General features: G+C 46.2%; 1 protein-coding gene and 1 long non-coding RNA gene across 3 annotated transcripts; both read left to right on the plus strand.

The window, feature by feature from the left end:
- The first annotated feature begins 5,155 nt into the window (after positions 1-5,155).
- Positions 5,156-101,113, plus strand: LOC144110320 (uncharacterized). 2 transcript variants are annotated; one of them, XR_013309805.1, is made up of 3 exons: positions 5,156-5,256; positions 96,836-96,888; positions 99,427-101,113. It is a non-coding gene; the product is annotated as an uncharacterized LOC144110320 (long non-coding RNA). The 2 variants fall into 2 exon arrangements; XR_013309804.1 differs by lacking the exon at positions 5,156-5,256 and adding an exon at positions 92,652-92,751.
- Positions 101,114-117,631: 16,518 nt separating this feature from the next.
- LOC144110540 (uncharacterized) lies at positions 117,632-135,451 on the plus strand. The gene is made up of 3 exons (XM_077643538.1): positions 117,632-117,732; positions 131,203-131,255; positions 134,138-135,451. Exons 1-3 carry the CDS (start codon positions 117,677-117,679, stop codon positions 134,452-134,454), a joined length of 426 nt encoding a protein of 141 aa, XP_077499664.1. The 5' UTR covers positions 117,632-117,676; the 3' UTR covers positions 134,455-135,451.
- The last annotated feature ends 8,728 nt before the right edge of the window (positions 135,452-144,179 follow it).

Genomic DNA, 144,179 nt, shown 5'->3' on the forward strand with positions numbered 1-144,179 from the left:
TCGCTGGCCGGAGGCAGTCCCCATTCCTGACATCACCGAGAAGACTGTTTCCCGCGCCTTCATTTCTGCGTGGGTATCTCGCGGTTCAGGTGTCCAACGATGAATGAGACAGATACTGCGACATTTTCTTGCCCAAAAAAACCAATTAATATTATTATTATCTCGATTTGGTTGTTCTGGCACCATGGCAACCGACCGTGGACGCGTTTGAGCCCTCCCTGTTTGCTTTCCTTAATAATATATCCGCTGCTTTTCTAGTTTCTGTTACTTATTTAAATTTTGTACCATTGCCAAGTGCCACTTTGTTTTGTTTTTGTTTTTTACATGGGGAGGGCAGGCCTCTGTCAGGCGCAGCCGAAGAGATTTAGCTGAGCGTACGCAAGTGCTTGCGTACGCAAAGCGCTACGGCGCTGCGTGCATTACGCTGTCCGCTCCGAAGAATAGTTTTAGTTGGCCGTTTCGTAGCGTCCTTCACGCGCACGCGTAAACAGTAGTGCCATCTAGTGACAACACGTCAAAGCACATCAACGCTAGGTCGAAGAAAATTTCATCCGTGATTGCTGATGACTAGGATGAGTGCATTGCGAGCTTTTTTGTTCCAAAAAGAAAAACTATGAGAACCGTAAAAAAGTAAGAACTGACTAAAAGCAAGAAAACTGCTTCGCCAGGTGTCGTTGCTACGAGGAAAAGAGACTGCATTTAGTTAGGCCTAGGAGCTTGAAAATCGCCAAATTATCTGAAAAACAGGGACTAGTTATCGCTTATACCGCTACGTGTGGGCAAGAGTAGGCGAAATAAAAGCGAACCGGTACAATTTGAACGAGGTATTTCGTCTGAGCATCCAGCGGCGACATGTATTTATTCCGAAGCGGGCGAACAGGGTGCCGCCATCTTAACAACGTTAACCACGCAAGCCACGCAGGCGCCGCAACGCAAAGTCCGCTGGCTAGCGTAAGTACGCAAGACGCAGGGCTTGCGCTTGTGTTCTGCGCATGCGCCCTGCCGTCCGCGCAAACTCCTTGCGTACGCTAAGCCGTTGCGTACGCACAGCTAAAACGGTCTAGTGATGCTGTAAGGTACGTCCAGCGCGTACGCAGTCTCTCCCGCTGCAACGCTAGCACGCTCTCTTGTTAGTTAAGATAACTAACCAGTGAAAGTCACGTGGTGTGCTCCTCCTGAGGCGAAGCCGTGGGAGGGTGCACCGCGGGAAGCAAACCATAGGGGAGGCTGCGGGGCAATCCCCACAAGCCGGAGCCGTTGAAAAGTTACAGGCTAAATTGTTACTTGCACCATGCTAAATAGAGCAGAAACAGAAAAGCAAAGAAAAAAGGTAAACTGCTACATGTGCAAAAACAATGCAATTGCTCAACGAAAAACTTCCTGCAGGTATGGCGTATTTTAGCATTCGAGGAGTTTGGTTGCTTGTGTATATAGAAACTGGTGCATATAGAACTCGCAACCTTCAATATTATCTCAACATGCAATTTTGTTTTTTTTTTCGCTCTTACGCCACCATAGATAATGTTACACTCGGTGAAAATTTTATGTTGAATCCTGGCAATCTCATTTATTACATGCAAAGGAATGCAATAAACTGTGGTTAAGGAGATCCACTAACAATTTTTCCCGGTGTGGCCTGTTATCTGCATATGCGTGGTTTCGGAAAGTTATTTAAAGTTTATGTTTTCTTTTTGTTGTTTTAATTGCCGGTGAACTCATTGCAGAATCACGTTCATTGTGCAGCTAATAGATAGAGCTGCATAAACTCGAAAGGATGATGGTGTCTATTAGACTGTTTGCGAGTTATCACTTTTGCATGAGAGGAACATTTAGCATTTTTCAAAGGAAGGCGTTATGTATAAACATACCTAAATATTTTTCCGAAGCGTTATGCCCCGTGATGATATTAGCATGGTATGCCTAAGAATTTTAAACAGTAAAACAAAGTTTATAGCATGAAATAAACAGTTTACCTTCAAGAATGACCCGTGATGATATTAGAATGGTATGCCTAAGAATTTTAAACAGTAAAACAAAGTTTATAGCATGAAATAAACAGTTTACCTTCAAGAGTGGTTTCACACCTAACGCGCCACATTAACCGGACAAAACAGGGTACATAGGGCATGCTTTTCCTGAGTAAACGATTTTTTCTCGACTAATTCCTAGCGTAGAGCATTACTTCCTTCAAAAATGTAGAACCAACGAGCCCCCATTCCGTCCTTGCGGAAAAACAACTCGTTCGGTTCAAAGTTAATGCCAATGCAAAGCAAAACTTCGTCCTGATATCGAATTCAAAGAGAGTAATTACTTCGAGATTAAGAATGTTCGCATGAGATCACCGGCCAGGTTTCTGTTTTGAGAAAATCCAGTAACATTGGAATCGGGGAACACGCGTCATCGTGTATGTATGTGTAAATGTGACCTTTAAGTATAAATGAATAAGTTATCTGCTTGCGGGATACACATGTATTTTGCCCCCTAATGACTGCAGTCGCCGTAAAGTTTTCATTTCAGCACGTTCGCTAGATTGTGAGCGTTAAATTGCTCAGGCTGACATGCAACATATAAAATTGATTGAAGGGTAAACGTTGAAAACATAACAGTTATCACAGTTTTTATTCAATGTATGTTGAGTTACCTATTTGTTTCATATATCACAGCCTGCAATGCGGCTAAGGCACACAGGTGCGAAACATACAAGACACAATAACCTCAACCACTTAATATTAAATTAAAATCATGCATACATTACAGATATGGTTGGCTTTAAGACATGCGAAGAATAAACGCCCATACATAGTACAAGTACAAAACTCTCAAAGCGACTGGGTTGAGTGAAAAAATTGTGACAGCGTTGTGGGTGTGTTTGTGTTATGCCTTTTTCCCCTTCTCTCTTCCTCCTTTTAGTCCCCTAATTCTTCTTCCCCAGTGCAAGGTAGCCAACCGGAACCCCTTTCTGGTTAACATCCCTGACTTTCCATCTATCTATCTATCTATCTATCTATCTATCTATCTATCTATCTATCTATCTATCTATCTATCTATCTATCTATCTATCTATCTATCTATCTATCTATCTATCTATCTATCTATCTATCTATCTATCTATCTATCTATCTATCTATCTATCTATCTATCTATCTATCTATCTATCTATCTATCTATCTATCTATCTATCTATCTATCTATCTATCTATCTATCTATCTATCTATCTATCTATCTATCTATCTATCTATCTATCTATCTATCTATCTATCTATCTATCTATCTATCTATCTATCTATCTATCTGTCTGTCTGTCTGTCTGTCTGTCTGTCTGTCTGTCTGTCTATCTATCTATCTATCTATCTATCTATCTATCTATCTATCTATCTATCTATCTATCTATCTATCTATCTATCTATCTATCTCAAATCGTGGCATGAAGTGGTTTTTTATTCATACGTTAAGGCTTTCTGCACTGGCGGCCGAGAAGCTCGTGGAACTTTTCTCAAGCCAGATTAATAGAAAAATTATGGTAAACATTTTTTCGACAACTTCAGAGCTTCGAGAAGAGGTCGAAGCTTGAGGATCTGAGGACAGCATGTCCGGCCGCTTTAGGAATGAAGGTGCATTTTAGATTGAGCACTATTGATGATCTCAGCTGCGCCGTTGGGGTCACCTACTGCAAGATCCTTTTAAAGTGAACGCTTTACTATTGGCTCGTCGAGCAAAGATCATCGGTGTGGTACTTTTGACCTTCAAGTGGAGGAGTGAAGGTGTGGTAGCCATGTGACGTACCACATGACTCGCGCAGTTGCTGCTACGCGTGAACCGCGGCCTCGCCAGTTGTGTTCACGTGACTACCACGTGATTCGCCGTTCGCTTGAAAGGCAGATTGCGCCGCCATCGCGTGGATACACACTTGCGCCTCGCAGTTTCTCGCTGTGGATGAAGCGATTCGGCCGCGACCTTCTACGCAGTCGGGCTGAGTCTGATAATCCGGCTGACGTTGCCAGTCATAGATTTAGCTAGAGTTATAGGGTAGTAAACGTGCCATGCTACCGACAGAGACCGACGAAGAACGGGAGCGTGGACTGGATCAACGGCGGCTGAATCATGCCGAAAGGGGGCAGTGAAGAGCTTTTAGGCAGCCGCCGCTGCTTTTGCCTCCGCCACGACTTCGGCTTCGGCGACGGACGAAGAAGTTGAGTTTAACCTGGCTTAGCAACACACGGTAACCAAGCATAACAAAGATTTCGCTTTCATAACCGGGCTGAGCCGAGCTAAGCCGCAGCCATGTTTGCCAACTGTAGTGAGAAAGAAGGAATTAAAGACAAAGACGGGATGTTGTTCGTACCAAAGACTTCAAAAGCCAAATTGGTCTCCCATTGATGTCATGAGAGCTGCGCCATGCCATGTGAGCAAGTGCGCTTTCCACGGTAGCCATAATTCTGACCACTTGCTTTAACAAAAATTTCAAAATTCTCCTAATATGCAATGCGCAGCCGCTTTATGCATGAGCTGCATTTCTATCAACAGCAAAGTATCAAGTGCGAAGCAAAATGAAGGCCAGCATTTTTATCAAAAGATAGCTGATAATTTCTCACTTGAACCAAGAAGATAGTTTTTTCATGGGGAGATAGAAACGCCTCTTAACGCATATTTTTTGCAAGTGGCGTTTTTAGAATGCAGTTATTTTCATTTCTCAAAAATCGATTTCTAAGTTCCACTTACTATTTCCTCACTTTTGAGCGCAGTTAGAAGCAGGGTATTGTGTTGAAGTTTGATCTCATGGTCCGATAGCTAAAGCGAAACTACATTATTTATGAATATACAGCAAAGCAAAAATAATATCTACGTCTTCGCGCTTAGTCGCGTCCGTAAAATCCTGTTTTGTGTTGCATAATGTATGAAGAGCTGAAATTGCAAATTCCACACTAACATTTTATATATACCTTACCAGATGCACGGGCATATTGACGAAAGAAGTGTGGTTCTCACATCACAAAATGAAAAATGTACGCACGACATGATTTCGTGATTACTCGGTGGCCCAAACAAAAATTATTTCAAACTAAATTCGTTTCTTTGACATTGCTCTATCTGATTTGCTTTCCAAATAAGCACCTCCCATTTATTAAATCGTAGACATCAGCCTGACCAATCTATGTTTTTATACTGTGTGGCGCACTTCAGGTCTCCTGTTCAGGCACCATGATTTCAGCTCAGTTTTACAAGACTCAACTGCATCTGTCCATCCTTTCTCTTCTGTAAGTATGCAGATTACAGGCGCGTGGAGAGCGTTGTGTTTAATAGCAGAAATTCTATCAGTAATCGTTCTGTGTGTGACTGCGACTTAATCTAGATATTCGATGGATTATTCTAGGCAACAGGAGATTCGGAATTTTGCCGGTAGTGATTCTAGGCCACGAGAAAGAAATTAGATTGCGCTAATAGACTCTCGTAAACCAGTTAGGATTAACTAATGTGTGGACTTTCTTATTGTATAACAGCTATAAAGCCACCAATGAGGAAAACCGCGACGTTACATCGGTTTCAGGTGCATGTAATAAAAACTGAACCTTGTTCATTTTTTAGGCTACAAGCGCATGACGTAAACTAATAACGATAGCAGTTGACATAAAGTGGAGATCGCTTAATGAACGAATGCTAGGTTTCATATTTGATTTTTCTCACAGTAACACGGGCATCGACGCTCTGACTGGCTTGTCAATTTGACTTTGTGCACCCAAAGCTGCCTTCTCTTCCGGCTGCTAGCAGTGATCAAGCAGTGGAATGACACCTCCAGGCTTTTCCACGTCGTTGAGGTAGAATGCTTTGCGCAGCAGTGCTACCGAGCTTTTTTTTTTGCCACGACGTTAAGAAGACGACATCCGAGGGTGCTTGCTACGCAGCACCAGCAGCACTTATCGGTATCACTAGTTATCCGTAGACGAAATCGCTGTGCTGCCGCAGTGTGTGGAGTGTGCCGTGAAACGCGAATATTTATACAGGCAGACTATGACAAGAGCGTCGCACGCCGATGAAGCACTTCAAAAAAGTTCTGCAGCGCACTTCAGATTGTTCTTGGATTAGTTTGCGACGTCGCCGCATCGTGGCATAGATTTCGTGAAAATCGCCAATGAAAGCATAAGGCGCCTTTTGCTCCCTATGAAGCACGGATCAAGTAGTTTTTTTGTAGCCTGAGCTACACTGTCTGAGGTTGAGCAGTTTCGCGTGTATCGTGGAGAACCGTGCTGCGGATGCGCGAGGAGCACTGACGTCACACGGCGCACAGCTGGCGCGCCGGAGCAGCCGCCGCCGCGCGCTCTTGGCCACATAGGCAAGTTTTTCCAATTAAAAAACATGTTGCAGACTTGAGCCCGAGCAAACACTGATAGTTCCCTATCCATCCAAGCCTGGGTTTGTCGCTTCATGGAGACTATCTCAGAATCCCAGTAGGCGCCACTGTTGCGAATTTGGTGAAGAGGAACCCCTCGGTATAGTGAAGGGGTCCGCAGTCTCAGCTTATGCCACCATAATGACTTAATTGGCGTTGTAGCCCAATGGCCCAATCAAAACCCCTTGGATTTATGCAGATTAAGAGCCGCACCTGATACCTCACAAAACTGTTCACTCAAATGCAATGCTTCAAGCACACTCTTTTTGTCTGAACAATAGAGGGCGACATCATCTGCATAGGCTAAAATCTTAATTTCACACTGCACCAGGGAGAAACCACGGATAGATGTGCAGGTAATAACACTGAGGCAAAGGGGTTCAAGATATAGGACAAACAACAAAGGCGATAATGGAAGCCTTGGCGAACAGATAATTTCAATGGAATAGTCTTGGTTAGCTCTTGGTTAACAATTAGCCTTGTATAGGACACCTTATAGCACAATATTATGCCCATAATCAAAACGTCTCCAATATTTGCGTGCCCTAAGACCGCAAAAAGGAAATCGTGACGCACTTTATGAAAGGCCTTGACAAGGTCAATCTGAATTTGAGCTACGTGTCCGATCTCATCTGATACTGTCTCCACTTAACGTGCAATATGATTATGGGTTTGGATGATGCGGCCTCTGATACCGCAGACCTGATGCGTGCCTGTTAAGTGGGTGACAACTAGCTGCAGACGATTACAAAGAACCTTTGGAAAAAGTTTGTAATCCACATCGCAGAGGGAAATTGGACGATATCACTCGACTGTTTTCAACCGATTTGAATCTGTGCTTTTTCGAATTAATATAGAATGCCCAGAACAGACAGTGGGTGCGGAAAACCAACACCGTAAGAAGCCTGGAAAACCTCCATGAAGACAGGCGCTAGTCAAGTAGAAAATGGCTTATAGAACTCTCTACTACTGCCGTCCGGCCCAGGACGCTTCTGAGCCGTCAGGCCAGAAATGGAAGATTTAATTTCGTCCAAATTGATAGCCCCCTCTCCTACTACAGCACGCTGCTCATCGTCAAGTCGGGGCAAGGCTTCGAATAAGTGACTGCAATCTGATGTCAAAATTGTGCCCGCACAACCACCAAACAGCTTCCCATAATACTGAAAAAAATCCTCAACAATACAAGGACCATCCCTGTATGTGCGTCCATCATACTGAATTTCCAATATTTCTTTAGCTAGAGCAGTCTGCCTTTCATCACTCAGGGTCCGACGAGATGGTTGGTCATCCAGAAATCTACGGGTCCTAAATCTTATCAAGGCCCCTTTGTTTCTTTCGGTTTCAAACTAATGAAGCTCTGCTTTTACAGCAGTAATATCTTCTACGCAGGCGCCTGGGCTAATCCTCTCTAACTCATGTAGCTCTAGCAAAGTACGGCCGAGCTCTCAAAGGTGATCTCTTCAAAAAGCGATTCTTGATGACGCTTCAGTGTCAATGTTTTCTGTTTCTCGTTTAAATAAGTCCCAGTTTTGCAAAACTGAGAGATCACAGCGTGACCACGTGTCCTTCAAGCAAGTAGATACAGCACGTTTGAAGATATCATCCGAGAGCAGGCAGCTATTCTGCTTCCACAGCTCGCATCGAGGATGTAGTATGCGCCGACTGTACCACCCAATCTCAATAGAAACCATGCAGAGATTACTGAAGAATATGGACCACACCCAGTAACCGAAAACGCTGGATAACATGTCGGCAGTAGGGTCATATCGCTTACATAACACTGCTCGGTCTTCATTCCTACAAACACAATTGAAATCCCCCAAAAGCATAATTTTACGATCCGTGGACAAATGGTCGACTACTGACATGAAAAAAAACAGCCTTCTGTCACGCTGCTTTACAGGGACATAAACACAAACATTTCGCCACTGTACACCCGAAATTGCGAGGTCACAGCAGATAAGTCGCCCTGCATCATCTGTGGTATACGACACGGCAGTAATCCTGAGTGTGTTGTTCATGAATAGCATGCGCCCACCTGATAAGCCTCTCGAGTGACTAACGATAACATTGAATTCTGACAAAAAAGGCTCGACAGCAGCTTCAGTCTCCTCATCAGAGGAAAGCTTGGTTTCCTGGATGGCTGCCACACTCACACCCCATTTGTTTAAAAGATGCCGTTACGCCGTGACGGTTTAAGGTTAAACCATGAATAAAGGCGCATGTAGTGAATGCGCGCCTTTCATATATTACCTCTTCTGAACCAGGTGTCGCTGCGCTTTCGCAACCTATATCCTGGCCTAGCAGAGCTAGGCCATCATCAATTTTGTGCGCATGCGCAGAGGTATCAGTGGGGGTATACATATATATATATATATCGGGGCGTTTGCCAGTGCGGTATAGCAATAGAGAAAGAGCGAAATTGTTGCCCACGCTACGTATATCCTGGCATGGCTGAGCTAAGCCACTGGTAATTTTTTTTTACATGAGCGGGCAGTGCTGTACACTTGTGCTTGTACACTTGAGCTCCATTGCCCAGGGAATATCGGCGCAAACAAGTTTTTTGTGTGAATTTTTGCAGATTCCTTCAGTGATACGCTGCCAGGTTGTTTCATTCAATGCGCCGTAAGCAATGTGGATCAAGTTTTCGCGAGCGGAAAGAAATAAAAATTAATATGGCGCATTGCGTCTCTGTCTCGGACATCTTAATGAGGCACTTTACCCTTTGCGTCTATATGCCACGTGAGTTAGAAGCTCAGTGGAACCACCCGTATGTTTTCTTGGTTTCAAGATGCGATTCGAGGATTCGAAGCAGAGCCAAGGAAAGAAAAACTGTTACCAACATCAATAGTGGCACTCCTGTGGGAAACACAAATACAGCGCAGAAATGGCGACAACATTCGTTTTCTCCGCCGATTTCTTCCTTTCCTCAGTGAAGCGCGGAAGCTCATCTTGGACTGGTAACAAACCCTTGCACTGCTGGTGTTTGTGCTTCTCATGATGATGACTCTAACCGAGTTTAGGGGTAAGAAAATCAACGGAAGAATGGGCCATACAAATCTCTGGCCCTCTTCGGGCCACAGATTCGGGGATGAACGAGGTTGTGAATTTGCTTCGGGGATAGACGAGGGTGAGGATTTTCTAAGGAAAGAAAAAGAGAGAGAAAAACAAAGGAAATTCACAACACTCTCATTCGCACTTGGTGCATCTTCTTAGCGCGGTATCGTGGGCTACTATAAGCAACGCAATAATGCGTATCCGCCCATATGGCACGGTGCAGAATTTCCAGACACCTCGAGTGTTCGGCCGAGTCAACGCAGCTAAACGATTTGCACACTAAGCCGCTGTCCTAACAGTTATAATGATATAAATGTGCAGCAATACTTTGTTTTCAATAAAAGGAGGATATCAGCCTCTTATATACAGCCCTATATATACTCCTTCAGAGATTACGAGAAAGCATTAGACTCTGCCCGAGGTTCGGCAGTCATGCAGGCGTTGCGGAATCATGATGTCTAAGAGCCCTATGTAAAAGTACTTGAAGATATTGTGACGAAGAAGACGAACTGTGCAGTGGCGCGGGCAGGAGCGCTCGCGCTAGGCTACCGGCCATTAAATCATCTCATTGCCATCGATCATAGCGTCTCTTTTTTCGGCTGGCCACCACGTAACATTTGGTGGAGCTTGTGGGGTACCATCGACATCCTGGTCCGGCGAGCTTCGGCGTCCTGCGTCAGCCGTGGCCGTCAGCCGTGAGTTCTTGGCGTGCGTCGCTCGGCCGTGCCCCAGCCTTTCAGACCCGAACCGACCTCGCCGTTGTTCCCCCCGCCCCGTCTCCCGCCCCGACCACTGAACACGACGAACTGAACCCGACGCAAGGACCTGACCTATCGACCCCACCGACCCGAGATGGCGCTTACACCTGAAGACACCGATCCCCTGCCCAGGCCGTTCGGCGCGTCCTGGGAACTCGACCGTCAGCTCTTGGCGACCTGCGGCCCGGAAGCTTCAAGGCCAGGAATCATTCAGCCATCTTATTCATCGTGGCGGCCAGCACCTCACCCCTTTCTCGTTCCTGTCCAACCATCCTCTTAAGCCAGTAACCACTTCGCGCGTCTCTTTGTCACCGATCGAGACGATCACTCGGTGGCCCCGGGTAGTGTGACGAAAAAGACGAACTGTGCAGTGGCGCGGGCAGGAGCGCTCGCGCTAGGCTACCGGCCATTAAATCATCTCATTGCCATCGATCATAGCGTCTCTTTTTTCGGCTGGCCACCACGTAACAATATCTATAGCAGGTGCATAGCTACCATCGTCTTCCACAAAGTCAAAAATAAAATTCTAATAAGAAAGGGCTCCAGGCAAGGAGACACGTTCTCGCCAACGATATTCAAATGCTGTTTGCAGGAGGTATTCAGAGTGGTTGACTGGGAGCACCTAGGGATAAGAGTTAATGGAGAATATCTCAGTAATTGGGGTTTTGCTGTTGACAATTTGCTGAGCCACTGGGGAGATCAGCTCAAAAACATGGTCAATGAATGAGACACCAGCCCAGTACAATGCATATAAAACTTAATGTTCAGAAAACCAAGAAAAGGGTGTCGGAAGGGAACTACAGCTCCTAATTAGTAGTGAAGTGCTGGAAGTAGTGAGCGAGTACATCCACTTAGGACAGGTAGTGACCAGAGATTCGGACTCGGAGAGTGAAATAACTAGAAGAATAAAATTGAGGTATAGCGCATTTGACAGGTTCTCTCAGATCATAAATGACACTTTACCACTAACCCTTAACTGAAAAGTGTACAACAGCTGTATCTTACCGGTACGCACCTACGGGGCAGAAACGTGTAGACTACGCTAAAAGGCTGCAACTTAAGTTAACGACAACGCAGCGGGATATAGAAAGAAAAATAGTGTAACGTTAAGAGTCAGGAGGAGGGCAGATTGGGCCAGGATCAAACACGTGTTACTGACATCCTAGTCGAAATCAAGAGGACGAAATGGGCTTGGGCAGGAAATGTGATGAGAAGGCAAAATAACTGATCGTCCTTGAGGGGAAAAGGCTGAATTCCAAGGGAAGGAAAGTGTAGTAGGGGCGGCAAAAACTTAGGTGAGCGGATGCTATTAAGAAGCTTGATGAGATATGATGGCCGCAGCTGGAACGAACACAACCAAGTTAATTGGACATGGGAGAGACCTTTGTCCAGCAGTTGGCCTAGCAAGGCTGATGAAGATGATGCTGATTATTTTCTTGTTTCACAAAACGGATTGATGAATGAAAATTCCAGACCATGCTGTTGAAAAAAAATAAGGCGCAGTACTAGAAAATTTTTCTACGCGAATGAGTTTAGACCACGCAAATAGGAACTCAATGCATATCTTTGCCTGTCAATATTCTAGTTGAAGTGAAAGGAATAATAAGCATTTGGTAGCAGCTGTTATAATATGTTAACATTCTAAATTTGGTAGTGGCTGCATACCTGGCCTGTTTCATATGGCAGAACTCTATTAAAGAGCCCATATTCCGAGATATCTTCATTTAAGTGAATATGCATTCCGCGTTGACTGCCCATCATGATTATTCAGCACTTTCTTTTGGCACTTTGACTGGCGCTGTAGAGGTGCTGATGGCCATAATAAGAATTTTCCCTCTTGACTGATGATCTATAAAGTATGCATGTCATACACAACAGCCGCTTGAAACCAGGGCGAATTTTCATGCTCATCAACATCGTCTTTAATCCGTTTTAATGCCCACTGAGTCCAAAATTCGCATGCGGTTATCTGATAAGACGGACCTCCAATCAAAATTTTAGCCAAACAATTTCTCGTAAAATACGTCCTCTGAAAGCTTCCAATATAGATATCGGCGCGAATTTTCATGAATTTGTCGATGTGGGTGTTGGCAAGGATTAATGCGTAGAGGTTGTTGCTGTAATTTGCGTCGCGTGAAATAAATGAGTTAACACCAAGGTTGGTTTGGCAGTGAGGAACCCCTGCTTTGCACTTTTAAGCAATGCGTGAAGATATCACTGATGGTAAAGGGAAGAACTGATCTTTGTGTATAGGGTTAGTATGTTTAAATACTGCAGTAAAGTCATAGGCGAAAATATTTACGGCGCTGAGAATGAAGTGGAGACCAAGGGTTGATTTTATTGTAGAAGCACTTGCTGTTCGAGAGTAATTGGAAACAATAAAACGGACGGCACGATTTCATGGACATGAAAGTTTTCAAAAAGTTACATGATTAGGATACTAAATTGTGCATTCAAATTCGGGTTTTGGTCTCACTAATTATTTATAAAAAAAAGAAGCTTAACGGAGCTATTCATGGCTATGAAATGGCGGCGCAAGAGCCTGAGTGTGCGGTTAGCCTGATTAGATACGTAGATCACGTGTTTTTTCTAAGATAGATTATGTCTTGGCTTATGGCTTATGGGGTTTACCTGGAGTTTTTTAACGCGCACTGACATCGCACAGTGCACGGGCCTCTAGAATTTCGCCTCCATCGAAATTCGACCACCGTGGCCGTGATCGAGTTTGTGTGTTTGTATGTGTTATGTTATGTCTTCGAGGAAACTGACGACAACATAGTGTAATTCAGAAGACACGGAAAGGTGTTATTGTTAGGGCGGCTGGAAATGAGCATGTGTTTGCACTTAATATTGTTAATAAGCATCACAAACGGATCACTGTGGCATGTAGAAACTGCTTCTAAGTCGGACTGTAAGCATGCTTCATCACAGGGATCAGTGATTTAAAAATATAAAACACAGTGGTCTCCAAAATATTATACGCTGTTTAACATTGTTAGGAAGGCCAACAATATAAATTATAAACCTGAGGGGACCTCACATAAAACCTTCAGTAGCACCAGAAGTGCCGAAAAAATGAGTTAAGTCACGATCATTACCAAAGAAGTATTCGTTAGAATTGGAAAGAAAACATTTCTTCCAGCCTAAAACCTGGTTCTCATAATTAGGAGCACTTAGGTTGAAGAACATTAAACCATACCAAACAGTGTCCAATGCCTTAGCAATATTAAAAAAAAATGCAGTCGACAAGAACTTAGCATATAAAGCGCGAAATAAGTTGTTACTGAAGGAATGGACTTTTGTCTAGAAGAGAAAAACAATTTCTAAAATCGTACTGTAAACAACGGAAGTAGTTGCTAGATTCGACAAAAGCAAGACTGTGAGAATAAATTGTGCTCAGAAAGTTTGGAGAATACAGTGGTTAATGGAATGGGAGGATAGTTGGATATTGACACATTACTACTTGACTTATGTCTACTTTCCCCCCCTTCCACTATTGGCGTGTTTAACAGCACTGTAATGACTCTGCATATATTTCATGAAGAATCAGTGACGAGCAAATAGGTGTACACTCCTCGTCAAAACTAAAGGACGAAAAGGTTTTCCTCTGAGGCCTCCTGTTTGCCTCGTTATGCATCCTCAGCAACTGTAATCTCTCGACAACGCAATGGCATCGCGTCCTCAATATCCCAAGGTGTGGTGTACTAGCTGTGCTAGGGATGCCCACTAAAGAGGTTAGAAGCAAACCACTTTGGCTGTAAGCTGTTGACAGGGGCTGTAGTTTTCAAGAACCTCGTTTTTATGCCGGTGATACCAGAGAAAGCTGAAGCTTTGCGACTTCCATTAAGCATGACACGTCACAGGAGTCATTAATTATCGAATCCATAGGAAAGAAGCAATAAATACAAGAATCAAGGTAAAAGGGCGTCAATGTGGTCGAAATTCACGAAGGAAATTCACTGATCACTTTGCAAAAGTTACTCCTGTGTATTAAAGTGTTCCTCTCATTCGAGAGGAATATTGTGTGCTGCTTGTTACGTCAAATACACTTCTGTTGGGCCTAGTGGGTGCATGATAACAATAGAGATGATCGGTGTGCGCAAAACATTATATGAACCACGTACACGAGAGAAACACAAGTACAGCGCAACACTAACAACAACTTTATTCTTCTCAAACCTTTCCTTGTGTTTCTCTCGTGTACGTGGTACGGCTAATGTTTTGCGCACATTGATAATCTCTATTATCACCTTGTTATGGCTGACCAGATTAAAAATTTTTTCGGTTTATCTCTAAGAAGAGACGGCAGCGTGTGCTGATATAATTTATTCTTTGCATCGGTAGCAATTTTTTTCCATCTGCCCGTTCCCAGTGGGTTAAGCGCGCCAGCCTTTCTGTATAGCAGGCTTCGCAGGCGTACATTAAGCCATGTCCAGCAATCATGGGCAAAATTTTTGATCCTCGAATAGTGTGAGGTATTGTTATAGAAATATTGAAGGCAATGTTCCATTCTTTCGATGCCGAAAAAAATATTTCGTTTAAAATATTTTCGTCGCTTGCAATGAGCAGTTACGAAGACCATAGAAAGCCAATAGGGAAAGTTGTTTGCGATAGCAATAGGGTACTTAGCAAACAATTGATAGCCTGCCGACCGGCGATCTGCGGAAATATTGATTGTTAAAGTGAAATGTTACAATACCTGAAAAAATTGCGTTCATAAACACTTCCTCGTTCAAAAATAAATTTGCCTAGAGTTGTTGGGTATGCATAGATCATGGGAGCCTAGATATATTGTGTTTCCGAGTGCTCAGGTTATTTGTTGAAAATTGGCTTTTTCTGTTAACAAGGCCCGTCCCGTTTTTCTTTAACACAGAGCGTTTAGAAACTTGCAATGATGTCAAATCAGCTGAATTAGAAGAATAATGACGTTTGTTCGCACGTTTTTGATAATGTGTCTATTCTCAGCGAAAGCATATCTTATATATCTATTCCCGATCACAAAGCTAAGTACACGAACCGCTGCAATGCGCTTGTAAAAACCTTCAATGCTATAGTTTTCGATACTCAAAAAGTAGAGAAATAAAACTCAAGCAGTGCGCATGTTTCAGTGTTCTTGATGTGCGTCGGAAAATTACACTCATTGCGCATAAAAACGCAGCCTATAAAAAGCTGAAGCAGCTGATGTGACGCTAGCCAAGTGCAGCCTAATTTCGTTAGCTACATTCATTGTCTATGGTAAGCCACAAGAACCTCCGAACTACAATAACCGCCATAATGCAATAAAATATATTTTTTACATATTTGTGCGACGGCATTGCTCCGGGTCCTTTCTGTTTCTTGGTTAGGAGCTATTGAAAGCCGATTTACAGCACGTTCACAAGAGACCAATCTTAAATGTTTGGTGACTATGGACGTGACACATACAGCACTGTTGGTGCTGATTGAAACAGGCCAGAAAGTGGGCGCTTAGGATTTTTTTTGCGAAATTCAAGAGGCGAACACTAGTCGGAAGAAAGTACTCAAGAAGATATGGCAAGTGACTCCCGGTGAAAAATGGCAGCACGAACCAAGCCCTGCCCAGATGGAAACGTTCCTAAGGATGGCCCAGCATTTGCTTTACGCGCAAAACTTCTTCAGGCGAGCCTCACGACTTCTTGCGTAGCACAATTTCCCGAATTTGCGATATGCCAATGACTCATCCACGCTACATCTCGTACTCATACATTCGCGCATTTAATTTACGACTATAATTATTGACATCGCTCGATGTTATTTCAGATGTAAATGACGCAAGATGACGCAAGTGCGCTAAAAGATTACATCAGAGTAAATGTTTTGTTACTTCTTTGGTTTTACCTTGTTACTGCTTGGTTTTATAACATGTACGGTGACCATTTTGCGTTAAAATTAGTGTTGAAAGCGAAAATACATGCTTTTGCAATTTTTATTAAACAATGGGGATTACTTTTTATCAGGTTCCTGACAACAGCTCTTCATACAGGCTAAGAGTATTAGAGACAACACGTCACGGTCACTCTCTGTAAAATACATGTAATTTCAGGAGGTCTGTACTGGAGGTTCCAACGCAGCTTCAAAACATTTTATATAAATCTTTTTTTGAAATATAAACATGAATTTTGCGACATAAAAACACCAGTGCTGGAGATATTTTAGAAGTAGTGAATCAAGATACTTAGTAGGTTGCTTACCAAAATTTGAATAACGTCTTTCTTGCCTATGCAGTTAGGCCATTGGCTGCTATTCGAGTTACTTGGCGAAATTCGTAACACTAGGAACCTCCGCAAGGTAGCGCCACAAAGTTCGGCCTTCTCCTGCGCCTCTGGGGAAACCAGGGTGAAGTTGTGCGTGCACAGGAACGTCCACACCCCCAGTAGACGTCTCACCTGTCAAATTACAATACCTTTTCTACTTAAACTAAGCCCGCACAACAGTAAAAGCAGATTGGAAGCACAACAGTAAAAGTAACATTGACGTTTTAGAGACCTGTGCTGGTGGGTAATGTTGTGCGTTCTCGATAGAAGCACTATAAAGATGAAATTTCTGTAGCTACAGCAGCTTTTGTAATTTCATTTACAGAATTAAAACCACTCCTACGGCTGAAGAAGCAGCAATTTTAAAATATGACATTAAAGCTCAATGCCTCTGTTAATAAGCGATAAAGTCAAACAATATTGGTTGACCCACAATTTATGTAACATTATTCACCAGTCTTCTGATGTCGTCCAAGGATGGGGCAATATTGCTGCAATAGGGAACAATAAATTCAGAACTGGTGCTTTTATAATCTCTGCGTCGCTCAGTTCAAAAACCCAGTACGCAGAGCGCCAGGACAAAAAAACACGATAATAACTCAAAGCTATTGGAAAAGCATCATTTTACTTGAGACGCAGCATTAAGGAAATGGCACTTACGTTGAGCTACAAGAATTGACAATTTTGAATGTTAGATTATGGCAATCGTTATTTCCTTGAAGAGGACACTGTTTTTAAAAATAGTGCTTGACTTTGTGCCGCCAACGTATTCCTTTTTCAATTAGAGTCTTGCATATATAAAGTACTCTCGTTAAATTGGCAACTACAAGCTCTCACTTTCTACCGAATGAAATGGGGCCTCCTATGTGCGCTATGAGAACCCCTTAGTACAACTTTATTCAACTGCCACTCTGTTTTCTTGTTTCCGTGTAAGTATTATAGTGGTACAGCTGTAGGGAGTGTGAAAAGATGCAACGTAATTTAGCCAGTACATTTCGCTCAAAATGAGTAGCTAAACATTTTGCTTGCTCGCCGTTGTTCGCATTCAAATACGCTGAGTTAGTTCATTAGGCGCCTGGGGTGATCATATGGTATAAAACCGGATTCTTAAGGTTAGTCGTACTGCTCCTTTTGCATGTAGAAAAGTTTATTTTGTTAATGCCATTTTTGTGTTTTGGATATAGAGGTCGTTATCATTGGACTTCGCTTACACATAACGACTGCAGAATCTCCGTCAGGGTAAATACGCTTGAGGGTATTGTATTGTTCAGTATATGTGGTTTCGGCGGACGTTGTTTATCGTTCTAAACCTTGCTATTTGCATTCATTGTACTTCCCCTGCTCCCGATGTATTTCATCAGTGTAGCGAAACAGGATCTGAGAATGTAGCTTGGTTGCACAATACCTCCCGCCCCCAGCTTCTTCCCAACTCCAACTCTTTTGCCTCTCGTACAAAACACAGTTCAAGCTCCACCGGCTTCGCATTTAACAAATGTCGCTCTCTTAACTGTGCACGGGCAACTGTAGTCGTAAGCGCGGCCATAATGTGCAGACTTCCCACTTTAATAGTTGACATTGAGTCAACAGAGAAGGCTGAAAATACAAAGTCTAAAACCATATTCAGGCGAGTGAAACGAATTCAGGAACTGGCAGAGGAGCGGTAAGCATCTTGGTACAAACGCCTTGATTGGTTAATGTGACCTATTAATATTCCAACAAGAGGAAGGCCCAGTAAAAAAGGTAGGCAGTGAGTTTTATTTTTTACTTTTTGCGAAAAAAGCCTGCGTAAAGGAGCGTGGTTGGACTCGGCAGTGAATTACCCTGCAAGCGGGACAAGACTAAAATTTGCATGAACCAGACTAATAGGTAGCAGCCTGGCATCAAGCCGCCATCTCTCGGAAACACTTATTTTCAACAGCGAACGGATTCCGGCTTCACTTAGCAGTGGCGTGATCATTGCCATGGCAGCTAATGATAGACTAAGATAGTAATATAGCACTGCGTACAATATCGGCAGCAAAATCCGCTTCGATGATCAACACAGAGAATTCCGCTCCGGGTACTGTCGAGCTGTTCACTGTTCTTATGCAACTGTTTTTATGTAACACGATCGCAATCCCGAACCCTGTTTCGCGGTTACGTGCCTGCCACCTTTACCGTCTAGACTGTTGCCTATCCCTGTCAAGGCAATGAAACGTTGGCTGACGTAAGAAAGTTGGCGAACGAAACGTGGTGAGTAAAGCGGTTGAGTAAAGCGGTTGAGTAAAGCGGTTGAGTAAATTCTAATATGTAACATTCTAACCATTATCGATGTGCGCCTGAATGTAACTTGGTATTTTGTAGCCGGTCTTAAGTATTAGCCACATCAGTTTTTTCAAATTTAGAAAAACGCGGAGCTCAACAAATTTCGGCCATTATTTGTGCCATTTCAAAACCACGCGCTTGTCGAGAGCGCACAGGGATGTCAATCAAATTCCGTCACCCCGTGGGACACGCGCCATATGGCATTGCCCCGCCCGCAGTCGAGCAGCATAGGGGGAGGGGCTGGCTATACCGCTGCGTGGGCGGCGCAAAGACTACAACGTGGTGAGCGTACCATGGAGTGGCGAGACTGGGTGGGCCTCGCTACAGCGCAATTTTAATACGAGGTTGCATTGAGATACCAGACAGAACGATTTTTTTTAATCATTGAAAAAGTGTCATCGTAACTTCATTTTTAAAATGAATTAGTTGTGTCACTGTCAATAGAACTTGTCGAAACGCACGCTAGCTTCACAGAAAAAGATGCTGCCTTCTTAGGAACGGAATTATTTGCTTGAAAAAGAAATGCCCAGTGAACTTACTGGTAGCACACAGAAGTGAAATTTGCCTGTAGTTTTGTAGCGAAAGCTACATTGGCCCCGAACTCGTAGTTTCGCCATGATCACATTCCCACCGTGCTCGCATCCCACCACGTGACCAACCACGTCACTGGTCACGTGAACAACAGCGTGACAAACCACGTGACAACAACTAGCCAGAAAACCAGACTAACCTGGACTTGCAATCAAGATTAACCAAGGCTAATCAAGCTATGCCCCAGCTTTCGCTACGTATATCCTGTCATAGCCGAGCTAAGCCACTGCAAACTTCTTTTTCACATAATGCTTATCACCCGATTGGTAAACACGTGTCACCTTAGCCTTTTTTACTTATTTGCAACTTCTTTCTTCACAGTTTCAGTAAGGATAAGAAACAGATTACAGCGAACCACTCGGCGTATCAGAACAGGAAGGCGCTTGCGATATCCACCTGCCGAGAGGACTTTTTTTCTGCTCATCTGTATTGGGGCCGGAAATACCCTCCTTATTATAGCACAGAGTTAGAAATTCGAGAACGGGAAAAGGTACTATTACGTAAGAATACAGGACCGAATCGGCCGCTGAAGGCAGTCGCTATGCCGAATTAATCACTAAGAATCATGAAGGTTTGCTGTATATTATTCAACGGGTGTTTTGTTTTTGTGACGCATGGATCCGAAGATTTTAGGGTCTGTTGTTAAAATGTTCTGCATCGTGGCATTTAAAAATGACAGCGAGGATTTATTTTTTAACGCAACTAAGCCTGAAGGGCCGCCAGAATATCATAAGCTTGAGTGTTTGGCCTGGGCAAGCGCTTCATGCGGGGTATTAACAGGGTGATCTCGCGTAATATCGAGGGACTCCGTTACCCTGTTTATTTCTTTTCTTATATTTGAGTGGAACAAGCCAGCTAAATTAATCATGTCCCGTACACTTGAATTTCAATCACAATTCTTGCAAGGTTCCATAGCCATCTCTGCAATCTTGGAAATAGAGTCGTACTTGAGCTCAAGCAGGTCCAACACGCTTTCATGATCGGGTTTTCGTGAATTCTCAATGTCTAGTTGCTGAATTGGGTTTAAAACAGTACGCTTCTACAACAGATCTGCCGTATAAAATATAAACCTTAAACCTGAATTGTATATATGGTAGAAAATAAAAATTTGTGAAGTCTGAACCAGCACGTGCTGAAGCACGCTTAGATCTCCAAACAGCGCGGTTGACCTTATAGCAAAAAGCAACTTAAGCAATGTATTCGAGTTGCTCCATGGTGGTTGAGCACAGAGCAACCACCCATTCAGATTTGGTAGATATAATATCGCCGCACATTATGTGGCTATAACCGTCGCTATATTGGATCAAATAGCCCGATAGGGTTTCCAGTACTCAGGTGAGAGCACAGCATTCGGCGCGAATAACAACTGAGCTAGAAAAGACAGATAACTCCCGATACTATTTCAGTCTTAATATGGTGACCTACCAGTGCGCCTTCTTTGCCTGCCTTTACCTCAACTTCGTCACCACCTACTCTGGAAGTGCGGTTGTCACCAGATATTTCCTACTGATGAGTTGAAACAACTGATTTGTGATGGCATCGTGAGCCGCGTTTCAGGAAGAACAGCGACTCCAGGTCGTGTGAAATCAGAAGGCTTTCAAGATCGTCGCGCATTTCTTCATTACTCTTCTGGCGTTAAAATTAAGCATCAAAAATGGGTTTAAGGGCGGGTCTGCTATTGGGTACCTGAGCTTTGCGTGCCGCATTTCGCCCACCCTATGTTGAAATCTGTTCCTCAAATGGAAGCAAAGGGTAAGTTTAAGGGGGCTCTACAAGGGGCTCTTATAAATTTTAGGGGTGCCTAACATGTCAAATGACGCCGCTTCAGAAAACGCCTCCAGCAAGAAAATTTTAATGAGATTTTGTTGGAACTGAACGATATGTTTTTAAAAATTTAGTTTCCAGGTCTTCGCGCCTACCTCTCTCCTCTCGTGAACTTTAGTTTAGCACGCGGAAATGTTGGCGCACCTCTGCAGGCTTCAACTGTGACTTCCTGAAGGCGGTCTTGCATTTCCCCTTCATTGTCAGTGAGGCCATGCTGAAATTAACAAATATATCAATGGTTACAATAGCGCGTCGAAGTGTTTAATCATGTATTCTTTTTCGACAAGTCTTCCATGCTTCGCAGAGCATGCATTGGTTGGCGCTGGCATTTTTCGTGCCGTTCGTTTGGATGGATTACGCTGGCGCTTAGATTAATTGATTTACACTCGAATTATAATTCATAGCGTGGAGATTTCATCATTCCACTCTCAGAATATTTCCCCTACCATTAGGAATAAAATGAGTCGGAAATCCCGTAGGGTTCATGTTGCTTTTCGTAAACTGCAGATAGCTCCGTTAACTCCGTTGATAAAATATCCAAACACATAAAACGCCCTGACAAACCTCGAGGCCTCTTTCTGCTAATATCCCAGATTCATTGTTATACCACCAGCTGTGGAACGGGGTTATAGCACGGCTGGATAATAGCACTAAGCGCGGCAGTATAGAGAGCGAATCTCAAAAACTGGAATGAATTACAGCTTGCACTTATTCCTCTAAGCAATTTAACAACCAAACTAGTTATCGATAAATACGCTGACCACACCCACAACGAGCGCTTATTCAGCTGTAAAGGTGAGTTCTTGCGCAAAGTGCACAAAAGCTAAGACGCTAACATCTGAAAACTGTACGCATACCCGTAATACATTTAAGAGCGGCAGCTCTTACTACTTACGTTTGTCAAGGACGTGTATGTCTGCAATGAAGGTCGAATTTACCTAAACAGCTCCCACGTGATAACACTATACTACAAAGCAATAGTAGGCGCGTAGCGCTTCAATTTTATATCTCTACTTTCTATTCATTATATATGTCCCAGTAAGCGCCCATCGAACTGGGACCCCGCCTGGAGCGCCATATATATAAAATTACCAAATTACCAATACAGATGAAGCCCAAAATATGCGTGGAATTTGCACCGAAGTCCTTTCCTTCAGCAAACAGTGCAATCCGAGACCTTGAGAGAGCAATTACGGCCGAGCCGTTTGTCACGGAAGGTTCCGGATGGTGCCCAAAGATTCGCTGCGTTCTGATGCACACGTTTATTAAATTTATCAACAGATATAACAAGGAAATATACCGGAAATAGCGAAGGTGGCTGTAAATCACAATAGCAGTGCAAACTCTGTGAGTTAGATGGCCATTTCTGTGCCTAAGAAGAGATGTGACGTTTCCGGAAAGGAAACAAACGCGGATGTTTGGAGTTTGTCTTCTCCATATTTGCTGAGCACATCAAAGTAGCCACTTGAAGATTACGCAGTTAATCTCCTCAATTTGAAAACTGAGGTACTGTTGGTGGAGAATTTTTTTTTTCTCGCTTAATTAGTGCTCCTGCGTACTCTAATCTCGTCGTGTTACCTCTGCGAGCGCGCGGAGCGACGCCTCCGTCTTAACGACGCCTCCGGGCTGTGTGAAGCCGTAATCTGAGTGGAACTTATGTACTGATGAAAATTGTTCGGGCGTACGGCTAATGCCGAAGGCGATCCTACACTCAGAGTAGCGCGCGTTTCCTCGATTTTGTCTAGTAGCTTACGCTACATGGACGAACAACGCCGACCGTCTCTGCCGTAACCACAGGTTACTGTGGTCCGCGGAAAGCTTCATGTGTTCCTTAAGGCAAGGGACGACTGAAGCCTCACTTAGTAGTAACGTTCACATTGGGGATTTTGCCTTAACGTGAGACCCGAATTCTGCCGTTTTGAAGAATATACCCATAAGCGGTTAAAAGAATTGTTATTGAAACCTTTGTTGGAAAATTCAAACTTGGTTTTTTGGAAAGGAGATGCCGCAATATCTGTCTCACATATTGGTGGACAACTGAACCGCGCCGTAAGGGAAGGGTTAAAGGAGAGAGTGAAAGAAGATAGGAAAGAACAGACGCCATAGTGGAGGGCTCCAGAATAATTTTCACCACCTGGCGACCTTTAACGTGCACGACCTTTAGCGTTTCGCCTCAATTTCTTGTGCACCGAGCCCTAGCCACTCAGCCACCGCTGCTGTTGGTTGGTTGGTTGTGAAACTTTATTTCCAGCGGATATAGAGGAGCGACACGAAGTCACCCCCCGCTTAAACGGCGGCCGCTATCCCTTGGGCAGCGGCGGCGTCTTCAGCTTGATCTGTATCCCCGGGTCGGGGCTGAGCAATAGAGCCTCCCAATGAGCCGAGTCGGTAATGAAGTGACTCGCGGGTAGGGACTGCGGGCAGTTCCAGATCATATAATTTAGATCGGCTTTCGCATCACAATTTTTGCATTTGTTTGAGTAGAGTCCTTCCGAATAGAAGCTACACAATTGGGGATTTGGATAGGTGTTAGCTTGAAGTTTACGCCAGGCTTTGGCCTGTTGCTTGGAGAGCGTTTTATCTGATGGGGGGAATCTGAGTCTTGCAAGCCTGTAGTGCTGCAGGATTTCTCTGTAAGAAAACAACCTGTCCTTGCCAGAGTATAGGGCGGGTGGGCTGCACGACCCAGCTCGGCGGGACAGTTCTCGAGCTAGGTTATGAGCCGCCTCATTACCAGCAAGGGAAGCATGAGCAGGCGTCCAGATTAGGCGAATGCGCCGCGTGGGCTGATACTTTAGCAGAATCCGTGCTGCTTGTGGGGAGATTCCTAAAAAAAAAAAATTTTGAGTCGCTGACAATGGTTTCTGCCTAGGATCCCACAATGGCTAGAGCGATGGCTGTTTCTTCTCCAACATGTGTGTGCTGAGTGCGTATAGTGACCCCAGTTATGAGTGTACCACGTTCCGTGGTGACCACAGCTACCATCTTGTCAGTCGAAGAATCTGCCGCATCTACATATACCACAGAGGTATCATTAAGAAAGCGTTTGCCTAATGATTTGGCTCTTTCTGTACGACGTTCAGCGTGGAAATCTGGGTGCATGTTTCGAGGTAGTGGAGGAATGACCAGAAGCTGGCGTATATGTTTGGGAAGGTCAGTTGTGGGTCCGCCTTGTCGTTCGTATGTTATGCCTAGTGTGGACAGAATGTGTCTGCCAGTTGGTGTGGCCGATAGTCGTGCGTACTGCGAGACGGTTACCGCTTCAATAATCTCGCTTAGGGTGTTATGAAGACCGAGACCTAACACTTTCTCAGTCGCTGTGTGCATGGGTAGCCCAACTGCCTGTTTGACGCATTTTCTGATTATGGCCTCCACTTTTTCTTTTTCAGCTGATTTGAGATGTAGGTAAGGGCATACGTAAGCTATGCGGCTTATCACAAAGGCTTGTACTAAACGGAGAGTATTGCTTTCCTTCAAGCCCGAGTGGCGGTTACTAATGCGGCGAATGAGTCGCATAATTTGCTGCGAGGTTCCCTGAAGCTTCCGAATTACGTCACCATTGAAGCCGTGTTCTTGTAGAATTAGGCCCAAGATTTTAATTTTGGGCACTTGAGGAATGGGGACTCCGCGAATACTGAGTTCGATGGCCGGTGGGGTTTGCGCAAGGGATCTGATGTTGCGGAATATGAGAAATTCAGATTTGTCTGGAGAGCACCGCAGCCCCCAAGGGTCTACATAGTTCCCCACGATATCTATTGCATGCTGTAGTCTCTCCTCGATGTCGGCATCATTGCCCTCGGCGGTCCACAAGGTGATATCGTCAGCATAGAGGCTGTGGTGGAGTTGCGGAACCTGCGCTAATTGGTGTGGAAGTTTCAACATTGCAACGTTGAAGAGAAATGGTGATAGGACCGATCCCTGCGGGGTGCCCTTGTTGCCGAGGGGGAAGTCATACGAGTGGAGACCTCCTACTTGAAAATGCGCCTTTCTACCTGAGAGAAAGTCGCGGATATAGTTGAAGGTGCGGGCTCCCACACCGAGTTCATGCAGGTTCTCCAAGATCGCATCATGTCTGACATTGTCAAAGGCCTTTTCCAGGTCAAGTCCAAGAATTATTCTGGTGTCCCGCGTTTTTGCCTCAATAATCTGATGTTTGAGCTGAAGCATTACATCCTGCGTAGAAAGTTTTGGTCGAAATCCAATCATGGTTGGAGGGTACAGCTCGTTCTCCCCCATAAACCGGTTGAGGCGGGTATGAACTACGTGCTCCATGAGCTTACCTACACAAAATGTGAGCGAAATCGGCCTAAGGTTCTCAAGGCTGAGTGCCTTCCCTGGCTTTGGGATGAGAACGATCTCTGCCGTTTTCCATATTTGTGGGATGGAGCCCTCCGACCAGCAGTTCTGCATATACTCAGTTAGTAATTGTAGCCATTTTAAACCAGCCAGAAGACGCGACACAAAGAAAGAAGCAAACAAGACGAGGCCGAAGCTTGCTTTCCGTAACTTTGGGCTGCTATAGACATTCAGCACAAACAGACTGTGGTCGGGTTTCCTAGGCGGAATTAATTCGACTAGCACGTGTGTGACATTTCTGACTGGGGTATCGTGCTGTACTACCGTAATATTTCGTTTGACAAGAGTCGTGACTCCAAGCGTTCCACCCCCGATGAAAAGGATTGATACCCAGCTAGCTTGCTATTAGTTTGTGTCTCTTGTAGGGCGATTAAGTCCGGTCCGTCCCTATTGTTGAGGAATTGTTGGAGTACAGCTCGTTTGCGGCTAAATCCTCGGCAGTTCCACTGCCAGATGGTGTAATTGGGTTGTGGCGCCATGTTGTTGCTAGTCGGATACCGCTTCAGAAGAAGCGGGTTTGCGAATTTTGTGAGGAAGGAGCCTGCTCTCTGCTTCCTGCTGCCAGCTGCGTAAGTTAATTAATTCCTGCCGGTGTCTGCATAATTCTTCCATGATGGAAGTCATTGTAATCTGCACTTGAATGAGGGTGCTGTTAGTCTGCGTTTGCGCTTCTTCAATTTTGTGAATGGTGTCGGCTAGTGTTTGGCCTTCGGACAGGGAATCGCCTGCTTTTCACTTAGGCGGGGGTGCCCGCGTTGAGTCAGCATGCATGTCCGCTCCGGCGGAGGTTGAGGGGGTAGGGTTATTGGCGCCATCGGTCGTAGGCGGTGACCCAGCCTGCATTTGTTGCTGTTTTAGAGCGGCATTTTCTTTCTTTAGGTCCTCGACCTCACGAAGTAATTTCCCTACCAGCACTTTCAGGTCTGCTAGCTCAGATGGGTTGGAGTTAGATTTCTGGGAGGCTTTATCTGTCCAGCCTACCTTTTGCGTGCCGACGGCGTCCTGGTTCAAACCGGGGTTCCGTGGCTGGTGTGAAGGAGTCGTGGATTTGGAGGCCGACCGGCCTCTCGGTTCCAGTCGTGGAAAGGAGCTGGATCGATTTGTTCGTCCCCTGCTTTGGGAGCGGCTGCGTCGCTCTTTAGACTGCGGCGACTCTTGGCTATGCTGGGTCAGATGTTGGCGTTCCTGTTCCCAGCGGCGTTTGCTGACAATGTATGGAATGCGGTAGATTTCGCGGCATTTGTTGCTGCCCAGTTCATGGCCCTTACCGCACAAGGCACACTCAGGCTCGCAGCTATGTGTCTCAGAGGGATTGGCCACGCCGCATCCGCGGCAGCAAGCGTTTTTCGGGTCTGGGCAAACGTCTCTGCGATGTCCGAGTTGTCCGCACAAAGAACACACTTCGTATTTTTTTTTGTAGAGGCAGCAGCGAATCATGCCACCACCGAAGCTGATCCAACGGGGAACTCGCTCACCGTTGAAGAGAATGAGGACCGTCTGCGACTGCGCACCCATGCGCCGGACTCCACATATTGGAGGATTCCTTGGATGCTGAAGGTTCGCAAGGATGTCAGCGTCCGATAGATGTTTCCGCACGCCTTGGATCACTCCTTTACCACTGCCATCCGGCGTGGCGACATACGAGGTGATGGCGATCTTGCTCTCGCCGTAGATGAGCTCCTTGATGTTTAAGTAGCGTTCCACTCGTACCGCGGAATGGGTGGCCACCAGTATGGTGTGTTGCTTGAAGTTGAGTAGCATGCAGTCTTCAGATGATTCTGCCAAGGTGAGGCCCGCGGCGTCCCGGATGAGTTGAAAGATGCCGAGTTGGCCACAGCTCTCGAGTATACGGAGGCCGCCCGATGGCCGGAATATCACCTTGGTTAGGCCCTTGGGTAGGCTCGACGCCACCGATTGTCGAGCATGTCGTCGGCCAAGCTTTTTCGCAGAGGAGTCGGCAGAGTGCCGCATGCTGCCCTGTCCCTGGGCGCGATCGGTTCCATTGTGTGCCGCGGGGTTATTCCTTTGGCGTTCGTGACCGGAGCGTTTCGATTCACCGACGGTGAACCAACCATATTGGTGCGAAACTTCTTCGGGGCTAAGGTCAGTCCCCTCCACGGTGACTTCCATGTCCGATGTTGGAGGAAGATCCTACTCAGATAATGCGGCACAGCCCCGTCAGAGCGGGGTCGCTAGGCCTGGCGTGGGCCTAGCGGGCCGTGCGTACCGGCGAGAGCCAAAACGCAGAAAAGTCCGCAGAAACAGGCAAAAAGGGACTTGCCGATGCATCCGACGGCGTTATTCGAGCTTCGAAGACGAAATCCAGGCAAGAGCCACCGCTGCGGCTTATAATTTTATCAGAAAGCTGGTTTTTGAGGAAATGAAATGGTGTAGTAATCGTGCTACTGTCTCACCACGCATTTGAAAGGGTTTAAAGCGTCTGGGATGCCAAAGAATTGGACACATGTCTCGTCAGTTCCAATCCCTTTGGCAAGCTAGCATGAAACTACACTAGCACGTCTAATTTCTATGCAAGGAGAAATCGTATGACACCATAGGAAACGGTGTACGCCAAATGGCTGCGTCGTTGTTCTTGCAACTGAAGTAGCACAAAAAAGGAGAGCGTGCGGGCCTGCCCACTGGCTCGTGCTGAGCCGTATTCTCTGCCACGCGCATACATAGGAGAGTTCATAGTGGTTCAAGATTGAAAGAGGAGACGCGCGTCGCAACTACCGCGTCCTCCAAAGCGGTCGCCGATTATACCAGCTACCCAAGCCTCCATGGCTGCTTCTAAATTTTGGTACGAATGTCGTGGGAAAAAAAATTAGCAGTGGTTTAGCTCTGCTATGCCAGGATATACGGAGCATGTGCTACGCTGAACCACTGAGCATCTGAGCCGCTGAGCAGCTATTTCGCATTCCTCCGTGGCTGCACGACACCGGCAAACGCCCCGCTATATGTATACCCCCACTTATACCGCTGCGCATGAGTACAAAAGGAGAGGCGATATCAAGCGGCTCCGGCGCAGCGTCAGGCTTGGCTACTGCATAACGGAGGCGCGCAGCTGGGCACGCGCCGGCCTCAGTGCGTCTGCCGCGGCTATGACGACTCCTCTAGAATGCGCAGACTGGCGAGGCGAGCGCGACGGCGGCGGCTCCGGCGCGCCAGCTGTGCGCTGTGTGACATCACTGCTTCTCGCGCATGCGCAGCACGGCGCTCCAGGAGCCACGCGAAACTGCTCAACCTCGGCCAGTGCAGCTCACGCTAAAAAACTGAATGTGGATTAACGCAGCTAAACCAGGATATTCCATGATTGACGTTGGCGTTGGCAATGTCCTGGACGCTGGTGATATTGAGGAATGGAAGGGCGCATAAATGGCTCAATTGGTCAGTGGACGCCTCAATCGCGCTTTGAAGTACGTGGAGGTAGTGCGAGCGAGATGTGGGCTGCATGAATTAGCGCTGACAACTTTGTGGTAGACAAGCGGCACTGCAGCAATAAGCCGCAAAATCCACTGGGTAACCAACCTCTAACGATCAACAATCGACTGCAATCTGCCAGGGCTGCGGGGAAGGGCGCGCAGTAGCAGTAGTGGTTTAATAAAATAATAATAAATAGAAAGGATAAGATTTTTGCTAGCTCCGGCATCTGCCATTGATATTGAAGCACCTCAGCTGATGCAGCGGAAACAAAGGATAGCAGGCATAAAGAAGAAATGTAAAGAAAGAGGAGAGGGAAGGCGCGCTCCCTACCAAGTGCGTGGAATGCAAAGCAAGCTTATGCAGTTGGTCACCAACGCTAAGCATATCAATGCGAGTTCGAAGTGTCCCCTTACCCACGAAGACAGTTGTGCGCCTTTCCTTTCGTTAAAATGAACGGCGAAAATGAGTATCCGGAGCAGCTATGCAGCCCAATCACCTTTACTGTTCATGTAAATAAGAAAACGGCCCAACAACGTTGTCAACGCAAATGAATCCGGTGAACGCCGGGGGCTCACTAGTTTTCTTTGCATCCTGAGGAAAGGAAATGGCGCTGTAACCCTCTAACATATTTTGGTGGACACCCGAACCGCGCCGTAAGAGAAAAGATAATGTAGGGAGGGAATGAAGACAGGGAATAAGAGGAAATTTAAGCTTGAAAATTGGACTTTAAGGAAATGTGCAGGCCCCGCCGCGGTGGCTCAGTGGTTAGGGCGCTCGACTACTGATCCGGAGTTCCCGGGTTCGAACCCGACCGCGGCGGCTGCATCTTTATGGAGGAAAAACGCTAAGGCGCCCGTGTGCCGTGCGATGTCAGTGCACGTTAAAGATCCCCAGGTGGTCGAAATTATTCCGGAGCCCTCCACTACGGCACCTATTCTTCCTTTCTTCTTTCACTCCCTCCTTTATCCCTTCCCTTACGGCGCGGTCCAGGTGTCCAAAGATATATGAGACAGATACTGCGCCATTTCCATTCCCCAAAAAACCAATTATTATTATTATTATTATTATTATTATTATTATGTGCAGCGCAGTGGCGGACACCGGCCGCTCGGTGCAACTAGTGGCACGTGTGCAGTAGTGACTACAGAAGCGCATCCGAAATGCGCCGCTGACTAACCTAGTGCAGATTTTGCTGCAATATTTGCGCCACACTGTGCTCTGTTTCGTTGTTGGTGCGAATAAAGGAAGGGTGAAAAGGGAAATGCGCGGGCCTGCCCACTGTCTCGAGCTAAGCCACCATCACTGCCACGTGCAGATAGAAGAGATTTAAAAGATGCGAGGAAAGGTTGAAAAAAGACGCGCGTTGCAACAGCCACGTCCGCGAAAGCGAAGCCACCGGCTTTGGAAACCGTTACCCCAATCCCCCCTCCCCCCCCCCCCCCCCCGCTCTGATCAAAATGAAATGCAAACTGGTTTTTGAGGAAACAATACGGTGCAGAATCTGTCTCACATCTCTGCCAACACCTGAACCACGCCATAAGTGAAGGGATAAAGGTGGGACTGAGGGCAGAAAGAAAGAAAGAGGTGCGGTTGTGAAAGTACACATTCACAAAATCCACCTCGTATGGGTCCCGGCTCACGCGGGAACTCCGGAAAAAGGGGGTCAACCGTCTAGACGTAGATTTAACCAACCGGGGGACGGAAGACCTCTCAGGAACGGACGCGCCCGCAGAGGCGCGTCGCCCGTACGCGGAAATTACAAACTTTTATTGCCAGTTAAGATGCACGTTACCTGCCCCTCACTCCGACCTGGACAGGGCGCAAGCCACGACGCTCAGACGCCTAAAAAGCCATTCTTAGCTCCTACCGATTATGTCAAATCAGAAACGGAGAATACAACACTGCATGCCTGAATTGCGGTGACGGAAGGCACGTCACCCAACGCCATATAATATGTTAATGTGCTAGAAAACCCCTTCCGACGACCCTGGCCCTCATCACGCGAGCTCAAGAGGTCCCTCCGACTGGAGGCCACCCAGGACTCGCGCCAGACTTAGCTAGTGCCTACAAATTTGTGATCATGAAGATGTAACCACCATCGCTTCCGGAATAATTTTAGACCGCCAGGGCATCTTTAAGCTGCACTAACATCGCAGAGCGCACAAGGGCATATGCGTTTCATTTCCATTCAAATGCAGCCGCCACGGTCTGCTGCGCATTGCAGTGAATTATTAGCCCAAAGCATTTAACCACTCAGCCACCGCGGCGTGTTCGGCCCTGATTCCCCGTCTACACTGCGGGTTGTGTTTTTGTGACTGTAAGGAACAAACAATGAAAGTGCACGGCCCTGCCGACTGATTCAACCAGAGTCGCAATAGCTGCCACGTGCAGACAGTAGGTGATGGCGGTGGAGAACACTTTCATTAATCATAGAGAGAGGTGTTGGGAGTCGTGACCTGAAGGGTCACGCCCTTACGACCACTAAGTAGGATGCCCAGTAAGGCACCCCATTGGCGGCTGCCGCTGCCCGGGTGAGCTGCGTTAAGGGCCTTTGGGCCTCGAGGGGCAGCAGCCGGACAGGGCCGCCTCCTAGTCCTCTCAGGTGCGATAGGGGTTAGGTATTGGTTCTGCTGGCAGGCCCACAGCATGTGGTAGGTCTGAGACACCTCCCACAGTGTGAGCGCCGCCCGTCGAATTGAGGATCGAAATGCTTTAGAGTTGCCGGGCACAGCATCGTGTTAGTGAGCAAGCGCAGGAATACCCGCTAGTTCGCCTTCCCCAGCCGTTTGCGCGCAGTGGGAAGAGTGGTGCGTGGATTTGTAATAATCGCGTATTTCTTTAAAAGTGTAAACTGGATTGAAATCGGAGTCCTGGTCAGCGTCGGGTCTGGTGGGAAATGCCTAGAGAGAGAGAGCGCGCGGGCGACGGCGGCGTCGGCTGCTTCGTTTCCGCGGCGGCCTTGGTGACCTAGAGCAGAGACTCCTGCAGCAGTACGTAAACGCACAAAACGCACCCTTAGACAACATCATGTTGCAAGAGACAAATGTCACGCCAACACTCAGGGGGTATACATGCCAGGAGAAGTGCCGCACGGCGACACTAATTAGCAACAAAGTAGTAACCGTAGCCCATTGTGAAATACCAGATACCGGGATAGAACACTTGAAAACTGAGGTGATACCCAAGAAAAAGCATAATGCAAAAAGTACGTTCATAGCAAACTTATACAGAACGCCCACACAAAAAGATGGCAACTTTAGCAACCTTTTCGCGGGGGCAGGCAGGTTAGCAAAATCCAACACCCTTTTGATAGCAGGGGACTTTAACGCGAAGACGAGGAATTACTAGAGGAAGTCCGGATCAAATGTTATATCCGGGACAAGCCGCAAGAATACGAAGGTGACTAACAGAGAACGGAAAACCCCGAACTCGACCAGCCAATTACACGAGAGGAGGTGTATGCCGCCATCAGAGCACTCACCAAAAACACGACAGCAGGAGGCGATAAAATTAAGAACTCCTTGATCCGAAACCTAAGCGATGAAGCGGTGGCCCAACTCAGGGACTACCTCAATACACAATGGGAAGCGGGCAGGGTACCAAAAGAATGGAAGCGCGCGGAAGTGGTAATGATATCCAAACGCGACTAGAAGCTACAGATAGAAAACTTGCGGCCCATCTCGCTAACTTCTTGTCTCGGCAAGCTTTACGAGACGGTGGTCACCAAAATAATACAGCGACACCTAGAAGACAACGAGCTGTACCCCCACAGCATGTTTGGCTTCCGGACGAATCTGTCATCACAAGTTGTCTTGCTACAAATAAAGGAAGAGATCCTTAACAAGATCCCTAAAGCAGTCGAAGATATCATCATGGCCCTCGACATCAAAGGGGCTTTTGACAACGTCAGCCACGGAGCCATCATGAAAGGGCAAAACAAGACCAACTGCGGCAAAAGAGTCCGCGATTACGTGCGGCATTCTTGTCAAAGCGCACGGCGAAAGTCGGACGCGGAGACCTTCGGAGTGATGCCTAACAAGAGTACAACGCAGGGCTCGGTCATTTCGCCAATTCTCTTTAACATCGCGATGATCGGGCTAGCCTGGAAACTGAACGAGATCGAGGGCATCCAGCACGCCATGTATGCGAATGACATCAAGGTCTGGGTAAATCAGAGATCATTGGGCCAAAAAGAAGAAAAGCTTCAGAAGGCGGCAACATGCGTCGAACAATACGTCAAGGACAGAGGCCTCGCGTGCTCAGCCGGGAAATCGGAAATTCTAAGGATTGAAAAGAACACAACCAAGGAAAAGATAGAAGTATATCTGGAAAGTCAACTCATTCCATAGAAGGACATAATACGCATACTCGGCACGTGGATCCAGAGAAGCGAACGGTGCGGACATGCGCTAGGCCTGCTTAAGCAATCGACGGAGCAAGTCAGCAGGATGATCACGAGAGTCGCGAAAAAAGAGCTGCATGAAGGAAGGGGACACGATACAGCTGGTCAGGAGCCTTGTGGTCAGCAGGGTCACGTATTCACTCCCGTACCACAACATGACGCAAAAAGAGAGAGAACAAGCCGAGACTCTCATCAGGAAAGCATACAAGACGGCGTTGCATCTGCCCAGAAACACGTCGAACGACAAGCTGCTCAAACTAGGTATTCAAAACACATTTGAAGCGCTCAAGGAGGCACAACTGGGTGCGCAACTTTGCAGGCCCCAGCAGTCAACCACCGGCAGGGTGCTCCTTAAAAGATTAGGCTATAAAACATAAAAGAAATGGAGGATAGGATGGCTAACATACCAGACTCTTTTCGCCAGACACTGAAAGCTAGCCTCGTACCGAGGAATATGGACCCGAATCTGCGCGCGGCCAGAAGACAAGCGCGAGCAGAATACGTAGAAAAACACCTGGCCACTAAAAAAGTGTTGTATACACGGATGCAGCCCTATACTGGCGACGTGGGACCACAACACCAAAGAACATAGAGTTGCGGCAGTGACCGTGGATAACATAGGAGAGCTGATAAGCAGCGCAACCCTAAGGAGCTGCACAACAGAGGGAGAAGAAGCAGCTGTAGCTGTAGCGGCGGCGGAGGGTTACCGTAGAAACAGATCCTTGGTAATACTCACAGACCCCAAAGAGGCATGCAGACACTACACAGCAGGTAGAATCAACAAAGGGACGCTGCGAATCCTCGTCGAGGCAGGGCTTCCGAACGAAAAGATACACCATACGATTTTCTGGGTGCCGGGTCACACCGGTATAGAGGGTAACCAGAGGGCCGACAGTCTAGCTCACGAGCTCACATACCGAGCGGGACAGTCAATGGACCTGGATACCACTATGACGGTGGAACCAACGTACGCGGAAATACTAAATCATCACAGAGGCAAAAGGGTAATATATCTACCACCCCACCCATCTTTCACACAACAAGAAACAGTCGGCTGGTGAAGGCTGCAGACAGGAACATTCTCAAATCTACACATCCTACATAAAATGTTTCCCAGTCAATACAGGGACACATGCGCATGGTGTGGGGTCATCCCAACGCTAATCACATCACATGGGAGTGCAGAAATAACTTCTGGTTCCAAAAAGAAGAAAAACTCAGTGCGGAACAGTGGAAGGGCCTGCTCACCAGTGGTGTGCTCACAGTCCAGAAAAGATTCGTGAAGCAAGCTCTCAAAGTGGCCATGCTCAGCGGTGCTCATGAATAGGGGCGCCGACCACTCAAGACGACGGAGACTTCAGTAAAACATGAAGACCTCTGTTAGCAGCTGATAGGTGTAAATAGAGCCATAAAGTTATTCTATTTCGTTGGTGCGGGGATTTATAATAATCGCATATTTTCTTAAAAGTATAAACCGGACCGCAATCGGAGTCCTGATCAGTGTCGGGTCCCGTGGGAAATGCCAAGAGAGAGAGAGAGAGAGCGGGCGGGCAACGGCGTCGGCTGCTTCGTTTCCGCGGCGGCCTAGGTGATCTAGAGCCCAAACGAGAGATCGGTGCGCAGGATCCGAGTCTCGGCTACAATTTTGGTAGATGCGATAAGCAAGGGGAGTAGCCCAGCCTTGCTCGACGTTTTGACAAGCCCCTCGCGTGTCGGTGGTTAGGTATTTGGAGGAGGAGTCGGAAGCTGCCAGGGCGATGACAACCTCTTCTGCGTGAATTGCTGACTGGGCCTTGAAAGTTAGGCCTTCTACTATTTTGCCCTCGTGGACGACTTCGGCCGTGTACCATCCCCTGGGGTCCGGGCCGGAGGCGTCTACGTACAAGACTCCTGGTTTGCTCCCAAAATGGCAAAGCTTCCGCCCGCGCCAGGCGTCTGGCATTATGGTCCTCTTTGGACATGTTCGTCAGGAGAGGCCGCACGTGGAGAGCGCTTCTCTATTGTACAGGAAGGCGGCATCTCTCTTGTGAATTGGCAGTGTCGGATGGGAAGAGGAGCTAGATAGTGGCGACCCAACCCTGTTTTTGTGAGACGAGTGCATTGGTTGTTGAGGTCGGCTTCTAGAAGCTCCCTGAAAGTGTGCACCATACCCAGTGCCATGAGGTGGCTGGTAGAGGTAGAGGCCGGGAGGTCCAGCGCTCGTTTCAAGATTTTGCGGAAAATGTTCTTCAGGGGGATCTTCCTGTTTCCGCAGGTGGAGGTAGGGAGTCTGATACAAGATTCGACAGAGCATAAAAGCGTTCGCCAGCCACAAGGCGTCTATGCATCGTAACCCACCGCGCTTGTTCGAAACCCGGTGGACAATGCAGCCCACCTGGTCCCCACCTGCCGGAGCTTAGCGAGTGTAGTTTCGCAATGTCGCTGGTTGTGTAGTAAGAGTCCGAGGACTCTGATTTCCTTAAATTCGTGAATGGGACGGATTTGCAAGTAGAGATGGATTTGTGTCGAGCATGCGCGTGAGGGGCGCAGATGCACGAATTTCGATTTCTGCGGGAAGCATTGTAGACAACTGTCTCGGGCATAGTGGTTCACTATGCTGGCGGCCGTTTGCAGGCTGGTCTCTATGTCCCCTAGACGTCCTTGCGTAGCCCATAGGGTGATGTCGTGGGCGTACAGCGCGCGCTAGACCCCTTCGACCGTACCCAGTAGGGCAGGTAAGCACATCATGCCTATGTTGAATAGCAGAGGGGCCAGCACCGCGCCTTGTGGAGTCTCCCTCGTGCCGAGCAGGAAACGTCCATGCTCTTGGTCCTGTATTCAGATTTAGGACAGTCTTTCTGTGAGAAATTTTTGCACGTAATTGAAGGTATTGATGCAGCAGTGAGTTTGACTCAAGTATGAGAGTTTGACGTCGTAGGTTACGTTGTCTAACGCTCCTTTCAGGACGAGCGCAAGGACAGTTTTGTCGCTTGGGGTGTGTGTGATGGAAATCAAGATTTCATGGTAGAGTTCCAGCACGACATCCTGTGCGGTATGCGTGGGCGAAATCCGAAGATCGTGCCCGCCACGGTCTGGTGCTGTTCAATGTATTCGGACAGCCGATCCCGCACCATCGTCTTCATCAGTTTGCCCACACACAAGGTGGGAGAGATGGGGTGGAGGTTGTCCGTGTCGATCGGTTTCCAGGCCTTCGGGATGAAGGTGACAAAGGCCGTCTTCAAGTCAATGGGGAGGAGGGCTTCCCGCATCCAGGTGACATTGATGTGTTCTAGAAGGCACTGGTACGCTGAATCAGGAAAGTTCGCCAAAAGTGTGACGGTCACCTTGTCCTGGCCCGGCGCGGTGCCCCTCTTCCTTTTGGCCAGACTGGCCCGCAAATCGTGAAGCTGGAAAGGCTTGTCCAACTCCGAGGAGTAGGCCGATCTGCGGGCGTCCTGAGTTGTGCACAGGTCGCGATCCCGGAGTGCCTGTGTGTATTTCCTTGGAATGAGTGCGTGGCTTTGTGTAGTTGCTTCTGCGCTTCCGTGCTGGTCTGCGTTGGGTTTATGAGGGCTCGGAAGAGCCGCCACGTGTTGCGGCTCGACATTTGCCTCACCGCCATGTTGCAGCGGTCCACTCATTTTGAGTAAGCGAGTTGCGCCGCGTACTCTGCTGTCTATCGGGTGAGGTCCGCAATGCGCGCTTTGAGCTTCTTGTTGTGTTTCTGGCTCTTCCAGCGGTACGTAAGGCCACGGCGTGCTTCCCAGCGGTAAAGGAGATGGTTGTTCACGTCCGTGACCACCTCTGTGAGCTGTATCTGCTTATCGTAGGAGCGAAGGTGCGATATGACTTACCGGGACCAGTTCGTGTAGCTATGCTCTGTGATGCTTGTGTTGGCGTCGGATAGAAAAAAACTGGCGAAAGGTGGTCCAATTGGGGATGCATGCTTGTGTGGTGGGGTGCTTTAGGGGGCGTGTATAAACAGTGGTGCTGAGGATGCAGTGGTCACTGCCGAGGGTATCCTCGTTATTGATCCATTGTGCGTGTCTTATGTTGCGAGTGATGGTGAGGTCTGTGCATGTGTCTCGGATAATCGAGTTGCCTGCGCGGGTAGGAAATGCCGGGTAGGCGTGGAGGGTGAGCGTCAGTGCGGATGCCAGCTCCGCCAGCATGCGACCGCGCAATGCCTCCTTACAATACCCCATTGCTGGCTAGGGGCATTGAAGTTGCCCACAAAGAGCAGGGTGTCGCGACCCGCCTCTTTAAGTGCGCGGCTAAAGAAGTCCGCGAAGGTCACTCCCTTCAGTTTTGGGGAGCAGTATACATTAAGTACGTGCAGGGGAGGATCCGGTCGGCGAAGGGGAAGGATCCTACCATGACGTACGAGTACAATATATTGAGATCGAGGTCAATTGCGGTGGTTGTGTACGACTTGTGTACGAGGAGATACGACGAGGGGTCTCGCTGGAACGTCGCATAGTCAACTTGGCCACCGCTCCTGGCTCCTGGAGGGTGACCAAGGCGGGCGAAGCCTCGAAAGTTTCTAGGTAGAGGTGCAGGATCGCGCTTTTCTGCCGAGCTTTGAAGCCTGTGCAATTTCATTGCGTTACGGTTACCAATTTGTGTGTTTTCGGAAGAGGGGAACGCTTGTTAGGCCGTCCTGCCATTGTTAGGGCAGTTTAAAGTGATACGTGAGGAAAGATTGAAAAGAGGGATCTGCGTCGCAACAACCGCGTCATCTGAAGCGACGACGAAGGTTTAGCAAAATATACCCCCGGTAACACAGAGCCCTTGTCGCACATGCGAGAGCCCCCAGATTCCAGCACCATAAAGCCAGGAAGACCTCTGGGTCAGTGTGCAGAATATATAGAAAGATTCTGAGAGCATTCAAGACAGCTTACGTGTAATAATAATAATATTAATTGGTTTTTTGGGGAAAGGAAATGACGCAGTATCTGTCTCATATGTCGTTGGACACCTGAACCGCGCCGTAAGGGAAGGGATAAAGGAGGGAGTGAAAGAAGAAAGGAAGAAGAGGTGCCGTAGTGGAGGGCTCCGGAATAATTTCGACCACCTGGGGATCTTTAACGGGCACTGACATCGCACAGCACACGGGCGCCTTAGCGTTTTTCCTCCATAAAAACGCAGCCGCCGTGGTCGAGTTCGAACCTGGGAACTTCGGATCAGTAGTCGAGCGCCCTAACCACTGAACCACCGTGTAGAGAATTGGTTTTTGAGGGAAGTAAATGCTGCAGTAACCGTCTGACATACCTCGATGGACACCCGAACCATGCCGTAAGGGAAGGTATAAAGGAGGGAGTGAAAGAAAAAAGGGGAGTGCTTACGTGTAGGGATGCGAAAGCATGGGTTTTGCGGAAAGGAAAGGTATTTCAGGAATGGACGCATTACCATTTAGATGTGGATATCTCGGTGGACTCTTGAGTCACCCCTTTACGCATGCAACTGAAGGTGCATATATCCTCTGTCCGAACACCTGCCGCAAATTAGCCACAAACGTTATTATCAATCTCGACATCTCAGCAGACACCTCAACCGCACCTTAAGAAATATTATAGTCTCAAATGAAATGAAAATTGCTTTTTAAGGCAGTGGCGCAGCAAGTGTTTCATATATCTCTTTGGGAGACTCGCATTGGAGATTGTGAAAGCATTGACGCCTGCTCAACACTCCTCGCATCTCATTACATCTCTTGGGACTCTTTGCCTGTGCTTGCTTCAATTAGTACTATTACAGCTAACGCTTTATTGGCCGCGAATTTGCGATTTCAACGTGGCGCTGCTCAGAGGAGGCACATGACGTAACAATGCGCACCTCGCCGTGGAGCCAAACCGGTCTGGCCGGGCCGGCGGCGGCTGGCGCACTCGGCGCAAAATAGACACGTGCTGCAAGTCTCTGCCAGAGCGGTCAGAGTGCGCCGAAGCCGCCGAACGCGTCGGCGGTGAAGCGCAGTTGGAGCATAGAGGGTATCGCTTCGGCCGACGTGACGTCGCCGTGCAGCGCGCGCGCGCGCTTTACGCCGGAGTATAAATGCTTCTTAACAGAGCCTGCGCTTAGCTGCTAACTATTGGAGCCACTGAAATTCCCCGCACAGTTAATGGATAAAAAACTATGCCGAGGCTCGGAATCGAACCAGGGCCTTTGGCGTCTGACGCGGAGACGCTACCACTCCGCCACGACGGCTCAAACTTTAACAGTGAATAAAGGTGCATCTAGTGAATGCACTCTCCCGAGCCAGAGGTCTCCGCGCAATCGCTACCTATATCCTGGCCTAACAGAGCTAGACCATCAGCAAATGTTTGCCACTCTTGCTTCATTTGGGACTATTTGCCTCTCTTTGCTTCACTTGGGACTCCTTGTCTACACGCCGCGGTGGCTCAGTGGGTAGGGCGCTCTGCCACTGACTCGGATACCTGGTTTCGAACCCGACCGCGGCCACTGCGTTTCGATGGAGGCGAACCGCAAAGCACCCGTGTGCTGTGTGATGTAAGTGCACGTTACAGCTTCCTAGTTGGGCGAAATTATTCCGAACCCCTCCAACATGGCCCCTTTCTTTTTTTTTCAATTCCACCTTCCAACCTTCCCTTATGACGTGGTTCCCGTGTCCACGTTTTATGTGTGACAATTACTGCGCCTTTTCCTCCCTCCTCCCCAAAAGCAAACAATACCTATATTTTCGATATATTTTACATGCGCAAGTAATTGGGTATCGAAGTGGCACCCTGTCGGGACTACCATTTGCATTAATTTTGGTGGCCACCCGCGAGACACAGAATATTCGAACTGGTATCAAATGACTTGGAATGTTCCAGAGCCCAATATCTGTGTGGGATACGTACTGCCGAGCTTTACGCCCTGAAACCGTGCTTTCCGAGGACCTTCAGACGTAGTTGTGATGCATAAGTTTACAAACTTTATTAACTGATATAACGAGGAAATAAATAAATGCGGATTAGCTCAGCTAGTCTAGGATATACTAAGCGATAGGATAGTATAGGAAGACTTGTATTGTTCAACAGACGGAGGGTAGCCAGTCGATTTGTTTGTTTGTTTGTGTTGGGTTTAATGGCGCATATGCATCATGGCTATCATGCCCCAAGCTCAACGTATCTGAAAATTGTTTGGTGCGGAATTCTACAAACATGAAAAAACTCAGTGGTGTACAGGCCTTAAAACTTTTGTTCGTACTTAATGTTAATGAGAAAAAACTTCAGAAATGGCTATTAGTGAAAGCTCTAAGAAGATTCGGGTAACCTCAGCAACCATCCTCGCCGCGGCAAGGATCTCGAGGCTGCCGACCCATCAAAAATAAAAAACCTCAGCCCTGTTCTCAAAAAGAGAATGTGGCTGAAGTCTATCATGATACGTATCTAGGCGCAAGGATAGAATTAAGAGTTTTTCAACGTGGCCTGCTTCCCTTAAAAAGCTAAAAACACTTGAGATATCAGTAAGTGAATCTTGACCTAAAATCGGTGTTGAGTGGAGAGGAACGCGTTTATTGTAGCATGCAGTAACATACTTTTTACTTAGTGATGCAATTTCTGTGCATGAGAGTAAATGTGGTATACTGTACTTTTATCTCCCCATTTTTCACAAATAGGTTTGGCTTTTGTTTGTAGAAAATTGTGTGTAAGGTGTGTATGTCCAATACGGAGACGGCGTAATATTACCTCTTTAAAACATTCCTGTTAACTACAGGTTTTCTATATTACCAGACGGCATAATATTACCTCTTTAAAACGTTCCTGTTAACTACAGGTTTTTTATTCTTCCAGTACGAGCTTTACCAAATGCAGTTTATTATTTACTTCATGGACCCAGGTTTAATGCTATTTAGCCTTGAGATTTCTGTGTATTAGTTGCATGCAATCTCTGAGTTATGCTGACTTCCTTGATTTCTTTACTGCGAGCTTGTGCAGCACATTGGTCGGCTCTTTCGTTGCTGTAATTTTCAACATGGCTCGGCACCCAGCAGAATTTTATTATATGTCTCTGTGCTCTGACTTTTTCTATGTTGTATAATATGCTTCCAAGTAAGAGTTCGCCTGCATTTCTGCAGTGCAATGCCGTGAGCACGCTATGTGAATGATTGTATATTAAGCTGTTTTGAATGCTATTATTTATTATTCTGCCTGCAGCTATAGAGACTGCATAACATTCGGCAGTAAAAACGGATGCGCAGTTAGGGAGACTTAATATTTTTTGCCAGTATCCTTGTACAACCGCGCTTACGACATATTCTGCTGTTTTTGAGCCATCAGTGTAAACTTCAGTCCAGTTCGCATATTTTCTTGTAGTGCCCGCTATTCCTGCAATACGTGCTCGTGTTCTGTTTGCTTTTTTCGGAAGTGTGATAACGTGGTCACACGGATTGGGAAGGCTGTACCAGGGGTGCAGTGGGTCGTGTCTTGACGCGACATCTGGAAGGCTGTTCAGTATTTCCAAGTTTTGGCAGATATCCTCGAAATGAAGAAGCAGAGGTCGTGTGGAGTGCGGTTTATTGTTGAACAGGGTTCTGGAGGTGCACTTTCTAACTATTGGATAACAAATATATTTCGGTAGAGCTCTTATCTTCAGCACATATAAGCCTGTGAGCATTGTTCTTCTGTGTGCTGGGGATGGTTCATTTGTTTGAAGTTGTGAATTGGGCCCAGTCGTTTCAAGTATGACGGCCTGGCTCAACCATAATCTACAGATCCATAGTATAAACGGGAGCGCACTAGAGAGCGATATATCTGCAAAAGACAAGTTCCATCAGAGCCCCAGCGTTTTTGTGAAAGTACCTTGAGCATGTTCAGGGTTCGGGATGCGTTCTTCTTTAAGTTGTTTATGTGAGGTATGAATGTGAGCTTTTTATCAAAAGTTAAGCCCAAGAACTTGTTTTCCTGTTTAACGGGTAACACAACGTCATTCTGGTATAAGGTAGGCTCGCTCTGTAATCCTCGTTTGAGCGAGAAAAGCACAGTCACTGATTTTTGTGAGGAAACCTTTAACCCATTTCTATCTGCCCAATTACCCAATTTATTTATAGTCATTTGTAACTGTCTCTCACATGTTGGTACGCTGGAGAATGTACATGTAATATGCAGGTCGTCTACTATACTGAATACATAATCGACTTGAGGATTATTTTTGCTATTAAGTTCATTTTTACTGCGAAAAGCGTAGTATTCAGAACACGCCCCTGAGGTACACCGTTCTCCTGAATGAAATTCGCTGATAGGGTAGTACCTAGATGTATTTGGAATGAACGGTCTCCTAGAAAATCCCTCAAACCGTTCAGCATCCTGCCCCAAATGCCTAAATCTGCTAGGTCACGGAGTATACCGAACGTCCAAGTTGTGTTGTACGCTTTTTTCATGTCAAGGAAGACCGCAAGACAATGCTGTTTGTGCATGAATGCCTCCTCCACTGTGTTTTTCAGACGGTCAGTATGATCTAGAGGGGAGCAAGCTTTTTGAAACCGCACTGATGTATGTCAAGAAGGTGATTAACACCACACTTTCAAATGATTTTGCTAGGCAGCCGGTGAGTGCAATTGGCCTGTAACTACCAGGACTTGATGAAGGTTTGCCAGGCTTCAAGAAAGGTACTACGATGCCTTTCTTCCATGCCTCAGGTATTTTCCCTGAAATCGAGATTTTGTTGAAGAATTTGAAAATCGCCTCAACGGTGGCCTCATAGAGATGTGCAAGAATGGTATAGTGTATATTATCTGGGCCTGCTGCTGTCTGTTTGCCTGCAAACAGAACTCTATTTAGTTTCTCTATTGTAACTTTCATGTTATAATATTCATTCATGTCTGCTCCTATGACAAGTTTTGGTTTTCTTCTATGATTTTGGATTTTTGAAAAGTTTCTGTGTAGTTGAAAGAATTGGAAACATCAGCGAAATGCTCGGCTAATATGCTTGCCTGATCTTGTAATGTTGTTTGTGTACCAGGGGTGGACAGAAGTGGAAAAGTGTACGGAGTACATTCATCACTTAATTTGCGGAACGCATCCCACAACTTCTTGGTCAGTAGTGAACTATTTATTTTAGATACATAAATCCTCCAGGGCGTGTTTTCGGCAATTCTGCGAATACGACATGCACTGGCCGGGGCTTTTATAAAAAATAGCAGGTTCTCTGCTGTGGGATACCTTTAAAAAAATTCCCCATGCTTTGTTTTGTTCTTTTTCTGCCAGTCTGCAATCCTGTGTCTACTAAACCTTGTGATTTTTTTGTGATTTGTTCTGATGTTAGCGGGATAGCTATTTTTGTGGCAGAAATTATACAGATGGTAATTTGTTTATTTATTTTATTTGCGCTGAGCCTTTCATCGAATTCTTTATGCAATGTGGCATTTGCGGTGAACACCGACTAGTCAGCTAGCTGGAGATTCCAGCGCTGGAGTCGTGCTGGAATGATTTGGATTGAGGTTGATAATTTTAAAACTGTGGCTAAATGGTCACTTCTGTGGTTATTCAAAACGTCTCAAATAAAATAATTGAAAACTGATGGTGGTACGAAAGTTCAATCATGGCAGCTCAATTTTCCCGAGCTGGGACAGCACTATGTGGCTTTTCCTGTTTTCATTAGAGTATGTTGTTTGTGAGTATCAGGTCTTCAAATATTTGGCCTCTGGTGTCTGTGCACTCAATACCCTAAAAGGAGGAGTGCGCATTAAAATCCGCAACTACCTCATATGGCGCATGTAGTTGATGGAAAGGACTTTCCAAATCTCGGATAGTAACTCTGAGGCGTTGTGGTATATATACAGAGCGTATTGTTATTGTTTTCTGTGTAACTACACGGACTGCTGCAACCTCAAATCTTGTTATCAATGGTAGTCCTCGTGCAGGGACGCCGCTTTGCATTATAATTGCGACGCCACATGAGATCCTGAGAGCCTGTTCTCTATCTCGTCGAAAACTGGAATTTTTTTAAGATGTTTTTGTGTTTTGGCCCTAGGTTTGTCTCTTGAAGACATAAAGCTATATGTGACGTTGATTTAGTGTATCTGTAATGTCTGTGTAGTTCTTCATCGTTTCTCTACAGTTCCAATGAACCAAAAATGCCGTATTTTAGTGTGTTGGGTGTTGGAGGAGATTAGCTTTCAGGGGGCATTATTCTGGGCTTTCCTTTTCTCCCGAGAAAGTTACGCCGTCCCTGAAACTCTAGGGGTGGTATCCATCGCCTTTCTGGAGGCGCTGGACTCCCGTGAAGCAATGGGTGTACGAATGGTAGGCTTCTTACGGTTGGAAGAAGCCTTGTTTGCTCCCGACTCGGAGGTCGGCAGGACGTCTCTCGGAGTAGGCGGGGCAGCTTTCGCTGCCTATGCCAGAAGGTTTGATTGCTCTGCCGCGGTCACACTTGGTGAGGCCTGAACAGGCGTTGAAAACCGGTGTGGTGCCCCACCCCGTCGCGCCGCATCGGCGAAGTTTGTATTGCGAGCTAGGAAAAATTTGCTGGCTGTGACGCATCGCCTTGCTTTCTTGAAGGTCAAGATTTCATTTGTTTTGAGAGTTATTTCGTTTTCTAGTTTCCATATTGAGCACGATCGTGAGTAGGCTAGGTCACCTTCGCCACAGTTTGCACAGTGTGGAGGACCAGTGCATTTATCAGAGATGTGATCGTTTGAGGAGCATTTTGCACATTTTTCTTGACCACGGCAGCTCTGTGAGCCATGGCCAAATCGTTGGCACCTGAAGCAGCGGCGGGGGTTAGGCATGTATGTTCGGACTGGTGCCTTTTTGCAGCCTACGTCTATTGAGTCGGGCAGTGTGCAGGAGGCAAAGGTGAAAACTAGGTGCTTAGTATGGATTTCCTTGTTTTTTAATTTTTATTCTTTGAACATTTGTTACATGCCGTTTCTTTAGCCCAAATATTTCTTCCTCTGTCAGATAGATGAGGTCATTGTCTGATATTACGCCACGCACAGTATTAAGCGACCTGTGGGGTGTTACAGTGACTGGGGTTTCTCCAAAGGCGGTAATGTTTTAGAGTTTGGAAGGTTGGACTCTATAGCGTATCTCACATAATAGGTCACCACTAGCTAACTTCGTCGCCTTGTAGCCAGGGCCCAAAGTTTCTGTGAGTGCCTTTTCAACGAGAAAAAGAGAAATCATTCGAGTTGTTTTTATTGACTTGCTGTACACTATGAGGAATTTGCCCGGTAATGTTTTAGAGTTTGGAAGGTTGGACTCTATAGCGTATCTCACATAATAGGTCACCACTAGCTAACTTCGTCGCCTTGTAGCCAGGGCCCAAAGTTTCTGTGAGTGCCTTTTCAACGAGAAAAAGAGAAATCATTCGAGTTGTTTTTATTGACTTGCTGTACACTATGAGGAATTTGCCAAGAGGTTTTTTCTTTGTGTTCAGAAATTGTGATGCAACATATTCGGTCCGCCTTTTTTTGAGGATGGGGATCATCTTTGATGAGGAAGGAGCCATAAAATGTTGTTGTTGTTCGGCCGCGTGGCCAGCCGCCCACCATGAAGCCCAACAAGGGGACGGGACAGAAACTTGGAAGCAAGTCCTGCCCACGCCAGCTGTACACCGCCGCTATAACGCAATCTGAAGTAACTCAGAGTGTTTACTCACAAAGGATTAACCCTCGCCGCCAGGAAGAAGGAAAAAGCAATTAAGAGAGGACAGGAGAGTTGTGAAAAAAAAGATAGGACAGTGAAAAATAGAGGGGAGCAAAAGGAAAAGGCGATTGCCGATTTTCCCCGTTCGGGTAAGGCCGGAGTTGCCGCCTACAGGAAGCTAGGGCCAACGTGGTGTGTTGCTTCCGCCGAGGGGCCTTAAAGTTCCAAACGATCGGCATCGGCTGAACCACCATGACCCCCTTTTTCCCGGGCACGGTGATGCCACGCACGGCGAAGCGCAGGTGCTTGGGTCCGTGGTGATGCACTCTTCACCATTATACTCGTGCGGGGATGTCCCTGCGGATTTTCGGGAATCAGTGGTGTCGCCCCTCACCAACACCTGCAAGCTGCAGACGCCCCCCTGCGGGAATAGCCAGACGGCTACCCGCCTAGGGACGGTCGAAAGGTCTTTACTCTCGGTGGCGGTTTCGGAAAGTCGGACGGGTCTTAGCTGAGTCGACGGGTCGGAGCTCAGTAGTAAGGCATCCCATTGGTCTTTCGTCTTTAAGCCTTGTCCCTCCCAGAGAGCATGAGGTATTTGCACAATATGTGGCCTAAGGTGACGCTATGGTCGGAGGTTTCTGAAAATTGTCCTGGGTACAAAAAACTCCAGAGGGCTCGGCATTGAAAAGATTGCAACCGGCGCCATTTGATGGCTTGGTATCTGGTCAAGGAAGTATCCGCTGGAGGAAGTCTAGCTCGCTGCAAACTATATTGCTGTGTAATTTCTCAGTATCCAAACATGCTATACTTGTCTGTTAAGACCACCTCGCTCGGGTCCGCCCGGAAGGAAATCCTCGGAAGAACTCGTGGGCCATTTTATTAGCAGACAGGGATGTATGTTCTGTTTTCCAGACTAGTGTAATTTTCCGGTATATTACATGACGGCTTATAAAGGTATTCGTAAGAGGGAGGAGGAGGTAAATCTTTTACTGAGATCTAAGATTGGTGAGATTCTCGAAATCAGATGGTGTCTTCCATCCTCTTAGCAGTGGCCGTCTGCCCCTAATCCAGGGCTCCGCTGGATGCTGCTGCCAGCTGAGCCCGTCGGATTAGCCCAAGTTGGACGTCCCGGTCGTTGGAGAGGATTCCTTCTCCGGCCCCTGCTGATATTTGGTATGGCAATTTTGGAGTCACTGATATACATATTTTTGTGTCTGCACAAGCCCGTGCTATGGCAACTTCCACTGCAGTCTCTGGGTTACACGAGAGTGTGGAGGCACTTATTTTGGGGAGTTGTTTATTATTGACGAATGCGAGGACCATCGCATTCTTACCATACTAAGCGGCATCCACATAGACCATGCTCTCGTCTTTGTAGGAGGGGATGCGTTTCTCGAGTGCTTCTGCCCGTTTTGCCAGGCGCATTGAGTGATGAAAAGTATGCATATTCCTGGGCAGCGGTGGTACCATTATATTGTGCTGAATTTTGCCTAGGATATCAACTTTAGCGTTTGTTCTGCTGTCTCGACAAAGATGCAGTTTGTCGAAAATGGCGTTTCCGGTTGCGGTCCCAGCTAAGCGTAACATTTTGGACGTTCCAAACAAAGATACGCCTTCTTTGTCATTGTTCTGCTTAAATGTAGACTCAGTGATTTCATGGTGTCCACCTTCTCGACCACAGTGGCGTTGAGGTGTAGACAAGGACGGCTAAATACACGTTTTCTTTAAAGAGGAAAGAGTTCGTTTTGCATTTTTCCTGTGTATTTAAAGTTATATGGTGATGATGTGGCAAGTGTAGCTAGTAAGCGGTTTTCCCTGTGAGCTAATTGTTGTATACCTTTAGGAGAGAACAATAAGCTGGCATCACCTGCATATATTATGTAGTTTGCTTGGATATGTATGTTAGGCACATCAAATATAAATGTAATAAACAGGATTGGCTGCAAAATGCTACCCTGATGAACGCTGTTTGAAATTGTTAGAATCTCCTAGGAGCAAAGAATAATAACAATGCACTGGTACCGCGAAGCAAATTGTGATTTTAAGGCAATGACCATATCGGTGTATGCCATATTCATCAAGATTAGCAAACATATTGCGTGTACTCAGGCAGTCATGGGCATTGCTGTAAAAAAAAAATCCAAGGGTTAGAAGTTGCGCCACCAAGCTATTTAGTATGTATTCTCTTTCTATGTGTAATGCACGCTCCGTAGAGCACCCATTAGTTGGCGATGGTGTCATTTCATTTGGTGATTGGATTAAATATGCTTGGGCTTACATTAAATGTTTTGTACTCGAAAAAATTACATGGCACTGCCATTATGAATGACAGGATTCTGCCGAGGTCTTAGTGCCCAAGATAGTGTCTTAGACTTGATCAGTCATATTGAACACCAGAGAGCTTTCGGCCTTTCCACCTTAGCCATTTTTCTTGATGTTGCGAAAGCTTACGACAGCGTGCTTCAGAGCTCAATTCTAAACAGTTTGCAAGACATGGGCATACAGGGCCATATGTTACGATTCATTTACAAGTTTATAAGTGATCGCGCGGTTCGTGTACGGTTAGGGAGTACGTTAAGCACTGAAAGGGTTCTATCACGAGGTGTGCCTCAAGGAAGTGTTCTTTCCCCCACGCTCTTTAACGCCGTAATGGCTGGCCTACCCGATTCGTTGAAAAAAAGTTGCAGGCAAGTGCGTATGTCACTTTATGCTGACGACATCTGTATTTGGATTACTGGCTACCAACACAAGCGATTAGCCCTGATAGCTCGGCAGGCTATACTTTTGGCACAAGCTTACCTTCAAGGTGTGGGGTTGTCTCTGTCAGTGGACGAATCCGGCTTTATTCTGTTTCCAGGTGTAGGAAGACGTCAAGCGCGGTTGAAGATAGATCTCGGTCACTCTTGCATCCCTCAATTCAACCACGCGCGTTTCCTGGGCGTCATTATTGACTCCCGTCTACTGTGGCAAAAAGTTGTAGACGCGATTGTTTCATCTGTATCTTCTCGTCCCAATGTGATCCGTAGAATTGCAGGTGAGCAATGGGGAAACCATCCTTCTTCAATGGTCAAACTTCATGAAGCGCTGGTGGTCACCCGGATAATGTATCAATTACCTTTAATTTCCCCCTCGGCATCACAACTTGAGCGTCTCGAAGTTATTCACAGAAAGGGCCTAAGAAGAGCCATTCAAGTTCGCCAGGCGGATGCGAATAAGGCAGTACTTCATGAGTCCCTATCGAAACCTCTTAGCCTTATCGCTTCTCAGAGACTATTAATGCATTTTGACCGCTTAGGAGAGACGGTAGCTGGGCGATCCGTTCTCCAGCGGCTCCGCAAGAGATATGAGTCGAAGGCTTACCTGGCCCTTAATACTCTTAGTTCTTTAGGCATTAATGGCCGAAGGCAAAGGAAACGGTTGAAACTCCCCTGGTCTTTTCCGACCCTCCACTGTAAGGTCACAATTCCCCATGTGAGCGCAAAGCGCAGCTCTCCTTTGGCAGCAACGCTTTCGCTTGTACTGAAATACTTGGAAACAGAGTATGCCTGCCATCTTCAAATTTTCACGCATGGTTCTATGCACAAGGTCAAACAAGATAGCGCAGCGGCTTTTTACATTCCTTCTTTGGACTGTAAGTTGTCAGTACGCTGTACTGCTGTCGTATCCTCCACAACGGCTGAAGGTGTTGCTATTGAGGCGGCTTTACGGAAGTTAGGGTCTTGTCCGACTCAACCTGTTGTCATCTCAACCGATTCAAAATCTGCCCTTCAAAGGTTAGAGCGCGGATTCCCTACTGACGCCTTGTCTCTAAGCTCTCTGCAGTTGGTGCAGAATCTGCACAGCACAGGCTTTACTCTACATTTCCACTGGGTGCCCTCTCACATAGGAGTCAACGGTAATGAGGTGGCAGACAGTCTCGCCCATGAAGTTCTCTCAAGGATTCCATCAAAAAAGTACCTCAAGATGGGAAAAGTCTCCGCAGGAAAACGGTTCTCGATCACTTCAGTACCCTGTGGAGTGCGTTCCACAAGCCATGTGTGACCAAGGGACTGAGAAGATCTCAGGCGACCCATCTACATCGAATTCGCACGGCCTCTGCTCGCACTCCTGCATGGATGCATAAGACCGGCATAGCATCGTCTTCGCTGTGCACTTTATGTGGTGTGTGCGGGGATATCGAACATTACAGTATGTACTGCCCAGAGTACAACTCGGAAAGGCATGCGATGTTCGCTTCCTTCAAGCACAGTGCAGGACATTGTCTACCCGACTGGAAACCAGACATGCAGAAGGGAGGCTGCATGCCTTCTTTTAACATTTTGCAGAACGCGGATCTTGTTTTAAATGGTGACAGCAGGAACGGACTATGGCCTACTGTGATTGAATGTGTACGTAGATGGTGTCTTCCGGAGTGGACTACTTTATACTGTGAGTGAATGAGTGTATGGAGTGCGGCACTACAAAGGCCTATGTTCTACTGTGACTGAATATGTGCATAGATGATGACTTCTGGAGTGGACTGTGATGTGAACTATGTGGATTGGTTCTGTGCATAGATGGTGACTGCGGGAGAGAATGTGTGGTATTATAAGAGACTGTGCGCTTAGCGGGGTAGATGCGGCATTGTTAATATTGAATGGACGCTGCGGTAGAGCAATTGCCGGCAGATAACGAGAGGCTAACCCCACCTGCAGCATTCAACACCTCAACCTCAACCTACATGGCATGGAGATTATACCAGTCGGCGCTGAGACTATTTCCGGCAGCAGCAGGGTGAATTTCAATGAAGAAAAGTTAATATTAACTTTATTCATTGTATAATTCCACGTGGCGCCCAGCCGATAATTGGCACGTGATGGACGATGGCGAAGAGATGATTTAATGGCTGCTGGTCCAGCGCGAGCGCTCCCGTCCGCGCCACAGCCAGCTTAGTCTTCTTCGCCGCATTATCTCAACCCACCGAGTGATCTTGATGGGCGCGGGAAATGGTGATGGGCTTTAGCAATGGCAAAACATAAATGGCAAGGTGATGAATTGCTGGCTGCCACGATAAGGGTAGTAACCGAATGAGGCCCGGTCCAGGAAACTTCCTGGCCGCAGGGTGCCAGAAGCCGGCGGCCGAGGCCCCAGAACGTGCCTAACCGCCTTGGCAGGGGAACGGTGTCTTCAGGTGTGGGCAGCGTCACGGGTCGGTCGGGTCATAGGTTCGGGTCATGGCGAAGTTGTTATTTCGTCGTGTCTTCTAGTCCGGGTGCGGAAGAATGCAGGGGTATTTGGCGAGGTCGGTTGAGGTCTGGCGGGCTGCGGTAGAGGAGGGTGGTGCGGGCCAGGTACACACAGCCGATGACAACGGCAGGCGCAGGACGCCGAAGCTTCACGACCAGGATGGCGTCGAACACACAGCACCTCCGAAAAATGTTACGTGCCGACCAGACGAAGAATAGCACGCAATGAACGATGGAAAAGAGATGCTTTAATTCCGGAAAAGATAACTGCCTTGTTAAACTATTCAACATCAATAAAGCAGTGCGCCAAAAGCACGAAGCCTATTTCGGCAAAGTTTTCAGCGTTCGTGATTTAGTCCGAGCTTTTGCAAAAGGTTGCAGTGCAGCTGGAGGCTACAATTTGACTAGGCGGGCCACAGAACAGAGCGTATCTGAAAAACAGGGCTGAATTACTGTTTGCACTTTGCTCTCTAAGCAAGACAACAACAACAGTAGTTAACGATAAACAAGCGAGCCCACCCGAAACGACCGCTTAACAGGTGCAAAAATGGTGGCTCTTGCTTTGAAGGACGTCAGCATGTTCTCACGCTAGGAGCACAAAACCTACAACACTAGAGCATGAAAACAGCATGCATACGAAAAATGCTTCTTCTCGCTTAGTCCTGTCGTTGCGTACTCTAAAGCGCTATTTTGTCCGCTGCTAGCACGCAAAAACTAGGCCTCCAGCCTTATGATAGTCGACTTCTGGCCATCAGACTCAGAGCTTTTGTTCCTCAATGTCAAGCAATTTCAAGATATTTTGGAATGGTCTAAGAAAGAGCAAGAGCGTTATACAGGTGTATAGCGTTGGTTGCGACCGCACTTCGCCTCAATGCACTCTGTAAACTTATGTATACAGTACATTTCTGTGCGCAAGAGCAGATGTACACGACCTTTACACGCTTTCGAAAACACGTTTATAAAAAAGTTTATTTACGCATATACAACATTCCACTTAACATTCACGGGTACAAAAATTTTAGATAAGCGGAGCGGGAGAAAAAAAATGCATAAGGGCAGCAGAATAATTAAAACGGTTCCGGTAGGGGGGGGGGGGGGGGGAGAGGCAGGCATTTCACGCAGGTAACTTCAGAGACAATTATATGGTGGTGGGGATAAAACCTCCAACGCCAGTTCGGCATAAAAACAAAAACGTGACGGTTGTTTTGGACAGACATAAACGGACACGACCATTATCGGAGGAACTCCTCTTCCCTTCGCCAACAAAAAGCTCCTCCGACGAATAGCTCACAAGTTCTGTTCGTAGATGACCGTGCACTGACCACATAGCAGGGCGCCGAATACCCTTAGCAACCGCTGCGCAACAAATTCTCCATAAAGTAAGCAGGCCATCCACAATTAAGAGGAGTGCGAAGCGGCCACCGCAAAAGCGGCAGCTTGAACTGAAAGAAGAAATGCCCTGTCCACGGAATGCCGCATGAATCGCGCGCCGGAAGACACGCGCAACCACGCAAGTGAAGGTTGCGTGGCGGTTAGACTTCATGAGCGGATAAATCGATCATATATCGGTGCTGACAACTCCCCACCTCTGTAAGCGCTCGCGAGTGGACAGCACAGCCCAGCCGAGCTGCCAAGGAAATCCTTGCAGGTGGTCTGGTGTTGGGAACGACGGCATGCGCGCCCACTGGACGTGACGTATCGCTGAAAGCCGATTTAACCTTACTTATAACAAGCAGCAACAGAGAGCCCATGATAACAACCACACATGGTATTCAACAATACTGATGTCTGTGTAGATATACTTAGCATGTCTGTAAAAGGAATATGATGATTAATAAAAACGGAAGGCCGTTCGCATTTACACCACTGTTAGATAGAGCCGCAGCATCGATGGCACGTGATGAGGGTCCGAAATGGTACTATGCCAGGCTTCATGATGGCATACGCTCCCTGGAGGTTGCGCATTCGGCTCTTAAACGCTAGCAGATATTAGGCGATGGAGAGGTTTGGAAACGAAAATCCACCTCGCTAACGCGGCTGTCCCGGTACAGCTCGAGCCACAAATTGAGTTCCTCCAGACCAATAAAACGCGAACACAGAGCACTTCACACTTCGAAGAACGTGGATGGGGGCTTTTGCAATGCGGCAAAGGCACCAGGAGGCACCCAGCAGCAATAAATGAACAAGGTAACGGCGCTCGCGCAATTTGAGATGTTAAGTTAACGCCGAGCGGGAATTATTAGCCTTGACTTCTTCCCCGACCAAAGCCCACACTCGCTCCCAGACACCGAAGGACTGAAAGGTTACGCCTAAAATGCGCATCCTCTCGGAACGCTGGGAGATAATTGCTTAGGCAGTAGGCTACTACGGATACCCCCCAAGAAAGTAACTGACTTTGGAGTAAATAAGAGCAGTCCCAGGAACGAGGCTTACACACTGACTAGAGAAAAGAAGTCAAGAAGGCTCCGCCCATCCGCAACGAATAGTGTGTTCTCATCAGCATATTCTGTGACACGCAGTGTCAGGCTACCTTGTAAAGGCAAACCTTTAGTTCGAGGGAGAGGCAGAGCTCTGGTATCTTTCGCCTCCAGTAATGAACTTTGGCTACTGAATGATGGAAGTCCTACGTTCTTACGTGGCTCCACGTACAGCAGCTGTCTTGACTTGGGTTTTGTCTCAAGAAGCCTAGTCAGACGTGCAGGGTGGTTTGCGGACATAGAGACGCACGGAAGCGACCATATCCCCACGTACATCAAGATCAGAGGATTGACCGCTTCCAAAACACAGGACACGATCCAAAGAGTGGACTGGCCTAAATTTCAGTCTATTATGGAAGAACACTGCGACGCCATTTCATCTTTTTACTTGGAAGAGGCAATCAAGAGCGTGGTGCAAGACACTATGTGTACTCTAACATGCTCCTCGAAACTTAATGATTTTGATGTGGCACTAGAACGACTACGAGCAATCCGACGACGTGCTGAACGAAGGTACCGACGTACGAAAACAATGGACGATTTACGGACCGCCAGGCGCACGCAAAACAAGATACAGCGCCGGTAAGACAAGCTCGAATCGCAACGTTGGGCTGCCTTCTGTGAGTCGCTAGATCCACGCAAGCCTTTATCGCAACTATGGCGAACGGTGCGCGGGCTGCGGACACTTCCCGTACAGCGATTCCCATTCAAGGCGCTTGCCCTCTCTCAAAAGAGATCGGAGATGGACGTGGCAGAGGATTTCTGCGCCAGATTATCCGGCCAACTCACAGCTACCAACATTCCATCGCCTTCGAGCAGCTACCCGCCACCACGTGATTTCCGGTTGGATCTACCATTCTCGATCCACGAACTTAAGGCAGCATTAGCTTTGTGTACCCGCACATCAGCGCCAGGACCTGACGGAATTTCCTACCGAGCTCTGTGTCACCTGGGGGAGCGAGCGAGAGGAGTCCTTCTTGAGGTGTACAATGAATCTTGGAGAAATGGCACGCTACCAACAACCTGGAAGACAAGTCGCCTTGTTCCACTGCTGAAACCTGGCAAGTCGCCGTTGGAGCTCTCATCATATCGCCCGATCGCTTTGGCGAGCTGTGTGGGCAAAGTAATGGAGAGGATGGTCCTAGGACGCCTGGAGTGGTACTTGGAGTACCACAACACCTACCCAGATGCAATGGCGGGCTTCCGACGCGGTCGATCGTAGATCGATAACGTCGTCGACCTGGTGACCTACATTCAACATGAGAAATGCCGTAAGCGTCTCTGCGCATCCTTATTCCTCGACGTTAAAGGGGTGTATGACAACGTTACGCATGAATCCTTCCTCTCTGCTCTCGCAGAGGTAGGAGTGGGTGGTCGGATGTTTCAATGGATACGGAGCTATCTATTCATGCGATCCTTCTTTGTAAGCACCGAGGAAGGCAATACTTCTCTTCACAATAGCTACCGCGGCGTCCCCCAGGGCGGTGTACTTAGCCCCATGTTATTTAATCTAACTCTAATTGCTCTCCTTGAGCACGTGCCAACCACAGTCAGGCTATCAATGTACGCGGATGACATCTGCATATGGACATCTGCAGTAACACGCCTACAGTCGCGAGCGAGAATTCAGAGAGCCGCCAAGCAAACTGTTATCTACCTCCGTAATCGAGGCCTGGAAATTTCCTCTGAGAAATGCGCACTAGTGCCATTTACGCGCAAACCCATGGCAAAGTACAGTGTAATGATAAATGGCCAAATAATACGACAGGTCCGATCGTACAAGTTTCTAGGTGTCATAATTGACAGGGACTTGTCATGGAGCCCACACATATCATACGTGAAAAAACGGTTAACAGGAATCTGCCACCTGTTCAAGTTTTTCGCTGGCAAGACCTGGGGAATGTCGCCTAGTGCCATGTTACATCTGTACAGGGTGCTTTTCCTAGGATTTCTGCGATACAGCTTGCCAGCAATAAACAACACAGGCAAAACGAATCTACGTACAATACAAAATCTTCAGGGTCAAGTGCTCAGGATCTGTCTAGGCCTGCCTGAGAGTGCTTCAACAGTGGCTACGATAGCAATCGCTAGAGACCACCTAGTCAAGACCCACATTGAAATTGAAGTACTCAGGACCCATATAAAGGCCGTTTCACATGATGCGATTGTTGCCGCAGCGCAGTGCGATTTCTGCCGCTGTGCGACAGAAATGCGCGTCGTTCTCGTCGCAGGGCCACTGCGACAGACTTTCAACAAGTTGGTCGCATTGTCGCAGCGTCGGTGCGGTCGCAGCAAAGGCCACAGTAGTCAGCCAATAGGACCTCAGCGACATGACAAGAAAATCTCGAAAACGTTTTATTGAGCTTAAGAATACATCACAGCTCAATATTATTACCCATGATTACAAAATCAACGCCTGCCACGATGTTTGACATTTATTGCAGCCGAAGAATTTTCGGCCACTGAAAGGCCGCACCGACGCTAGGGCGCTGGTGCCGACGGCACCGACTGAATTCATCGTTGTCATGTGAAACGGCGGCTGCGATTACCGTCGCAACGACAGTGCGACCGGGCCGTAATTTTTCGTTCCCGTCGCACCATGTGAAACAGGCTTAAGGCATCTAGCCAGGAATCCTCGTCACCATTTAGCCTCTCTACCAGCCGACAGGCCACACACATCTTTCAGCCAAAAGATAACTGCATATGATGAATCATTGCCAGCTTGTTTCACTCCGGCTGCGAGACCTTCAATCCCTCCATGGTGCCTCGCTCAGCCAAAATCAACCTCGCATTACCTAGTATCTCGAAAAAAGCTATTCTGTAATCATCAGCCCTTAGACAGCTCATGCTACTACATTTGTACGAGAACTACCGTGACTCAACGCATATTTACACTGATGGATCTGTCCTTCCAAGCAGCTCCGCGGCGGCTATGGTCATTCCAGCGAAAGCTACAACAATCAAATTTATAACGACCTACGCGACAACATCGACGGCAGCAGAGCTCGCAGCGCTCTTAACTGCTCTTCATCACATTGGTGATAAACCGCCACACAAATGGACAATATTCTGCGATTCGAAGGCGGCACTGCAGTCTCTGCTGTCACCTCTACGACGCGGACCGCACGAACAACTAATCTTCCATATTACAGAGACGTTACACCATATAAGTGATGCCGGCCATGAAATAACGTTCCAGTGGCTTCCAAGTCACTGCGGGATTATCGGCAATGAACGGGCGGATCACGCTGCCCGCTCAGCCCATACTGAGGAGCGCCACGTCCCAGTTCCTCTTTCTAGAACTGACGCGGCACGGAAGCTCCGCCTACTGGCTCGGCAGTGCACAGAGTCTCAATGGAATGAGCCACATTTAAGAAATACGCGACTGTACTCACTTGATCCAACATTAAGTCTTCGAGCGTCATCACAGCTTCGCCGTAGAGACGCCCCGCTTTTATATCGACTTTGGTTGGGTGTGGCCTTTACTAAAGCCTATGCCTTCCGCATAGGGATGTCCGACACCCCAACCTGTGACCACTGCAGCCATGAAGAATCAATTGGCCATATATTGTGCTCCTTCCCGCAGTACAGTCCACAGAGGGCATGCCTTAGCCACGAACTTGACCAACTGGACGACCAACCGCTATCTGAAAAAAGAATTCTACAACATCGAAAGGACCTACCAAAGCAGAACAAGGCCGTGCAAGCGCTTTTGCGCTTTTTACAATCTACCGGCCTGTGTGAAAGACTGGAACGCCTTGTGTGTGTGTGTGTCTCCATGTGTGCACGTTCCTTTTTTTTGCGTTTTCCTCTCTGTCATCTTTATAACCCCTATACCCCATCCCCAGTGTAGGGTAGCAAACCGGAGACTCACATTTGGTTAACCTCCCTGTGTTTGCTTTCATTCTCTTTCTATTTATAGTTCGAGGGTGGCGTTGTTCAGACAAGGGGAAGGGCTCCAATTACAGGAGAAAGAAAAGTGTACAGAGCGGAAAACATTGACGAACAGCAACGGTGACCAAAAATGGAGCACTTTCTTTACCGGAGACAATGTGCTGAAGATGTCCTTATACGTCTCCGTAATAAGAATAAAAAGAGAAGGAAAGCCAAAAGCGTTAGGAATAGCGTAAATTTATTGATGTTCCAGAAAAGCGAATGCCTACTCGTGCTCGAGTGAAACCGCTGATCCAAGAGCGTGGAAGCAAATTGTGTGCTTCTGTATATCACGCGTCACTGAGGGTAGACTATGGATATCACGACTGGGTATCCAGCATATCTAGTGACAGCAGATGAAAGAAGGGAGCAGAGGTCCGGATCGTCCAACAATTATTTTGGCCAGAATTTAACAAAGTGATGGGGCGCAAATCTCCAGGGTGACAGGAGAAAGCAATGCTTTTAGGTATCAGATCAATTCCACCAGTTCTCAAGGAATCTACAAAAACATGCTGATTGAAGCAATGGCTAATTACCTCTGGTGAAAGGGGACCTACAGTGTACCAGAACTCAAGTGAGAACTAGTAGAAAAGGCGGAGAAGCCCACGTGAATACGGACCTAGCCTACCCCTCCGCGGCATTGCAGATCTGTGACCGTGTTGAGCACGCAGTCAAAATCGCCCAGCACCAGATGTCGTCCACTGAGACCATGAACTTCCACTAACTTCATAAACTTTTTATTAAGTCCAGGCAGGAGAATAGATATAGAGAGTTAAACGTGCAATCGAATGCCAGCACATGCCAAAACGCGTCGTACAGCACATGAATGCACTGAAGTCGTAGCAAACCTCATGGGGGAGCTTTAGACTGCGCATTAGTATGCGATTTAGAAAAAGAATGCACACACCGATAGAACGCGTGATGAAGTACGAAAAGAAGGCACCTACGTTAAAGCGGCTCTTGAAGTTCCACGCATTACAAAGATAGAAAAAAAATTGTTTCCTGCAGGCAGATCGAGGATATCGCAACCCGAACTTTGGGCGAACGCGTCCACCTCTGCCTGCTTCAAAAAGACACAGCTCCCGCCCACGTTTAAAGTAATTGTGCGGATGGTATCCATACTAAAATAGAAATTAAAGATGCAGTGCTGGGGCAAATTAGGGCGATGGAATCGTCCTGTGGTCCTCTTACCGTTGGTGGTGCAAACTTTATTTGAAGTAAGAGAGTTTAGGCAGCGCAATTCATTGAGACCCCTCTGTGGATCAGCTCTATGTGGCGCGGCAGGTGTGTGTGTTATGCGAAATGGAGGGGCGTGAAGTCTGCCATAAGCAAAGTTTAGCATGGCAGTTTCAAAGTCGGATAGTATATACCGGGCCTCCGTGAGGGTGATGGCTAAGGCAATAGTGACCTCTTCAGCCTCCTCTGCCGAGGCAGTGGGGGATACGTGAAGGGTGGCAATAGGTTTGTGGGAGGCGCTCATGATGGCTACAACACCGTCCTCTCCTGTGCATACGGCATGCACCGACACTCATACGGTTCCGTGCCATGTTGAGCGCCCATGCGCGAGCTCTGTGTAGGGGTTTGGTGCAAGTTTGAAGCATCTTTTTGAAGATACGTTCAATAGCTAGTTCGAGGCGAATATGGTAGAGAATGTGGAGCTGTGTGGAATCCATGGCTGGCTTGCGGATACCTAGGGTGGGTAGGATGTGTCTGCCGGTGGTGGTTCTTGCTAACGTATATATTGTGTCTGTTGGTGGGCCTCGATAAGCTCCCCTATCATGTTGTGCAGGTATAGTTGGAGGAGTATTTGGGTTGAGGTGTTTAAGGGTAGGTGTAGTGCTGTCGTAAATGCTGTGCGGATCATGGCATACAGGATGGAGATTTCTCTGGACTAGAGTTTCAGGTAGGAGAGCGTGAAGGGAAAGGTGTTGAGGACGAAGGCATAAATGAGAAGACATAGGTCATGCTCTTTCACGCCGCGTTGGTGTCCAGAAATTGGACGAAATAGGGGAGCGTGGGCGGAGGGGAATATCGACACCGCCGTCTGCTTCAGTTACCGGATGGTGAGAGTGTTTTTCCTGTTGTTCTGTATGTGGAGGCCCAGCACCCAGAGAGTGTGTACCTGCGGGATGTACCGGTTTTGCAGTGTCATGGTGATGGTGGCTTTGCGGCAATTTCGGGTTGCGGGGCACAGTATGAGGAGCTCCGACATCGCCGTAGAGCAGGAGGGCCCAACACTCCGCGCATTTGTGTGGGTGAGGGTAAGTGCGACTGTAGATTACGCTCTACGTTTCCATCACATCCATGGGTGGTCAATAGAGTTATAGCATCGGGATAAACTGTATGCCGAAGCTCAGTTATGGTTTGTAGTTTGCGGGCAGGGGAATGAGTTTGACATTGAAGAGAAAAGGGGAGACGACAGAACACTGGTGAGTGCCAAAGGTACTAAGGATGCATGGGCGGGATGTGGGAGACCGAAGTCAATTTCGGCCGTGTGGTTAGTAAGCAATGCTTGAAAACATGTGTACGTACAGTACTCACGGATTGAAATAGGACATTCGGAGCGCGTGGCCGTCGCTTCATGGAGCGCCGCCCGTAGACGCTCATGGAACCAAGGTGGTGCATTGTGGTATGGCGTGAGAGGGAGAACATCTACAAAGCAGAATTGTTCCTTCCAGTAGCCAATCAGCCGGCCTGTGGTTTACCACATGCCTGCGTGGCACTGCAAGGCTAGCGCTCCGAATGTCCTATTTCAATCCGTGAGTACTGTACATTCACCAAAGCTCAAGGAGGAGAAGGATGTCATGATCACTGGAATGGCTAGCCGATCAAAGGCCTTGAAGACATGCAAAGCGAGGAGAGCTTTTTGTGACCCGTTTTGAGGGGTTCGGAAATGCCCTGTGTGAGTTATAGCATGGCGTCCTGTGCCGACAGATGGGGATGGAAACCCACCACGCTGTGTGGCTAGGGGTCTTGCTCCACCATGTGTTGGGTGAGTCGGGCGAGTGCGACATATTCTAAAAAGCTTCCCCAGGCATGATATTTGTGATATGGGGCGGAGTTTCACAGGTGTAAGGTGTTTGCGGGGCTTGGGTATGAATAAGATTTTGACGTCACGCCAGGATTGAGGGTGCCCTCCGGCCAGCATGTGTTGAAGTACACCGTGGCCTGAGCGATCGAGGGATCGTCGAAATTCTGGAGTATGCTACTGGAAATCCGGTCAACTCCTAGGGTGGATGTAGAGCTTAGAGTCAGGAAGGCGGCTCTGACTTCTGCTTCCGTGATATCAGCGTCGAGATGAGCATTCGAGATGCCTGCATAGGGGGCAGAAGGTTTGAGGTACCGGAAGTTGTATGTGCGTCCCTTAGTATATCCATGAGTGCGTCGGAAGAAAGGTCGGTGTTGTGTATTAGACTTGCGACGTGGTTTTGTGTGGCAGTTTTGGGTAACGTGGGGTCAATTAAGTGACGGAAGAGTTGCTTGCTACGCTTTGAGCACAGAATGCGAGCCAAATTATCGAAAATACGTCCCCAGCTTGATCGGCAGAGCTCCTCAGGGCGCTCAGAAATTTGTGTTTGCAGCGTGGGTAGCAGCTTGCTAAGGGTCCGATTAAGCTTTTGCCCTTTTAAGCGCTCTAAGATGCTATTGCGGACTTCCAACAGGTCGGCCAGGCAGTGTCGAAGGTGAGTATATTTGGTGTTGTGGCAAGAGTTCGAGTGTTTCTGGAGGCATTCTTCATGAGTGATACCACCCACTGATCGACGTATGTAATCGGAAGGTCAGAAAAGACCGCCCGTGCGCAGCGTACCGCATTCCAGTTTGTGAGTTTCTGTGTAAGGTGACCGGCGTTCTTTATTTCTACTGTACAGTAACAGGGAGAATGTAATGATCGCTCCCTAATGTATGATGTGATATGTCCCACGTGATACCCTCAAGCTTGCGGCTAAGTGTCGAGTCCTTGATTGTGTCCGCGCTAACACTGTTGCCAATTCACTTGGCTGGGTTAAAGTTGTGTTTTTTGCGAGGCGGAGTTCATGTAGCAACGCCTAGTCACCGGTCTCGTCCCGCAGTTTTGCGGTATAGCCTCAGTCAGTATGCTTTCTGTTGTCCCCTCCGATAATCAATGGATACTTGCCTGCAAGACGATGGAGGTCCTGCAGCAGCATTTCCAATGAAGCCATCTGGTAAGACGGAGTATGGTATACATTGGCAATAAAAATGGATGCTATGGAGTGAGTATCGTGTATGATTTTTATGAGCATGCAGGGCGCCTCGGAGGGGACCTGATGCTTTCGGTTTGTTATCGAGTGATCTCTGAGTGTGCAAGCCCTGGATGTGTTCGTTGTGTCGGAGTGAGTGGATGTGCAGCGGGGAAGTGGGGCAGGGGTATTGGTGGCCTGAAGAAGAAGGATGTAGGGCTTGGAAAGTGTGGGAGGTGGAGTTGGAGGCATGCACGCTAGCCCCGAAAGCGGCGGCCTTTTCATTGCAAAATTGGTGAGGAATTAGGAGGTCGGCCCGCCATACTTTGGCTTGTGTGAGGTCAAAGTAGGTGGGATGGGTGGGAAGTTCTGTTGCTTGGGTGGGCAGAATTTATGAGGTCTATTGGGGAGCTGTAGCGAGGGTAGAGCCCGCTCTATTATTTAGCGGCGGGTGTCGTACCGTGCAAGGCTCGTATTGCATTGGGCAAGTTGGTTTCGAATGCAAAAGGGAATAATGACGCAGCTTAAAGTGACGAGGACTGCAGCAGAGCTCATATACGCACAAGCTCCAGCACAATGTACTAGAACTGTGAGTAAGAAGCGTATAGGATTGGGCAAGTTGGTCAGACCTGCTAAACTCTCCTGCTCTTCTTGTCACTCGATGTAGCGTCATTATTCCCTTTAGCGTGGAAGGTTCATCTCAAGGGTGTGCATTCTGCGTATAAATTCTTGTATTTGTAGCTCGAAGCATTGGTACAGGTAGTCAACGACGTAATTAAATTTCATGTCTAGGCGCACGTCCCTTTCGGCGTGTTTAGTGCCTATGGGCGCCTACAGAGATTTACGGTCGCTTTCGGTGACCTTGGTTTCTCTGTTGTCTGTTTTTCCTGTGGTGGAGGTGAGGTGTGGGCTTGGGAGTCGGACTGTTCCATGTTTGGAGTAAGTGTTGGATGTAGTGAAGTGGATTAACTGGGAGGGACGGTTTGCGGAAGGGGTGTAGGGGTGGAGGTGGAGATACTATGAGAGGTAAGACGACTCATCTCTCGGTCACGGGGGTCCTCCTGTGTGGGCGGAAAATTCGGGGCTTGCCTGTAGCATTGATTCAGTTGCCTGCTGCTCCAATAGAGTTGACTTGCCTTTTAGAAGCGTTGGCGTGTTCCGTGGCAGCCGGTGCCTTCATTCAAGAGTTAGAAGTATTGGTTATTATTAACGTTTGGCAGGCAAACGTCAGTCTGTAATGAAAGTTAAACTGGCCAAAACAGTTAGGTGCTTAGCGCCTCAATTGATACATGTCCTTCCCATTCGTTATATATATGCCAATATAGCGGCCGTCGAAGTGGGATACGACCGGAACCAACATATACATTTAATTATGCGGGAAGTAATAATGAGGATGGCATTCATTCTAAAATAGAAATGAAAGATGCAGTGTTAGGGCAAATTAGGGCCACAGATTCGTCCTGTTTTCATCTTACTGGTGGTGGCAAAAATTTATTTGAAACAGTGAAGTTTAGGCCACGCAAGACCTTAAAACCCCACGAGGCTCCAATACAGAGGCTCATGACGCTGGCAGCCCGGCCTGCTGCGATGGCTTGCTTGGACGGGTCCATGGAGCGCAGTATGGTCCCCCAAGGTTTTCCAAAGTGGTAAAGTGCTCCAGGCCCCAGGGGGAAGATCCGCCGGGCGGAGAAAAAGGATATGGTCAAGAATGGCTTTAGTGAGGTGGCAGAAGCTACTGGAGGGGTTTGTGTGGACTTGGGGATAGCGAGAGCCTATATAAGGGGAGGGTAAGGAACGTGTTTGGAGCTGCCTGCAATGCCTCTGACGATAATTGTCGAAGGAGGGATAGGGTTGGGGTAGTTACCAAGCTTGGCTTTGCAAGCCTAAGTCAGCTCCCTGAATGAATGCATGCTCTCCCGCGAGAACCCTCAATCGAAGGTCGCCTGTGCCTGTTGAATGGTTGAAATAACCTCGGGCTCTAAAGCGTTGGTGGCCTCGTTTTTCAGATTCCCGGAGTAGGCAGGCTCCCATATCAACTCTACTTGGCACGGCAGGTGCGGGGCGAGAGTGTTCATTATGCAAAATGGAGGGGCTTGAAGTTTCCCGCGAGAAAAATTAAGCATCGCGGTTTTAAACTCGGATAGTGTATACCGGGCCTCTGTGCGCGTGATGGCTAGGGCAATGCGCCCTCTTCGGCCTCCGCCGAACAGGGAGTGGGGAATATGTGATGGGCGGCAATCGGTCGGCGGGAGAAGCTCGTGATGCTTCAACCGCATCCTCTCCTGAGCATGCGGCATCAATCCAAACAGCATACGGTTCCGCGCCATGTGGAGCGCCCGTGCGCGAGCTCTGCGTCGGGGTTCGGTGTAAGTCGGAAGCATGTTTTGGGGGATATGTTTAATAAGTAGTTCGATGTGAATATGGCGGGAAACCTAGAACTGTGTGGAATATGTGGCTGGCTTGCGGATACCGAGGGTGTGTAAGAAGTGTCTGCCTTTGGTGGTTCTTGCGAGACGTATGTATTGTCTTTTAGCGGGCCACTGTAAGCTCAACTATCGTGTTGTGTAGGTCTATTTGGAGGAGTATTTCGATTGAGATATTTAGGGGTAAGTGAAGTGCTGCCTTAAATGCTGTGCGGATCATGGCATCCAGGGTGCAGATTTCTCTGGCATGGAGTTTCAGGTAAGAGATCATGAAGATAAAGCTGCTGAGGATGAAGACATAAATGAGACGACATAGGTCATGCTCCTTCACGCCCCAGTGGTGTCCAGGAATTGGGCGGAATAGGGGCGGGGGGGGGGGATGTCGACACCGCGGTCGGCATCAGTTACCGGATGGTGAAAGTGTTTTTCTTGCTGGTTTGGATTTGGAGGCCCAGTACCTGGAGAGTGTACCTCCCGGATGTACCGGTTTTACAGTTTCACGGTGATGGTGGCTTTGGGGCAGTTTCGTGTGTTGGGGCGGAGTACGATGAGGTCTGTCTTCTCCGGAGAGCAGAAGAGCCCGATACTCTGCGCGTATGTATGGATGAGGGTAGGTGCCGACTGTAGAGTACGCTTTACGTTTCCATCATTGCCACATGTGGTGCATAGAGCAATATCATCGGAATTAAGTGTATGCCGAAGCTGAGGCATAGTTTGTAGTTTGCGGGCAAGGGGGATGAGAGTGACATTGAAGAGAAAATAAGAGAGGGCAGATCCCTAGGGAGTGCTAACGCCACTAAGGCTGCAGGGGCGGGATGTGGGGGACCGAAGTGAGTTTCGGCCATGTGGTTATTAAGGAATGCTTAAATATAGGAGTACATACATCCACCTATGTTGAAGGGGTAGAGGACCGCCATGATCGCTTGAATGTCTAGGCGATCAAAGGCCTTGGAGAGGTGCAAGGCGAGGACAGGTTTTGTGTGGCCCGGTACAAGGGGGTCCAAAATGTCCTTTGTGCGTTGGAGCATGGCGTCCTGTGCCGACAGATGGGACGGAAACACCATGCTTTGCGCTGTGCGCCTAGAGGTCTTGCTCCGCCATGCGTTGGTTGCGTCGATCGAGTTCGACGTGTTGGAAAAACTTGCCGAGGCATGATGTTAGTTAGTTTGCTTGGTATAAGGAGTTTCTGGGGCTTGGGTATGAATAACATTTTAGCGTGATGCCAGGATTGAGAGAGGGTGCCCTCCTGCCAGCATGTGTTCAAGTACCCCGTGAGCTAAACGATCGAGTGGTCGCCCAAATTGTGCAGCATGCTTTTATAAATCCGGTCAACTCCTGGAGTGGAGTTAGAGCGGAGAGCCAGGAAGGCTGCTCTGACCTCTGCTTCCGTGATCTGCGCGTCGAGATTGGCATTCGGGGTGCCTGCGTAAGGGGGAAGAGGGCTTGAGGTACCGGCAGTTGTGTGTTTCTAAGCATATCGATGAGTGCGTCGGAGGAAATGTCGGCCTTGTGTACAAGACGTGGGACGTTGTTTTGTGTGGCCGTTTTGTATTACGTGGTGAAAATTAAATGACGGAGGAGTTGCTAGCTACGTTTGGAGGAGAGATTGCCAGCGAAACTAGAGAAAATTTGTCCCCAGTTGGATCGGCAGGGCTCCTCAGCGCGGTCAGTAATTTTTGCTTGCAGCGTGAGTAGCCGTGTTTTAAGCGCCCGAATGAGCTTTTGTCCTTTTCCAGCGCTCTAAAATGCTATGGTGTGCCTTCCATTAGTAGGCTAGGCGAGTGTTGAAGGTGTATATATTTTGTGCTCTGGCAATGTTTTGAACGTCAGGAAGGGCCACCTGTGAGGAGTGTACCGCATCCCAGTTAGCGAGTTTTTGTTAGGTGACGGGCGTTCTTTATTTCTACGGTACGGTAACAGGGAAGATGTAATCATCGCTGTCTAACGTATGATGTGTTGTGTTCCATGTGATACCCTCAAGCTTGAGGTCAGTGACAAGTCTTTGCTGGTTTTCGCGCCGACACTGTTGCCAATTCACTTGGTGGTGTTAAAGTTGTATATTGTGAGGCGGAGGTCTTGTAGCAAGGACCAGATTCGGCGGCCTTGTCCCGTAGTTTAGCGGTAGCCTCAGTCAGTATGCTGACAGTTGAAGTCCCCTCCTATAACCAATGAATCCTTGCATAGAGGACGTCGGAGATCTTGCGGCAGCGTTTCCAACGAAGCCATCTCGTAAGGCGCGTATGGTATACATTGGCAGTAAAAATGGATGATATGGAGTGAGTATTTTGTACGATTTCTGTGGTCACGCAGGGCTTCATGGAGGGGATCTGATGCGTATAGTGTGTAATAGAGTGATGTATGAGCGTGCAAGCCCTGGTTGTATTCGTTGGGTCGGAGTGGGCGGATGTGTAGCTGGAGAGCTGAGCAGATGTATTGGCGTCCTGAAGGAGAAGGATGTGATGCGTGGGAAGAGAGGGGAGAGGAGTTGTGGCGGGTGCACGCTTGCCCCGAAAGCGGCGGCCGTTCTTTGCGAAATTGATAAGGAATTAGGAGGCCGCCCCACAACTGTACGCAGCTTCGTTGAGCTGAAGGTAGGTGGGATGGGTAGGAAGTTCTGTGAGCTAGATGGCCGGGATTAAAGTGGCGTATTGAGGAAGTGCAGCGAAGGAATGGCCCGCTCTATTATTTAGAGGCGGGTGTCGTACCGTGCAAGGCTCGTATTAGATGGGGCAAGCAGGTCAGACATGCTAAAGTGAATAATAGCGCAGCATGAAGTGGCGAGGACCGTAGGAGAGCACATACACGCACAAGCGCCAGATCAATGTACTAGAAAACTTGAGTAAGAAGCGTATGGAATTGTGCAAGTTGGTGAGACCTGCTAAAGTCTCCTGCTCTCCTCGTCACTTGATGCTACGTCTTTATTCCCTTAGCGTGCAAGGATCATCTCAAGGGTGTGCTTCATGCGAATAAATGCTGCTTCGCTTTATTGTTCGAAGCATTTGGACAGGTCGCCGACGAGGTGATTGAATTTTATCTCTAGGCGCTCGTGCCTTTCGGCGTTTTTAGCGCCCATGCGCGCCTCCAGTAATTTGAGGTCGGTCTCGGTGACGGGTGGTTGCTCCGTTGCCCGTTTTTTTTCTTGTGTCGGGGTGAGGTGGGGGCTTGGGAGTCGGACTGTTCCATGTTTCCTGTAGGTGTTGAGGTAGTGGAGCGGATTGGGTGGGAAGGACGGTTGGCGAAAGCGGTGAAGGGCTGGAGGTGTTGATCTTGATGAAAGTTGTAAGACGGCTCATCTCTCCCAGGGCCTGGAGCTCGTGCTCAACGGGGCCTCCTGTGTGGGCGGGAAAGTGGGGCTTGCTGGTAGCATTGATTCAGTTGCCTGCTACTCTAAAAAGCTCTCTTTAGTCTGCCTGCTACTCTAAGAAACTCTTAGAAGAGTTCGGCGTGTTCCGCAGCACCCGGTGCCTTCATTCAAAAGTTAACAGCATTTGTTCTTACTAACATTTGTCAGGCAAGCTTCGGTCTGCAATGAAGGTTAAATTGGCCAATACAGTTAGGTGCTTAGTGCCTCAACTGATACCTGTCCTTTCCATTCGTTGTATATATGCCAGTATAGCGGCCATCGAAGTGGTATGCCATCGGGAGCAACATTTACATAAAACTTCAAAACAAAACCAGTCACAAAAGACAAGGGACATGAGAAGGAGTGTTCACGCCCCAACGACTGGTACGACTGGTTTACATAAAATTTGGCGGTCGCCCGTCTGATGGAGAACGCAAAATGTGGTGTCAAATGACTCTCAGGATCAAATTACTAATCGAGATAAAGCCAAAGACATGTGTAGAATTCGAACTGACGAGCTTTCCGCAAGCAAACAGTGCATCCTGAGGGCCTTCAAATGGCCATTACAGACAATCCGCTTGTCGCAGGTGGATTCTTATGCTGGCAAGCGATTCGTCATGTTATAATTCAGAGAAAAAACTTGATTATTGGGTCCTCGCATGAACCCACTGCTCATAAGTGTTTATGCACTTGTTTAAAAAATTTATCGACTGAAGTATGTAACAAGAAAATCTAGCGGATTAAGTGAAGGTTGCTGTAAATCGTAGTCCTAGAACAAAATCTATGAGATAGATGGCGCTGCTTGTATCTTACTGCTTGTATCTTATAGATGAACATGGTTCCGGAAGTCTAGGTAGTGACCACAAGCGTACTAAGTTGAGTTTAAGAAGAAAAACCAAAGTAGGACAGAAGCGAGATGAACAATCAAAGGGGAATTTTTACTCAGAAAAGCCATTGGAAGCAGCAGTCAAACAAATTTAAAAAGTAATTTTTGAGGATAGTGAAACGGAATGGACTTATACCAAATTAATTCGATTACTGTAGCTAGAGCTAGATAAGGTGCGAGTAAAGCTAAAAGGGAAAAGACGCAAACGCAAGAGTTGCTGGGATGAGGAGGTCAAGAGGGCGATATAGAAACGTAAGGAAGCGTCCAGGGAACAGAGATATTCCAAGAAGAGGAGGGAACCAGAAGTTGAAGTAGAAAGAAAATGGCATACCTTCAAGAAGAGTAGAAGGGGAGCATCCTTTTTAATTAAGTTGAAAATTAGAAGAAATGGTGCCCAATGGATGTAAGAAGTAAATAAAAAGGATAGAAGTGCAGCTCAAAAATTCTGGAAGCATCTAAATGCAATGATTAATAAGACTAGGCTATAACAAAGGTTTATTGTTACATATCAGGGTATACAACTAGAAGGAGATGAAGCGATAAAACACATAAGGACAAGGATGACAGAAAAATTTAAAGAAAGAAATGTTTCACATCATTGATCGAAAGAGGATAGACCGGTTACTGCAATAGCTTCACTGGAGCAAAGCGAGGGGAAAAGGCAGAGGAAAAGGTTCCTAGTGGCACGCCATCAGGACCAGATGTTATTCCGATTATGTTAATAAAGAAGCTAGGACCATAATCCAAGCAAACATTAATACAGGTAGTGAATAAGAAGATAGTGGATGGGAAAGTTCCCGATGAATGGCGATTAAGTCGAATGAACATGATATATAAGAGAAAGGGGGACAAAGCTGACGCAAGTAACTACCGTCCCATAATAGTGGAATCGGTGGTTTACAGGGTGGTGATGCAGATTATAAAGGACAGATTACAGGCTTGGATGGAGAACGAAGGGGTGCTAGGGGAGCTACAAAATGAGTTCCGGAAATAGAGAAGGTTGGATGACAATCCGTTTTCATTGACGCAGTGTATACAGATTGCTGAAAAGGAGCATAGGCCCCTATGGCTAGCCTTTCTGGATTTTAAGGGATACTACGACCACGTTAATCAAGAGTATCTGTGGGACATGCTGGGCACATTGGATGTGGAAGAGGCAGTAATTAATCTTTTAAAAGATATATATAAAAGTACCAGAGTGCTTATAAAAAGGGAAAAATGCATCAGAGCCTGTAGAGATCCAGCGGGGGATTAGGCAAGGATGTCCTCTGTCTCCTTTGTTGTTCATGTTGTATTTGCAAGGGTTGGAGACCAAGCTAGAGAGGAGCGGACTAAGCTTCAACCTTTCTTTTTTCAAGCAAGGCGAATTGATTAAACAGTCATTAGCGGGACTAATATACGCCGATGATATAATGCTAATGGCTGACAACAAGGAAGATTTACAGAAGTTGATAGAGATATGTGGTACAGATGGAGGTAGATTAGGTTTCAAGTTGAGTGAGAAACACCTGCAGTCATGATATTAACGATGAAGTCGGCGAGCATAGAATAGAAGAGTTCACGATAGAACTAGTGGATGAGTACAAGTATCTTGGGGTGCGGATAAATATCCGTGCCGAGTGTCTGACCGGGCATGAAAAATATGTAATGAGTAATGCTAGTAGGAATGCAGCAGTCGTGAAAAATAGGCACTATGGAATTACAATAGGTATGAAGTGGTAAGAAGGATCTGGAAAGGGGTGATGGTTACTAGTCTGACTTTCAGTAATGCGGTCATGTGCATGACACCAGATGTTCAAGCATGGTTAGAAATTAAGCAATGCGGCGTAGGGAGGCTAGCTTTGGGAGCACATGGCAATACACCAAATCAGAGGGTACAGGGTGATAAAGGATGGGCGTCGCTCGAGAGCAGAGAAGCTAGCAGTAAGATAGCATTTGAGGAGCGATTGAGAAAAATGGGGAAAAAGCATTGGCCTAGGAAAGCTTTCAGATACCTGTATAAAAAGAATGTAGATACGAAATAAAGAAAGCGAACTAGAAAATAACAAGCAAATATCTGGACAGCAGTAGGGGGGCAACTCAGCAATTATCGGTTAAGAAAAATGTTAAAGACACAGAGAGAGCTCTGTGGAAAACAGGGATGCTGACGAAATCAGCACTGGGAACATACAGGATTTTTAAGCAGGAAATTGCCGAAGAAAATATCTATGATAATTGTAGGGGAAGCTCTTTGTTGCTTGAGGCGAGGACGGGTGTTTTGCGGATTAAGACATAAAGTCAATTACCACGAGATAGACACGTTGTGCGTTGGGTGCGGAGAGGAGGAAACTGCTGAACACTTGACGCTTTTCAGAAAAGGGCTTCACCTTACACTGGAAAGCAGCGGGGCTGATTTATCCAAGGCATTGGGGTTTAAGGACAGTGAAGGGAAAGTAGATTTTAAGCGGGTAGAAGTAACCAAGCAAAGTTTATCTGATTGGTGGCTAAAATCAAGAGAAGAGTACAATTTCATAAGTCATGGCTAGGTGGCTTGAGCCACCGCCCGATTTAAAGGGTTCAACCGTATCCATCCATCCATCCATTGTGAGAAGCAGCGGGGCTGATTTATTCAAAGCATCGGGGTTTAATGACAGTAAGGAAAAGTATATTTTAAGCGGGTAGAAGCAACCAAGCGAAGGTTGCCAGATTGGTGGCTAAAATTGTGACAAGAGTAAAATTTCGCAAGTCTTGGCTAGGTGGCTTGAACCACCGCCCGATTTAAAGATTTCTGCCTTATCCATCCATCCATGCATCCATCCAAGTAGTGTTCCTTTATATGCTCTTGTATATGTTCCCTGGAACACTACTTAGAATGGATGTGATGTTTCCGTAAAGGGAACATCCGCGGAAGTTTAGATATAGTCTTGTGTACATTTTCTGAGCAAACCATTGTAATCTCTTTGAGCTCCCCTAACTAACGCTGTTAATTCGGACACTGAGGTACTGTTGGTGGAGAATTATTTCCCGCTTAATGCTCCTGCGTACTCTAAACCCGTTAGAGCCCCCGTTTCGAGTACAGAGAACGAAGCCTCCGTTATTAATTGAAATTAAAATTTATTTTTGAGGAAAGGAAATGACGCAGTAAATTTCTGACATAACTATGTCGGAACCCGTACCGCGTCTAAGGAAAGGGATAAAGGAGGGACTGGGCGAAGAAAAGATGAGGTGCCGTAGTGGAGGGCTCCGGAATAATTTCGACCACCTGGAGATATTCAACGTGCCATGACATCGCACAGTACACGGGCGCTTTTAGCGTTTCTACTCTATACAAACGCGTTCGGCGCCGTTGGGTTCGATCAGTAGCTGAAGGCCCTAAGCACTGAGCCACCAGTATTAGTGAAGCCGACATCTCGCCAGCAGCCGCCGATATTAAGGCAGCCGCCTTCTCGCAATCAGAATCGGAGCTTTGATTCCTCCATGTCAAGCTATTTTTCAATCGCCAATGAAAGTGAAACATGGCTACATAGGCGTATTGACGGTAGTTCCCAGAGAACATCCACGTTCACGCGTTCGCAGTGTTATGAAGTTGAAACTTCCAGGCGCCAAAGCGTGCAATAAACCTTCCCGAGCCCAAGCACAATGACTAGATTGTGATTGCCTTCTACACAAAAATTGAATAAACATCTAAGACTTTCACTTTTCTTTTACAATCTCGCATGACCTATTCTAGGATTAGCCCAAGATTTTTTACAGCAATTTTACAGACCATTCAATCTTATGCCTATGGGAATAAAAAACGCCATCCTCCGTTCAGTGCGATGCGTAGCCAGTTGGACAATTTAAAAATGAGACGCCTGTTTCACATATCTCGGTGGACCCCCCAACCGGGTCGTAATGGAAGCAAATTAAATAATAAATAATAATTGGTTTTTTGGGGAAAGGAAATGGCGCAGTATCTGTCTCATATATCGTTGGACACCTGAACCGCGCCGTAAGGGAAGGGTAAGGGAGGGAGTGAAAGAAGAAAGGAAGAAAGAGGTGCCGTAGTGGAGGGCTCCGGAATAATTTCGACCACCTGGGGATCTTTAACGTGCACTGACATCGCACAGCACACGGGCGCCTTAGCGTTTTTCCTCCATAAAAACGCAGCCGCCGCGGTCGGGTTCGAACCCGGGAACTCCGGATCAGTAGTCGAGCGCCCTAACCACTGAGCCACCGCGGCGGGGCAAGCAAATTAAATGAAAATTGGTTTTAAGGAAAGGAAACGACGCCTGTCTAAAAATTCTCGCTGTACACTCGCACCGCGCCGTCAGAGAAAATCACTTCCCTTACGGGGCGGTTCAGGTGTCCATCGAGACGCGTTATTTTTTCTCTCACGACCAACGCCGCCGACGGCACCGGGACTTCTGCGACACGAGCTCCTTAACACTCTCGAGTTAAAATTGGAGGACGCTTAAGCTTCGTGTTTAAGAGCGGAACGCGAGAGAGTGTTGCGGCGCTGTCAGGGAGTCAACGAAACCCCATTGCCCGTTCGGCGCGACGCCTTGCCCGTTAGACAAATCGCTACGATACGTACCACGAAATGGACGCGCGAGCGGCAAACCACGTAGAAGTGCTGACAGGCGCCTTGCCGAAACGAGCGGGACTCAAGTTTCAGTGGTATTTCGTCAGCACATATTTCTCGACAAACCCGATGCCACGAACGCCAGCGTAGCTTCCCGCGCCGAACGAACGGGCAGCAAGCCACAACCTTCGCCGTGAACGCGCCTTGGACGTGCGCGGCGCAGTTCGCCGCTCACCACGTGGTTTCTGCGTCCCAGCACGGTCCGACTGCGCCCGAACGAGACGAGTGGGAGGAACTGCCGTCGAGCGCTATCTGTTGGGGCAGTGGCGTACATTGTGCAGTGGCGTACAGGAGGAGGGCGGTGTGGGCAGCGCGTTCCTACTCGGTTTTATTTATTAATGCTTCTGGGATTTTCAAGCCACAGCTATACTACGCCAGCCAGCGAGCCATTTCTGTTCGTCAGCCGTACGCCTTATGCCGTGTGCCGTATGCCACGGCCGAAGAACGACCTTGAGCCGCCGTCGCCTAGCAACACCGTAGCCGCGCTGCAACAGATGGCCCCGTCGACGCCGCTGCCGTAGCCGCTCCCTCCCTCAGATGTGTTCCACTGGGGTAAAGGGAGAGAAGGTGTTGCCTCGCGGGGGAAGGAAGGAAAAGAACATTTATGAAATAGCAGATGCCTGTCTGCCTGGTTGTCTACACGCCGTGGTGGCTCAATGGTTAGGGCGCTCGACTACTGATCCGGAGTTCCCGGGTTGGAACCCGACCGTGGCGGCTGCGCTTTTATGGAGGAAAAACGCTAAGGCGCCCGTGAGCTGTGCGATGTCAGTGCACGTTGATGATCCCCGGGTGGTCGAAAATTGTTCCGGAGCCCTCCACTACGGCACCTCCTTCTTCCTTTCTTTTTCACTCCCTCCCTTATCCCTTCCCTTACGGCGCGGTTAAAGCCAACGATATAAGAGACAGATACTGCGCAATTTCCTTTCCCCAAAAATCAATTAAATAAACATCTCGATGGACACCTCAACCGCACCCTAAATGAAAATGTTGTCTCATACAGCATGCAATGGTAGGTGCATTTGTAATTGGTTCAAGCCCTTGTCGTAGCTAGCCTCCAGCATGATCAAAACCTGTAACCTATTTTCCGGGGAAAGGAAAAGGCGCAGTATCTGTCTCGTATATCTTTGGACACCTGAACCGTGATATAAGAGAAGGGATAAACGTGGGGCTGAAAGAAAGCACGAAAGAGATGCCGTAGTGGAGGGCTCCGGAATAATTCGACCACTTGGGGTTCTTTCATGGCCCCGCCGCGGTGGCTCAGTGGTTAGGGCGCTCGACTACTGATCCGGAGTTCCCGGGTTCGAACCCGACCGCGGCGGCTGCGTTTTTATGGAGGAAAAACGCTAAGGCGCCCGTGTGCTGTGCGATGTCAGTGCACGTTAAAGATCCCCAGGTGGTCGAAATTATTCCGGAGCCCTCCACTACGGACCTATTTGTTCCTCTCTTCTTTCACTCTCTCCTTTATCCCTTCCCTTACGGCGCGGTTCAGGTGTCCAACGATATATGAGACAGATACTGCGCCATTTCCTTTCCACCAAAAACCAATTATTATTATTATTTATTCTTTCATGTGCACTGACATCATCTTAGCGCTTTGCCTCCATAAGAACGCAGCTGTCGTGGTCGGGTTCGAACCCGGGAACTCCGAATCAGTAGCCAAGCGCCCTCACCACTGAGCCACCGCAGCGGGCCAAAGATGGTTTGTGGTTTGATTTATGTGAGTGTAACGTGCATGTTAGCTCGCGATAAAAGTTTGTAATTTCCATGTACGAGCGAGGCGCCTCGGCGGGAGTGTTCGTTCCCGCGAGGTCTCCCGTAGCCGAGTTATTTGAACGTTTGGCCAGATTGTCGACTCCTCCTTTCCGGAATTACCCGCGTGAGCTGGGACCCATAATACGAGATTGATTTTATGATCGAGAGTTCGGTTCCGCAGAATCCCATTGCGCTCGCGCTTACCGAGTTTTTGGCAAAATTTTTCTTGTCGCTATTATAGTCGCTTAGAATAGTTTTTGTTGTGGGGATCGGGATGGCCATAGCGATTGCTACTTCCTCTGCCGCGCGTATGGTGCTAGCGTGAAAGGTTGTGCGTTAACGAGGGCTGACTTTAGAGCGGCCATACATTCCACGTATCTTTCGCCTTTGAAGTGTTGAGCTGCATTCGCGTATACAGCTCGTGGTTCGTTGTCGTGCTGTCTCTCAAGAATATTCTGGAATAATGGCACCACAGGTTAACGAGTGGTGATATAGTTGGATTTCATCTCTACCCGCGATGACTGTTGCTGAAACCAGCGTCGTCACCCTGTCGGACGCATTTTAGCGCTATGTGCGTGTTCCCATCACCAAACTGTCTTCACATAGCAGCCATTGTGAGTCAGTTTGAGTGTAACGTCATCACTCAGTAAATTTTGCGTCATCGTGTCATGTCATCTGGCACGCCGGCGGCCTGGGTTCGATTCAGACCTCACGGACAATAGGAACATGAACGTTTGAGTATTGTGGGCTAGTGTGGGGGCCTAAGGGCCTTTGTGCCCCAAACACCTCTGACATGATCAAAGTTTTTACCACCACCAACACGTCGGCCCTAATTTTCCTTCATTTTCACTTGTGACATCAGATGACCGATGAGGCAACATACCAAGTGACATCTGAGGGGCCCAACTTCCGGCCACAGATTTTTCAGACACTTCCGGTGTGAACATGGCCATATAATCTTTCGCATTAATAAGGAGCTGAGGCAGAGATACTTAAACCTACTTAGGTGTGGAAATGCGAAAGCATTACTCTCTCTAGGTTCGACTACCGCAGCGGTGGCCTAGTCGTTTGAGCATCCGCCTCGCATGCGGGAGGTGCGGGTTTGATCGCCAGCGTCGCCGGGTACCCACCGATGGTACGATGAGTAAAAGTTGTGCCCTGCCTGGTGTTCGGCTGCTTTAGGGTGAAATGCTCGGGACTAGGGTGTTTGACCCCACCATCAGTATACGAAAAAGACCTGATGCCATGGCGCGCTTTAGCCACAGATGTCCTTGCGGCATAGAAATCCATTATCATGTTGTCCTTAGGTACCCAACCATGCGCACACAAACATGAGCGCGCGCTCATGAGACGACCTGGAACACTGCGCGACGAACGGTTGCATCACAATTTTATCAGGAAATTGGTTCTGATCAAACGAAATGTCGCTGTAACTGTGTCACTGTGTCAACGCGCATTTGTGTTCGTTTAAAGCGTCTGGGAAATCTTACAATTGAAGCAGGATATATCGTCTATTCGAATCCCTTTTGAAGCTAGCCTCAACTTGACAACAACGTCTAAGCTACAAGCAACGATAAATCGTATGACACCAGCCGGAGCGCTGTACGACAACGGATTGCGTCGAAATTTTGGCACTAATGCTGTCGGAAAAACTAGCGCCACATTGAGGTGGGGGGGGGGGGGAGGGGGCAGTGGGCAGTATATAAAGGTTAACGACATACATATTTTGTGCCGGAAATGCGGGTGTTTGGCCTCTTATGTTCGTCATACGGTCGCTTCATGACAAGACCTCGCTTTTCTTCCTATCGCTGTGGTTTCCTGTACCATCTGCCTGTGCACACAATAACTTACGCGGCGGCTTTTTTCGCAATGGGACTAGTATTCCATTCGCTTTAAAGATGGGATTCTCTGTTAAGATGGTTTTTGGCTCGTGGGGGTTTAAAGTACCAAAATGGCTCAGGCTATGAGGGACGCAGTACTGGAGGGCTCCGGAATAATTTCGACCGCCTGGGATTCTTTAACGTGCACTGACATCGCACAGCAGACAGGCCACTAGCATTTCTCCCCTTCGAAATGCGATCGCCGGGACGGGATCGAACTCTCATCTTTTGAGACAGCAGCCGGGCACCATAACCACTAAGCCACTGCGGCGGCTACGCTGAGAAGAATACCTCAGATGGTGGTGCATCCCGGTGGCTCTTGTCAGTTTCCTTCAAGTTCGTTCCACCCATATGGTATCAAGTAAATTCTACGAAGAGCAGCAGTATGTAACAGGACAATTGCCGGTGGCTTAAATACTATTGGACCTGCTTAGGGAGCTAAAGCTGAGGTGTATCCGGGAAGTAGACGCGGCTGCGCGTCTTTAACGTTGAGTACGTTCCGCGCACTGGATAGGCAGCGTGCCCACCCTTGCCGCCCTGGCAGGTAGGTGGCAGTTAATGGTTGGTCGAAAGAGGTTGGCCACCCAGTGCACGAGGCGGCTTACTCCGCCGCCCTCTACCGGCGAATTGAAAGGTCAAAGGTCGAGTGGTGCGACACCATGGTGGCTCACTTGAAGGTCAACTGGCGAGGCCCGTCGAATTCGGCTTTACCTAGCGTAGTGAAGCTTTCAATTCAAAGATTATTACACCAGAGGTATTGCGGATTGAATGAAGTAGCTGCTACACCTTGTGTTTTGCTGTGCTTGCCCGTTTTAGAGCTGTTCCCATGGGCCGGTCTTTCAGTATTGTGTTCCATATTTGTGAGGGCTGTAAAACGTTGTTACATGGTGAAATGTGTTTATATACACTCAAAGATCTTGCCCTACAGAGCATATCCGTTTATCGCACCGCAATCATTTGCGCTCTGTTCTACCCGCAGCGAGTTTGTGGCTCTTTCCTTCCTGTAACGAGCAGCGTTCAGAGCACAACGCTTGTTCATATACCAGATATGTTTACTCTCTAGACTTACCACATCATTATTCACAGATGCAAAGTAACGTATAGTTGTAAAGTTGCGCTTTCATTCTCAGTATCGGACGATTTTCAACAGTTTACGCTGAAAACTTGATTTTTATCGTCAGTTGTAAATAATTTGCATTTTTCGCTTTATCCCTCAGCCCCGCCGCGGTGGCTCAGTGGTTAGGGCGCTCGACAACTGATCCGGAGTTCCCGGGTTCGAACCCGACCGCGGCGGCTGCGTTTTTATGGAGGAAAAACGCTAAGGCGCCCATGTGCTGTGCGATGTCAGTGCACGTTAAAGATCCCCAGGTGGTCGAAATTATTCCGGAGCCGTCCACTACGGCACCTATTCTTCCTTTCTTTCACTCCCTCTTTTATCCCTTCCCTCACGGAGCGGTTCAGGGGTCCAAAGATATATGAGATAGATACTGCGGCATTTTCATTTCCTCAAAAACCAATTATTATTAATATTATTATTATCCCTCATGTTTACACAGTATTTGAAAGCTGCGGGCTGCAAAGAAAATGCAGCAAAATATGCGCTGCTTTACGAGCATCACCACCGCTACACGTCAGCAACAAGCACAAAGCAAAAAACCAAAGAAGAAAAACAGCTCGAGAAATTCCTACGAATATAAGCGTACTCTTTTATAGGAATATTTATAGAAACATACATAATCACAGAGTCACACTTGTTTCATAATCTGCACCAATATCTACTGATAATTTAAAAGCTCGGTTACGGCAGATATTTCCGCACACATATTACAGGTCACACTCCATCCTCAACATCACAATTACATATTCTTCACTGTAGCTAAACACGGAAGAACTTCAGCTAACTCAAGCAATGAAGAGGTAGGCAGTTAACATCTCATTGGCTGCAGAACACCCCGATTGAGAGATCGCAACAATCATAAAGGTTGCTGGATCGTTCGTGTTCAAAGTTCGGAAAGAATTTGAAGCTGCCAGGGGGGATATGGATGCTTTTTTCGAAAGTAAACCACATTGTCGGCGTTCTGACACTTAGAGGACGCCGGAATGCATCAGTTGAGTACAAGTTATCACTGATGAAGTCCCTGGAAAATCGATAAGAGCTCTCCCCAGGGTGGTGAAGTTCGACGAGACCACTGTCAGAGGTGTATTTCATGAGGAGCTTCGCTACAAGTCTTATTTTAAGCTGAGAAGACAGTTCTTTTCAGAGAAACTAAGGTGAACCGCCTGATCAGATCCAAGCGACTCATGAACAAACTGAAACACTCAGAGGAGTCTGCAACGTGGTGGGTTTTCTGCAATAAAAAAAAATTCTTTCAGCACCAGCAGCTGAACTGCAAAAATGATGGGTAGGTTGTGTCAATGCCCCGAGGACGCTCCAACTGTCATGCGCACATGATTTCCAGCAGCAGTGGTGGTCCTGAGTGGGTGGTCCTCTGCATCAGTGGGTCGAGAGCAGCAAAGAAGTCGTGATGTCAAAAAATGTTTTCCTTCAAGGTACCAGATACAGTGCTGTTGATTAAACTGTGGTATTGAACACGATTGTGAAGCCCTCGATTACTGCTGTAGTAGCACGAGGGAGGCCGTGTGGTTTTCAGCAAGACTCCGCGCTATGCCACACAGCCTATACAACTAAAGAAAGAAAGGACAAAAACCTCCACGACCATGTTACTCTAAACATGCGGCCTCCCAGCTTCCCAGATCTCAACCGAATAGACAAAATATAAGGAGTCGTTGAGAGGGAGTCCAATAGCAACCCATACAACACCATCGCGGCTCTCAGAGAGCTGTTGTTGATGCAATGGCTAATGTTCCGAAGACACATCTCATCACTGCGTGCGGTCGATTTCGACAGCTTTTGTAGTCTGGTTGGTGCTGACGACGGGGGTCTCATTGAATGATGGCATTTATTGCATGAGTGGCCACTTGTACATCATGCTAAATGATCATAAGGTTAGATCATAAATCATAGCTCAAAGCAAAATTATCATAAGATTATCATAAGATGATAAGAAAAATGATAGTTGTAACGTTAAGAGACCTGAAGCGGGTAGAGTGGGTGAGGGAACAAACGCGTGTTAATGACATCCTGGTCGAAATCAAGATAACGAAATGGGCTTGGGCAGGGCATGTAATGCGAAGGCAAGATAACCGCTGGTCCTTAAGGGTAACGGAGTGGATTCCAAGAGAAAGTAAGCGTAGCAGGGGGTGGCAGAAGGTTAGGTGGGCGGATGGTTTTAAAAAATTTGCAGGCAAAGGGTGGATGCAGCTGGCAAAGGACAAGGTTAATTGGAGAGACATGGAAGAGGCCTTTGCCCTGCAGTGGGTGTAGTAAGGCTGATGATGATTATGATGATGATGATGATGATGAAATGATCATAAGTGATCTGTCTCCAGTTTTTCTCTTGACAACTTGAAATCTAGGGAATACCCCCATAGCCTACAGCTGCACACATGGGCCACTGGGCCCATAATCTGCACACATGGGCCCCCTCGTTGGGCCTTGTTGCTAATCAAAACAACACAGGCCGACATATATGCATCCAATTCACTTAGGTAGAAGAGCAATTGGAACAATACAAAATAAGGGTGCCAACTTTTCTATTTCACCCACCATAAACACCCAAGGTCCGAACATTGTCCAGGCAGCAATCACTATACTCCCCATCAAAATTATGCGGCTCGCCTCAATCTCTAAGTGACAGCAACCATGTCAGGGCAAGCTCAACGCAGTTACTGGTGCTGAAATGAACACGACTGAACACGGACGGCCAGTCGCCTTCTTTGAAGCGATGGCTGCAGCTGAGCCCAACGATATAAAATGTTCACGCGCCCGACCACTTACTTCCGTTGGAGGGCGCCATGCTCCCTAGCTTCGTTTCAATAGGCTTATCGGTAGCTGTAGGTTATACATGCTTCAATATTTCGCTCGCCATCTATTATGGCTAGACTCTTTTCCTCAACTCTGCTTTCGTGGAACTGAGTGGCTGATCGCAATTTATAAATTATAGCCGCGCATCAACACTGATACACCTCCCTCGTAGAGCGCGTGCTTCAGCTGCCAGGAGTCAAAGCCCACCGCCACATTGTGGCTCCTCTTCTATGTACAGTGTAGTTCACGAATACCCGCTTCTTCCATCTGCGCGCTTACATGGTCTCTCTACTTCCACCTTCTCAATACACTTGGTACCTGAAGAATGCATCGCGGTGTGAACCAGATGTCATAAGCGACGCCTCTCGTTGACATCACGACGAATTGTGTCGCACAATTCCACAACGCTCTCTGAAATAGCCATTCCAAGGTCTTTTCAACCATTACGACTGTATTAGTCTGGTCGTTAGTTCAAATAAATTCTATTCGACAACTTACGTCGGCTCTGACGCGTCCATTGCTTTGAGCCGACAGCTTGCCACGCGATGTCCAACATTGTTAAGTAGCACTTCAGTTTTTTACTACAGGCTTCCATAGTCGTTTTGATTTTAGAGCGATAGTTCTACTCAATGTAAAACTACAGTTTCCGTCCGTGTGTTAGTGCGACCTTCAAACGCACTTTAGACTTGGCAGTTTCAGAGCAACCGCCTTGAGTCAGACGCCGAAGCGTACTTTGACTGTTGCCAATGGGATGGTGTCTCCAAATTAGCCCTAGGTGATTTCCAAAATGTTTCGCTTCCCGTCCTCAAAAATGGCCTACCCCAACTACGAAATTCGACCTTCATCGACTTGGACCGAACTTGATGTGAAGCCAACTTTGAATGTGCTCATCCTAACTTGACTTCGGCCACTTGCAAAACATCGCCCACCCGCTAAATTTGACCCTCATCGAACTGGATATGGGCATCACGATGGTAATCACTCAGCTAACTCCCAAAATTTGGTCCGCCCCTCCCCAAAATTTGACATTCTTGTATTTAGAGCAAACAATGTGCAGCGTAGTATGACCTGCCAAAGGGCAGCAGTGGCGTATCTAAATTTGACCGCAGCACTATTTAGCCAGGAATGATAGGAAGGCTCCCAGAAGTCCAAGAACGAAGTGAATGACCAATTCCGCATATTTGGTCATTAACCCATTATTGTTGTTCGAACTACCATCCGCGAACACTGGATCTGGACCCCAGAACCCAAGAAAAACCGAACTGCTAGCGAAACCGCAGCCGCATGGCTGTGGTTAAATGCGTGATAATGAGCAATTGGTCTCTTATTGGTGCACGCATTTTGTGCTGAATATCAACTTTTCCTTGCAATTTTGGCGCAATGTTCAAGTTTGTCCTCTTCTTCTCTTGCTATAGCCCTCTGAGGCTGACGACATTATAAATAATTGAAATATAATATCTTCTATTTGTAACATGTCTCCAAATAAGAGACCTTTGGTTAAGAAATCGTGAAAGCTGACGAAATTAAAGAAGAAAAAACAGCGCAGAGCCAGACGACGAAGGAGAGCCCTTTGGCGCAATGTGATGTCAAGTTTTTATTCCGCCAGAAGTAAAAAAATACACCTGGAAAATCAGTTCAACAGGAAAAACACAAATATTATAAATAACCCTTATGCAGAAGTCGCAATCCATGCAGGTGCTTTCCACAAGTGAAAAGGATAGATAACATATTTCCTTTTCAAACAGTCTTACAAATATATGGCTTGCTAGCGCAACTCTGGCTTCTCGCTGAATTATTATAGCAGTGAAGATTTCACTGGCTTTTTTCGCTCTGTATTTTCTTCGGACAAGCATGCTGTCCAGAAGAGGTGTGCAGTTTATTTGAGGAATATTCCTTACAATGCATGGCTAGATTGCTGCCTGTGCCGGTTTCTTGCAATCTGGCATGCTTGCTTAGTCGAGTAGTTAGTCAGCGACCCGTCTGCCTGTCAGGCGTTTTCCCACACGATGCACACTACACCACACCGCACTGACAGTGAGCGCAGCGATTTTGGTGGTTCGTATAATACGGGCCTAGTAGTGGTTCGCCATTGTTGACCCACCGGCAAAGGCACTGGGCTTGTTCGGTGCAGAATAAAAAATGTGATGATACGTGCAGCGAAAATATCTACACTGACTATCAGTGCGGTGTGGTGCAGGATGTGCCACTATCGTGTGGGAGATTTTACGTCGGGCAGGCGGGTCTCTTTCTCAATACTCGACTAAGCGAGCACGCCGGATAGTATAAACTATGCACAGGCAGCAATATAGCCTTGCATTACTAGGAATGTCCTTCAAAAAACCGCACACCTTCCTGGATAGCACGCGCGTCCTAAAGAAATACAGATCGAAGAAACCCAGGCAAATCTTCAAAGTACTCATCATTCGGCGGATAGGTCAGAGTTGCGTCAGCAAGCCATCTGCTTGATTGCTTGAAGTGGAAATAAGTTATCTACCCTTGGAGGTGATTTGTGGGAAGAACCTACAATGATTGCGCCTTCAATATCGGGGGTATTTATAATGTTTGTGTTTTGGCTGCTTATACGTTTCTCATGCGATAAAGTTCGCTTCCGGTGGTCTAAAAACGACTTGAAAATCAGCGCGTTGTGCCGTCGTGTTCTCCCTTCACCCTCTGTTTCTGCGCTGTTTTTCCTTCTTTAAGATGTACTAACTTGGCCAAGTATACGGGTTAATCATGAACATAACCTACGTCTCCAGTCCTTCGCCATTACAGATTTATTGCAGCAGACTGTCGACTGCCGAAATCCATTTCAGGGGAAATAGCCTAAAAAGAGAGCTACTTCTCAAAAACAACTTATTAAAGCTTAATGACATTGCGGACAATCTTTATAGAAGACATCGGTTACCCGGCATCATCTTCTTGCTCGTTTGTTATTGCAATATCATCCAAAAAAAATTCGAGAAAAAATTCTCGAGTCTGGAACAACAGGTCGAGATGTGTATAAAAGTTGCAGAAATAACAAATTGGACTTCAGCAACGCTTTCAATACCAAACATGCCCTTAAACGACTATACACACCAAATTTTGTTGCACGTTTTCTTCTGTCAAACGATGCTTTTGACATTAGAATTCATATAATTCTGGCTGGTATTTGCCAGCAAGCGTAAAATATTTTTTATAATTGAGTTAATTCTCTCATGTCGGAGCCGCCGCGGTGGCTGAGTGGTTATGGCGCTCGGCTGCTGGCCCGAAAGACGCGGGTTCGATCCCGGCCGTGGCGGTCGAATTTCGATGGACGCGAAATTCTAGAGGCCCGTGTACTGTGCGATGTCAGTGCACGTTAAAGAACCCCAGGTGGTCGAAATTTCCGGAGCCCTTCACTACGGCGTCTCTCATAGCCTGAGTCGCTTTGGGACGTTAAACCCCCATAAACCAAACCAATTCTCTCATGCCGTTTCGGGTTTTTTTCGACCGAACGACTACTGCGACGTCTATTTGGTGTTTTGGCCACGTGATCCACTAAAAAAACTGTGACATATTGGCTGATATGTAGACTTAATTCAAGATTACATTTAGTCCGGCCTCTTCCAAGATGGCAACTCTTAGACGCATATACAGCAGATGTTGTATGTTCATATGCGAATTAGAAAAAGTATATTTACTAGCGGAACGATCCTGCCAGCTAGTTCGTTCATCTCAATAAATGTTTGGTTTAGGTTTGTTTATGGCGGTTTAACACCCCAAAGCGAACCAGGCTATGAGAGACGCCGCAGTGAAGGGCTGCGAAAATTTTTACCAGCTGGGGTTCTTTAACGTGCACTCACATTGCACTGTACACGGGCCTCTAGAATTTCGCCTCCACTGAAATTCGACAGCCGCCACCAGCATGAAACCCGCGGCTTCCGGGCCAGCAGCAGTGCGCCATAACCACTCAGCCAGCGTGTCGGTTTCATTTCAATAAAGGGTAGGACGGTAGATACAGAAAGGAAACCATCCGTAATGTTGCTTTCGTTTTTTTGTCTCTATTCCTGTCTTTTTTGCGCAGTTCTGCCAATTATATATTTCCGAAATATTAAGTTACCCTCCAGCATGTTTGGCTAATTTTTGTGTTGATAAGGCATGGTTGCGTTTTTTATTACGCAGTTTCTGAAGCTCATTTTAAGGCAAACGATCATTAACAAAATTACTTCAAACAGCGAGCTCAACTTTCCTTACAGCTGATAATTAGCGCTGTCTTAGAGAAAGTCAGAGGGCGCGGATAGATTTTCTCTCAGCGAAAATGTTGAGCAGAACCATCGGCTAATGATGCGGCACTTAGGTGAAGACGACAGCGTTCCAGACCATGTTTCGTTATATTAATCGCAAGCGTTGCGAAAGCAGTAGCATTAGCCTTGCTTATTGCGCTTTTCATAAACCGCCGACTGCCTTGCTAATAACAGCAAAAAAGCATTAATTTGAGTTGACAAAATTCAGAATAGAGAATTCAGCATTTTGCGCCTCACTATAATTTTCCTAGGAAAGATTCCGCATTTTCCAAATTATGAAAATGAATCCAGAGAGCCACATCGCATAACAATCAGTTATTTATTTGATATTTTTGCATTAAATTGTTCAGTTTTCAATAAGGACCAGCGTGCATTTCTGACATTAGTTTGACGTCACATTCAACCACCAGCACACTGACACCCGCTCGCGCTCGACAATTTGATTCGAGGAGCTCAAAGGCTCGCGTGTCGAACATGCGTTGAGAAGCAGCATGCCTAATTCCGCGACATCGCATGTCACAGAAAGACTGAAGCTGGCTGCAATTCACAACATAAACAGCGCCTAATCCGTGCTAGATAAGGGAGGGCACATGGCAGTGGGAGCGCCTATTTCCGCAAAAAGATATCGTGCCTCAGTAAATCCAAAGCATTTGAAATTCAGCATTTGTGATGCTATGAGTATTTCTTTGTGCCCTTAATGCGATCGGACAGATGGAGACACAGATGTGACTACTTTTCAGCTGCTAAAATTTTATGGTAAAAAATAATGATTTTCGTGCAGTTTTCATAAAGCTGCTTCATGCTTCTTACTGAATAGCTATGAAATTGTTATTTGCGCACAATCTTGTTGCTGAGAAATTTTTTCATGCGATTTAAATGCACTGTATTTCATGTGCCTCGTCTCTATTTCCATAAATATCTATCAGAAAACGGCCTACAAAATCAAACGCGCTAAGTGTGCGCTTGTTGCAAAATGTTTATAGTTTCTAGAGGTTTAACATTTTGGGGCGACTAAGGCTATGAGCGACACCGTAGTCAAGGGTTCCGGAAGTATCGACCACGTGAGGTTCTTTGGCGTTCACTGACGCCACTGGCGTTCACTGACATTACAAGGGCCTCTTGAGTTTTGCCTCCATCAAAATTCGACCACCGCAGCCGTAATCGAACCTGCCTTTTTACGGTAAGCAGCCGAGTGGCAAACCACTGAGCCACCGGGGCGGCTTGCAACAAATAGAGATGATATCGAACCCGCCATTCTTGCGTGTTCTGCTCGCTAGTCGCGACAACTGATGATTGTGTCAGCTACTCACTCTATAATGAGCACAAGAAATTGATTTGGCTTACAAAGTAGTGAAAGGTTCGCATTACTTGCGCGGCGTTCCCTTAGCTGTCATACGCTCTAAAGTCACACAATTTTCAAAGCACTCTTATCCTTATCGGTCCCATTTGTTCTGCTTTTCTCCTTTTGCCAAGTGGCAAGGCTGGAAGACTTCAACATCAAAAAGAGCACATGTGCTAGAAGACGCGATGGTGCAGGTTCCCGGAAAAATTTTTCTCCCGCTCAAGAAATAAGTTTCAGTAGCGTTCACTCGTGTTCATCAAGAAGTCTTTTATTAGTGATACGAATTTCAAAACTCGCTGATATCCTTCAATTAGATTTCACTTTTTTGCAATTACTGATGCCAAATGACAGGTAGCACTGTGCACGTCAGTACAATTGAGCACTTACTTCATATCTATATGCAGGAGAGTCCGCCCTAATCGAATTCCAGAAATTTTAAGCACAAGCCTCGTGTCTGCGAGAACAGTTTGAAATTCAAGCTTTGCCGTACAGTAGCCATTAAGTTTGTATGAAAATGAAATATTCCGCAGCATTTGTTTAGTGTGAATGCGTTTTTGATATCCTGTACGTTCTCTTCACAGAATGGCACAGTGACGCCAGGTCTTAGCGCTTTCACTTGCTCATCAGAAGATGTCGACGCAACGTCATTACGAATTCTTTTTTTATTTTAACGACGTATTAGCAAATAAATTTGTTTTCCACAACGTTGCATTCTTCGTTCTGCTCAACAATAGTCTTTTTAAGTTTTGTTCAACTTGTTCCCAAGCTGCAAATAATAGAGTCTAGTTAAGAGGTTACTTTCTTTGCGCCGACGGCGACAAAAACTACATAGGCTAAACTAAAGATCCAAAAAACGAATACAACAGCATAGGAATGACGTGCGCAAATTCGTCAAGAGGAAATAATAATAATTGGTTTTTCGGGGGAAAGGAAATGGCGCAGTATCTGTCTCATATATCGTTGGACACCTGAACCGCGCCGTAAGGGAAGGGATAAAGGAGGGAGTGAAAGAAGAAAGGAAGAATAGATGCCGTAGTGGAGGGCTCCGGAATAATTTCGACCACCTGGGGATCTTTAACGTGCACTGACATCGCACAGCACACGGGCGCCTTAGCGTTTTTCCTCCATAAAAACGCAGCCGCCGCGGTCGGGTTCGAACCCGGGAACTCCGGATCAGTAGTCGAGCGCCCTAACCACTGAGCCACCGCGGCGGGGCAAAACAGTCCGAATTCCCAGCGTTCCAAAGACGCACACCGTAGCATTGCATTCGAAAGAAATACCTTTCTCGGAGCGGAAACCAATTAAAGAAAAGGGCTACTCGATCGTTCACCCATTCAACCCATCCCAAACAACTTCAACAGCACATGAGGACACCTCCTCCATGTGTATGCGCACAATGTTCACCGCGCTGCTCACTGTAGCATCCTTCGCAATAGCGCACTCTTTTTTTTTCTCCCGATGTTTTAACTGAAGCCGCAGGCTTACGGCCTTCAGTAATCCTAAACAAGGCGCCGAGTCGGCTCTAAAACGCCGCAATTTCTCAGTATAAAATATTTTGCGGGAGCACGCATCTGGCAGTTTTTATAAGTTATCAAAATGAACCAGACACGCAATACCGTAAAATTCTTGGCTTTCAAAAATAAATATCTGTGCTATATCTATTTCTTGACCAAGGAATTAGAAAATGACACTCGGCTGCTTTTCCTCCATAAAAACGCAGCCGCCGCTGTCGGGTTCGAACCCGACCGCGGCGGCTGCGTTTTTACGGTGGAAAAACGCTAAGGCGCCCGTGTGCTGTGCGATGTCAGTGCACGTTAATGATCCCCAGGTGGTCGAAATTATTCCGGAGCCCTCCACTACGGCACCTCTTCTTCCTTTCTTCTTTCACTCCCTCCTTTATCCCGTTCCTTACGGCGCGGTTCAGGTGTCCAACGATATATGAGACAGATACTGCGCCATTTCCTTTCCCCCAAAACCAATTATTATTATTATTATTCATCTCCTTCACCTTGCTCTAAACCGTCTGCTTCGTTTTGGATGCGATTGCAATGTCACACTGAGATGAAATCTTTGGCTAAAACAAGATATTTGTTTTTTTATTTAAAATGCTGAAATTACATTGTGTTTTGCTCTGAAGTGCTTCTCGACTGATGGAAGTTGAAGGCTGGTACTTGAAAAATTTGCCTCGTTAGGGGTCGTTTCGACGGTGTACACCAGCACATTAATTACAAACTACATTCTTTACCACACAAGCCAGCACGGTGACATTCTCTCAGGCGTGACATGCTTTTTGTCTCCTATTGTGGGAAAAATGAGCGTAAAATTACAGAAAAATTTAACGAAGGTAGAAATCCAACATATCTGAAAATTTCGGAACTTTTTCGTCAAAGCAGCAGCGAGAAGAAAACTTTCCGTTTGGATCAGATTTAAATCAGAGCACAGAAAGGACTCATTTACGTTAGACCCCTCGGCCACTGCATTTTTTACCGATTACATAATGAATAGTTTATGCACAGGAAGTAGTTTCTTCACAGAGTGTTTGCAAAGCAGTGACCTAATACCAGCTTCGCTTTTCTTGACTCGATTATACACAACAAAACCAAAGGGTGATTACTCTTCGAGCTTTTCGCGTGGTTTTTTCTCTCGCATTTTCCCCTCGCGCATACTGGGCTATGTCGTCGTCTTCCTCATCTTTTATCTCAGCTTCCTGCTCATCAGGATGCTCAAACCTGTTAGTGCTGCCGTCATGGTAACGCTATTGAAATGGTCAAATGAAGAGGAAGAAAGGCCAAACTGTCTCGCCAATGACATATGCAGGATGGTGTGTTAAAGGTTAATGCGGTAAAGTGGCCACGATAAGCGCACGACAACGATGACACATATACCAACATCATGGGACACTGCTGGCGCTGCACCTGAGGAAAACATGATAGGCTGAACGCGGCGGTACGCAACCTACTAGAAGCGGTAAATGAAGCCGAGCAGAGAGTATCACAAAGAGATGCGGCTGATGACAGAAGATGCTCCAGCCGCAAAAGAAGCCGACAAAACGTGCGCGATACTTAACTCGACGAAAGGAATTGGCGAAAGCAGAATAATGATCATCTGTCAATGACTATTTCTCTAACTTAGTCCGGCTACCAACAATTTTGGCACGATCAGCAGCCAAAGACTGGCTCTGTACACAAGCGCGGCAACCTTCATCTCTGAGATGTGTCAGAATGCTCTACGCCTTCCGTGCAACGCATATACTCCAACAGACAGTCTTGATACGAGCGAGGCTGAAACTTTTTTGGACCCGTGTCCCCCTGCCTTTGTCTCACAAACATTAAGTTACGTTTTTAAGTGTTCTGAAAGTACACTTCTGACCACATGACCACTGATAAAGTTGTACCTAAGTGTATCAACTCACATTTCGCGCAACCTGCCAATTTAACGCAGTAACTACACTAAATCAACTGGTCAATTCTGATCTAATGAGTGCTGCCTGTTAATGACAATATATCAGGCCACTATAGAAGAAAGAAAAAAAACTTTGATATCACAGCGGTGACCCGCACTTGAGGAAAGCGAGAGCACTGGGTTGTTTCCATGTATAGACATGCAGTGACATCGCCGTATGTGACGTCATGGAACTTCTGGAACGCTGTTTTTTCCAAGACGCCAGTACGAGTTCTATTTATTTTTAATTTTTTTATTCTTGCTTTCTAGTTTGTTTTCTTTTATTTTTATTTTAGTTTTGACGTCCAGGTGCTATGTCAGCGTCCGTGGCTGTTTTAACATACTGGTGATATGTCGACGTGCGAGGTTATTGTGACGTCCAAGTGTAATTTTTGGGTTTAATTTATTAATTCTAACTCAACAACCAAATTTTTCCCAAAGCAAGATCTCATCACGCACTAACACAATCAGACTTGTTGATATTTATCGTTATGGGACGGGGCAATTATGCGGGCAACCTTTGCTGACGCGACAACCATCAATGCTTTGAAAGCAATAAGGCTCAAAACGTGGTGGTTTCTTCGAATGCGCTTCTGCGTTTCGAATGCGTTCTACCCCTCTTTCTCGTCTGTGACGCATGATATTTGTGTCCTCAACGGAATCTTTTATTCCCCGGCACGCGCAATAGCAGACAACAACTGCGAAAGCTAAAGAGCACGGCGTTATATGTTTGGCTTCATATGACTGTGTGTTCGCTGCGCTTCGTAAGGTGTTGGTCTACGTATCTATTGTTTAGGCCTCTGTGCCCTCGCGTGCGATCGTCGGTTACTAGAGAAGTTAGCACAGGAGTCACACCTTTGCTGGTACAGTGGCATGCGAAGGTTGGTGTCTGCTGGCCAGCGGTAATCATAATCGAGCGGGTAATAGGCTGACATCGCCTATGCGTTACGTCAGCGGCATATCGAAGAAACTTAGGACGAGCGGATCAACTCAGGCCCCGCCTTGACTGCCTTCTCTGTGTATGATGGTAACATTGGGTTTGCCGCTCCTCGACATCATTGCGGATAGCCAGCTAAGGCTTTACATTGAAGTCGGCTATCTCGGCTGCTTTGAAACTATTCTCGCCCCATAAACGTCGACCTCGACTTCCCGACCATTCCTGACGTGGCAGAGCTTCTGTGGCCTCGAGTGCCTGATCGTGGTGCGGTGACGGAAATATCCTGACGGCGTAGGTGCGGTCGGTGACGCCCTACAGATTAGTCACCCTGTACCACTTGATCAGGCCTCGGTCGAGTTCCCTAGGTATCCAGCAATCGCTCGGCTCTGCAATTCCCAGCGGTTCTGTGTGATTCGGTGCCACGGCTAAAGACTTCCAGGCTAAAGCGAGCGTCCCGCGCCGAGTGGCGGTCGTGCAGTGTGGTCACCGGCTACACAATAGCCGAGCTGCAGGAGAAGGTAACATAATATTGCACGCCTCGAGAAGTCGAGCTTGTCTTACAGGTTTGTAGCGACGTTATCAGCCTAAGCTTGCTGCCATGGCCTCATCCTCGGTAACCAGGCACCATACGCATTAGCCAGCTTGGCGAACGCGGCGAAAAGAACTGCGGCTCAGGCCAAACAAAATTGTTTAACTGTGGTCCTCATAAAGGTTGCACGCTTGAGAGGCACCTGGGAAGTTTCCCTTCATGGATTCCCCCGTGATGTCAGGAAACCGAACGGAGCGGTGGGCCGTAATTTTTAGGTCTTGAGCATGTGAAACTCTGGAACGCTCAATGATAGACGCAAAAGTGTCCGTGTGGGGCAACTAATAGCAGTTCAAAGTAGGACACAATGTTATAGCCGGTGAGAGAACATCGAGAGGGCCTGGGCAATGTGTGAAAGAGAATCCGTCAAGGAGCCATGCATGGTGTCTTCGGACGGCACGGGTTTCCCTCCAGGCTGGCGAGCTGGCCGCACAAATTCCTTCTCATTCAGGAGCACGTTTGAGGGAATCCTGGGTTCCGACATCCTGTTGACTGCGCCATTGTCATGGTGATGGAGCAGGACATGCGGTTTTTCCTTAGTATTTCTTTTTTAAGAACTTCATCATCACCTATGATCCTTTTCTTTCCTGCTCTCTTTGCTGGAATTACTTCGCACGACGTACTACATTACACTGCGAAATATTTTTGTCATCAGAAGTTGAGAACGGATCTTGTTATTGCTCTGCCCAGAGTTCAAAGCCGGGGGTACCTAGAGAGACCTGTACACTGCTGCAGTTTGTAAACAAGCGCAACAATGTATCTTTTGCAGATTTTGGCAAAATTTTTAAGGAAATATCGTCTTAAGGATTTTTGTCCTTCTCTTGCGGATGTATTGAATTCTCGCCTGATGTACTTACTAGGAAACGAGGCTGAAGTTCTCGGTTAATAGTTTTTGAACTGCTTTGCATGTATCCACGAAGGGTAAATCCTACCATCATGGCCAATATTGTCTCAAGCTAAAAATGTTTTTTTTTTATCCTGAACATGGTTATTTCTTTTCTGATAATTATATGACGCGTTCCTCTCTAATTTTTGAATATTTTTAGGCTTGACCATGAGCACCAAGCGGAGTGTCTATATTGTGTTTTGCGATTGAGAAGAAATACTTTTACATCATAAGTTAATTTTTATTGAAAATTGGTTATAAATAAGCAAGAAAGGTGTATTTATGCTACGCAGAGTATAGATTGTCGACATTGCGGTGTTTTCGGAAGATAATTATGAAGTTCATTATATTGCTGCTTTGCATTGCACATTTCTCAAATTTCTGCAAGCTTGATTGTACGAATAAGATTAAATTAGGCTTTAGCTCGTCCATGCATTGTATTTATCTAAACGCTCAATTTTAGCAGCACGTTGATTGACAGCTAATTATTTTACATCTCTTCATGTTATCAGTCTTCTTTTTCTTACTCCGCCCGATTTCCTTTGCTAAGAAGACCTGTGAAATTATATAAAACACCAGCTGTAGACTGGCGAATTTAACTTTCTTATCGTGCGCCGGTGACTACTGGTATCATTGCCTCCGGCGCTATGAGGGCTTCTCCGTTGCACTTCAGTCAACTCCTGCTGCCGGCATTTGTTTTCCTGTAAGCACGCATGCAATTTTCGAGTTGGAGGAGAGTGCTTTAATACCTGTATCACAGTGAAAAACTCTGCCAGTTGTAAGACACGAAGGTAGTTTAAAAAGAATGAAATTTTGTATTGCATATAATCAGCTTTGAGTATACGGGAGTAAACTGAAGATCACGTTAACTCTCGTATTTTTCCAACGGTGCAGCCACTGTAAGCAGTCCCCTCATCTTATCATAAGAATCTTTTTGGTCACTAGAAATCTTAGAATACAGCCCTCATTTTTGTGTTCGCGAAAATTATAAAACCGCACTGAAATGCTCTAGGGTTCTCCTAAAAAGCAATTACATTCTGGACCCACTGGATCATTTGGCAAATAGTAAACCTCGTTTGACTTTCATATTATGTTGTGTACATGGCGTTGTATCGCATATTTTTGACTGGCCGTGGAACTGAAATCACGAATTGCAGCACATGTCCACGCCTTCAACTAATCTGCTTGAGTGAAAACGTGTTTTCCGTCCACAGGAGTTCAAAAAATCTTGCTTCCGTCGCGGTTTCTTTCCTTAACTTCAGATGAGTACTGTGCCTCGGTCAAAAAAGTACACCGCAGAAAGGCCAAATGGAGGCGCAGGGCTTAAAAAGAATCCTAGGTTAACATAAAAAAAACGCTAGTGGCATACTTCTGAGCAAGTTCGATCAAAACTGTATATAGCGCGACGCGTATGCAACGTGTTAATCGTACGCTTGTGTCCACATATAGCTGCACAAAGGGCAGCGACTAAAATTGCCTTCCAAGAGTGACCTTCTTTTAGACGACGCGGGTGCGCACAATGCTGTTTCAGTCGCATTTATTACAGGCGTGAGCCTGTTTATTTTTTGATTAGACGTGAAGGAAGAGGTTATAAATGTTTTGTTTTCCGAGGATTTATATGCAGAACACTTAAGAAAGCCGTTTTGGTTTCCAAATCACAGCCAGTATTTTGTATTCGTTTGGGCATGTGCTACCATATCTACTCATGCTCCACAAAGGACACAATGATGCAGCTGTGCTATAACTTCGGTTCTGAGAACTCATTATTTCTGCGTAATGTGTGCGGCCTACAAAATGAGGGTGGAAAAACGCTGCATATGCTAATTCCTATCATTACGCGTGTTCTGTGTATGGCTCATATGCAAGCCAAATGAAGCGCATGCGGAAATGTCAAAATATCTGCGGACATCCTACGTCGCCATGCACAATATAAGAAATATCATTTAGAAACTAAGCAGACAACATAGGGAGACAAGAAATTTTTCCCTGTGGCCAACGTATCATGCGCAATTATTTTTTCTCTGGTATTTCATATACACAGCCACATCGGAAGGTTTCAATAGGGGTTCCGTAAAACATGACAAATCATCACCTTGGTCTGAATGAAGCGTTTTCTGAAAACCGGCGCTTTTTCTGCAAGAATTAAACTACTTAAATTGATTTTATAAACAACTCTTTGAATAAACCACTGTTATAGGTAAAGATGAACCTAAGAGGTCGGAATTTTTCTACTGACGAAGCAACCTTTTTTGGGAATATATTCATCATTGACTTTAGTGGCGGTAAAACAGTTCATGTCGAGGTAATGTGTGAGGTTTAATTAACGCTGTAGGTTTGAAAATCTGGCTGTCTTAATCATTTCAACCAATTTTCTTTGAGTGTACTTTCATATAAGATTTTCATTCCTGTGATGCCGCCAAGGTTGTGACTATGCGTTATCCACAATAGCGCAGGTATCACCGAAGTACTCACAAGGCCACATCGCAACTTTTTTGGCGGTATGAATAAGCAGAAACGCGCAATAAAAATTTAGTACTTTATGCCTTACACATCGCCGTTATTATATACCAAGTATTTGTGAAATATTTTCCCACGAAACATACCAGCTTGCCTGTGTACTTAGAATGTGGCCTTTTTCTTCACGTCCCGAAAGAAGTGGCAAACACGTTTTCGAAACGTTCGAGTGCTGATCAATTGGCGAATAAACAGAAGAAGAATAAACAACCATGCTGTCGGTGGGATCCGAACCCACGATCTCCGAATATCGCATCCGGTGCTCAACCAACGGAGCTACGGCGACGGCTGTCCAATCTGCTGCTCTCGTGGGTATATTTACGTTTTGCGTGTAACTGGACCTTGAGAGTGTTCACCAGCGCCACCCTCGTCCACAGCGGCGGACATAGCACGTCCTGTATTACACCGAGCATGGCGTGGAAGGTCATCTAACGGTGAGGGTGGGAACTGTGCGAGAGCCCTCTTATGCTACCTATGACATCAAGGCTTCCAGAACCAAGGCGCCCCTTAAGCTATCAGCAGACAAGGCAAAGGAAATGAAGGGCTCGTTTGAGAAATGTACAAACCAAGCCAACAGTCACCGAAACCAAGCTGCACATGGGAATGTTTCTAGTTATTTTTTACAAATCTGAAGTGCTGTTAATAGGGTAAATATATTTAGATTAATCTGTAGCTTACAGAAAATTACTAATAAAGCAGCAGAAAAAGCAACCATGCTGCCGGTGGGATCCGAACCCACGGCCTCAAAATATCGCATCTGCATCTGGTGCTATGCCAACTGAGCTACCAACTGAGCGTATAATCACCGTTCCCGCTGCCTTGAGCTCCCAAGCAAGGCAGCCGAAGTGGAGAAAATGAGCAATCAAATTTAGCGAAACGGTGCCAGTTCTGTCTTGATCAGTGAGCATTTCTGGCACGCAAAATAGTGCGTCGAGCGCAAAGATAATTTAATATGGTGTACAGAATTACTACGAAAGAAGCAAGCGTTGCCATTCGTCATGCTCGGAATAATTTCTTATATCCCTTAAAAAATCAGAAGCTGCAGTACTGAAAGGTGCAACTTTCGAGTAAAGGCGATAGCGTTTACAAATTAAAAGACATCTTGTCTTGTGGTAGGTGTTTTAGTTTCAAAGGTAGCAGTCCCTCCGATTGAAAATAATGGAAGGGATCACCCATGACTAGATATCAAACTGGGAAAGCCAAGCTATAACAATCCTTGTTTTACAGCACCTTCGGAAACGGTTGACCATTTATCTCTTTTTGTTGCAGAACGCGGTTTTTGTGGTAATCACAAAAAATCACAGTAACCGCTACTCAAGGCCCGTTTCTTCGACTGAGCATCGTTCTTTTAGTAGTAGTCGTCGGCGTGATTGGAGGGTACGAACCACGGTAACCATGCTAAGAATGTATTCAATGTGTATCATAGCAGCCAGGTTCACTCACTGTAATGAACTCTGTGTGTGAAAGAAGACGACGACCCTGTGGTGTGAACCTCGTTCGCAGCCCGAACGCTGGGTAGAACCGTTGTGGCGTATTGCAAACTCAGCGTGTTGCACACTCAGTGAGCCAGAACATCCTCCTACAAGTGGAACGAGGAGGAGGAGAATTAAGCTTTCATCACTCACTATGCAACTAGAAAGAGCAAACACAAAGCACCACGCAGGCCGGTCCTAACTCCTTAAAGCACGTGCCAGATGGCAGTTCCTCTGCCTCGTTACTCGTGCCACTGTATGAATGACCTGCCGAAACACATGCATAAGGCTCATCTTTCAGAATCCCGCTGTGGGCCTACATCTGCTGCAACACGTATCCAGCAAATTCTGGGGACACAAGGTGTACAGCCGGCCAAATCTTTAGCTGGCGTGCGCGACCGCCGCTTTTTCTGCGCTCCTGTGCTTTGCGACGAAGCAAACTTGCGGAAGGCTCGATTTTAGGCACGGGCTTAGTGAGCCTGTGCTTAGATTTGATATTTTCGAAAGTTTGTTCCGCCATGAGCTGCAGGAGCACGGAAAAAGCGGCCGTCGCCCGCGCCAGCTAAAGATTTGGCCGGCTGGTCGTCCTTCAATACTATCAAGCACGAGGAGATAAGGATTGCTCGTATAGAAATTATATGTGAAACACAAATATAAGCTTCTAGTGGCACATAAATCCACATCACTCATTAATTGGTCACAATCTGTATATCATAAGTTCAAATTTCCACAACATGTGTCTTCGAATATGGTGTTAAGCGTTGCTAATCGTCCTGTTTTTTCGTTTCTTTCCTAATGCAGAATATCCGCAGGCTACCTTACTTGTGGACAAGAGCAAGGCTTTCCCGAGAAAGGTAAAAATGCCTGATCTCTCAAGTCTCAACTTCCATATCAAATATGGTTTCTGGAGATATAATTCTTATGTGCATTACTACCTTCGCGTCCGCGTTACTGGACCTCAGATTTACCAAAAAGCGACCAAAGGCTTTCTAAATTTGAAGAAGACAGTATTAGTGCGTCGGTTACAGGTTCCCAGATGTTTTCTTAGTATTTATAGGAGCTTTTATATATTTTATTAAGGACGCTGTAGCTATAAGCTCATTGCGAGCAAGTCAAAAGCGGGCGACGTGCAGCCCTACAGCTGTACATGCATTGCTAGTATGGTAATTACAGAACATGTAGATTTAAGCACGCTGGCAACACAAAGCACATGTAAATAGGAGGAGCAGCACACGGAGCGTAATAGATGGCAATGTCTGCATCAAATATTTGCAATAAATGACTTCAAGCTAACTCAAAAAGGAAACGCATTACACAGCACGTAAGATGTGGTAATGACTGCGAGAAAGTAATCAAAGTAAACGAAAATGCATAAATTATATCATATTCTAAACGTACTCATTCCCACTTGCTTTTGCTAAAAGACCGAGAACATATGGAGAAGGCTTTAATATCGGTCATGGTAACGGCCATATGAACAGGGACAAAGATGGCAGGCGATGGATATTCTAAGATACAGAATAAATTGGCGCGAAATGCTAAAACTAATTCCCCCACCTCCCCGGAAAAAAGCTACCAACCTGACACCAACCTGGTCGGCCCTTATACTCATGCTGTGCTACTGGAAAATGGCTGCAAATGTGTCTCGTGGAGAATCTCGATGCGACCAAAGCGACACTCATTTGGCGAGGGCGCCACGCTATTTCCGTGGGAATGTCTTTTCGAGAACTGTATGAGGACGAATAAAAAACTTCGGAAATTTTTTACCTAAACCTAGTGCACACAAGGGGTGTGCAGAGTACCGCGTGGTCACGAGAGGAGATAAAACTACATGGTTCGTCGAGTCACACCTTTGTTTCCTGGAAACCTTGCTGGTTTCTGCGTTCAAGCGCGTAAGGTAACGCCAGTGATTTACACGGAAAGTAAATTGTTCTGATCAGGATGCTAAAACAAGTAAAAGAGCAGAAAATAATGTTTTCATGACGACGGTACAAAGCAGCCGTACACAGGAAAAAGGAAAAAGAACTGGTCCTTCATTTAACCACACTATGATAGGCACCGGGTAACAAATTCACGAATGGAGTCCCGATGGTCGTGGTCAGTCGATTGTAATGTTTCATAATACTTAACGAATGCGGAATAAGGGAACATCAAATTTCCGCAAGAACCAAGCTTTTCTGCAAAAAAAATAAAACTTGAATCCTGGAATGTATTCCTGAACAACCCAATTTTATTGATCTTGAGTTCAAAAGATATCGCCTGCTTTCGCGCCCTTAATAGCACAAAAACAAACAAGAGCACGAATGGCTCAGTTCATACTGCTGTCTTCTTCACAGGGGATATAAATGCGCTGCATTGGAATCGCAGGCAACGACCACAAGTCTGAAGTTATAGTCTAGTCAATGTCCTTTCAACAACGACGTCTTTCCTCAAATCACTATAACACTATTAGCGTACATGTGGATAGCAGAGAGATAATGTTCCATTGTCATAATTCTTGGTGTGTTAGAAAAGGAACGAGAGTGGCAACAGTTTGGAGAGAACGACAATGCTGCCCTCACTCCCGTCATATGGCAGTTAGGATAGATTGTGACCACGACTCAGCACCTGTTTGAACTTACTGCAGTTGTACACGAGAGTTGACAGCGTCTGAAGTTGTGGCATTCAAGTGCGTTATGAATATGTACCGGCAAAATTATGAACAACGTTCTGCCATCAAAATGTTTTCTGGATCTCGGCAAAGCTATTACTGTAACCTAAGATAAGTTGAAAAAAGGCTTTTAGAGAACATTTTCTAGTCATGAAACAAGTGTTCATATGGCACAAATTCTTTTTACAAGGCCGAGAAGTGGATGACGAAGATCGCCCGGGATGACCTTCAACAATGAGTTAATTAAAATTGAAATAAACGCTAATTTGTTTTGTTTTTTCAACGTCAAGGGAGCGTCCACAAATCGCTGCACCTCCAGGACAAATTCTAAAACTTTTTATCGTGAAGTCCAATGAAGGACTCAAGAAACGCATAGCACATGTGCGACGAGGCAATGCACGGACATGGATCCTTCACCATGCCAACGCACCCTATCATACGGCAATGTCCATCAAGAATTTTTTGAAGAAAAAGCATTCGTTTGGTTGCTCAGCCACCCTATTCGCCGTTTCGCTTTCCGCTTTCTAATCAGTTGTCTTTAAGAAATATTTCCCTATTAATCTCGAGCTCATGAACACCACAAATAAAAAAAAATCCACTATGATTCTGTGTTTCGGCGACTTTTCGCTTCCGTCATGTCTGTAAAAACGAGCCCCTCATTTTTCTTCACTTGTCTGCTCAATATTTTAAATAGTAGTAAAGCAAACGCCTCAGTACAACCCTTCTCCTTCGCTCTATGTAGGTTCGCAGATTTTTGTTTTGCCTCGTGGGAACCCGCAATATTCTCCAAACCTTGGAAGGGTAGCCCCGCCTTATCGACCTCCACCTCCATATCCGGGGCTTCCAGGCGCACGAGGACGTCCGCAGCTACCCCAGGCGCCGCAATTGCCGCACCCTCCAGCCCGTGGGCGTCCAGGACGAGCACCGGCAGGTCATGGAGGACAAAGGCAAAATGCTCCACAACAGGGTCAAGGACAACGGCCTTCGCGGAGTCCGCCGCGTTCCCCTGGGCGGCGTCCACGCTCACACTCAGCTTCCTAGTGATGATGATCAAGACAGCCTATACATACGGCACTTGGTTTCCGGATAAAAGTTCTTCCTTCACCTGTTATTACGCCCCAGATAGGTTTGTTTCAAACCAAGTGATTTCAAGAAAAAATGCCACTGCTGAGAACATTTTGATTTTGATAGAATAAACGCGCTACACTAGGAAAGAGACGACAAAACAAAAGGAGTACACAGGACAAGGAGGTGCGTACAAATATGACACAGCTAGCGGCAAGGTATCGCTTGCTTTTATGTGAATTGAACATGTGCATGGATTGTATTTATGTACCCTCTTGCCAGAATGAACCTTAGTTGTTGGTGCGCTTTTGTCCTGTGCGCCTCGTTTTGTTTTGTTTTCTCTTTCATAGAGTAGCACGCCTATTTCATCTAATTGTACAACCAACTAGCCCCGATTGCTGCCTGGCTTGCAAGAGAATGGACTGAGCTTATGTTAGAGTACTGTTTTCACATAAACGATGATTTTCACGGGTTTATTTGTGGGCAAGTGCAGATGTGTTTAAGAAGCTGATGGCAAAGACGTGGCTTCTTTGCAGACGTCTGATGATCGTAATTGTATGAACAAATGCGGACTTTATCGACATCGCGATGCAAATTTTTGCCAAATTTAAATATTTGCAAAAAATTTCGAACGAAGTCAGACAGTTCTTGCAGAGACGTAAAAAGAGCGCCGCCGGTCTTGGTAACGCATGCGACGAAGTTTTCCAAATTACAAGGAAAAAGCACTTATTTCGCTCTAGTTTTAGACCAACTATTTTTACTAAATCGTGCTGCGTACGAAATTAAGAAATTGAAGAACGGGCACTTATAGCGATTCTCTTCTTTGGCAGAAATAATGAGAAGTTCGAAAAAAATTTTACTTTTCTTGAAATGCTCGATTTTCGGCAGAATTTAAGGCCAAGTAGTGTTCCTTCATTTGTACTCCCGAATTTCTGAAAAAATAACATCTGAAAACAAAGAACTCCTTTAGGCAAAGTAAATAGTAAAAAAAGAATTGCGGCTTTTGTAGATTCCTAAATTAGCAATTGATTTTCATTGAGAGCGTGCACGCTACGGATCTGAAAAAATACTTTTTAAACGTCCTCGTAACATTTTGATCTTGTTTATTTGGCTCGCAAAAAAAGAGAGCATAACACTCTCATTTCTTCTAGCGCAGGACAAGCAAAACGCCACTAAAGACCCACCAAAGCCAGTGTAAGGTTACTGACTGAACTGCAAATTGCACACGTCAAATATTGCGATGTAGGAATTTTTAAAGAGCCATTACTTCCTGATCGCTAAAACTGCCGCTCACTCCAATTACATTCTAAATGGCTAGATCAAACTTGACGTTTTTGAATAAAGCACGTTTTGGAACATATACCATTTGTCCACAACAGCGTCGCTTGTTTTCTAGTGGCTGCAATAAATATTGGCAACAAACAACTACCCGTGTAGAACAAAGTCAGCTGTGAAGTCAGGCCCACTGAAGGTCTAATGTCGGCCTTCCATATGAGCCCGGTGAGACCAGTGTGGGTTCTACAATGCGGGCCCTAGTCGGTCACCATTGGGCTGCCTGTAAACGCCCCAATCGGCCTCACTTGGAATAGAAGCAGTACTCCATGCGAGGCTGCCCTCAATGTACCTGCACTTATCGTTGCCCTGGCTGCAGGACACCACGATTCAGAGATCGCAACAATCATAAAAGATGCTCGATTGATATAGTTCAAAGATCGGAAAGAATTTGAGGATTCCAGGGGTGATGTGGATGCTGTTTTCGAAAGGAAACCACATTGTCGGCGTTTTGACATTTTTAGGACGCCAGAATGCATCAGTTGTGGACAAGTTAGCATCGATGAAGACCCTGGTAAGTCGATGAGGGCGGTGAAGATGGACTAGGCCACTGTCACAGGTGTAGTTCATGAGGAGCTTCGATACAATTCTTATTTCATGCTGAGAGGACCGTTCTTGTCCGAAAAAAAACAACGAGAACCGCATGACCAGATCTAAGTGCCTCCTGCACAAACTATAACACCCAGAGGAGCCTGGAATGTTGTGGTTTTTATCCAATGAAAAAAAAAACTTCGACCAGCACCAGAAGCTAAACTGCAAAAGTTATCGGAGGCTCAGTCTCTGCCCCGAGGACGTTCCAATTGTCATGGGCACAAAGGTTCCAGCATCCACGGTGGTCCTGTATATTGTCAGCAGTGAAAGAGACGTGATACCTCAAAATGTTTTCATTCAAGAATGCAGATACCGTGTTGTTGAATAACCTGAGCTATTGACCACGGATGTGAAGCCATGGATAATTTCTTTTGCAGGAGGGAGACCGTGTGTTTTTCAGCAAGACCCTGCGCCATGCCAGACAGCCTATGTAACTAAAAAGGGGTGGACAAAATCTTCAACGACCATGTTACTCCAAACATGCGGCCTTCCAGCTACGCAGATGTCAACCCAATCGATTACAAAGTATGAGGCCTGGCTTTGCGGGAGTCGAACAGGAACTCATACAACACCAATGCAGCTCTCAGAGAGCGGTTGTTGATGCAATGTCTAATGTTCCGAAGACAATTCTCATCACTGCCTTCTGTCGATTTCGAGAGCGTGTGGACTCTGATTGCTGCTCTCGGAGGTATCATTGAACGATGGCGCTCACTGCATGTATAGCCACTTGTGCATCATGTTATCTTATCATTAATGAACTGTTTTTATTTTACCTCCCTGTTTATGTGTGGACACAACTTTGTTCTCAAATACCTGCTCCTCCCTATAGCAGAGATTAGCACACGAAAAGTTAATATGCGTGTATATCGCATTATAGTAGCGTAAATTAGTGTACATATTTCTTGCGGATCGCAAACCTGGGACGTATTATTTAGTTGATAACAGAATGAGGTATTCGGAAACTTTGGCAGAGTACGACAAAACATAACAAAACCGTGTTAGTTCTACAGCTACGAAACACAAGATAAATATGTTTCCTGATTTCGTGCGATGAGTGGCGACGTGCACTTGGAAGAGTTTGAGGAAGAAGTCCATCTTTTTTCTCTTCGTTTTTGGAGAAAGATCCAAATATGCAGTCACATTGTGGACACGACGAAGCATGGTGCATGAATGACGCTTTATTGAAGAAGGCGAGCGGTTATATAGGCAAGCGGTTAGATAACAGAAATGGGGGCTGCTTCTGTCCGGCTAGGCGCGTGTGCATGACTTGCACTACGTCACATCTCCCCTCTCTCTCTTTTTTTTTTTAATCGTCGAATCAAGTAGAGTTTCAGAACTCAGGCGCCGGGTATCTTCGTGGTGGTTGGCGCTTCCGTTCACTCCTGCGGAGTTGTGTAGATTCGGATGTCCCTGTAATGTCTGGGACTCCCACAGCTGGCAGCGGCGCGGGAGTCTTGTGGTCTGGAGACGAGGGAGGAGGAGCCGGATTGAGGTGTTCTCTTGTGCGCTGAAACTGTTGACCCTCTTCCGTTTTGACGATGTAGGCACGAGGAGTCTCAGCCCGCTGTACGACCGTGACAGGGGACCATGATCTTGAGGGCACATTGTACATAGTTGCGGTCGAGCCAGTGCGAAGCTCTGGAAGAGGCCGTGTACCTCTGTTGTAGAAGCAGCGTTGCTTGCTCCTGATGTCTTCTAGCCTTCGTCGCACGGTCTTGGGTGGCACTGTTTGTGGCTGTAGGTGGCTGGTTGGTACAGGAAGCAGCGTTCTTGTCTGTCGGCCCATGAGCCTCTGCACAGGGGACTTCAGAGAAGAGTCTCGAGGTGAATTTCGACACTCAAGCAATGCTGCACAAAACTCCGTGCTGCCGAAACGGAACCGCCTTAACAGCTTCTTAGCTTTATGTACTGCTCTTTCTGCCATTCCATTCGAGCGGGGATAGTACGGACTAGACCGGACGTGTTGCAGGCCAATCTTATCGGCGTAATCCTTGAACTGTTGGCTACTGAAGGGTGGTCCGTTGTCTGTGCAAAGTCGCCTTGGGAAGCCATGTGTTGCGAAGATGTCATTGCATGCTGCAATAACCTTGTTGGCTGACGGCGCTTGCACAAGCCTGATTTCAAAAAAGAAAGAGTAGAAGTCAACAACGACTAAGTACTCGGCACCGTTGTGATGACAAATATCAGCTCCTATTGACTCCCAGGGCAGAGTTGGTATCTCGTGACTTAACAGCGGTAGTCGCGCATTTCTTGATTTGTACTTTTGGCATGTTTGACAGCGTTGAGCGACTTCCTCAATATCGCTGTTTATACTTGGCCAAAAGACAACGGTTCGGGCGCGTGCCTTCATTTTTTCTGCTCATGTGTGCGCAGCATGAAGAGAAGCCAGTACCTCACTGCGCAGTCTGGCAGGAATGATAAGGCGATTGCTCCGGAACACAAGGCCGGATTCAGTATGCAGCTCGTCGCGGAAGCTCCAGTAGCTGCGTAGCTCGGTAGTGACGTCAGCCTTGTCAATGGGCCACGCTGTGCTTGCATACTGGCGAAGTTTCACCATGCTTGGGTCATGGTCCGTCTCCCGCAGAACTTGCTCCAGGCGCCTGTCTGAAGCTTGAAGACAAGCGATAGTGTTAACGTGGAAATGCGCGCAATGTTCTACGAGCTGTGCTTTATTAGGAAAACGTGATAACGCGTCAGCGATGAACAGTTGTTTTCCCGGAGTATACTTGACATTTATATGGTATTTTTGTAGGTTTAGACGCATACGCTGCAGGCGGAGAGGGCACTGGCATAATGGCTTCTTGAAAATCATTTAGAGCGGCTTGTGATCAGATTCCACAATGACTTCTGGCTGCCCGAAAATGTAGTCCTTGAATTTTTCACAGCCGTGGACGATTGCTAGCATCTCTTTCTCTATCTGCGCGTACCTTTGCTGTGCTTCTGTCAGCGAGCGAGATGAGTAAGCTAAGGGGTGTCCATCCTGCATTATCACAGCGCCAATTCCGTTTTGGCTGGCGTCTACAGATAGGGTGATTGGTTTGCCCTTCTGGTGCTTCGCGCAGTGCTTCAAAGCTTTTTTGATGTCTGTCTTCCCAAACCCATGCAGCATTCTTTTTTAAAAGTTCTCGGAGCGATGCTGTAAGCGTTGACATATTAGGAATGAAGCGGGAAACGAAGTTCACCATACCCAAGAATGTCTGTAGCTCTTTCCGGTTGCAAGGGGCCTGCACGTGGAAAATATCTTCCAGTCTCCCTGGATCCAGGCTCAACCCGTCGCGCGTCAACACGTGGCCTAGGTACTTGACGGATTCCTGCAAGAAGTTACACTTTCTTTTGTTCAATTTCAAGTTGTGCTCCTGACATCTTGTCAGTACATTGACAAGATTTGCGTCATGCTCTTCTCTAGTGCGACCCCAGACTAGAATGTCGTCCATTACGACTGCTGTGCCAGTGAGACCTTCTAGTACTTTGTGCATGGCGCGCTGAAATATTTTGGGAGCCGAAGAAATGCCGAAAGGCATACGTAGGAACCTGTAACGACCGTACGGAGTGCTCATTGTGCAAATTCTGGAGCTTTCCTCATCCAGTTTTATCTGCCAAAATCCCGTAGCGGCATCCAAAGTCGAAAAGTATAGTGCTCCACACAGAGACGGTGCAATGTCCTCTAGCGTTGGCATAGGATAATGTTCCCTCAGCAGCGCTTTGTTCAAATCAGATGGATCGAGACATATGCGTACCTTGTCGTTCTTTATGACGGTAACCATGTGGCTGGACCACTCGGTTGGCTCGGTCACCTTGGAAACTACTCCGGCTGCTTCCATGCGGTCCAGTTCCGCTTTTACTCTGTCCTCGAGTGCGAACGGAATCCGGCGTGCTGCTTTGACCACTCCTTGGGAACCTGGCTTGAGCTTCAAGTGGTAGACGACACCCTTGAGCTCGCCTAATACGGAGAAGACGTCTTCATACGGCTTGACTACGTCGTACAGCTCTTGGTGCTCGTGAACCAATTCGGCGAATCAAGCCTAGCTTCTCGGCAACTGAGCCGCTAAGAGTCACGGGTATGTCGTCTTCCATTACGAAGAATGTCGTTTCAAATGTTCCCTCGGGTCCGGTCACATGAAGGTGACTACGTTTCGTTGCTTTTTTCTGAAAGCCAAAAAATGTGTTCAGCACGACAGCGCAGTTTTCGGGTTGCTTTTGAGTTATCTTCTGCAGCTGGCTGCGTGATATGACCGAGCAATTGGCTCCTGTATCAAGCTTGCAGGCAACGGGCGTTTCTTCTATTTTCACGATTGCAGTCCAGCGGTCGTCTTTTTTGCTGCTCGGCGATAAAGTTTGCAACCAGAAATTATCTGCCTGTCCGTCTGAATTCGCTTCCAGTGACGCCACTTTTTGCTCTTTCACGCAGAGGTTAGCGCTCTTCGTTTTGCACGCAGCTGCAAAATGATTTCTTTTGCCACATTTTAAGCACGTGCGTCCCTTTGCAGGGCATGTTTCACTGTTGTGAACACGAGCACATTTGTTACAGCGACGTTTCATTTGGAGGACCGCATTGACCTCCACTTGACAGTTCTTGCTGGAGTGTATTTCTTCACTTCGCTCTTTGCCGTGTTCCCGAGCTCGACACATTTCAACAGTTTTGGCCAAGGAAGCATTTTCAGAAAGAAGCGTTTCTTGAAGCTTCTTGTCCCTCATTCCCAGAATGATTCTGCTTCTTAGCATGCGTTCTTCCAGCTCACCGAATTCACAGCTTTTTGCTAGTACACGCAGTTCCGTTAACCAATCGTTAAAATGTTCGTCTTCCTTCTGGTCACGCTTTCCAAATCGAAACTCGTGATAAGCTAGGTTTAGTGCTGGTTTGTAGAACGCTTCAAACTTTCGCTTCAGTACAGCAATGTCGCTTTTATTCTCTCCAGCATCAAATACGAAAGTGCTGTACGTTTTGCGTGCGTCTTCTCCAATACTGATGAGAAAAGTGGCTGCCTGTACCTCTTTCGGTTGTTGGTCCAGGTAGGTTGCAGTTGAGAAGAGCTCGAACTCTTGCTTCCATGCTTCCCAGCTATGCCAGACATCTCCCGTTGTATCCAGGGCCTTCGGTGGTGGCAGCAGCGAAGTGACGGGGGCGGCAGGCTGGGCGCGGTGCTGCTCGGCGTCTGTCATGGCTCTGGTCCGATGAAATTACCCGGGCCTCCCGGATTGCCGTGCTTCTGCCGTCGGTTACGTTGCCCGGTTGCGTTGCGCGATCGCTAACCGGCCACTTCTGACACCATGTGGACACGACGAAGCATGGTGCATGAATGACGCTTCATTGAAGAAGGCGAGCGGTTATATAGGCAAGCGGTTAGATAACAGAAATGGGGGCTGCTTCTGTCCGGCTAGGCGCGTGTGCATGACTTGCACTACGTCACACACATAATTTTTGTCAGGTACAATATTATATTGCAAACAGATAGGCCTTAATGCCTTAGGGACAGATAATAGGCCGCATATAAATCGTCCGGAGAATTTTTTTTGCAAGATTTGTAGTCTTAAAATGTTAGACACCATGGCGTTTTCCTAAACCAAAGGGCAGAAGAGTCCTTGATATTTAAACGGAATCCAATCCATGTCGTTTAAAACATGTCGTTTAGCGAGTGCCTGATACACTCGCAAAAACAGCTATCGCTCAAACATTCAGTGTAAAATATTTAAAATGGTACTGGTTTTTAGTGTGCTAGCACTTATAGTGGCCATTTCCCGCATTCAGTCGTAGTGCGTTTGTTTGTTTGTTTGTTTGTTTGTTTGTTTGTTTGTTTGTTTGTTTCTGTCAATCTGTTTTCTTTAAGCCAGTTTTGTGGCAGGCTGCTCACGTGCTCACTGGGTGGTGGGCAACCTTCTCACTGAGTTAAGCGGCAGCTCATTTAATCGTGAGAAGCGCTCTGGGGAGAGCGCCCCGTGTCGCCACCTAACTCAAGCAACCCCAGCCCCACCCATAAGGGCACCTGCCACCGAACAGCAGTGGCGCATCTTAACTTGACCGCTGCACCACGGTGCCAGGAGTGGTAGGAAGACTCCCAGGTGCCTATGAATGGAGAGAATGACCAATTCCGCATATATGGACATTAAGCATTATCGCTATCCGAACTTCCATCTGGGAACACTGGATCTGAACACCAGAACCGAAGGAAAAACAGAACTGCTAGCGCAACCGTAGCCGTATAACTGTGGTTGGGTGCATGCTATTGAGTAATTGGTGTCTTATTAGTGCATGCACGTTGTGCTGAATATCAGGTTGTTCTTGCAATTTTTTCTAATATTCAAGTCAGTTTTTTCCACCCTTCTTATTGCTCTCTGAGGCTGACAGTATTAAAAATCAATTTAAAAGTTATATCTTATAGTTCTTTCATGTCTCCTATTAAGCGACGTTTGGTTATAAAATCGTGAAAGCTCATAGGCGCAAAAAACAATAAAACACCGCAGAGTCCGATGACGTAGAGAGAAAACATTAGCGCAACGTGATGTCAACTGGTTTTTATTCCGCCAGAAACAAAAAAATACATTTGGAAAATCACCTAAACAGGAAAAATGCAAACTATATAAATATAGCTGATGCAGAAGGTCTTTGCACAGGTCAGAAGTTTAGATAACGTATTTCATTTTAAAGCACTCTCCTTTTCAAGACGCCACTCTGGCCTAAAACTGAATGATTATTGCGCCAAAGATCCCTTTTATTTCTTCTTTCTGTGTTTCATTGGGACGCGCGTGCTGTCCTGGAGAGGGCTACAGTGTTTTTGAAGAACATTCCCTGCAATGCACGGCTAGTTTGCTGCCTGTTCCTCTTTTTTTGCAATCTGTCATGATAGCTGTGTCGAGTAGACAGACATCGACCCGTCTGCCCTATATAAGTTTTCCCACATGATAGTGACACATCGTACAACACACCGCAGTGACAGTCAGCGTGGCAATTTTGGTGGTTTGTATCAATAGGACCAAGCAGTGGTTCACCATTGTTGATCCACTGGGTACGCACCCAGCTTGTTCTGTCTAGGAAAAAAAATATGGTTTTATGAACCAACAAAATCACTACACTGACTGTCAGTGTTGTGCGGTGCAGGATCTCCCACTATCATGTGGGAAAACTCATGTCGGAGAGACGGGTGGATGTCTGAATACTTGACTAAGCCAGCACACCAGATAGCATGAACATGCACAGGCAGCAATCCAACCGTGCAGTGCTAGGAATGTTCCGAAAAAAACTGCACCCCTCGCCTGGATAGCGCGCGCCTCCTAAAGAAATACAGAACGAAGAATGTCAGGCAAATATTATAAGCACTCATCTTGCGGCGGAGAGGCCAGAGTTGAGTCAGCAAGCCATCTGTAAGAATGCTTGAAAAGGAAATAAGTTATCCGTTGCAGGTGATTTGTGGAGAGCGCCTGCTCTGAGTGCACCTTCTGTATCGAGGTTATTTATAATGTTTGTGTTTTGGATGTTTAGATGTTTGTGCAGCTATATATTTCGCTTCTTGCGGAATGAAAGTGAGTTGATAGTCAGCGCGTTGTGCCGTTGTATTCTTTCATCGTCCTCTGTTTCTGCGCTGCTTTTCATTGTTTAAGGTGTACAAACTTGCCCAGGTATCCGCCTCGGTCCTTAACATAAGCTACGTTTCCAGCTCGTAGCCATAACAGGCTCATTGCAGCAGACTGACGATGAGAGAAATCCATTTCCTCTAAGCAGCGGCAATTGCTTAAAAACACAGCTAGCTCACCACACAACTTATTTTGGTTGGTGACTTTGCGAACAATCTTTACATAAGGCGCCGGTTACCAGGCATTATATTTTTGCTAATATGTTAGTACGATATTGCTGCGAATCTTTGCAGTGTCTGTTTGTTCACTCTTCAACGCGGCCGCCACGCCGCTGTATGATTTTGTGGATGCAAAACGCGACCAGATTTATCTCAATTGATCGCATCCAGGTGGAGCCGATTCTACCTCGTTCAAGAATGTTCTAGTAACTATGCACGCTTTATCTCTAAAGTTCGCTACATGTTGTAAATTGAGCACGGCCGCGAGCGGCGGGCATTCTGTTCGACAGTCTCTAACAACGTCCACAGTTTGAGATGTGTAGAAAAGCAGTATAAATAAGAGATTGGTTTCAGTAACGCCTCCGATACCAAAACATGCACTTAAACAAATGTGAACGTATTTTTCTTCCATTCGGATCTGAGAAGTAAGCTTGAATTTACTATTGCATTAGACTTTCTGACGGTCGAATAATGCAGTTTCGGTGCCCGTCATCTCCGAACTACCGTTAATTAAGTAGGCTGCGAGGTAGTGCTGCAACGCTCATTATATTGGATGACGCATAGGTTTGGACGAAAATTCAGCAGAGGTTATATGTTCATATTTCAATTAGAAAAAGTACATTTACTACTTCAACGTTTTTGCTGGCTCCTTCGTTCATTTCAGGGCAGGGTAGGAACGCGCCAATAAAACAAGGCGGGAGATAAAGAAACGAAACCGCCCGTAGTATCTCAAGGAACGTGTCTCATCGTCCCAATACTGGATATGCATTGGGAAAGGCTAGTCCTACAAAGGAACAGACTGAAACTCATCATTTTCTATATTGGGCAGAATATCTGTGCTGCTTGGGATAGTTTTTTTTTGTCTGTAGTCCTGTTTTATTTGCACAGTTGTACTATTCATACGTTTCCTAAACATAAGTTTTCATCCAGCTTGTTTGGCTAACTGTTGTGCTGATAAGACATCATTGAATTTTTTTAAGCAATTACCCAAGCGCATTTTGCATCAAATGTTGATTAACAACGTTACTTCAAGCAGCGAGCTCAACTTTCTTTAGAGCTGATAATGCTCTCTTAGACAGAGCCAGAGTGTACGGCTGGTTTGTCTCTCTGCGTAAATTATGAGCGGAACCACCGATTAAATGACTGTCCACTTAGCTGAAGAAAGCGGCGTTCCAGAACATGTTCCGGTGTATAAATTGTGAGCGTTGAAAAAAGGGCAGAAATCGCCTGGCTCATCGTGCTTTCCAGAGAACGCCGACTGGTTTGCTAATAACAAAATAAAATCATACATTTCAGTTGACAACAATGAAATTTGAGACGTCAACCATTCTCTTCTCCTAATATTTGGCCTAGGAAAGGTTCAGCACTATCGGAAGTATTAAAATTAACTCAGAATGCCAGAGCGCATAACATACAGTTACTTTGATGATATTTTTGCATTAAATTATTCAGTTTCAATAAGTTCCAGCTTGCATCTTTGACGTCAGTTTTACGTCACATTCAACCGGCTGCACTCTGGCAGCCGCTCAAGCTCGACAGTTTCTGATTAGAGAAGCTCAACAACTCGCGTGTCCAGCATGCGTCCAGAAGCAGCATGTCAAACTCTGTGACATCGCTTGTCGCAGAAAGCCCGAAGCTTGCTTCAAATCACCACATAAACAGCAGAAAATCAGCGTGGTTCACGGGAAGGCACACCACAGTGTGAGCGCTTAGTGCTGCAAAGAAATATCACGAATCAGTGCAAAACAAAGCATATAGATGTAAGTGTTCGTGTTGCTATGTGGCTTTCATAGCGAGGTCATGATTTAGTGCTGTTAATGTGGTCTGACAGACAAAGACAATGATGTTGCTAGTTTTCATTTGCTCGAATTTTATGGCACTAGATGGTGATCTTCCTGCAGGTAAATAAACAAAGCTGCCTCAGGGTTCTTACTGGCAAGCGGATAAATCAATTTCTGCCTATAAACTTTTTGAAAAAATTTTCTTGCCATTTGTATGCGCTCTCTTTGAAATTTCGTTTCTCTTCTTTGAAGCGTATTTATCAGGAAACGACCTAGAAAATGAAATTCGCTAAGTGCGGGCTTGTTACAAAATCAGTTCAGTATAAACCCAGACTACAGTATGGGCACTTTTAGCACGCACCTCACTTCCGAACCTAATAGAACAAACTGTAGTGCATACAAATTTGCAATAAGATCACTTCTACTGCTGAGTAGCGACATAGAAATCAAGAGCAAAACGAAATAAATAGAGGATAAGGAAATCGCTACTCTTGCGCGTGTTACTCATTTGCTGCGGCAGGTGATAGTTGTTTGAGATACAATAATCTCAAGGCATCGACCTGGGTTTCAAAGCAGTAAAAGCTAAGCATTGCTTGCCCGGCGCTTCCTTACCTTTGTTGCGCTCTACAGTCAGCCAATTTGCAATTTTTTTTTATCCTTCAAGGTCTGATTTGTTCTTGTTTTCTCCTTTTACTGAGTTTATTTTCAGTTTTCTGCAGCAAGCAGGAAATCATTAACATCCAAAAGAAGCGCAAGCGCCAGGGAAACACCCTGGTGCAGGCGGCCAGAAAACTTTCACGCACTTCCAAGAAAGAGGTTTCCGTGATCGTCACTCCTGTTAATCAAGAACGGTTTTATTAGCTACACGAATCTCAAAACTCGCGAACATCGTTCAATTCGATTCCGTTGATTTTGCGATTACAGATGCCAAATGATAGGTGAACATGTGGATGTCTTCACAATTAAGGAGCTGCTTCATATTTATGTACAAGAGAGCCAGAGATAATTGTACTCTCAATAATATAAGCACAAGCCTGCTGTCAGCGATAAGCACCTGAAAGTCAATCTTTGCTACACAGTGCTCGTCCAGTTTTTATGAAACTGCGATATTCCGCAGCATCTGTCCAGTGTGAATATATTTTTGAGTGTCTCACAGGATGGCACCGTGACGCCAGATCCTAACGCTCTCTCCTGCTCATTTAGAGATATTCACGCTACGTGCTTACGTATTATTTTTTTTTACTTTTCATCGCATATAACCGAATAAATATCTTTATCATAGCATTGCATTCTTTGTTCCAGTCCAAAATTCATTTTCTAACTTTTGTTCAACTTGGTTCACATTCAACGAATAATAGGGTTTAGTTCAGAATTTACCTTCTTTGAGTCGACTGCGACACAAACAATTTCGGCGAAACTATAGATCTAAAGAAAGAATACAACATATGAATGACGTTCGCAAATGCGAGAAGAGCGAAAACTCGACATGCCGAGCATTCCAAATGCGCACACCACAAAATCGAGATCGAAAACGATACTTGTCTCGGAACCGAAACCAGTTAATGAAAAAGGCTACTCGATCCTTCACTCATTCAGCGCATCTCAAATAACTCAACAGCGCATGAGGACACCTCCCACCTGTGTGTGCACACGATGTTCTCTGCGCAGTTGACTGTAGAACCCTTCACAATAGCGCACTCTTTTTTCTCCCCACGTTTTTCCTCAAGTCGCAGGCCAAGCGTTCTACAGTCAACCCTACAGCCAACCCTACATTCAAAACGCAGCGATTTTTCAATTCAGATGTTTTGCGAGAGAAAACGTCTCGTAGTTTTTATAAGTTACCAGAGACAATCAGACAGGCAATACTGTAAAGATTTTGGTGCTAAAAAAATGTGTGCTATATCTACTTCTTGATCAATAAATAAGAAAAATAACACTGGTGTGTTCATCTCCTTCACCTTACCCTAAATAATCTTCTTCGTTTGGGATGCGTTATTTCTGTTGACTAAAATCAAATAGGTTTGTAAAGAAAATCACGAACATTTTTTTTTCAAAATGCTGAAATTACATTGTGTTCAGCCCTGAAATGCTTCTCGGTTGATGGAAGTTCAAGATTGGTACTCTAAAAATCTCTCTCGTTCAGGATGATTTCTGTGATGTACACCACCACATTAATTATCATCTCCATGTGTTACCCCAGACGTCAGCACGATGGCATTTTCTCATGCGTGACATAACTTTGCTTCCTGTTGTGCACAAATTTTATTTCATTTTTTTTTTCATTTATTGAACCCTCAGGGCATTAAAGAGGCCTTAAACAGGGGAATGGATAAAAAAGATACACAGACAAGAAAAAGAGTATAACAAAAAATTTCTGCTATTTATGCATTGTTAGCTATTGATTTGCAAAATTCTGGTAATCATTGATGCCGACTATTTACGTAGGAAGGTGGTTCCATTCACGTGAAGCACGAGCCAAGATGGAATGAAATGGTAATAAGGTGTGAAATGTTGAAATTGCAACTTTGTGGCGATGATCGGTGCGGCTTGAAACGTAGCGGGGAGGAGGAATGAGTGCTTTCCGTTGTGTGGAATGATGGTACAATTTATGAAGAAGCCTGGGACAAATTATTTTTCTGTGGCAGCTGCAAAGAGAGGTAAGTTTTGATGCTGGTTACGTTTGCGCCAAGATTAAAGTTAGATAAAATAAAACGCGCGTCATTATTTTGGACCATCTCCAGCGAAGTTATTAGTTTTTCGTAGTGGGGATCCCATACAGCAGCTGCATATTTTAGTTCGGAATGAATCAGCGTTTTTTTAAAGCAATAATTTAAGAGAAGACGGGGTTTTCGTAAAGTTTCGGCGAACGTAGCCCAAAATGGGCTTAGCATTGGGAATAATGTACTCGGTGGGTGCTACCAGGAGAGGTTTGCCGAAATATGGACAGCAAAGTATCGATATGTACTGAAAGATTCTAAGGGGACGTTATTTAATTAGTACCTGGAAAGAGTGTTAGCATGAGGGGATATTCGCATAACTTTACATTTGTCAGTGTTTAGGTCCACAAGCCAATCATTGAACCAAGTAGAAATATAGGTAACACCTCTCTGAAGAAGGTTAGTGTCTTCGGGTGATGTTAATTTGCGAAAAACCCCGGTCATAAGCAAAGAGGAGAATGTTAGATGCTACTTTGCAAGGAAGACCATTGATGTAAATGGGGAACAGAAGCGGTCCAATGACTGACCCTTGAGGCACAGCAACGTTGGACACTGCCGGCGTTGCCCATCAGGAGAAACATAGGCGGCTGAACGCGGCGATACCCAACCTACCAAAAGTCGTAAATGAAGGCGACCAGAGAGTACAGTTAAGAGAATAGGCTAATGACATAAGACGTTCCAGCTGGAAAAGAAACCGAAAAAACATGCGCGGTACCTAAGTAGACGAACAGAAGGCGAAAGCAGAAGCACGATTAGAAGTCAAAGACTGGTTCTCTACCCCAGTGCGGCTGCTACCTACTACGACCTGTGTAACGATGCTCTGCGTCTTCCTAGCAATGTTTGTGACGTTTAGAGAGACTCTCGTTGCGAACGGGACTGAATATTTCTTGGACTGGTGGCTGTCTACTAATGTCACACAATTATTAGGGCGGCCTTTAGAGGAGATGTGGAAATTTTATTAACAGCCACACGTCCTCTACTCTAGTTATAGCTAAATGTAGGAGGCCAAACGCTTCGGGCAACTAATTTTTTCCAGCAATAATACTAAGTCAGGTTGATAATTCGGTTCCAAAGAGTCCTCCCTGTGAATAGAAACTTATGAAGCTTCTACCCCTTTATGTTGACTGAGCTTCTTAGGCTGTTGGCTTCGCGGGTTCGATCTCTGCTGCGGCGGAAGAATATCGATGCAGGCAAAATTCTACACTCATGAACTGTGCTATGTCAATACATGTTAAAGAGCCCCACGTGGTCAAAATTTCCCGACCCCTCACTACGGCGTTCCACATAGCCTGATTCGTTTTGGGACGTTAAACACCCATAAACCATAAACCTAAGCTGTTGGCTTACGTAATATCGTTTCAACCTCCATGCCCTCGCATGAGACCATTGATTGCGGCAGGAGTAAGCAGAGGTGTCACTGCTCTTCTGGTACAGTAGCAAGCGAAGGTAGAACTCTGCGGGCCAGCGGCAGTCATATACGAGCACTTAAAAGGCTGACATCGCCCACGCGTTACATCAGCGGCACACTCATGAAAGCTAAGGCGACCGGATCAACTCAGGCCCCGCTTTGCCTGGCTCCTCTTTGAACGGAGGTAACGCTGGATTTGCTGCTATTCAACATCACTGCGGTCAGGGCTTCGCGTCGAACACAGTTATCTTGGCTGCCTTTCGACTTTTGTCGCCAAAGTTGCGTCGACCTCGGCCACACGACCGTTCAGTTGCGATGGAGCTCCCGTGGCCGCCAGTGTCTGATCGTGGTGTGGCAGCAAAATACCCTCCCCGGCGTTGGTGCGGTTGGTGACGCCGTAGCCGATAGTCGCGTTGGACCACTTGAGGCCTCGTGCGAGTTCCCGAGGTAAGCAGGCATAGCTCCGAGCTGCGCTTCCCCGCGTTTCTATTTAAATCGGTGCCACGGCAGATTTCGCGACAAAGTGAGCTTGCGGTGCCAAGGAGCGGTGGTGCAGGGTGGAGACTGGGTGCACATTAGCCGAATGGATAGAAACACGCAGGCGTTTTGTGACATGCTGACGAGCCGCCAGGGAGGGTCACGTAATTTTGCATGCCGCAAGATGGTCTGGTTTGTCACACAGGTTTGTAGCGACGTTCTCAGCCCAAGCTTGCTGCCGTGATCTCATGTTCGTGAACCGGGCACCATACGCACTGGGTGGCTGCGAAAACAGCGAAAAGAACCGCGGTCCAGGCCGAACAAACTGCATAACTGTGGTCCCCATAAAGGTTGCACGCTTGAGAGGCACATCGAAAGATTCCCTTCATGGATTCCTTCGTAAAGTCGGGAGACCGAACGGAGCGGTGGGCTGTAACTTCTACGAGAACGTCTTACTGGGCAAGTTGGTAACTGTACATCTTTGGTTGCAGGCGCAAAAACAGACACAACACAAGGCAGAACACAAGGCCAGCGCTCCGTCCCGTCTTTCTGCCTTGTGTTGTGTCTGTTTTCGCACCTGTAACCAAACATGTAACTTCTCCATCTTGAGTGTGAGAAACACAGGAACGCTCAATGATAGACGCAAAGGTGTTCGTGTGGGGCAACAATAGTAGCAGCTCAAATTAGGACACACAATGTTATAGCCGGTGAGAGAACACCGAGATGGCCTGGGCAATGTGTGGAAGGGAATCCGTCGAGAAACCACGCACAGTGTTCTAGGACGGCACGGATTTCCCTCCAGACGGGCAAGCTGGCTGAACAAATTCCTCCTCATTCAGGAGCAAGGAAGATTCCCTCATCCTGTTGACTGCGCCATTGCAGTAGACGCGGTTGTTCCTTAGGACAACTTTTTTAAAAACTTCATCGTCACCTGTGTCCCTTTTCTTTCCTGTTCTCTTTGTTGACATTGTTTCTCACAGCGCACTACATTAAACTGCGAAAAATTTTTCTCATAAGAAATTAAACACACATCTTTTTGCTCTCTTCATAGTTCAAAGCCAGGGAGACGTACAGAAAAGTATGCACTGGCGCAGTTTGTACACAGGCGCAATAATGTAGTTTTTGCAGAATTTGTCTTATATTTTAAAGAAACTGCACCATTAGGCTTTTTCTCCTAACTCTGTGGATATATGAAATGGTCCCCTTTTGTACAATGTAGTCAACAACAACTCAAGGTTTCAAGCTAAAATTGTTTTTTGGCACACTGCATGCGCTGATTTTTTCTCTCCTAATTTTAAGGTTGGACCTCCTGTGCCATTTTTAAATAAATTTAGGCTTGACCGTAAGCACCAAGTGGTCTGTATATGTTGTAATCTGCGGTTGAGAAGAAATAGTTTCACATAACCAGTTAATTGAAAATACAAATTTCTTCTATACAAGGAAGAACCCTGTATTTAGAGAAGGCAGAGTTGCTTGGGCAACCCAGCTGGCAGTGTTTGCTCAAGATAATAATCAGATTCACTTTATTGCTGTTGTGCATCGTACGATGTGTGTGCACATTTTTCAAATTTCTATGAGCTTAAGTGGACGAATAGGATGAGAACTAAGCTTCAGCTCGCCCATAACTTGCACATAAGTAAACGCTCCAATTTAGCGGCACATTGAATGAGAGCTAAGTACTTCAATGTGTTGATGTCATTCATTTTATTTTTCTCACTCCGCCCGATTTCCCTTGCTAAGCAGACCTTAAAAAATATATAAAACACCAGCTCTAGAGTGGCCAATTCCACTTTCTTACCTTCTGCGGTATACAGCGGGTGTCATTACATCGGATGTAATGAGGGCGCCTTCATTCCACTTCAGTCAACTAATGCTCGCAGTTGCTGTTTTCCTGTAAGTGGGCATATATTTGTCGAGTGGGAGCATACTGTTTTCTAATCTATATCACAGTGAAGAGATCTCTGCCAGTTGTAAGAGGCGTGGGCTGCTTGAGACGGATGAAAATTTTATACCCTATATCATCGCGTTTGAGTATACATGAGCTAACTGAAGACCATATTAAATCCCGTTATTCCGCAACGCCATAGCGACTCTGAGCAGGCGCCTCACATTTCTGAAGATTCTTTGCGCTGAGCAGAGATCAATGAAGATGCCCACGGTTTTTGGATTCGTGAATATTGTAAGAGCGGTTTAAAGTGCCCTAGGATTATACTACAAAGCTATTACATTAAGGATCAAGTGCATCATTTGTCACATAGTAAACGTCGTTGAGTTTTCTATCAAGAAGTGTACATGGCGTTGTAGTTGTTCTGATTCACTGCACGTGTAGCTGAAGCGATAACCTATAGAACATATTTACACCTTCAACAAAGCTGTGAGACTAAGAACGTGTTTTCAGTCCGCAGAAGTTGTATAAATCCTTCAGTCAGTCCGGGCTTCTTTCGTTAACGTGGGTTGACAACTGTGGCTCTTTGTATAAAGTGCATAGCAGAAGTCAAAAAGAGACATCGTGCTAATCAAGAATTCATACTAAGGATAAAAAATACCCCGCGGAACGCTTCTGAACAAGCTAGATTGGAACTGTATTAAGCACCACCTGTATGCAATGTTTTGTTTATTATGCATTCTTTTGCCAGATATCTGAAAAAGGACGAGCAACTAAAATTGCAGTCCAAGAGTGACTTTTCCGTAATCGACGCTGGGTGCATAACGTCGTCTCGGTCGAGTTTAATAGATGGGCGAGAAATTGATAATCTTGGAGGACATACGCGTCTGTGTTGTTTTGGTTTAGATAAAGAAAGTGGTTAAAAAATTTTTATTTTGCGAAAATTTAGCATCAGAAACAAGCCATCTATTTTTTTTCAAATGATAGCCAGTACTTTGCTTTCATTTCATAGTTTACTACCGTAATTACCCGTATATGTCCTCATGCTCTATCATTCCGCATGGACGTCATGCAGCTTCACCATAAGTGCGGTTCTGCGAACTCATTATTTCTTCGTATCTGAGCAGCCTACGAAATGAGTGTGGAGAAACGTTCCGTATGATGATTGCTATAATTACGCATGTGGTGCATATGGCTCATATGCAAGCGAAGTGAAGCGTACATTGTACACGCGGGCTATATGAAAAGCGCATGCGGAAAGGTCAAAATATCTACGGACCTCCTATGTCATTATACACAATATTTGAAATATCACCTATAAACTATGCAGAGAATACGAGGAAAGAAAGTCATCTATGAGTTGAATACATCATCTGCAGTTATTGTTCTCTTTATTTTATATTGCCGCGAATATTTGCAGTATTTGTTCGTTTGAAAATCTGCCACCACACCACTTTATCACTTTGTTTGCGACACAAGACGCCACTAGATTTATCTCGATTGATCGCAGCCAGGCAGAGCTGATTCTACGTTGTTCCGGAATGTTCTAGTAACTTTGCACGCTTTATCTCGAAAGTTCGCTATCAGCTTTAAATTGAGCACGGCTGACAGCGGCGGGCATTCTGTTCGACGACCGCAGAGCACGCTTGTCGCTTCGCCGCCGCCGAGTGATTCAGTTCATTTTGGGTGCGTCAGCCCAATGAACAGTTTTCTTTTAGAAGACCCTTTTGTCCGTCTTCATCATTGCTTCGACTGCCGTCACCACTACGTGACAATATGCACAGCCACATCAGAAGGTTTGTGTAGGGATTCCGTAAAGCATGATAAATCAGAAGATGCTAGTGTAAAATTGAACCCTTTTATGAAAACCGCCATTTTTTTCGTATGATTTAAACTACTTATTTTGATTTTCCAAAGCGCTACCTGAATAAAGCATTGCAAGCAATAACGAGTAAACAAAACGGTCCGAATTTTGTTACTGAAAAAGTATTCTGCTTTGGTAATATATTCATGATAGACATCTTTAGTGGCGGTGGAACAGTTCATGTCCTGGTAATGCGCAAGGTTGAACTGTAGCTCTACGGTCCGCAGTCAATCTTACGGCTTCGTGTTTTCGCCCAATATTATTTTAGAGCACTTTCACATTATAAGCCTCTTTTTTATGATGCGCTTAAGGGTGTGACCATGCGTGATCCACTACAGCATAGCTCTCACCGAAGCTCTCATAAATCCTTATCGTCACTTTTTCTGCGGTATGAGCAGCCGGAAATGAGCGCAAAATTTCCTAATTGACATCTTACGCATTTATTTATTATTTTCCTGGGTCACATATAACGACTTTCTGGTTTACGTGGAGCCATCCTTGCATGAACTTCGCAATAATAATGGCGGGAAGCACGTTTTCGAGCGTTTCCGCAAACCGTAGGCAGGTAGGATTTCATCATCTTGCTGGTTCTCGACTCATGACAAAATTTTGTTACCAGTTTGCGCATTTCTGAGCTCGTGCCTCTATATTTGGCGCTGCATAAAAAGCGCGGTTTCTGTGCGGCTCCGCTTCTCGCATTTTAACTTGCATGGGATACCCATTATACTCCACAATTTTCTATTCCCAATTGGCGCCGACGCCGTAGTCTGTATTTGGCTCTCACATTTATGGGGTGCGCTAGAAATGGCACCGCTACACTGTAACTGCTGCTCCACTGCTGCTGCCTTCCACTTGTGGCTTCGGCCTCTCATCCTCTGGTCCTGCGCACAAGCTCCACACAAACGATAGCAATCATGTGACCGCGGACACATATGCGCATACCACCCAAGATTTGGAGATACTGTCAGCAAAGCTGAGCGCTGTGAGCTCTCTAGAGGCGCTTTGCCGCTGACAGGAACATGGGCTAGTAAAATGTGAGCTGCTACTGAAAACTGCAGGGATACTTCATAACCAAATAAAATATGCAAATGAGCAGAGGCTAATGCAGATGTCATTCATTGATACCCGCTTGTACATAAAATAAAAGAATGAATTACCACAGAAACCGACAGATTGCAGTAGCCAAGACGAAATATTTATAACACATTTAATTTAGCAATTAAAAGAACTTTCTGCAGCTTAAATTCGCAAATGGCTACAGCCGTAGTTGTCCGTCCTTGTTGCAGTTCATACGGCCGATCTTGGTTTGTGTATCAAAGTAGTAAAAACCATACAGCTTGCCAAGCCGAGGAATGTTAAGCATGGCTGACCATTCCAAAGGCCTTCCACAACGGAGTTGTAATAAACGGGCTATAGCTGTGTAGAGTTTTTGAGCTATGTAGTCGAAACACTTCCTCCAATGCTTCGTCAGCAACTTTCCGGAAATTCATTTGAGGCAGCTTCTGGTGTCCACTGGCAGATATACGGATATATAAGAGACCTGAGGGGACTAAGAGACTTGACCCACCAAGACGCTAAGGTACATTGGGTTCGAGTCGGTTGTTCGACATCCAGCAAAAACTGTCCATGTTACTTAGCGACCGTATCACAGCCAGACTCGACGGCAAGAGAGTCTCTCATATGCACAAGTGACAAAAAAACCAGCTACTGCAGCCAAGAGTTTGTGCCCGTCGGCATCTTTTGTCGATGTTGTAAGTGAGTGCGTTGCGCAAAATAACGAGCTCAAAAACCAAGTTTTGTCTGACCTTCTTCATGTGTTGTTTGGGGCTCTGCGTTCACATGTTCCAGAGATTGCGCCTGGTTACCTGAAGAACTTCCTTCAGTTGGTGCTTTCTTTTGAGTCCCTAGTTACCACCTTCGCAGCAAAATTCCTTTCGATCTAATATGGATAGTGTTCAACCTCGTGGGTCTAATATCCAGCGAAAAGTGCCGTTTATGTTGAAATGGAACTGCGCTGGGATTTTAAGTCGGTTAGCTGAACTAAAACTATTCTTGAAAGAGACTTGTGTTCCAGTATCGGCCCTGTCGGAAGCTGGCCTACCGAGCAAAGATTCGTCTCCGCTACTTTCTCTATGTGGTGTGTGCGGGGATATCGAATATTATATTATGTACTGTCCAGAGTACAACGCGGATAGGTATGTGATGTTCGCTTCCTTCAAGAGGACAGGAACCCTTCAGAGTACAGTTCAGGACATTGTCTACCCGAGTGGAAACCAGACATGCTGAAGGGAGCTTGCACACCTTCTTTTAACATTTCTGCAAGACACTGATCTTTCTAAATGGTGACAGCAGGAACGGACTATGGCCTACTCCGACTGAATGTGTGAGTAGATGGTGTCGTCGGGAGTGGACTATGTTATACATTTTGTGAATGTGTGTGGATTGTGGCACTTCAATTGACTATGTTCTACTGTTACTTAATATGTGCATAGATGGTGACTTCTGGAGGGGACTATAATGTGGACTGTGTTGCGTGAATGTGTGCATTGGTGGTGTCTGCGGGAGTGGAATATGTGCTAATATAAGTGACTATATGCATAGCGGGGTAGATCCGACCGGGTTTAGGACATTATTATTATTATTGTTATTATTAATATTATTATTATTATTATTATTAATTAGGATGCTAAAAGTGCCGCACGGCATAAAATGTGATGCCATTAATGAACGTTATTACGTTAATAGGTAACAAAAAGGCATGGAGTTCAGTAAGGTGTAAAAAGTCACATACTCCTTGGGCGTAAATGTTTGTCGTTATCCACAAGTTGAAATCGGAGTCATTGAGGACAGGCCTGCCTCCTGCAGAACGCGAGCGCGCACGAGTGAAGTTCCTGGACAAGTCCACTTATAGGTGGTGAACAGTGGTGTCAGAAGCGGGTCTGTCATAGTGAGGGCATTTTTCTTGCGCAGGAATCTTCTCACTTTGCCACTGGTGGCGAACTGCAGGCGTAACGGCCACTCCGACACGCAGCCGCCTTAGAGACACCTCCTCCATCCGTGATAGGTTGGGAGGAAGGGGGTGGGTACACGGGGGAATAAGAGCACGTGTACGCCGCCTGAGGGAGGCTGAAGATGTTAAATGTGTCAGAAGTGGAACTTGTGGTAAAGAGGCAGGAGGTGTTTGCGGTACGTCCGCTAAACGAGATGACATGTCAGGTGCGATGCTATCGACATCTGTGCGTGCTTGAAGCCAGTGTATGAGTATAGAGACCGGGTAAGATTTGCAAGCAGCATGTATGTCCTGAGAAACCCGCAGGGTACCACTCATTTTCTTTAGGTGCTTGAGAGCTTCTTGGGAATGAGTGAATAGGTGTACCTGGTTATAAAGAGGGTCGTCAGGTAAAGATGCTATGGCACTTAAAATCGCTTGGAGCTCCAAGAGAAGAGGTGATGAATTTTCAGTACAGTAGGTCTGTCGGCTGTAGAGTTGAGGGTGTGTCGGGCTTATAAAAGCAGTTTATCCCCCCGTTGAGGTTATGGCGACATCTGTGTAAAGGATGCAGTCATCATGTTGGGTAGAAAAAGTTGATGCTAATGGCCGAGAGGAGAACTCCGACTTCTTATGACAAGCTGGCTTGTTTGATGTAATGTGGCAGTAGTCCCATGGAGGTGGTTGAGGCTCTAACATTGGACGAAGAGAAACTTTCCGTGCTCTGTTGGTTTGTCGCTGGGTAATTAAATATTCCAGTGTGTTGAGCTGGGCATACTCCTGCAGCAAACAAATAGGCGTTGCTCGGGGTAGGCCAGTAATGACTCGTATGGCTTCGTGGTTGAGTGCTTCGAGTGTAGACCACTGTCGTTTCGTAAGTTTTTTGAAACTGATCCTGATATAGGAGCTGAGGTTGAACGACAGCACGAACAAGTCGACGAGCTCTATTGGAGCGGGCACCTCCAGAGCGATAGGCTTTTCTGCGGATGAGGCCAAGCGTGTTTATAGCACTCTTGCGCATAGCTTATAACCAAGCCGTGTCTTTGCCTGAAGAATGAACATGCAGGCCCAATACATTGGTATGTTCCACTTCAGGAAGAGGTGCGTTGTCAATAGTGAGCACGAACGGAGTGGCTTTGAAAATACGGCGGCCAGCTTTATTGCCCACATGAACGTAACAGGATTTGGAGAGTTTGAGGGAGAGGCCAGTGTTGACGAGAAAGTTGTGTAGAAGATTGAGGGCATTTTGCAGAGTCTTGCTGCACCTGAGCTGAGCGATTTGTGGACCAGAGAGTGATATCGTCTGCATATGCCAGAACTTGAACATTAGGAAGTGTGGAAAGACTGTGTATCAGAGGAATGAATGCGATGTTAAATAGAGTTGGTGCTAAAACTGAGCCATGCGGTACTCCGCGATTGGAAATGAAGCGGCCTGTAGGTTTACCATTAACACAGATAGCAAATGTCCTTTGTGAGATAAAAGCATGAATTGCTCGATGTATCTGCAAGGGCATGCCAAGTGATGACATAGTGTTGAGAATGGCTTCGTGAAGAATGTTGTCGTAGGCCTTCGTGATATCTGTTGCCAGGACTGTGCGAACGAGACGGCTGTAAGGTGAACGACGTATCACGTCGTTGGTAAAGTGGTCAAGACCATCTTCAGCTCCGTATCCTGGTCGGAAACCAATTTGTGAAGACGAATATTTCTGATGATGGTCGAGCCACCTGGACAGTCGAGTGGCAAGCAGTTTTTCATACAACTTGCAAATAGTTGGGGTAAGAGAAATCGGTCGTAGGGCCCCAAGAGTTGCGGGTGATTTTCCAGGCTTTTGTATTAGAACTTCCACTGAATGTTTCCAATCTCGTGGCATCTCACTGGATGTCCAGATTTCATTAAAAAATCTGAAAAGTGAAGTCAATGCTTCACCGTCCAGATTCCGGAATAGGACATAAGGTACACCATCATGACCAGGTGCCGTGTTAGGGCGGATGTCTTCAATTGCAGCTATAAGCTCAGCCATGGTGAACGGGAATGTTATCCTCTGGCTCATGTTTGTAACTGATCGGAACAGGTGCAGGTGAACAGTCATAATTCGGAAAAAACTGAAGGGCAGCTTACAAAGCAAATTCATCTGGAGAAAGACGAAGGGCAAGACGAATACTCTCGGCATAGTCTTTGACGGATGGCTTGCGTTCCGTGGAATGAAATACATGCCACAAGTGGCGATTGCCGGCAGGATTACTGAGTTGAGAACACCACTCTGTCCAGCGCTTGTGCAGAAGGCGTTCAGAATACTGACGGGCTTTAGCGGTGACTCTATGAAGTTCCGTTCGTGCATTCTGGTCTGAAGGATGCTGAGTGATGTACACGCCCAGCTCTCTGCGCCTTGCCCAGAGATTACGAGGTGAAAGTCAGGATTTGGTTGGTCTTCGTTGACAGTGGAAGAAACTGTGTTCTGAGTTAAGATAAGCATAAATGTAGAAAGTGCTGAGGCAGGAGTTATTGAGGCGAGGCGACCATCCGTGCGAAGACTGTCCCAAGAAGTTACAAGGACCTTCCGGCGAATTTTACGCAATGTACTTAAAGCAAAGTCAATTAGGATGGGGGAGTGATCACTGCCCCAGGTGTCTGCGTCACAAGACCAGTGAGGATTGCCGGGACCCAGCCACCATGTAAGGTCCGGAGTTTATGGAGGAGCACGCGGGCGGGTATAATTAGTGGTGTTGTTCAGAAGTGTAAACGACTGGTCAAAAAACGTGTCGTAAATCTGATCTTCACGTTTAGAGTTATGGGTGTAACCCCAGGCTGTATGTGGCCCATTAAAATCTCCTCCAACTAGCATGGGTACACTTGGGTAAGAGGTTCGCAGATGTGTAAACCATCCAAGGTTGAGTGTAGAGGATAGGGGTCGGCCGTAAAAAGAAACCAATAGTACTGGAGTACGTTGCGGCTTAGTGAGAATGGCAATTACTTCTTGTCGGGTATTGCACCAACGTGACTGATCGACGGGAGAATGTGGTGTCGAACAATGAACATATATAGCTTATATACCAGGAGCAAGACCACTACGGCGGTCGTGTATTGATGGATTGCGATGTGCACAATAACCAGAGAGAGGAAGGATGGCATTATGCTCCTGGAGAAGGAAAGCCCAAGCAGAGAGTTTGCCTTCTTGAATGTGCAGCTCCAATTCAGGGAGCTTATTAGTAAGACCCCGCCAGTTCCATTACACGACATGGGAAGTAGCGTTATTAGCCATTCGCTCGAAAAACAGATGCAATCATCTGAGGGAGTTGCTGCAATAGGATAATGAGGAATGACATTGAAGATGCTACAGATTGCTCTGATTGGTCATATTTTGAGTCTGAACGACTGTCCACATTAGAAAATGGAGGCACTTGGCAAACAGGCTGAACTGGCGGTATGTGCGGACGTTGTAGTAAGAGAGAGCGACGTCGGCAGAGGTGATCAAGTTGTTGGCGAACGTTGGCGATCGCGTCATCGATGGCAGAGATCTCATCAGGCAGAGAGGAGGTTATTGGAGGAAATTCATCTTCTGTTTTCCGCTGGGTATGGGAACCTGTCTTTGCAACAGAGGCATAGGAAGGGCGGATACCGGAAGGTGTAGGCAAAGATGCTGGCGGTTTTTCAGTATCTGCTTCATCTGTTTCTGTCGACAGAGCAGCGAAACGGTTGGAGATATTCACTCCAGCCTGAGTAGGCGCAGCTAGCGGACGACGTTTGTTTCGAGGGCATTTAGAATAAATGATGTCGTGGTCATTTGTCTTACAGAATGGGCACCTGAATGAGGGAAGACCGTCTGCTGGTGGTTTGGGCAGTGTCTTGGGATGCAGGGCACCACTTTTTGATGTGACCTTGTCGCAGGCGCCGATAGCAGTAGTCTGGTGCAGGACGGAAAGGCTTCGGGTGAACGATTCGTCCATTGTAGAAGAATCGGGTAGGAAGTTCTAACGGCCCCATAAGCAGGAGAATAAATGCGCCTCGGTTGCCTAGTCGGCGGGCATTAAGCACTGAGTGAGTGTCGGAGTAGAGATCCGTCATCACTTCCTTCGGAGGCGCATTAGGTTCTAGGTCATAAATGACACATCTTTGTAAGCCGGGTCCAGATGCTAGATAGGCCTGTACAGGTACATACTGTGACTCGATGATATATAATTTGTCAATGCCACAGATCTTTTCAGCATCGGCAAGTGACGCTACTTGAACGGTGACAGAATTGGAGGGACGGTGGTAAATAAAGCCGCGGTACCCTGAGATGCCCAGTGCACGGTCAATGAGCTGCTGCACCGATCTTGAAGGAACTGACGTTATGTCGTATTGCGCGGTAGGCTTAATGTGCACTCGGAAGGAGCGATCAAGTGTCGGGAGTGGATAGTTCGATGGTGTCGTCTTTGAAGGGGTAAGATAGGTTGGAGTGGCCTTTACCTTTTTCGCAGCCAGTTCAATACTGTCATCAGAAACAGTCCAAACAGGAGAGGACAGGAGTGGTGTAGGGGTAGGCACAGGAACAGGCAAGGCGGTATGGATTCTCGATGGTTCGTCCCCTGCAAGTGAAGGCGGTGACTTGAGCAGCGATGAAATACCGGGTGCAGGAGGAGCTGAAGTGCTGAGGAGACATCCTTGAGGCTGAAGAGTAGGCGAAACGGCAGACGCATTGATAGCAGGATGTGATCTTTCCATGTCGTAATTACTCTTGACGCCTGGTCAATGGACATTATTAACATAGAAGTGACGCTACGGTGGAGCAATTGCCGGAAGAATAAGCAAGACTAGTCGCGCTTGTAGCATTCCACACCACAATCTCTACCTCTTATAAGGGATCTCTACCTCTTATAAGGGAGTTTTTAGACGTTCTCTTTAATAAGATATTCTAATACCCCTGTCACATGAGCACTTGTAAGGCCTTAGGTATTAAGGTCTTTTGCCCCAAAGGCGCGTGACGCGCATCTACACGGCAAAGCGTCGAGACCTTAGCGAAAAAGGTTCGCAGACACAATCGCGGCCGTGAGCGGCCTTAAAGTTGCTTAAAGGAGCAACTTAGACGGCAGCGCCAGCTAGCGAGCTCAGAGAATAACAAATTGACACAATTTTAGTTTTGAAAAGGCAAAAAAATATCTAATTTATCTTATTTATTGGTTAATTTTGCGTTACAGTGCACTTAACCGTAGAGGAGGCTATGATTTAAGACATCTACACTGCTAAGAAAGGACTTGAGCACTTTTCAGCAGCCGCATGGACACACATGTGCTTGCGCTTCTCGCGTTGCTGTTTTTTATTCGTTTGCTCTTCATGGCAATTACACACTTCGTTCTAACGTCTTGCAGTTCGTCGCTCGTGATTACGGCAGAACGCTAACCAGGCACAAGAAAATTTCTTTGAAATACGCACAAGGACATAAGCAACAAAACACGCTTCTCACACACACCGAGGAGCCGAACGGAAAAGTGCGCCTACCGTGATTGGACCGGGAACGATAAAAAAAAGAAACTTTTCTTTCAAAATATCCGTTTCTCGCCGTCAGAACGCTCGTTTATTGTCGTGGTAGCTACTTTTTCAAACATAAACGAAACCACTCTTATCCTCCTAGCTGAAGTGCTATCGTCTGCTAGCGCCACTTCGCACACAGCGGTGACTTTTGGCATTCACGGAGGCCGCGTTCTAGCTCCTTTGAATTTGCCGTGTAGCAGTGCCACTGCTCCTTTTCGGTTTTCCTCCTTTAATGCACTAAAACAACTTTACGGCAAAGGCGTTGAAGAAGTCCCATTTGACAGGGGTATAAGTTCCAGTATCGAGCTCATAACGGCAAAATTTATTTTGGAGTCAGAGACAGCTGGCGACTCCGCGCAGTGGCCTCGAGGTAGATAACACGCACAGGCTTCGGTAGGCTGTGGGCTAAATCCCTTTATCACCGGTTACCAAAGGTTTCATAAAATCGGTAGCAGCTCCCACGTGGCCTGGTGGTCGGCTAGCCAGTGTGCATTGCCAGGGAAATGAGCCTCTACCTGCAACCCCCCCCCCCCCCCCCACAGTGTGAGCTGAGCTTGAAAATCCACTTCAGCGAAAAGGGCAGGTACAGAGTTGACCTGAAAAAAAGCATATATTGTTATATGGAGGATTGGAGGGAGACAAACTCCACACCTTCAGAAGTTGAAGCGGTCCCTTTATCTCGAAACTGTGATGGTGTAGTGATTTAACATCGGCCTCGCATTCAGGAGGTGCCGGGTTCGATCCCAGGTTCCGGCAGTTATCCATCAAATTTTCCCTCGGTAAATAGTTTACCGCAGCCTCTTTCTCTACTTTGCGACACGTTGTTTGGCTTTGTATAACGTAAGCCAGATCATATAAAAATTATTTTGAAACTATGCGGTTAAAATATTGAAGTCATATGAGAAATTTATACAAAAATGTTGATTTTTACGCAATGTTCTGTATCAAGTGGCCTCCGTATTCAAATGATTCGTATGAGTGGCTCATATGGAGCATTCAAACCGCCCCACCACTCCCTTTGATGGATTATTGATCCCGAATTTATATCTGCCTGGTGCGGAGAATGCCCAATTCTGGCCCTTTTTAAATCGTGCATCTTCCAGCTGACAATGATCATTCTCATCGTCTGTGCCTCTAGGAAACACTTGACACAAAAAATTTAATTTTGTTTTTAAGATTCAGTGCGCACTCGTCTGTATATTTTCCTAACCCATGATCAGGGCACTTTGTGTCGCCGAAAATTTCGTGAGCAGTCTGTCCATAATAAAAGAGAGTTTGTGCACAAACAAAGCAAGGGATGTCACTCTCGCAGCAAAACTCAAAACGGCGAGCACAACGGCGGGCAGCGCAGAAGTTGTTTCTGAAGATTAAAAGCGCACTGCTTTGCTTATCTTGCTAACCCCTAATCAGGGTATCTTTTGTCACTACAAATTTCATGAGAAGACTGTTCAAACATGTATGCTTTTAAATCGTGCCCAGCCGTGTGCTCCCAAACAAAGGAAGCAATAATACAAATAAATGAGCAAACAAAGGAAGCCAAGAGTGTCATTTCTAACTTAATCAACTCGCATTTTGTCCCCGCCGAATACTGCATGGAGTGCTTAAGCTTGTGAAGAAATGAAAGCCGAATGGAATCGCGGTGTTAGTTTTTGGTCGGCACAAATATTAGAAAAGGTAACTTTTGTCATATTCGCAATAAATGTTTTATTTCCTGCCGAACTATCAGAAGAAGCTGAAGTGCCGTAAAACGCAACTGGGGAGTCTAGGTGATAGTGTATACATATATCAATATGTAGTATTCTGTTAGAGATGTTGGAGCTAGAAATATTTATTTATACCCAGCTTTTAGAGAAACTAACTAATTGCATTGTTTTGTTTGTGGATGGTACCAGACACTGTTAAATAACATAGTATAGGGTATCACTTGAGGTTCGATATTAGAAATGGAAAGCCGGGCTATAATATTCCATTTTTCGGCCCCGTTGATGTAGGTAGAACATTTCTCTCATTTTTTTTGCAAAAGCCGCTTTTGCAGTATTGACATATTGTCATGGCGGCAGCTACTCAAGGCCTGTTTCTTTGGCTGAGCTTCGTTCAATTAGTAGCAGTCGGCATAACCAGAAGGCGGAAACAGGGGTAACCACGCTAAGGATGCTCAGAGTGCAACTGGAAGGAATGTTTCACTTTTTGCGTGGTCTGCGCGCTAGAACACAACACTACCGACGATGCCAAAAAGAAAGATAAACACATGCGAGTCTTTTTCTCATCGTCGGTAGTGTTTTGTAGTAGCGCGGTGAAACTAAAGCGCAGAGCCAACTGGCACCTAGTTTAGCTTTCGTTAAACCTTCGTCGCTCACAGTGTAACTGGTACGAGTCATCGCAAAGCACCCCACTGACCTGTCCGTACTCAATGATCCTGCGAGCAAGAGCGCAGTTGATCTCCCTCGTTACTTCTGCTAATGATGTAACAACCTGCCAAAGCATATGCATGGGCATTGTGTTTCAGAATCAGAGATAGGTTCAACACTTGGGCCTCATCTGCAACTTCTCAGATCCCAAAGTGTTCATCAAGATTATCGAGTACATGGAATTCCGTTTTACATGAAGGGTCCTTATGTCTCAAAGAAAATTAGGTCTCTCTAGCCATGCACCCCCCGTAAAAGGTTTATAGGCCACAGCACTCAACTTTATTTCAATGAATGTTCCTTTAACTCACCCTGTAGAGGAGCATTGCAAGATCACGTCAAGCAGCGAGCTTTTCGTCCGCAGTAAGAAACAACTTGAAATATGCCAAAGCCCTGTGATCTTAAATGGTTTCGCCATGGCTTCATAAGGAGTTTAGGAGAGCAAGCTGCCGGGCTAGTTGGTGATGCATGTTGTAAACTTGGAAGCGCAAAAAACCGGACGACGGATTTTTGCGCTTCCAAGTGTACAACTTCATAAGGAGCGTCGACTAAAAGCCTTTTGCCCAAAGACATTTGACCATGACTTTACATATACCCACATCGCTCTTAAATTCTCCTTTTCTGTATATCACAAATTGAAAATTTAAGAACATGCGTCACTGAATCTGGTGTTACGTAATGTAACCGTCCTGCTTTTTTTTCTTTATGTAGAATATCCGCAGGCGACCATACTTGTGGAGAAGAACGTGGCTCTTCCGAGAAAGGTAAATATGCTTGATCAATGATGTTTTTGCTAACACTTCCTTATCACAGAAGTTTTCTTGAGACAAAACTCTTATGTCCGTTATTATCTTCGCAAATGTGTATACGACGCTACTGGATCGCATATTTGCCAAAGAGTGAACAAATGCTTTATATACGTGAAGATATATAGCAACAGTTTTAGATGCCCAGGGACATACAAAAGACTCTCTTAGAAGCTTTTTCTGCATTTAACCGGGGTTTTATATATCTGCTTTAGGATGCTGGTGGTATAAACACATTGAGATAAATGAAAAGGATAGCGTGGCACAGCCCTGCTGCTGGCCAAGCATTCTAAGTATAGTACTTCTCGACCATGTTGCTTTTAGACGCTGGCAATGCGGACAAGTAAAAACGAACACGAGGAGCAGCACTCGGCAGGTATTATAGGGCAGTGTAGGAGAAAAAACAATATGAATAAATTATTTCAAGTTAACAAAAATAGGAGAGGCACCGCAAGGAGCGTAAGGTACGGTAATGGCGACAAAGAGATGATTAAAATAAATGAAGAACAAAAATATCTGATATCGTTAACGCATTTATTGCAACTTTCTTTTGCTGAGAGGAAAACAACGCCCTCAGAAGGCTTTATTACCGCCCTTACTAATGGCTTCATGGACGTAGACAGAGGTAGGATATGACTGCTCAGAGAACAAAAAAAAAATTGCGCACAAGGCTGAGACTTATCTCCCCCTCTCAGAAATCCAAGCAACCTGGTCGCAATTTGCAGTAAATCTTTACGATGGGGTAAGTGCTTCAAGCATGTCAAGTTGAGAATCTCTATGGGAAGAGAGCGACACGCACTATCAAGTGCGGCGGTGGCCACTCATTAGTTCACAGGGATGTTTGTTCGAGCACTGTATGATGACGGATAAAGCGGATCGCACTTTTTCCTCCTAACCATGGTGTGCGCAGGGGTGTCTAGAGTAAGGCGTCATCACGAGAGGACAAAGATGCTCCTCAGTTGATAAAGTCAAACGTTCGGTCCAGGGGGCCTGCTCACTACTGTGTTCAATCACGTAATCTGAGGTCAGAGAGCGATACGAGAAATAAATTATTATTAGAAGGGTTCTAAAGAAGGAAGAAGGCTATAAATAATTTTTGGGGGGAAAATATTGGAAGACTGCCATGCGCAAGAAAAAAATGAGCAGATGGATCTTCATTTAACCACGGCATGATAGGCACCGGGTAAGAAACGGACGCACGGTGTCCCGAACGGCAAATAACCACTCGCACATCCTCCCTGCCCCACAAAAGTTTAGAAAGTTCTTACGATTATACGAGGAAAGCCGCCTATGTACACACACCAAAGTAGTTTCTCTGTTGGCATTAAGAACTGAAGGACTGCAAGCGAAAAATGCTTTACCGTTAGATGCGGATACATATAATGTCTTGCAATTATCTTTTAGGGTTATAAAGACCATTAGGAAAAAAAAACTATACGGTTCAGAGTGGTTTCAGGTTGCTGTTCCCCTAGAGGGTTTCATGAGTTTCAAATGAAATGAAATTGCCTTTCTGTGGAAAGGAAATGGCGCAGTCTCTGTCTCACATATCGGCGGACACCTGTGGCCGCGCCGTAAGGAAAGGTATAAAGGAGGAAGTGAAAGAAGAAAGGAAGAAAGAGGTGCAGTAGTGGAGGGCTCATGAATAATTTCGACCACCTGGTGATCGTTTTGAGTTTCAAGACTATTTTCAGCGTTACAGAGAAGACAAAACACGAAACAGGACAGCCACTGGTTGTGGGCTCAAAAAGCACTGTCGTTTTGCCTGAAATGAAGGCCAGATTTCAAGAGCTCTCTTAGATACCACATATCAAACCACTATGGTGGATTGATATCAGGCCTCATGTGTACTTGTTTATTTATTGTCTCGTCGTTTGTTGCTTGGTGTAGTCGCGTGCAGCATACCATGATGGAGAACCAACCGGCCTCTGTTTTGTTTTTTTTGCTATCAAAGCACTAATGTCAAGCTGCTACCACATATACTACATCTCCTATTCACAGCAACAAAATATTACTTTGGAAGTGAAATCAAATGTACATTTCACTAGCACTCTAATTCCATACAACGATGGTGTTGCGACTGTATTGAAATAAAGTGTCCATGTCATCAGGACCAGAATAAGGACAGTAGAAGTTTTTCTGTAGAAACAAAAACCATCTTATCTCCTATTTCAAAGATAAGGTCATGTTTCATCAAGCCAGTAGCCATCTTTTGGACTGAAACTTGGAAGCTGACTCTGAGGTGAAAAAAACGTGGTGTGTGAAAAGTTTTGAAATTTTAAACGCATAGGTATGATATTAAAGGACAGTACAAGAGTTGAATACATTTAACAAAGAACTTCGTTGATTGCGGTCCTGGCGGAAATTTAATGGAAAAGTGGACTCCGCACTTATGTTTACTTCCTAAAAAAGACAACCAAATGCCGACTGTGGTAATAATAGCGAAGAAATACTCACCACCTTCCACGCGTTACTTGGTCTGTGCGGTGGAAGAGATAACAATTTTGCTGCCACAGTGCATCTGCTCTTATCCTATACCTGGACTATTTCGAAGCTTCTTACAGAGGCCTTTCTTCGGCTGCAGACATGATCTGCCTGCGCTTCTCATGGTTATTCCACATCATGTTAGCTTCATTTTACCCCAAGAGTGTTTAAAAGGGTAAATGCTTGACAAAGTGCAGTATAACGTGCTGATGCACTAATCGCGCTAATATGGCATTCTTTTCTGTTGATCCGGCATGGCAAGAAGTCAACTCTGTTGTACAAGGAATAGTGCCGAAATATGCGGTAAATATTTAGTTAAGGAAGTGCCTCAATTGAAGACTTTCGTTCACCCACTACAGGTTCGCAGATTATATTTTCGGCTCGTGGAAATCCGCAATCTTACGGGCGGCCTCCTCCGTACCCTGGAAATGGAGGCCCGCCTCATCAACCTCCACCTCCATACCCGGGGCTTCCAAATGTACGTGGTGGCCGTCAGCATCTACCCGAACCGCCGCAATTCCTCCCCCCTAGAGTCGCTTGGCGTCCAGGACCAGCACCAAGAGTTCCTGGACGGCCAAGGGAAGGTTCCCCACAACGAGTTTCAAGACCACCGACTGCGGGGTCTCCGCCGCGTCCACCTGCGGGGCCTCCACGCTCACCGCCAGCTTCCAAGTGATGATGACAAAAATACATTACACATAAGGCACTTCACTTTCGGATAAAACTCGTTTCTCCTCCCATTCGTGCACCCTAAAAAGATTTCTACAAAGTCGTGTCAAAAGCGATTTTCAGAGGTAGATGCTCATTCTCGAGAACGTATTGGGCATGCGTTAGAGGTGTGGTTACACAAAGCTAGCCATTTTCGCGTATTTTAAAAAGAAGGAGGGGGGGAGTTGAAGTTTAAAAAGTTTGTTTTAGAAGCTTGGGGTAAAAACAAAGTGGTTGACTTGTTGTCTAATTGTCGCAATTCTATAAAGCGCTTTTCACGTTATCATCATCATCATTCAGGGGTTCTTGAAGAATTTCAATAGTTGCTTTGAAGCTGAATGAAATATTTTCAGATTAAAAAGAAGTTAGGTCTTGCAGGGATGGGGAAGAGCAGCGCCTGATTATCCCGATTTTCCGAGAATATTAGGCTACCAAGTGTCATTCCAATTATACTGGCAAATCTCGGAAAAAATAACACCTGAAAACAAACGGCTCTTGTATGCGAAAGAGCCAGTAGGAAACTGCGTCTTAAGTCAATTGCTTAATGGACAATTGTTTTCAATTGAAGGGGTCCTGCAATGGATCTCAATCAATGTTTTATATAAGCCCCGGGAACTTTTCTGAGCTTGTTTGTTTGGCTTGGAATGAAAATAGCAAAACACTCACAGATTTTTTCTTGTGCAGGAAAAGGAAAGCACCACAACAGATCTACTGGAGCTAGCACAGAAAAGTTATTTATTGAGCTTCAAATTGCACACGGGAATGATTCTGAAATTGATCAAATTTTCCGAGAGCCGCCACTGCATGAATGAAGAGATATAACAGGTGTTTCATTCCGACATTTTGTTCCGCTCAGATTCTTTGTCCACAACAACGTCGATTATATCGCAATGGTTGTAACACATATCGCCTAAAAACAGCTGGGGCTCATTCGCCCTCTATTTAGAATATTGCACTGTAGCGATGTTTTTTTCAGCCAATAAAACAATTTTACCTTCCAATCTTGGCCAGCTGTAGCGAAAGTAAGTTCAAAATCATCGCGAAACTCTAGTCTAGACTAAAGTTGAAGCCAAAAGCGAAGATTAAAACAGGGATTGCCAAAGTGCAAGTTTTCGTCGAAACACTATCAAGTAGAAAATGTGAAATTTGGACGGACGCTGATTCAATCGGCAGCATCGCATTCCCACTTTCCGAGACCTGTATAATTATCCAGAATTTTTATTTTTTACATTGTGCCATTTTGTAGCGAATGATGCATGGTCCTTTGTGGACAAAAGAAAGCCAGGTAGGTTGAAACGTTCTAACAAGTCCAACTGCACAGTGACCAAGAGAAATTGAAACGTATTGCATGGGCAGGTTGGGACTGATCGACTGGCTGCTTTCTCTTGGACAAGTAAATTTTATTTATTTATTTATGTACTTATTTATTAATTTATTTATTTATTTATTATGGGACTACTCTTTTAAAATATAGAAGAAAAATCGTGCACTTTTAACCTCCTTGCGCTCCAGTACAAGAACTGCTTGGAAATAAATCCAGATGTAAAACCAATACAGTATTGCCGAAGCGGACCACAGCCAAGCAAAAGTGAGGTAACACACCAGCCGATCACTGAGACTATCATTTTGAACTTCAGCTAATTTGGACATGATCGTCTGCAAGGTAAGCAAGAACTTTTGAAACCTGCTATTTTTTGGCACTAAGCGGAAGACCAGCCGTGCAAGAGATGTTGCATACGCTGCGGAATGTATTGCAGCGTGTCACTGGGCTGAACATTTTGAAAGAAACTTAACGGGCAAGCGTTACAGAGACACCAGTTTTAAGGCTGTGGTTGCAGGCCTTCGACAGAGCTTCCTCTATGTGTTTTGAGTTCAATGTGTTTCAAACATGGCCTAGTGCTACCCCATTCGTATTTAGGTGCAATGCGCTTTGTAGGCTAACTTTCCAAAGCACTGGATTAAATGTGGTGAGCCAGTTCCATGGCGTCCAAGTTCACGAGACTTGATTCCTATGAATGTTTTCTTTCTGTGCCCAAAACCCAATAGGTGTATCCAATAAGGCTCACAGTTCTGCAGTATCTGAAGGAAAGAGTTACACACAGCAATGTATATTTTCCATAAGCAGTGATTTTGCGTGCTGTGAAAGGTAGTGCCCAGATGTGCATCGACATGCACGGCCAAGATTTTTAGCATGTGCGCTGAACACCTCAAATTTTCCCCAGAAATAGAGCAGTTAGGCGACACAGACCACAGTAGTGGATTTCTTTGTGTCCACCAAACTCAGTGCGGAAATGCGCCGTATGTACTCCATCACAACCTTTTCTGCACAAGCATTTCAAAAGCGGCGTGTAGTGCAGTTCACATGGTGGCGAGCCTGTTTTCACACTAGTATTCGGCAAGAATTGAGTGACGAAAATAAAAACATTATCGGTGTTACACTACTCTTGGGCATTAGTTTACTGAATAAAATAATTGCACTGCTAACCTTAACGAAATAAAAAACATGTTTTCTGTCTTAAGTGAAACTCTGATAAGCGCCGCATGCCGGTTTCTCGAAACCATCATCATCATCAGCCTGACTACACCAACTGTAGGGCAGTACCCTCTGCCATGTCTTGCCAATTAACACCGTCTTTTGCCAGTTGCTTCCACCCTATGCCTGCAAACTTCTTAAACTCATGCGCCCACGTAACCTTCTGCCGCCCCCTGCTGCACTTTCTCTTGGAATCTACTCCGTTACCCTTAAGAACCAGCTGTTATCTAGCCTTCACTTTACATGCTCTGCCCAAGCGCACTTCATCCTTTTGATTTCGACTAGGCTACCATTAACACGCGTTTGTTGCCTCACCCACTCTGCCACCTTCCAGTCTCTTAGCGTTACATCTATCATATTGCTTTCCATGGCTCGCTGCGTTGTCTTTAACTTAGGCTGAACCCTTTTCGCTAGCCTCCACGATTTGAACCCAAGGTGGCGCGAACATATCAGCTTTCTTGACCAATGCGCGAGAGTAATACGCTGCTGCCGCAGCCGAACACGCCACGTGTTCAACTACACAATCCAGCGCTGTGCATTGCACGTCATCATTTTTTCAACTGATACTACTATCAAACTAGTATGCGCGCTTTGAGCTATGCGCCGTTAGTGACAGAGAGATAAGTGCTGCCTGCGTTACGTGGACATCATTGGGGCAGAAACACACCACTACAGCAATACGCGTGTGCGTTGACAACACTGCGGCAGCAGGGGCAGCCAGCGTATTTTGGGTAATATGCTGTTACGATGAAAAAAATGTAAGACGCGCACAACTGGCAGGTACCCTCGGTCAGCGGATACCTCAATCGCGCTTCCAGGTACGTGGAGGTGGTTTCTACCTGCAATACATGCTTTCGCCCAATATTTCGAGCTTAACAATGCTAACCTACCAGCCATTTTTTCCCGTTCTCATTCCCATATGAGCAATGCGAAGTACCATGTCGGCCGGCATATTGTTCTGTTCCGTCGAGAACTTATACAATCAAACAGGATCTCTTCCCTCATCCACTTTGTTGCAAATATTGCGGAACGTTCAGTAGGCTGTTGCTTACAATGGTTTTTTACATCCTAATTTGCAAAGTATTGTTACTAGACGCGTGGTAGTCCCGTTACCTGCCCAAAGTTACATTTTAAATCATCTGATTTACATTTGGTTCGCAGCAAAATCCATTTTAAACGAATCTTTGACTGCATAATTAGGTTATTAGCACACCAGAGAGCATTCGTTAGTCTGATGTAGCCGTATCTAATGATATTGTTTTATAAAATTGGTTTACGTGTTCGTTTGCATTAAAATGAAGTTGCATTAAAAATACGTGAAACGAGGCTTTCTTAGAGATCCCCTCTCTAGCCTTGTATGAGGAAGCTTTCACTTTCTATCAACACTTCCAGTGTCGCAAATGTCCCTTATGAGAGCTTTTCCGTTCTACTGGATCCAACCGCTCCTATTTCTCGTCGTTTCGCTGTAAGTATCGCATGACGCTCGAGATAGTGCCACAATACTTTAGAACGAATCACATCGTGGTTTTCTGCAAATTCAATCTGCACTCACGGCCACTCAGCTGAAGCGAAAAAACATTATCTGTGCGTGGAGCGAGGCTTAGATTCTCATAGATGGATACGTTGACCGGCAACGACATTGACAAAAAAACTCTAACGCTCTGTCAAACGACAAAGATGGCAGTAGCACGGGATGGAGCTCCAGTGGTAGCCTGTAGTGGAAAAACACACATAATCGTCCTGTCTCAAGTTCTTATCTACGTCTCACCATCGCAAGCCATTTGGTGGAGCTGCTGGAATCCATTACCTTCAAGGTTCTGCCGCTTTGGCGGATAGAGTCTGCCATGGAAAGCGCGAAGAGATTGTGGTTCGCGCATTCGTAGCGGAACCGACCCGACCTGATCTTGCTAGTTTCTTCATTTCATTACGAAACAAAACAATCAGAAGCAATGGAAAGACAACGAAGAAGTGTCGATAGTGAGACCAAATGCCTGCTCAATTGCTTCTTTGCGACAAGAGTGTGCGCTCTGCTGTGCAAAATTTTCTTCAAGAAACGCATCTACTCCCATTCTAATTTCTTTTTCCCGCTCTCAGTCAGTACGAGATTGCAACATTACAGGCATTGTGTACTATTATGCACATTAAGCAATTGTCCCGTCTTCGATCTCCAAGTTAACTGGATCCTTTTCCTTCCCTCTTCCAATCTATCAGACTACATACCATTACCACTCCTTCTTCCGTGAAAACTTTCCTGTATCCAGTAATTAACCGCCTGTGTCTTGGCCACTCCCCCGTAGTGGGTATGTGCCAGCAACGTCTGAGGCCTTCCTTCCTTCCTTCCTTCCTTCCTTCCTTCCTTCCTTCCTTCCTTCCTTCCTTCCTTCCTTCCTTCCTTCCTTCCTTCCTTCCTTCCTTCCTTCCTTCCTTCCTTCCTTCCTTCCTTCCTTCCTTCCTTCCTTCCTTCCTTCCTTCCTTCCTTCCTTCCTTCCTTCCTTCCTTCCTTCCTTCCTTCCTTCCTTCCTTCCTTCCTTCCTTCCTTCCTTCCAACCGCACACGCATGAGAAGCCAACGTAAATATCTCTGGCATTCAGTGCGTCCAAGGGCCACAGGCGTTGGCGTCTCGCGACAGCCGTCAATATGGTGTATGTTAGCCAGACTTCATCTGACCCCTCCACCGTGGTGTCAGACTGCTAAGATAGAAAATATTGTGCATGTTCTAAAGATGGAAGGAGACTATAACCCGCCAACATGAAATTCGGCCGAGCCAGAATCGAATGGAATGGCTCTTTCACACAAAGGTTATACACGCTAACGCGAGGCCGTATTTTTGAATTTCCAGTGTGTGCTACACATTTGCGCATCGAAGAAAAGTGGCAGACGAGGCGAATCACAACCTTCTGGTCTATGTGTGCCTGTACCACGTTGCTAAGACGCGTGAGCGGCCACGCGTAATGCGGGAAGCATTGTCACGCGCTCGCGAGTTCACCCTAAGCGTGGACGGCCCACTATGCACTATGGAAGATATTTTTTGGTGTTATGAAGAAATAGTGAATGTATCCTGGGAATCGTACACATATTTTCACTGTTGGCAAAAAAGTCAAAGGCGATCATTACACTTTATGCGGCACAGTATACATTTGCATAACTTTTCCCCCTGACGGTTACGAGAGACGTTATCAAGTCAATCAATCACCCTGTGAAACCGCATTCCCTCTCCAATCGCCCGACATGTTCCAGTAATGAGAGTGCCATGCCCTACTCTATTCACAGGCGACTCCTGAAACTCTCATTAGCAATCCCTGTCACTCTTTTACCGCTCGCCGCCGCCCACGTGCTCTGTCCCCACTCCCTCTCTCCACTTTACTCTTAAGATTTTCCTCTCGTTGCCTCCTGTCTCCCTTCCCTTTCTCTGGAGACTTCACACACCACCAGTGCCTAATACGTTTCGTGGTAAGAGGATTATATTGCTAGCGCAACAGAAAGCACGGCACCAGTTGTAGAGATTAAACGCCCTGAAATTTGTCCCGGCTGTAAGTAAACAAATAAAGCGACAGAGAAGTAGAGGCAATAAAGAGGGAGCTGGTCTCTTGGAAGATGGGGCTGCGGGGGGTGCATTGCGTCAAAGTTATTTGCAACTCATTATACGCCGCGTCTCTCAACCTCGACTGCACCAAATTCCTAAAAAAACAGTAAGATCGTCTTAATCGGTTGGAGAATATGTTAAGACGAACAATTCGATAGCGATCTTAGTATCACTTCCCAGACCGGTGTTTATAAGGTAATCGCGCATAGAAAGACAGCAACCATAGACTTCACTCAAATGCAGCACCAGGTAGACTTTCATGGCTACTCAACAGCAGACTTTAATGACAACATCAATCAGGCGACAGAGCAATGCACTCAATGTAATCTACTCCAGTACAAAGCTTTCACAGATTGTCACAAAACGCTTATTCAGTGGAAACCCCAAAGGTTTCACACGTTATGCCGCACCAGAGTTTAGAGCAGACATATCTGATGAAACAAGAAAATGCCATTAGATGCTCCAGAGTGACCACAGTACACCTTACGGAGAGTGATACAATCCAGGCGAAGAGTTGTGTCAGCGAGGGAGACACGGTCACTTCATTATTATTTACCCCGTTTTTCCAACAGCTATTGAGAGACCTCGATTGGGAACAAATGGGGGTACAGTCAGCCGAGAAAACGTTAGAAATCTCCTGCTACCTAACCTACCGCAAGTACCTTAGGAACAATTTCCACAAGATTCTTGAGGAAGTAAATATGCTATGTGCAATAATTGGCAAGAAGAAAAATTGAAATCGAATGTAATAGTAAACATTCAGAGAAAGGTACAAAACTTTACTTTAGGCGACAAATCAGATATTAGATACGGTTGTTATGGCATGTTTACCGAAAGTGAAATCAGATGCAGACCCCGAGCCTAGAATAGCTCAGAGAAAAAGAATGCGATAATGAGTACTTGGCAGATATAGCCATAACATGAATGCAAACCTTCCAGTATCCCTAAAGAAGAACGACGGTGTTTATTCTAGCCTGCCTCTGCTGACATATGGCACGAAATGTGCACCTAGATGAAAAACGTCGAAATCATGATGACGCGGAGAAAACTAAGGAGAAAAGAATGATTGACATCACGTTAAGGTACAGGCTAGCGAACAAATGCGAGGTATGAGAGACTAGCTGATATCTAAGAAAAAGCACAAGTCATGTAAAGCGAAAGAAGGAAAGACAACCGGTAATTCCTTAGGGTATTGCAGTCAATTCCAAGAGACCGCTGTTGTAGCGAGTCATGTTAGAGAACGAGGTTCCGGAACGAGGTCATGAAGTTTAGTGGGATAAGTGTATCGCAGCGGCCGTATAAGGTAACTGGATGTCAACGGGACGGATATTTGTGTTGCATCAAAACTAGGGAGTCACAAGATCATGAATGTGTATATGTCTGTTGGCAAACTTTCGTTAGACTAAGTTTGCAGGACACTCAACGGTTCATAACAGATAAAAATGTTTATTATGCAAAAGGCAATATATTGCTAGTCTTTACACTCAGCATTACCCACAAACAACATTGATTTAATAAGTATCTATTTCACTACCTTAGGATATCAAGGGTACGTCAACTCTTTGACAAGGCAAGGTGTATGTTACAATGATGTTAAGTTTACTCTTCATGAACTTATATCAAATTCCTCAAGTATGCGGTGCTTTAGACGCATTACAGAATAGAACAAGCTATGCTGTGACTGCGTCGGTCCTTATATGCTTTTTATTCTTCACACTCCGCGGTGCTAAACGAATTCGTGAAAGAGGGGGTCTACCCATGGGTGTATAGAATATTTCATCGAGTGAAAAAAAAAATTACCACCTTAAATGTTGTTGTTCCTGCTTCTTTTCTTTAATGCAGAACATCGTCACGGCTCGTTGCTTATGCGTCACGTCGAGCGCCTGGTAGTCAAGGTGAATATCTATGGCCGCATTCTTCAATACTTGGCGCTACGAAATACTTCTTCCTTTAGCTCTTAAAATCCGCTTATTAAGTTCCATCTGCGCAAATGCGATCGTTCGTCCATTGTTTTTATGTAGCAATCCTTACAAAATATTGCGTAGGAAAAGCAAAACTTCACAGAGGTTAAGCTAGGCTGTGGAAAGCGCGAATCTATTAGTTTTACACCGGATGGCACACGTGTGCTGTGATGTCTTGAGCCACAGATGTATCACTCCTAGCGACTAAGCATCGCACGCGTGAAGAAGCGGAACAGCTATCTGATTTTGTGCATCAGATATCGCAGCTTTCAACTCTGCGGGTGCCCGTTGCATCCCGGTAGCAAACAGAGAAGCATCGCAGAAGCCGCTGAGAATGCAACGACATTGCTCACAGCGGCTGCGAAAGGTCCTCAGGACAGGCTACGCACAACTGACAGCGGAAGAGATGCAGACAATTGGCTCTCGCTACTACCCACCTTCTGCCACTGATGAAATAATATGGACAAGTGCCTAAGAAATACCGCAGGAAATCGTAGTAAACGCTGGTCCAGTATTAGTATCCTCTATTGTGTGCTAAATATAAACCAAGAATCCCAGTTGGTACTGCAGTAATGTTCCGCACACTTCTCCGCGCTGCACAGCGCAAAATAGGAAGTCTTCTTTGAAAATCCCCCCCCCCCCCCCTCTCTCCCGAATAAACAAGAAATATTCATGGTAAGGAACAGTATAGTTCGCAAAAGTTAGTTTCATCGTGCCATGGCTAGTCATAAAGTTTTGAACAGGCTTGGAATGCGGAGAGAAGACAGATAAGTTCGATATTTATAGAAACAGACGTAGCCATCCCGTGTACCGTTAGTTTCTGCGCTGTGAGAATTAGGCACCTGAAGGTTGTGCAGAAGTGACAGAAAAGTCCTACTCTCATGCATGCTAAAAGTGAGAAAGGTGGAGTCGGTTGTGCGGTTTCAAATTTCTAGTAAAAAGATCTGACCGGGAAAGTGAAGAAAAGGAAAATTTCACCACCTTTCAACGCCGCGGACTGTCGCATTTTGGGAAATACCTGCATTCATTGCTCTCGTTGTGCATATCCATACGCTAAAAGCGTTACACTCATTGTGCATGTCCATGCCCACAAGGAGTTCCAACGAGATGTTACTCGCGATTTGTTTTACACATACTGAGCTGCTCAAGCAGGTTCCGCGGCTCGTTTTCCTGGTCGTCCATTCATTGACTGCAGAAATCGTACAACGTCTACATATCCCTGATTTTATGGTTACCGACGTTTGAGCATCCGTCCTTGCTCATATACGCGCAAAACTTGCGGATACAACAATCTCACTCAAAATTTCATGTCATGCCGTGTTTTAGGCTGAAGTCTCTTAGATGGGCAACCTCAAGTGTTTGTGACTGTCCAAAGAGTTATGCTTTCGCACTACGTTTAAAATCTCGTTTGGCGCACTGCACAGCTTCACTAGGCGTGACTATTCTAGGCAGCTCCAGGACCGAAATTTTTCATTCAGAATTGATGGCATCCTGCAGAAAAGCAATGCGCAAAAGCGATAAATACAACTCAATATACATAAGTAGGACGGATGCCTAAGACCCGCGGGCTAAAAAAAAGTGTTGGGCGCGGCCATGAAAGAAGTAGAAGTGGTTAG

The sequence above is a fragment of the Amblyomma americanum genome, chromosome 11 (genome assembly GCF_052857255.1).
Source record: "Amblyomma americanum isolate KBUSLIRL-KWMA chromosome 11, ASM5285725v1, whole genome shotgun sequence".
NCBI lineage: Eukaryota > Metazoa > Arthropoda > Arachnida > Ixodida > Ixodidae > Amblyomma > Amblyomma americanum.

Bases quoted from the DNA above. Each gene is read 5' to 3' on its own strand.
- LOC144110540 (XM_077643538.1), top strand. From the start codon at position 117,677: ATGAGGGCGCCTTCATTCCACTTCAGTCAACTAATGCTCGCAGTTGCT. The intron at 117,733-131,202 runs GTAAGTGGGCAT...TTCTTTATGTAG, and splicing joins CTCGCAGTTGCTGTTTTCCT to AATATCCGCAGGCGACCATA. The intron at 131,256-134,137 runs GTAAATATGCTT...CACCCACTACAG, and splicing joins ACGTGGCTCTTCCGAGAAAG to GTTCGCAGATTATATTTTCG.